A 144179-nucleotide genomic window follows, 5' to 3' on the forward strand; every position below is an offset into this window, starting at 1 on the left:
GTTTTGCTATTAAGTGAAGCAAAGTAAAAGGGCCTGCCCAGGAAATTCAGTTCTTAGGTATAAAGTGGCAGGATGGATGTCATCACATCCCAACAGTGATTGACAAAATCACTGCCATGTCTCCACCAACTAGCAAGAAAGAGACACAATCTTTCCTGGGTGCAGTGGGCTTTTGGAGGATGCACATTCCAAACTACAGCCTCATTGTAAGCCCCCTTTATCAGGTGATGCAGAAGAAGAATGATTTTGCATAGGGCCCAGAGCAGCAGCAGGCTTTTGAACAGATTAAACAGGAGATAGCCTGTGCCATGGACCTGGGGCCAGTACGGACTGGACAGGATGTAAAGAACATCCTCTATACTGCTGCTGGAGAGAAAGGTCCCACTTGGAGTTTGTGGCAAAGAGCCTCAGGAGGGACCCAAGGCCGACCCCTGGGATTCTGGAGCTGAGCGTACAAGGGGTCTGAAGAGTGCTACACTCCAACTGAGAAGGAGATCTTAGCCGCGTATGAGGGGGCTCGGGCTGCTTCCGAAGTAGCTGGTACTGAAATGCAGCTCTTTCTGGCACCTCGACTGTCAATGATGAACCGGATGTTGAAAGGGGAGGTTCTCTCCACCCATCATGCTACCGATGCCACCTGGAGCAAGTGGATTGCACTGATTAGACAACAAGCGCGGATGGGGAACCTCAATCGTCCAGGAATTTTAGAAGTGATCATGAACTGGACTGAAGATAAAAAGTTTGGAACATCACCAGGAGAAGAGGTGTCATGTGCTAAAGCGGCCCCACCATACATCGAACTACCAGAAAATGAAAAGAAATATGCTCTTTTCACTGATGGATCATTTCATATTGTAGGGAAGCATCGGAGATGGAAAGCTGCTGTTTGGAGCCCCACACGACAGGTCGCAGAGGCCACTGAAGGTAAAGGAGAATCAAGTCAGTTTGCAGAGGTAAAAGCTGTCCAGCTGACCTTAGATGTGGCTGAACGGGAGAGGTGGCCAATGCTTTATCTTTATACTGACTCATGGATGGTGGCAAATGCCTTATGGGGGTTGTTACAGCAGTGGGAACAAAATAACTGGCAACGGAGGTGTAAACCTATTTGGGCTGCTGAACTGTAGAAAAACATAACTGCTCAAAAAAAAGATATGATTGTAAAGGTGTGTCACGTGGATGCACACTTGCCCAAGAGTCGGGCTATTGCAGAACAACAAAACAACCATCAGGTAGGTCGAGCTGCCAGAATTGAGGTGGCTCAAATAGGCTTGGACTGGCAGAACAAGAGTGAATTATTTCAAGCTTGATGGTTCCATGAGACCTCAGGCCATCAAGGAATGGACATAACATATAATTGGGCTAGAGACTGAGGGGTGGACTTAACTATGGATGCTATTGCACTGGTTATTCATGACTGTGAATCATGTGCCATAATTAAACAAGCCAAGAATATGAAGCCTCTCTGGGGGGAAGGCCAAGGCAAAAGTATAAATATGGGGAGGAGTGACAGGTGAATGATGTCACCTTGCCAGGATCTCATAATGATAAGCGTTTTGTGCTTACCATGGTGGAAGCAACCACTGGGTGGCTTGAAACATACGCAGTACCCCATGCTACTGCCAGAAACACAATATTGGGTTGTTAGAAACAAGTCCTATAGAGACATGACACCTCAGAAAGAACTGAGTCTCATAATGGGACACATTTCAAAAATTCCCTTAATAAATACTTGGGCCAAAGTTCATGGCATTGAGTGGATTTATCATATCCCCTACCATGCACCAGCTTCTGGTAAAATTAAAAGATACAATGGGGTGTTGAAAACTATGTTGAAAGCAATGGGTGGTGGAACACTGAAGCACTGGGAAAAGCATTTGCATGTGGTGCAAGGATGCTGTTAAAGTTCATATCCCACATGTGCCCTGTGTCTCATCACAGGATGTGGGGTGTGAGAAGGGCCCAGTCTGAACAAGCAGTCAATTCCAGTGAAACTCTGAACTTCAGATCTCTCAGTTCCAGTGCCCTCCTGTGCACACTCTCCCATAGTTTGATGTTCTTTATGTTCTGCATTGCCCAGAAGTGCACCCAGTGCTCCAGGTGAGGCAGTAGCAATGCAGAGCAAAGAGGGACAAACCTTTCTCCCACCCAGCTGGCAATAAATTGCTTGATGCACTTTAGGGGACTGTTGGCCTTCTTGGCTGGCTGGGCACACTGCTGACTCACTTAAAATTTTATGTTGAGCAGGACCCCCAATCCTTTTCAGTCAGACGTCTCTCATGTGTCCAATATACAGACAGTGTTTATGTCCAGGGTTGCCCATACCCAGGTGCACAATCAGGCACTTGTTCTTGTTATACTTTATGCACTTGGTGCTTAGTACCAACTGGTACCCACTTCTCTGACTTGTCCACATCTCTCTGCAAGTCCTCTCCACCCTAAGTGGAGGCAACAACACCTCCTCATCTGGTCTCATCAGCAAACTTGCTCAGAACATCTTCTAGTCCTGCATGCAAGTCATCTGCATAAACATGAAAGGAAAGTGGCCCTAAAATGGAACCCTGGGGAGCTCTGACAGTGACCATCTATCAGCCCAATGGAACCCACTGACTATAATCCTTTGGGACAGAACTACTGGCCAACTGCTCACCCACCACTGCTGGTGAACCTGAAAGGCAAAATGTCAGCGTGCTGGGTCAAACAGAGAAACACCAATATAGTTACATATAGCTGCATCAATTTATTGCCCGAAAGCCAGACTTTTATAGGAGACAGACAAGGGTGTCCAAAAATCACACACGCTAATTGGAGGAAAGCTACTGCAATAACAACCCTATAACCCCCCTTCAAAGCCACGAGCCATTCATTCTTTTCCTAGAGATGTCCTTTGTTCTCATGCTGTTTATCCTGCTCCGCAGCTGCTGCTCTGTGAACTCCTTATCTCAATCCATGGCTGCTGCTCTGTAAAATTCTTCTTGTATTACAACACACCACATTCTGTTTCTGTCTAGCTGTATGCAGGAATTTCTGTCCAGAAGGGTGCTGGAGAAATAGTATCAAAAGCTCTACTGAAATCCTCAAGGATTACATCAACTGCCTTCCCTTGTTCAGCTCAATGGATAAAGGTGTCATAAAAAGACCTGAAATTAAATAGGACCTTCCCCTCTGTATCTTGTGTTGTCTGTGACCTGTCCTTCAGTTGTTTTTCCATAACTCCCACCATCATTTTCTCCATAATTTTACCAAGCACTGTAGTGAGACTGACAGGTCCATAGTTGCCCGTGTCATCTTTCTTGCTCTTCCTTACAATGAGACAACATTTGCCAGCTTCCTGTCAACAGGTATGACCCTAGATTTATTAGATGCCATTGAAATGCGAGCCCAGAGCATGCTAAAGTGTCATCAGTGCAAGAACGTAGATGTGCCATAGCTTTGCAATGCCTTGAAATCCAGACTATGCCACAGATGGAGCAGAGAGGAAGATCTGCCTCTTCTGTTCTGAGCTCATCCTTTTGATAAGCTGAATATCACTACATACTCCATGGGGTCAGGTGCAAAAGACACAATGGGTGCCCTAAGCACGTGGCTGAGGTGGTATTTAGGATGGCCAAGAATACCTCCCTTCTGGCCCTCAGCTGATGCTCCAGAAGGAGGTGTCTATCTCATAGATTTTCCGTCACAGTTTACAAGCACTAGCACAAAACTAGGATCACCCAAGGCATCTTGGGCATCACTGAGAGACTGTGTATGAGTAGTGCAGTCCCTGTGGAATAAAAACCAAGGATTCAGATGAGGGACTCACACACAGACATCTCACTGTGCACATCTGAACTCAGCTAGGTGAACTTGTAGCTCCTGTGGTTCTTTGAAAAACTGATCCCAATTCAGCCCCAGGGTTTCCATCTGAGGATGAGATGCCTAACGCTAGAATAAGGATGGGATGGTCTGTTGATAACAGGACAAATGGAAACGGATTTAAATTAAAAAGGGGAGACATAGGTTAGATGTGAGGAACCTATATTTTTACACAGCAACACTGGAAAAAGTTGCCCTCAGAGGCTGTGCATGCCCAATGGATGGGATCCTGGGTTTACTCTGGGTTTACCCTCACGTCAGTCCATGTTTCTACTCATACTTTTGTCTAGGTGAACTCTCACTTTACTCAAGGTTTTACTCACAGTTTACCATCAGGGAGTGTGATCGGGAGATGGGCTGGTGGAGTGACTTGCTGGCATCCCCGAGGGAAGGCTGCCAGGCAGATACCCCCAGAAAAGTGGTTGACTCCCTGCCCTGTCACAGTCAGACAGACCTGACTGATGAGAAGGGTTGGAAGAGAGTCCCAACTCAACATCACAGGAGCCCCCCCATGCCTGCCTAGCCCTCGACCCCTGATCCATCTAAGCAACAGGTTTGACACTCTGAAATCTGAAGGAGATAAGAATGGGGAGGCAATGGAGGATCTGCCTAGGAGGAAACCTAATGCAAGGCAGTCACTACCAAGCCTTGTGACTTCCTCTGCCATGAAAGAAAGAAGGGTGGCCGTGGTGGGTGACTCCCTTCTCAGAGGAATAGAGGGCCCCATTTGCAGACTGGACCCCAGTTGTCAGTAAGTCTGCTGCCTTCTTGGTTTCAGGTCAGGGACATAATGAGGAAACTCCCAATGCTGGTTAGGTCCACTGATTATTTTCCACTACTCATAGTTTAGGTGGGCAGTGATGAAATTTCTTAGATAAGACTACAAACTATAAAAAGAGATTTCAGGAATTTAGGCCATTTAGTTCACAAAGTGGGAGATCAAGTGATTTTTTGTTCTATACCTTCAGTGGCAGTGAGGGACACAGAGCAGGCTTGGAAAGCAAAGCAATGAACAATTGTCTCAGAGGTTGGTACTGAGCCAGAAACTTTGAGTTCTTTGATCACAGGACAGTTTACTTGGCCCATGGTCTGTTATCCATGAATGGAACCCAACTGTCTCAAAGGGGGAAGTGAATCCTAGCATAGACGGTAGCGGGGCTTATCGAAAGAGCTTTAAACTAGCTACGATGGGGGAGTGGACAAAACAGGGCTTACCAGAGATAAGCCTAGGGAAATGCTGTTTGAGCTGGGAGAGAGGCAGATGCCTCAGCTGAAGTGCGTCTACACCAACGCACGCAGCTTGGTCAACAAGCAAGAGGAGCTGGAAGCAACTGTGCATCTGACAAACCATGACCTAGTTGCTATTACCGACCCATGGTGGGACCACTGCCATGACTGGAGTGCTGTGATGGATGGTTACAAGCTCTTCAGAAGGGATAGAGGAGGAAGGAAGGGTGGTGGTGTGGCCCTTTATATTAAAGAGAGTTTGGATGTTGAAGAGCTTGGGCTTCAGAATGAAGTGCATGTTTGTAAGGATCGGGGGAAAGGCCTGTAAGTGTGACATCTTGCTAAAGGTTTCTTATAGACCGCCTAATTGATGGGTGAGGCATTCTATGAGCAGCTTACTGAAGTCGCAAGATTGCCAGCACTCATTTTCTTGGGAGACTACAACTTCTCTGATATATGCTGGGAATATAATAAATAGCAGAGGAATCAGTCCAAGAGGTTTATAGATTGCATGCAAGACAGCTTCCTTACACAGCTGGTATGAAGTCCTACCAGGGGTGGTTCCTTGCTAGACCTGCTCTTCACTAACAGTGAAGGACTGGTAGGAGTTGAGAAGGTTGAGGACTGTCTTGGGCAGAGTGGCCATGAAATGGTAGAATTCTCTATTCTTGGAGATGTCAGAAGGGTGACTAGCAAAACTACTATCCTGAACTTCTAGAGGGCGGACTTTGACCTGTTCAGGACACTTGTAGCACAGGTCCCTTGGGAGTCGCTCCTTATGGGTAAAGGGGTCCAGGAAGCCTGGACACTCCTCAAGATGGAAATCTTAAAGGCACGAGATCAGGCTGTCCCTGAATGCCATAAGGTGAGCCATAGGGGAAGAAGACCAGTGCAGATGAACTGGGAAAAACTATTGAGACTCAGGAAGAAAAAGAGAATCTCCGTCCTCTGGAAGAAGGGGCTGGGTACTTGGGGAGATTACAAGGAAGTTGCTAAGGCATGCAGGGAGGAAGTTAGGAAGGCACATTAATTCCTGTCCCTTAATCCATGCCCAGAGCTTCTCAGCCATGTCACTGCCAACTGTAAGCTCCATGCAGAGTTCAAGTGGGACACAGAGGGCACAGCCTTCTGCTGGGTGGATGCAAGTGTTGGTGGAACCAGATGGGACAAAGCCCTCCCACCATGCCCTCCTGGGAAAATGGCCACCCCAAGAATGGCAGTCTGCCTCCTCCATGACCCCATCTGAAATGCTCCTGCACTGATTGATTATAGGGCTTTAAACCAGGTCCAAATGGGGAAGGGTGGGGAATTGAATGTGACAGAGAAGGGCTGAGGGATATTGTTGCTGTTGGAGATTGAATGGAAAGCCTCTGAGTTGTTCTATAGGATTGTGTGAGGATTCCTCAGAGAAAGTCTTGTTGCCAATACCCCGTCCTAAATCTTACTGTGTACCCTCTGGGGGTAACCCCAACCTACTGCTGCCCTAAAGTGCCTGTAGACCAGTGCGGGTAGCATGGGAAATAAACGGGACAAATCAAGAGAAAACCACAGAGCTTTTCCTTTCATGCAGGCTGCTGATTCTGAGCAAGGCCCTGAACATCAGTACCACAGTGTAGATGCAAGACCCAGACAGGCTAAATCAAAGCATGCTTCTGGAAGGGGATGCTTTCTGAAGAATCCTTACACTAATGAGAGGACCACAAACATTCACTCAGCGAACTCCAAATCTCTGTGCCTTTGCAGGCCTAGGGTCTTGTTTGGTTCACAGAGACACGGTGGGTTGATTCTCAGCTCTGTACTGTAGCAAATGGGGTACAGATTCTGCATGACGGATGGGCAAGGAAGAAGAGAAAAGGCTGCTGCCATCCATGAGAGGGCACTGAGCTCTGCCTGGGGATGGCAGAGGAGCCAGCTGAGAACTGATGGAAAGGGCTCAGAGAGGAGAGCGGCAGATTCTGTTCCTTGCTTCCTGATCAGGAAGAACAAGAAGAGGGGACAGGCAGGAATCTGAGTTACAGCTGGGATGGAATTGTTTTCTTCAGACTGTCTGCTGTGGTGCAGTGTTTTGGTTCTAGGAGAAAACCATTGATAACACTCTGATGTTTACAGCTGCTGCTAAGCAGTGTTGTACAGAGCCAAGGCCATGGTCAGTGGAGGGCACATGGAGCTGGGAGGGAACAGAGTGAGGACAGCTGACTGATAGTGGCCAAAGGGACGTTCTCTATCAGCTGACAGCAAGCAGAAATTGTATTGAAAGGGGTGGGAGTTCATCTCAGTCTCTTCACTGCTCAGGGCCCAGCTGAGCATCAGTCTGGTGGTGCTGAGCAAGTGCTTGTGCATCAGTTGTTACATACGATTCTATATCAACGGATATATAGTGATTACTATTACTCCTCTCCTTTTATCTCTCTTAGTAAACTGCTTTGTTACAACCCAGAAGTTGTACTCTTTTTCCCAGTTCTCATCCCCATCCCACTGGGAATGGGGCAGTGCACAAAGCACTGTGAGCTGCTGAGCCACATGTTGGGTTCAACAACCACAGTCATTTTGGTGCCTGATGTGAGGCTCCAAGGGTTGTGGTAACAGCACATCTGTCCAGAGTGGACAGGGCTTTGTGGGAGTTGGAGATGTGCAGGCCATGGTGCTGATAGTTTCCCTATTTGTGAAGCTTGCTGAGTCTTCTCATGAAGCTGCATTTCACAGCTCCTTGCTTGCTGCTTGTTTTCCCTGCTGCATCATTTGTCAACTCTGGATGCTGGATTAGGGTATTTATTTTGCTATGCTGTTTGACCTTGGTTTGTACCACGATAAAATTGGCAAAGTGAAGTTTTGTGCACATTCAGCTCTTTGGACATCTTTGGGTTTTGGAAGTAATATTGTTGGTATGATTAGGAATTACACATTTTACACTGTCGTCTCTGGGAGACCAGGGGTATTCAAGGAGAGACTGGATATTGTGTTGAGGGACATGGTTAAGTGGGAGCTATTGGTAATAGGTGAACGGTTGGATTGGATGATCTTTCAGGCCTTTTCCAGCCTTGGTGATTCTATGATTCTAGGATTGAGGTTAAACAATTATTCAGGAATATCAGTGAGAGATCTGCCCCAAGGTGAGAAGGCTCTGCATGGCAGGGGGTGTGGGACAGTCTGGGCAGCTGCCTGGAGTGGTGGGCACCCCCAGGGCTTTGGAACTTCATCTCCGAGCAACTGCAGGATCCTGAGAAACTGGTAGAATATTGGAGACAGGTCTGCTGTGGCACTGGTAATCCTAAAAAGGCCCAAATGACTGCAGTGTGCCAGGGCCTGGCCCACACCTACTGAGCTGTGTTCAACACTATTCAGCATCTTCAAGGGGAAGAGAGCTGGATCTGCTGACATTGCTGCAGCCTCTGCAACTCCTGGCACAGTCCCTGCAATAGCTCCAAGTTTTTGCTACACATCCTGCAGTTGCTCCAAGCTCTGGACAGATCCCACTGTCACTCCACCCCTCATAAGGAGCTCTGCGGTCACTTATGCTACAGGTCCTGTAGCTGTTCCAAGTATTGAGATAAGAAAATTAAGCAAACCACTGAGTGCTGCTGTAGAGACGACGGGACTGCTGTGAGACACACAAGACCTTCAGGCTTGTAGAAATGAGAGGACTCGAATCCTCTGTGCACTGTATCAGTGTAAAGAGAGGAGGAATGAAAAGAACTAGTTGTGCTTCTATCTGTGGCTGTACCTTCCCCAAATCCAGACAAAGTTGGATAAGAGAAGAGCTAAGGAAAAGCGTATTTTGAATGCTATTTATTTATCTCTTAACCTATTCGGGGAATCTGGTTCCATGTTTACATGAGCTCTTGGAGTGAGAAAATGGATAGTAGGTGTGAAAGAAGTGAAACAAATTTTTATTTATAAGTTCAATAACATTTTTTTGCACGTTGCTATATCTCACATAATCAATCAATCAAAGATGCATAAAAGATGAAGAACCATCACTGGGAATCATGCGATGAAGATGTGCACTTTATTGAAGCGGGAATAGTGAGTATTGCAACACCTTCCTGAGAGCGTGCTTGATCTCCCTGTTCCTCATGCTGTAGATAATAGGGTTCAGTGTTGGAGGAACCACTGAGTACAGAAGTGCCACTGTCAGATCCAGGAGTGGGGAGGGAATGGAGGGGGGCTTCAGGTAGGCAAAAGCACCAGTGCTGAGAAACAGGGAGACCACGGCCAGGTGAGGGAGGCACGTGGAGAAGGCTTTGCGCCGTCCCTGCTCAGAGGGCATCCTCAGCACAGCCACGAAGATCTGCACATAGGACACAACTATGAAAACATAGCAGCCTACGTCTAAACTGATAGTAAAAATGAGAAACACAACTTCCCTGAGATTTGATTCTGAGCAGGAGAGCTTGAGGATCTGGGGGATTTCACAGAAAAACTGGTTGACAACATTGCCTTGGCAGAGAGGCAGTGAAAATGTACTGGCAGTGTGCAGCAGGGAATTGAGAACCCCAGTGCCCCAGGCAGCTGCTGCCATGGTGGCACAAGCTCTGCTGTCCATCAAGGTCCCGTAGTGCAGGGGCTTGCAGATGGCAACATAGCGGTCATAGGACATGATGGTGAGAAGGGAATACTCTGCTGACATGAAGAAGGTAAAGAAAAAGAGCTGTGCAGCACATCCTGTGTAGGAGATGGCCCTGGTGTCCCAGAGGGCGTTGGCCATGGCTTTGGGGAGAGTGGTGGAGATGCTGCCCAGGTCGAGGAGGGCCAGGTTGAGGAGGAAGAAGTACATGGGGGTGTGCAGGCGGCGGTCGCAGGCTACGGCTGTGCTGATGAGGCCGTTGCCCAGGAGGGCAGCCAGGTAGATGCCCAGGAAGAGCCAGAAGTGCAGGAGCTGCAGCTGCCGCGTGTCTGCCAACGGCAGCAGGAGGAACTCACTGATGGAGCTGCTGTTGGGCATCTGCTGTTGTTGGGCTTGGAGTCCTGCTCAGAGTGCAGAAGATAATGACAAGTCCAGACCATTCTCAGAGGCACTACTCCTGCTATACTATGAAATGTTTTAATTCTCCTACAACAGTGTACATTTAGCACCATTACTTGCATTTAATTTCATGTATTTCAGCATTCCTTAAGCAGAAGCAGCATATGGAGCTCTAACCTTCCTCTTATTTTCTTATCCCTTCTCCCTGGATATTTTCATCTGTTTCATGTCTCATATCTTTACCCCAAGTGCTCTTAGAGCCCCCTACCCGAGCTTCTGTGGCATTCAGTTTCAGTTAGAAAATGCTGCCTGTTTGTAGGATAAGTGAATTATTCATGCCTACAGAAAATGAAGATAATTCCATCCTTCGAGAAAGGGGAGACTGAAAGCACATCATGTGTGAGTGTTCACAAAACAAGCAATTGATTGATGAAAAATTCTCAGAACTCTTATTGCCCCTTTTAGATTTCTGACTCCAAACCTCTTTGCCTCAGAACAGGAAATGGAAACCCCCTGCCTTGGCTCTCCTCTTGCAAAGTGCCCTCAGAAACATTCCGTTGTGCAGTGGAGTTGTGATCCCCTGCCCCAGGCAGCAGCTGTGGCAGCACAAACCCTGCCGGGGGCTCCTTACCCCACACGTCTCCCCGCAGCGCCCTGGGCAGCTCCCCGGGCAGGCTGAGTGCTGAGCCTGGCAGGCGGCAGAGTCCCATACCCGGCACACAGCCCCTGGGGCACAGCAGGGACCCTGCTCTGCAGGACAGCCCTGGGCACCCGTCTCAGCTGGAGCAGAAAGCTTTTTCCACAGTAAAGAAACATGCAGTGCCTGCAGTCAGATCTCCTATGGGATGTCCCAGTTATAGTTACCCCTTAATTAAAAGCAGCTCATGGTCAGCTGTGAGACTTACCCTGTCATGGTCTGTGAGCAATGCTCCTGCAGTGAGTTCACAGCCCGCTCACACCACACACATCCTGCAAGCTCTCTCCAATTTCTCTCCTCTCCTTCTGTTACCTGCAGGCTGTGCTGTGCACGAGATCTGCTCCTGGGCACAGCTGTCTCTCTGCAGCTCTGCCCACTTTTATGAGCTCCCTGTGTCCCAGGAACCTGGACAAGCAAGCAGCAGATTATGTCATTTTTATCCTTCCCACTCATTTCCCCTGACATGTCCCTGGGTCCTCATGGCCAACAGCTCCTGAAAGACAACAGCATCATGACTGTGCTTTGAAATCCACTCAATTAACCACCACATGTCCAGGGGTCAGTGACTGATTGGAGACATATGGGGAGTGCTCCCAGAGATCGTTTGATGAAACAATAAGGGCAACCAGACAAGGAAGGCAAGGTTTGGACTTTCCCTGTGCAGGGCAGTGATCCAGCTGAGGCAGCGCAGGAGTCTCATCCCTTGACAGAAATCCTGGAGCTGAAATGGGATTCGGCTCCCCACAGAACCACAGGAGCTGGGATTTCTCTGGTTCAGTTCAGAAGTGCACAAGGAGTTGCCTGCATGTGAGCTCCTGCTCTGAGTCCTCGGTCCTTCAGCTGGGAGGCAGCAGCTCACACACAGACACTGGGTGATGCCCAAGGTGCCTGGGCTGCTCCTGATGTTTGCAAGTGCTTGTAAACCGTGTGGGAAATCCCTGAGATAGACACCTCCTTCCTGGGCATCAGCTGAGGGCCAGAGAGGGGATAGCACCGGCTGTCCGGTGAATTCACTCACAGCTACAAGAGCAGCACAGGGCCTTCAGGAAAGCCATGCCCATGGTGTGTCCGTGCTGCTACGTCACCTCCAAGACCCACGATCGGTCTAATGTTTGTGTGCCACCTTCTGCACACTGATTCTATAGATGAGCTATCCAGTCAGGCAATGTCCAGTGATGCTTTTCAATTAGGATATTTACTTCTGTGCTTTTGCACTAATGCAAACACCAACACACAAGAAGCTAGAAATCTTGGTAGAGCTGCAGGCCTGAGCTCCTGTTTGGACCATGGGGACACAGTTTAATGGCTTCCACAACTGCACTGTAGCACAAGGGGGATACCGAGTCTTTAGGATGGATGGGCGAGGAGACAAAGAAGGGCGACTGCCCTCTGTGAGAGTGCACTGAGCTCTGCCTGGGGATGGAAGAGCAGACAGGTCAGAGCTAATGGAAATGGCAAACAGAGGAGACCATCAGTGTCTTTTCCTGTCTTCCTGATCAGGGAGAGTAAATGGAAGGTGCCCTCTGCAGACAGATGGGAATCTGATGTTGTCTGTCCCTTGTCCCATTTGGTGGCCTTTGTCACTCCATTATCTGCAGCAGGGACAGCACAGCAGGGCATGTGGCATCCAGCAGATCCCTGGAGAGCACAGATGGCAGCTTCTTGACCAAGCAGTGGAGGAACCAAAGAGGAGAGGTGCTCTGCTGGATCTCATACTCTCCGGCATGGAAGGACTTGTGGGAACTGTGAAGGTGAAAGGGGCATCAGGCCATGTGCAAGATGCAAATGTATCTCTTTTAATTTATTTATTTATTTTGAGGCTGTAAGCTTAATAGTTGATCATAAATGTCAATAAAACTGAAACAAATAATTGAAGACAAAGATGGAAATCAATGAAAATGTGTTAACCCTTCTCAACATGAAAAATTCTCATGAGTCTTGTTCCATTTTAAGTTGTAAATATGAATCTTTGAGGTGATTTGATGTCTTTTTTTTTCTTTTACTGAAACTACAATGTTTTCCAGAACTGTGTTCGCTGGACACAAATGCCTTCAGGTTCAGAGACACAGACAGCGGTGCCAGTGCCAATGCCATGTGACTGTAGCCTGGTGCCCAGCACTACTCTTCCCTGCTGCCTATTTGATGTGCCTCATCCTCCAAGTTTTTTCAGCTCTCCTAAAGAAATGGCCATGGTTAAGGGCATGTTTTCAGCAGGCCATTTGGGCACACACTACTCCCACTGCCCTCCAGATTTCTCCATCCCTTGCTCTTTGTTCAGTCAGATACCTCCCAATTATCTGTCTGATTTCTGACTTTCAGGGGGATTACTGGAATTTGTTCCATCTCCCCAAAGTCTGATGGAATGTGTTGTCAACTCCTTCACTGTGATTTGATCTATCCCTTCCTATCTATTCTTTTTCTTTTTCTTCTTATACTTTTTCTTTTTCTCAATCACTGTCTCTTTTTTATTAAGGCACGAAGTCTGAAAGATGTTCATTAATGTCAGTAAAAGTGAAAAACAGAGTTGGAGACAAAGATATAAATCAATGAGAATGTGTTAACCCATCTCAATGTGTGAAATACTCACAAGTCCTGATCAGTTTTAAGTTGATACCTCTCAACTACCTGGCTGATCTATCCCAGGAAGATTACTGGAATTTGCTCCATCTCTCAGAGTCTGATGGCCTCTGTTGTCAACTACTTCACTGTGATTCAATCTATCCTATCCTACCTCAGAATAAATCATTTCTTTTAAAAATATTCCATATGAAAGACAAACTTCAATAGATGCCGCTTGAACATGGCATGCAGTTGATCACTGTGTTTTACTGTTCATTCAATTGCATCACCTTTCTTTCCATTTGCTGGCCAGATAAAAAAGAGAAATCTTTCCTTTTCCATGTGTAGCTGGTTCTCTGAGGAAAGCCAGTGGGAGTTGGTGCAAAGCAGTTTTAACACTGAGCGGATGAATGCAGAGGAGAAGAGTGATGTGAAGAAAAGTGATGCAAGTCCCATAGGTCCATTGTGAGCAGAAATTGGGTGGGGAGGTTGAGAAGGACCTTTGTCAACACAGTAACAGTACAGAACTCATTGGGACATCCTGGATTGGTATCAGTTGCACAGTGCTGCTTTAATGTCTTCTTTAAACCCAACTATAAATAAATAGACAATAAATTTATACTGGATTCTTTAAGCTCTCTCCAGATATCCCTCCTTTTTGCTGAACAAGTTCTGATAACCTGAAGAAGATAACAAGATGGCATAAGGCACAGGAGATTCTTTAGGTTATAATGGGCCCCAGGGTGCATTTGATGCTGAGTTCATCAGCCTCTAGTGCAGAGAGAAGTTTGCACAAAGTGCTCAACAAGACAAAGTCGGAAGTAACAGTGAAGTTTCTTGGAGTATTAATGGGCCCACTGAGGGCCATTACCAAGTAAGCTTCCCAAGGGACTTGTTAGAGAAGATAACTGGAAGCCATGACTACAGGCAGGCAAAGGCACTGGCATGCTAAGAAACCTCTCCTTTGCCTTACGAAGCAGACAGGTCAAGCCCTGATTGCAAGACCAGTGGTAGAGAGATCCTGTCTCTCATGTTGGCTCCTGGCATTTCCTGGGGCAATGGGTTGGAGGTCCGTATGATGTTAAATGAAAGACATGGGGACAGAAGATCCCAGGCTCTACATGTGGTGCAAGGACGCTGTGAGGTTCATGTCCCATATGAGACCTATGTTTCATTGCAGGATGTGAGCAGGGATGTGAGAAGGGCCCAGTCTGAACAAGCAGCCAATCCCTGTGAAACTCTGAACTTCAGATCTCTCGGTTTCAGTGCCCTCCTTTGCACATTCTCCCAGAGTTTGAAGTCCTTTATGTTCTGTGGTGCCCAGAACATAGTGAGGCAGTAGCAATGCAGAGCAGAGGGACAACCCTTTCCCTCACCCAGCTGGCAATAAGTTGCTTCATGCACTCCAGGGGACTGTTGTCTTTCCTGGCTGCCCTGGCTCACTGCTGACTCACATTCAGTGTGATGCTGACCAGCACCCCAACCATTTCCAGTCAGAATCCTCTCCAGTGTCCCATATCCAGTCAGTGTGTATGTCCAGCATTGCCCCTACCCAGGTGCACAATCAGGCACTTGTTCTTGTTATACTTTATGCACTTGGTGCTTAGTACCAACTGATACCCACTTCTCTGACTTGTCCACATCTCTCTGCAAGTCCTCTCCACCCTCAGTGGAGGCAACAGCACCTCCTCATCTGGTCTCATCAGCAAACTTGCTCAGAACGTCTTCTAGTCCTGCATTCAAGTCATCTGCATAAACATGAAAGGAAAGTGGCCCCAAAATGGAACCCTGGGGACCCCGACAGTGACCATCTACCAGCCCGATGGAAAAAACTGACTATAATCCTTTGGGACTGACCTACTGGCCAACTGCTCACCCACCACATTGTGTTTCTGTCTAGCCATATGCAGAACATTCTGTCCAGAAGGTTGTTGTGAGAAACAGTATCAAAATCTCCACTGAAATCCTCAAGGATTACATCAACTGGCTTCCCTTGGTCAACTAAACGGATAACTGTGTCACAGAATGAGCTTAAATTAAACAGGACCTTCGCCTCACAAACTTGTGTTGGCTGCAACCAATGACAGAATTGTCCTTCAGCTGTTTTTCCATAACTCCCACCATCATTTTCTCCATAATTTTACCAGGCTCTGGACTGACAGGTCCATAATTGCCCATGTCATCTTTCTTGCTCTTCCTTACAATGAGACAACATTTGCCAGCTTCCTGTCAGCTGGCATGACCCTAGACTTCTTTAGATGCAATTGAAATGATAGCCCAGAGCATACTAAGGCGTCATCATTGAAAGAAAGTAGATGTGCCATAGCTTTGCAATGTCTTGAACTCCAGAGTATGCCACAAATGGAGCAGAGGGGAAGATTTGCCTCTTCTGTAGTGAACTCATTCATTTGGTAAGCAGAATAACACTACCTGATACATGAGGACTGTGTCTCTGCTCTGCTCTGCTCAGCTCACAGGGCAGAGGTTCAGGGTGTTGCTCTCATGTCAGTGCAGGTAAACTCACTTTAACCTTTTTTCTTCTGTAAATGCTTCCTCTGTTTGTATGCTCAGATACACTTCCACATTCCCTCAAGTACACTTCCATATATCATTAACAATTACACTTTCTTATACCATCAAAACTGTTTGTCAAACAGTACAGTTCTTCAGTTCACATAAACTCCCTTAATACAGTCTGTATTCTTCAGTTATAAACACTGTGCCACAGAACCAGCACTGATTGAACCACCTCCCTCACACACTTCCTCGCAAGCAGTACATAGTATTACATAAATGGGTTGACATTCATTGGTCAGGTGGAATGTACACCTCTCCTCAGGACAATCTTACTAATCTACAGAGTACAAACTCCCGTCTTCTTACATACAAGCAGAAAGTACTTATGAGTGGACACACAACACAGTCTTTCACTTTGTCCGTGTCTGGCCATTTCCCTCACAGGAGGAAGGAAACATGGATCGGGACTCGGCACTCACCCTGCAGCTGTTCTGTGTCTCACTCACACCACACTCACTCTGACATTTAGATCAAAAACCATGGTTTATTCATACTACACAATGCTGACAACGTTTTCTAGCTGGAATCTTAATAACACTCATACTCTGGTCGACCAGTTGCAAACGTTAATGTTTTTCCCAGAGTCGGCTTGACACACGGTACCAAACACTTAAAGCAGATGATAATATTGAACATACAACCTATAACCCCCGTGATTACAACTTGGAGAACCCAGGCTACCATTTGACAGGCTATCCACTATATCCCATACCCGTAGGAGAGACCAACCTAGGTCCCTCCTATTGTCAACTACCTGGGAGAGAGTATTTGTTCTTGTTTCCATTCATATGACATACAGTTCCCTTTCATAGGAACTCACCCAAGGAGTCTTCCTACCCAGCTGGCAACCAAAGCCATGAGCTCACCTCCCTGGGAGCAGCACGTATGGCTGTAAACTGTGTAGGATGTCTCCTCAAGACATATGGGCTCCACTTACCATACACATACCTGGTCCACCTGTGGGTGGTCCTTGTCTGTCCCTGCAGTGATCAGGTGAGGAAGGGAGTCCTTCAGAGAAATCTCAGGGTGCGCCAAAAGTGTCTCCCTCTCAGCTGGTCCTGCAGCGAACAGAGCTGGTCCCACCTGGGCCGCCAAATTGACTACAGGAATTGAACTCTATAACCTCTATAACTGATACAGTCTCCCATGACATACTTATACCAAAGCTGAGGAAGTATGGGATAGGTGATTGGACAGTGAAGTGGGTCGAGAACTGGCTGACTGGCAGAGTGCAGAGGGTTGTCGTTGGCAGTGCAGTGTCTGGCTGCAGGGCTGTAACTAGCGGCGTCCCCCAGGGGTCTGTGCTGGGTCCGGTCTTGTTCAACATCTTCATCAATGACCTTGATGAGGGGATAGTGACCACCCTCAGCAAGTTTGCTGATGACACGAAGTTGGGAGGATTGGCTGACACGCCTGAAGGCTGTGCTGCCATTCAGCGAGACCTGGACAGGCTGGAGAGCTGGGCAGTAAGACACCGGATGAGGTTTAACAAAAGCAAGTGTAGAGTCTTGCACCTGGGTAGAAATAATTGCATGCACCAGTACAGGCTGGGGGAAGAGCTGCTGGAGAGGAGCTCTGCTGAGAGGGATCTGGGCGTCCTGGTGGACGACAGATTGACCATGAGCCAGCAGTGTGCCCTTGTAGCCAAAAAAGCCAATGGCATCCTGGGGTGCATTAAAAAGAGCGTGTCCAGCAGGTCGAAGGAGGTGATCCTCCCCCTCTACTCTGGAATATTGTGTCCAGTTCTGGGCTCCCCAGTACAAAAACGACAGGGATCTCTTGGAAAGAGTCCAGTGGAGGACCACAAAGATGGTGAAGGGCCTGGAGCATCTCCCCTATGAGGAGAGACTTAGGGAACTGGGTCTGTTTAGCCTTGAGAAAAGAAGGCTGAGAGGGGACCTGATCCAGGTCTATAAATATTTGAGGTGTGGGGGGCAAAGAGGTGAGGCCAGACTCTTTTCAGCAGTGTGTGGAGGAGGGACAATGGGAAACAGACAGAAACTGCACCATAGGAAATTCTGCACTAATGTGTGCAATAACTTCTTTATGGTGAGAGTGACAGAGCACTGGAACAGGCTGCCTAGGGTGGTTGTGGAATCTCCTTCTCTGGAGATATTCAAGACCTGCCTGGATGCTGAGCTGTGCAACGTGGTGTAGGGAACCTGCTTTGGCAGGGGGACTGGACTCAGTGGTCTCTGGAGGTCCCTTCCAACCCCTACAATTCTGTGATTCTGTGAATATCATGGAGTTGTTTGGATGGGGAAAGACTACCCCTTTGAATGACCTTTTGTCAGGGCATGTCCTGGGATTCCTAGGATCCTCAAAATGCAGCACTGCTTCTGTCACTGAAAAATGGGGCCCTGTGTGGGACGGAGGGAGGGTCCATGAGTCCCTGGCCCACCTGACTGAGTATTTCCATGGTCTTAGCAAAGACATACTTACAACTTGAGAATGACAGTTAGCTGTGTTCATGGTGGCATGGCCACTTTTAATGGCCTTGAACTGTCTGAACATAACTGAAGAGGCTCAGGCTGATGCAAATCAGCTATTGAATGATAGTGTTGAAAAATTGGAAAGACAGGTGGCAGTTTTGATGGGAAAAAACCTAATTCAATCATTCTCCTATGGAAGATCAGTAACAACTGTCTGGAGGACCATGGGGGCCCTGTACAAGGGAATCTGTATAAAATGGACTCTGTAAATGAAGGCACTAAAAGGTCAGATTTTGAGGTTCCATTTGGACTAGATCTATTTGAGATCTGACTGATTGTAACCCAAAAATGAAAAAAAAAAAAAAAAAAAAATGCAGGATAGGCTGGTGGGAGTGCCCTGACCAGTGTCCACCCCCCAAACCCTGCTGCCCATAATACAGCAGCTGAACTGATGGATATAGTACAGTGGTTTAGACAGAAACCAAGAGAGCATGCCAGCATAGCTGCTCTGGTTATGGAACATGGAGGCAGAAAGTGCTATGGTGAATGGACTGGAAATTTCAAAACTGACATCCATTATTACTAACCCTGCCCTCAGGCAAAGACTTTATGCTCTTGTCTGGAGGGCTTATCGCAATAAAGATTGGCGGATTTGCTGCGTAGACCGGTCAGAACTCAGATCTGCGTTGTGCTTCCTGCGGCACCAAACGCCCAACAGTGGCAGTTCCGCTTATTGGCCAGCAGGTGGCAGCAGAGACCACGGAAAGAACGTCTGCGGGACAAACCCTGGGGATCCGTTCTTTTGATTATAGGGGAAGAACACAAAGATGGAAGAGGAGGGAAGGGGGAAAAAAAAAAAGAAAAAAAAAAATCAAACCACAGCAAACAAATAAAAACTTCTCCAAACGTAGCAAACGTGAATGTCTGTCAATAAATTAATGAGTAATTAAATTGATATACCTTTCCCGCCCCCCCCCCCCCCCCCCCCAACTTCTGAGATGAAAAAAAAACACTTCTTTTAGAAGAAAACAGAGTAGTAACAACTTCTGTACCTACATTCACCACTCTGAGATCCTGTCTGGGTCTCCCAAGGCTTGTAAATAACCACTGGGTCGGTTCTGATGTCGCGTGATTTGTTGTCAGTTCTCTCATGGTTCTCCGGTCAGTTCTCCGGTGCCAGGATCTGCCACAGGGCATTCTGACCACGGGCATCATGTTTCTACGCTGCCGCCTGCATTTAACAGGCAATGGGACTGCCCAGCATGTGCAAGGCAGCACCTCTTTCACACCACCAGAATGTTTAAGGCTGTTGGGATTGTTGTTAGCGTCCCATTAACACTGAGGCTAGAGATACCCTTAGGATTGACATTACTATTAGCATTACTTTGATGGTGCCCTATCTGGGTCATTTCCAGGGGATGTCAGGAGTAAGGCACAGTGTCAGGAGAAAAAGAACAGACTCTGTTACTTTATAAACGTGATAATAGAGAGAGTTCATTGGAAAAAATACAACTCTTAAATAATGCAAAGCATGCTTCTGATTGGATGCAGGCATCATCTGGGCTCTGATTAATATTACTCTTAAGGTAAAGATTATTGTTACCATAATGATTTTTTTTTTGGATTATGATCAGGGTTAAGGTTCCTTTTGCTACAAACTTCTAGCATCATTTTTGTTGTTGCATTTGGAGTTAGGGACGATTTTAGAATCAGGGTAAGGGTTAGGATTAGAGTTACATTGCTGGTTAATGCTGTTATCTTTACAGCTCCTGTGAGGGTTGGGGTCTGGGTCAGGTGTTTAAAAATGAAATGAAAAAAGAATTAAAAAAATATATTGAAAGCTTCAGATTTCCTTAATCTTTGTGGGAATCATATAATGTGCAACTCAGATCTACCTCTTCGTGCAGTGACTGCCTGTAAATTTGCTGGAGCCTAATATAATATGGCCTTGTGCTTTCCACTAACTCACCTTCATTTCATTTTCATTACATTTGCTTGGTAGTCAGATTTTGGTGTGTGGATATTTTAAAACAATCTAACTGACATTAGCAAAAAATTAAAAATAAAATTAAAAAAAATGCACAACAGCATCGTATCAATTTTTATAGATAAGATAAAGAAGAGCAGTTTCCCTTAGTTTTCTGTGCCTCTTTACTTTCTTACCCTCTCCCCTTGTGTGAGAAACTCTCAAAGTCAAAGATTTCTAGTTAGGCAAAGATGGCAGCGATAGCAGCAGTGCTTATTCATTATTGCAATACTGCGCGCACATCCCCTATTGGCAAGGGAGAAACTGCACACCAGTCAGTGAAATCAGTTCTGTTCTGTGCCCTAAACCCACTGCAGGTGATGCTCTCATGGCTCTCATTGGTTGAGCATCTCAGGCTCACAGACTCCTCGAGACTGTGGCTAGGATTCATTTCCATAGAAGGTCAATTACCAACCTCTTGTTTTTAGGTCTGCCTTGTACTTTTCTGCGGACAGAGAAGGGCAATGTTTCCAAAAGTCAGTACATTCATTCTGTCCTGTGCTGGGCTCTACCCACCCTGTATTTATCTTGTGCTTGTCTCAATTCTCCCCATGTCAGAATGCCCCCAGTCTGAACTTAATTCTGTTCAGCAACTTTCTTGGTGCAAAAACTACTTATACAGCTGTTTTACAAGAGGGTTATACATTCAGTTAGGGCCTACACTATGTACTGAAAATACTGGAAACTTCCACTGCAAAAACACAATCTACCTCTCCCATCTGTGCAGCCTTGCAGACCCAGAGCATGCCAGGTTATTTCTGCTTTCATAGCATTTGCATGCTGTAGGGTGAGCACAAGGTTCTGCTGCTTGATTCTTCTGCAAGAGCTGCCTACCGGCAAATGGTTGCAGGGATGGAGGATGTGACAGAAAGCATTTGTCTCCACAAGAGCAGAGTTACATTCAGTGCAGAGTGTGAGAGTCAGGTTGGTGTGGAAAAGCACTGACACGCTGGGGATGATGCAGTGCTCACATGTCTAACACTCACAGACATTACTGTCAGAAGGATGGTGCTGTGTTGTGCTTCTACCTTTGGCAGCCCCTGGAGAAATGCTATGGCACACAGAACACCTTTGTATTGCACTGACTGCTGCCATGCAGCATGGATTTAACACACCAAATCCAGAGGAGCATGACTGCATCTAACTGCCCTGAGAAAAACTACTGTAGCTGAAGAGATGAGGAGGCAGCTGCTCATCTGCAGAACAAGCAGTACTGCCAGACATTGGGCCAGGTGAGCACCTCCTGCTGCAGCGTGATGATGACAGGGCTGGAGATGATCTGCAAAGCCAGCTTAAAAGTGGGAGACGTGAGTCAACATGGCAGGAGGACAGAGGTGTTAGGGAGCAGCCAAGGCATCAAAGAGTATCAAAAGGCTTTGAAAAGTATCACAAAGTGACAGCCAGGAAGACTGGGATATATCATGAGCAGCAACCTGGATGCTAGAGATTATTTGCTCCCATACAAAATGGTAGAGATCTTGCTGCAGACATCCCAAAGCCAGGCAAAATGGGAACCCAGAGCTCTGCCTGCACGAACCCCACAGCCATAGCATTGCAAGCTGAGCTGCCTTGCTGTTTGTTGCATTCATCCCAATCCCTGTGATTGAAGACTCAGAATGCAGTCGAGGCGATGACTGAGCATGAGAGTGACTTTATTCAATAAAAGACAGGAGGGCTTGAGAGGTCAAGGGTGAAGATGGGACTCCTCTTGTCAAGATGAGAGTGGCTCAGAGCTGGTGCTGCTGCCTGGTGCCTGGGACTGGCAGCCTGACTCTAAGTCCCCATCTAAGATGCTCAGCTTCACCTCACTGATGCTGCCCTGCTCCTGCATGGTGGTGCTGCTGCTGGGACACTCGGGCTGTGCTTGGGATGGGCAGCACTGCAAAGGCGCTGGGTCACAATCCAGGCAGGTGACTGCTGTGTCTGGCAGGCTCAGGTCAGGAGCTTCAGCAGAGCCAGGAGATATGAGAGCATGAACGTGGATGAGCCCCTTGTGTCCATCACTGTTACCATGTGGAAGGCTGTCATCCGAATTGCAGCGATTCATGCTTAATAAGAACTCTCCATTGATGGAAAGACACTGCTTGGTTTGGATCTTTGGGGTTGACAAGGGCTCGAATCACCTAGGAAGGCATAGAAACACAAGGGTTAGTTTCAAACATTTGCAAGTTGAATCATGAAAGGTTGTTGATACTTGGTAATAGAGTGGCGGCAGGAAGAAGCAAGTAGGCTTGAAGCAGCATAGCCACTGTCTTGAAAGTGATCCTCATTCAGGTCCAGCTCGTGTGTTGTTTCACTGTAATCTGCTTCTTTGGGTCTACCTAGTGGGCAGCAACACTCGAGCTGTTACTGATATCATTGAAAAGAACTGGAGACAATTGTTCTATTCCTAAGAGCTTCAAGGTGCCTAGAAGCACAAATAGAAACCAGCAGTATTTCATCACTTCACCAAAAGGAAGGTCAAACACCTGAGCTGTGAAGAGCAGTTACAGAACCTATGCATAAGATCACACCAGACATACTTTGTTCTAACAACAGTTATGGCACATAGTCCATTTCCTTCAATATTCCCAAAATGAAATGATGTGGAGCATTACAGGGAAAGAAACACTGCACACAGACACTATGACCCTGATTAGACTCAAGCAGCAGACTTAAAACAAGTCAGAGTTTTTGATTCCAGGATATTTCAGGACCTATCGTGTGAAATTCAGTTACACAACAGTGCCTAGGTGCCTGCGTTTCAAGCAACTTTCAGATCACAGCCATGTAAAATAAAAACAAATTCAGTGCAGAAATAGCAAGCCTGTACCTTAATACTCATGAGATTATCCATTTTTTACAGCACTCTGACTAAGTTCTAAAACTTGCTCATCCCAGTTCACTTCAGCAAGTTCCACCAGTTCAAGCAATGCAGTTCTGAGATCCGGTGTATGTTAGGCAGATAGAATTGAACAGTGCAGAAATAATCTCTGACAGCTTTAAGAGCTCTGTTCTGCTTACAAACTCTCAGTCCAAAACTATTCACAGTTTTAAGGAAATGAACACCTGAAGCAGTTGGATCATCTGCCATTTGCCGCATTCTGCTTCTTGGCATCATGATTAGCACAAAGGGTTTTCTGCTGTCCTGCAGAGATGGACAAAGTCCTGCTTACAAATGGACCAGGTTTCAGTGTACAGCAGAGTTTGTACCAGACTAACAAGCCACGTCATTCAATTCATGTGCTCAGGTTGTTATGCACTCCGAAAGGAAACAGAACTAACTGTTGGATTCTGAAGGCAATCTGTGGGGTCCTACATTACCTCCTGATTCTGGAAGAGGAAATTCTAATAGCAAATGCAGAACTTTGATCTTTGTAGACATGAGAAGAGCTGGCATTTAGGAACATTCATTTCAGGGAAATCAAATGATGTGTCTATATTTTTACTACAGATAGTATAGGGAGCAGCCAGTTGAAGAACCAGATACAAAAAAATCCAGCCCATTGGCAGGAAAATACTTCTCCTTAAATTCTGTATGCTATCATGGTACAGAATTAGGCTACAGTGCCACATAGGCCAACCAAGCGTAGAACCAAATCCACAAAATACTGGTAGACAAAGCAGCAAAAACAGGGACAATATTCAGCAGACTGTGCTGTGGCCTTTCTACCCACAGCTCAGCATGTTCTGCCATCCGAAAAGCAAGGCCTCTTGTCAAGCTCAGCTATTTCCCTTCTCAGTGTATTCTAGCACCACTGATACCCACTGGTATCCTCCTGTAGAGTGCCATCATATTGTCATCATCCAAAGGAAAAACCCACACAGCAGAGCATACAGCAGTACACCCATGCTCCAAATATCCGCCTGAAAAACAAAAAGACAAGCTTACAAACCTGAAGCACCTCAAATGGCTTCCTGACAGACTGGATTGTCTGCCCTTGCCAAAGCCCACATATAGCCCATGAAAAGCTGGCTCTTTCCCTCAGGAAATAAAACCTTATCGTCCCAGAGAAAGCATATAACCCTCATTCAATTGCCCTTTCAGTCAGCTTAGAGCACTACTAAAACCAGCATCTTCACCTTAGCTCATCACACTGCTGCAGTTCCTTTTACAAGGATTTCACTGGCAAAAATGAAATCAAAGCCGTCACAAGGGATTTAGCACAGTTACGTGTTACTGGCTACGAGAGCTGTCAGCACAGTCACCTGTCTGGCTTTGCTGCTGTTCGGTTCTCTTTATGTAGAGGCACAACAAGGTTCAGACACAGTGCAGTTCTCACTTTGACTGTAAAGAAAAAGGAGGCTTGAAAAGCAGCGTGTGGAAAACAAAGAAACAAGAATTAGAACAACAGTGGGGCCATGGCACTTGTAGGAATTGCTCCGCCTTTAACAGCGATTCAAGAAGTACGAGGGCATCCCAAACCAGACCAGTTTGGACAGATTAACAACTGCAAGTAGTGGGTTCCAAAATTCCAGACATGAAATCAAAGCTGGAAAAACTCTTCACATTTTCATCTCTCAATTTTTAGTTCATTGTGCATTACAACGGAAACAATTCTTCACATACAACTTGGAAGCTAAAGACAAGTCTGACAAAACAGACTGCACAGAAATGATGGATAATTAACAGAGCAAATTGCTCTTTCAAACACTTAGTAATAGAAAGAGATCTCTGAAGTTGCTGTTCTGTAGAGCCCCAAAGCAGTCGCTTGAGGCAGTTCAGGATTAGCCTGAGACAAACCAGCCAGCTGTGTGAACTGAGACCAATTGCACTTTTCTAGTCTGTGACCACTGACAGCTTCTGAGAGCTACCAAGCGATGCAACCTAGCAGAATTCAGAAGGGAAACCAAGAGAGCCTACCTGAGCTCCACTGCCTTTAAATGCTCTGTGGAGAGGGAAGGGAAAGAGGGGAAAACAAACACCGCTCTACATCCCTCTGAGCCAATAGACACTTTGCCCTGGATTAGCTCTGGTGCTGCATAAGCTGGGCTTCCACAGCATGTGTTCAGGCGGTAATCAAGGCCTGCCTGGAATAACACAAAAAATAGAGAGAAACGTTTGCTTTAACAGAGTTTATGTCTTCTGGTCATAACACTTGAGAAGCCTCAGAGGCTTCTTCTCCTGTGCATATTTTCATTCATCTTAGAGTTTGCTTTCATTCAATGTGACCTCTCTAGGCAAATATTGTCTAAGACCATGAGCATCACATAAATGTGCAGATCTCAAGCTGCTCACTTATCTAGTACCCTTCGCATGATGCTTTATTTTCCTCAGCTGATCATCTAGATTGTGTCTGTTGATTGTGCAACAACAGCCTGTTGATCTCGATTACCTGTGAGAGGCTCTAACTTTGGCCAGGAAAAATCATTTGAGGATAAGTAATTATCTGGGACTCAGTAAGTCTTCCCATGCTTTCATAACAGCAGAGATACACACACACACAAACTCGTGGAACCCCACTGCTTTGCACAATCCTGTGCACACTCACGTGTGTCATGCACTGATTTCCCAGCCAGTCCTCATAGGGTCTCTTACTTAGGACGGGAGTGTAGGGGAGCAGCCAGAAGCTGTTTGCATTCCCTGCTGTCTGCTGGGCAGCTTTGCTGGAGATGCTTGGGTTGCTTTGTTTTTCCTTGGGAGGTGGGAAGGAGCTTTGGGTTGGAGGCACATCCCGTGCCAGAGCATCCCAATGGCACGTGTGGGGCACTGATCTGCAGCAGATGAAGGGGAGGAGGTCCCAGCACAGCTCTGCACCATGCTCTGCCACACTGGGCAGCTTGTTCCTGGCTCAGCAGCGTCATCAGACAAGAAGCAGGGAAGGAAATCAAGGATGGGGGGTACCATCAAACGCAGTTAGTGCATGCCTGTGCAAGACAAACAGACCCAGAGCTTGCAGGTTGTTCCTGCTTTTGTAGCATTTGTGTGCTGTAGCTGAGCAAAAGGTTCTGCTGCTTGAATCTTCTTCTGCAAGAGCCACCTACCGGTAAATGTCTGCGGGGATGTAGTCGGTGTGCACGTCTGAAGCCATTTGAGAACCTAGTCGTTCTTGCTGCAGGACCCCTGTCTTCTGTTAAAAGCTGAACGGTCCCCAGAGCACCTGTTTCCATCAGCTACCACCATCCAAAGCAGCCAGCCTTCTTACAGTCACCTGGCCCAAACATCCCTTTTGCTCTACACTTGATTCCTGCAAGAGATGGGAGCTCGGCACGCACACCATCCTTCCAACACCCCATCCCTGCAGCAAGGGATCACAGCGCTGGCACAGCTGAAACAAAAAGGGTGTGCGAGTTTCCTGTTAGCACTCAGTGTGAACCAATCTACCACTGAGCAACACCGTGAGTCCCCACTCACCTCAGCACAGGTCAACCTGTAACCCCAACCTTCCCCTATCCATGTGCACACGCACACCCATTCACCACCCTGCCTGCTTTGCACACCCCCATGCACACTCTGCATCGTGTGCCCTCCTTTGCATTCACAGACGTGTGCAAACCATCCCTGGGAACACCTACGTGCCTACACCTTCCACAAACACCCCTTTGTGTGCACCTGTGTGCAACCCAACTCCTCAGCACACGCACGCGTTTGTGCCACCCTGTCCATGCACTCACCACGTGCCCTCCAGCAACCAAGGATTGCAGAGATGCTCCAGACTGTGCCAGAGATGGAATCTCAGAGTGCTGGGACATTATTGATCACTAAGGAAAACACTTGGAAGCATATTCAATCTGCAGAAGCTGTAATTACTGGGCACAGTTAGCTTTCCTATGGCTCAGCTGGAGGAGGCGGGTGCTCTCATACATCTGAGACACTCGCACAATGTTGGGATCATTCTGATGGAAACTATGTCTTCAGATATCATGGTTAAAACCATCCAAGATGATCATGCAGAGCCTTAGCTCTTGAGCAGCACTTCCTCCCCACCCTTCACTACTCCAAGCAGCTCCAACAAACTTCTCAGAAGAAATCCAGGCCAGCACAGACCTGGCAGACCAGAACCAAGTGCAGCTTGTGGGACGGCAGTGCCCACTCCTTGCTTCCACCCTGCTCCAGCAGGTTAAGGAGTCTGAGCCTCACTGGCCTTTGACAACTCAAGACTTTCAGCACCTCATGCCAACATTTCTCACAGAATCACAGAATCACAGAATTACCCGGGTTGGAAGGGACCTCAAGGATCATGTAGTTCCAACCCCCCTGCCTAGCAGGGCCACCAAACATACACATTTACTAGATCAGGTTGCCCAGGGCCCTGTCCAACCTGGTCTTGAACACCTCCAAGGATGGGACATCCACAACCTCACTGGGCAGCCTGTTCCAGGACCTAACCACCCTTCTAGTAAAGAACTTTCCCCTAACATCCAACCTAAATCTTCCCTCCTTCAACTTAAAACCATTTCCCCTAGTCCTGATATTATCAGCCCTTTCGAAGAGTTTACTCCCCTCCTGGGAGTAAGTTCCCTTCAGGTATTGAAAGGCTGCAATGAGGTCACCTCGCAACCTTCTCTTCTCCAGGCTGAACAAACCCAACTCCCTCAGCCTGTCCTCATAGGGGAGGTGCTCCAGCCCCCTGATCATCTTTGTGGCCCTCCTCTGGATCCTTTCCAAAATCTCCATATCTTTTTTGTACTGAGGGCTCCACACCTGGACACAGTACTCCAGATGGGGCCTCACAAGAGCAGAGTAGAGAGGGACAATCACCTCCCTATCCCTGCTGACCACCCCTCTCCTGATGGAGCCCAGGATCCCGTTTGCTTTCCGGGCTGCCAGAGCGCACTGCTGGCTCATGTTAAGTTTCTCATCTATCAGGACCCCTAGGTCTTTTTCAGCCGAGCTGCTCTCAAGGACAACTCCTCCCAGCCTGTACAGGTGCCTGGGGTTCTTCCGGCCCAAGTGCAAAACCTTACACTTTGCCGTGTTGAACCTCATTAGGTTCACCTGAGCCCAGCTTTCCAGCCTGTCAAGGTCCCTCTGAATGGCATCCGTTCCCTCCACCGTATCGACTGCACCACTCAGCTTGGTGTCATCAGCAAACTTGCTGAGGGTGCACTCCATTCCCTCATCGATGTCATTAATAAAGATGTTAAAGAGCACCGGTCCCAAGACAGACCCTTGAGGGACGCCGCTCGTTACTGGCCTCCACCTGGACATAGAGCCATTGACCACCACCCTCTGTCTGCGGCCTTTCAACCAATTGCTTATCCATCTAGTTGTCCACCCATCAAATCCACCTCCCTCCAATTTGGAGATGAGGATGTGATGGGGGACCATGTCAAAGGCCTTGCTCAGGTCCAGGTAAATGACATCGGTCGCCTTCCCTTCATCCACCAACGCCGTCACTCCATCATAGAAGGCCACAAGATTAGTTAAGCATGACCTTCCCCTGGTGAAGCCATGCTGGCTGTCTCGGATCACATGCTTGTTCTTTATGCGATCAAGCATGTTGTCCAGGAGGATCTGTTCCATAATCTTCCCAGGCACAGAGGTGAGACTCACCGGCCTGTAGTTACCCGGGTCGTCCCTGCTCCCCTTCTTGTAAATGGGAGTGACGTGACCCTTCCTCCAATCATCCGGGACCTCACCTGACAGCCACGACTTCTCAAATATGATGGAGAGCGGCTCAGCAACCACCTCAGCCAGCTCCTTCAGGACCCTGGGATGCACGCCATCTGGCCCCATAGACTTATACTCATTCAGTCTAAGGAGGCACTCTCGGACTTGCTCTACCCTTACAGTGGGGAGGGATTTACCTCCTTGGTCCCCACATGGAGGTATGGGGGTGCAAGACTTAGGGATGTGAAAAAGACTAGAATCCTGGCCACCAGTGAAGACCGAGGTGAAGAACTCATTCAGCACCTCAGCTTTCTCTTCATCTGTTGAAGCCATTTCTCCTTTTAAATTTACCAGAGTAGGCACGTCCATTTTGGCCTGTCTCTTCTGGCCAATGTACCTGTAGAAGGTTTTCTTGTTGTTTTTCACATCCCTCGCCAAGTTCAGTTCTGCCTGCGCCTTGGCTTTCCTGATCCCACATCTGCAAGTTCGGACGGCATCCCTGTATTCTTCCCGGGTGACACAGCCTTGTTTCCAGAGCTTGTACACCCCTTTCTTCACCCTCAGTTCTCTTAGCAGGTCCTTGCTGAGCCATGCCGGTTTTCTACCTCTCCTGCCCACTTTCTTAATCAGGGGAATGGAGACCTCTTGTGCTGCCAGGAGGGCATCCTTGAACAGTAGCCAGCTCTCCTCAACGTCCTTATCTTTGAGGGCAGCGCGCCAGGGGATCTTGGCCAGCATTCCATTGAGTAGCTTAATTTCTCACTAAGATACACCTAAGGCATTGAATTCTCTTCTCACTACCTCCTCCCAGTCCTCCCCTAGGAACAGAAACAATTCAGATTCTACAGCAAACTACAGCATCTGCACTGCAAGAGCACACTGAACCACCTGCAACAATGAAACATGGTTTTGGAGAGTGGGTATGAAAACACACCTTTAGACAGCTGTCTCCCTGTAGCCAAAAGGAAACCAAGAAGGAAAAGTCCAGCCTGAAACATGCCCATGCTACTAGCCCAGGTTTTTCACAGTCAATGCAGAATCCATCCTGTTCTTGAGGTAACAAACGACCAGTGAGTCTCCCGTTGCTCCACCCCTTCTCCTTCAAAGCCTGAAAAAGAAAGAATAAACAAGCAGAAGAAACCCAGACGTACCTTTCCACACACAGAGCAGAAAGTGGAACAGCAGTTGTCTCCTTCCTGAGACATGGTGGGGAGCATCCCAGAGGAAGCCCAAGTTCTTTGCTTCTCTCCACAGGGACTTCAAGCACTCTTGGCAAGAGCTGCTTTGGTTCTTTCTTCAATTGCTTCCATCACCAGAATCTCCTTTGGAAAAGGAACCCGAATGAAAGAATCAGCAAATGAAAAAGAATGAGCAATAGCCACTTTACCAGCTTTCTTCTGACACTCAATTTAGACTCTTGACTCGGGCAAGGTCTTAAAATCAACTGGTTACAAGAACTGTCCCAAAATATATCCAGCTTCTGTACAGCTGCCATTCTTTCTGACAGCGAGTGTAATCACAGAATCATAGAATGGCCCGGGTTGGAAGGGACCTCAAGGATCATGAAGATCAATCACCTCCCTGTCCCTGCTGGCCATCCCCTCTTCTGATGGAGCCCAGGGGACCATTTGCTCTCTGAGCTGCAAGAGCACGCTGATGGCTCACGTTCTGTTTTTCATCCACCAGGACCCCCAGGTCCTTCTCTGCGGGGCTTCTCTTAAGGACTGCTCCTCCCAGTCTGTAGAAATGCCTGGGATTCCTCCAGCCCAAGTGCAAAACCTTGCACTTTGCTGTGTTCAACCTCATTAGATTCACGTAGGCCAACCTCTCGGTTGAGCTCCCTCTGAATGGCATCCCTTCCTTCCACTGCGTCAGCCGCACCACTCAGCAAACAGCAGAAGGTGCACTCCATTGCATCATTGGTGTCTCTGATAACCATGTAAAAAAGCACTGGTCCCAAGACAGACTCCTGGATGACACCACTTGTTATCGGCCTCCACCTGGACATCAAACCATGAATCACCACCCTCTGTCCTGTACAAAACCTCTTTGTCTTCTACTCCTGCTGCAGCTGCAATGGCTGCACCAGCATGACTCACGTTTGACAGTCCTCCAGCTCTGGCCTAGCCATGCACAGCAGCAGTCCGTCTCCCTCCCAGCTCACTCACCAGTGTGCTGCTGTGCCCCAAATTCAGTGCAGTAGCACTGAGAGCAGGCAGCACCCATCACCCTCCTCTAACTCTCTCTGCCAGCTGCGATGAGGACTGACATAGCACGCCCACCCCAGCCCAGCTTTTCTGCTGAGACACCTCCCAGCAACCACCCAGCACCAATCCCAGTTGCTGCAAGCTGTCTGAGAGCCTGCTGGAGTGCACTGACAATAACTTTGTGGGTCAAGTATTAAGCACACCAAGCAGAAGGGAAGCATTACTGGACATGGTGCACAGCAGGGGTTAAGACTGGAGGTGGTCAGGGCTGTAGTGACCATGCCCTCCTAGAGTTCCTCATCTCAAGGAATGCAGGCCTGGCAAAAAGCAAAGTCAGGATCCTGAGCTTCAGGAGAGTCAGCTGCAGGCTGTTCAAAGAATTCTTGCATGAGAGACACTGGAAAACTGTTTTTAGGGGTAAAGGAATGGAAAAGAGATGGTAACTTTCTCAGAAAACCTTACTCAGAGCTGGAGCTCTGAGCTCCATCCCGACCACACGAAACACAGTAGAGGAGGCAGGAAAGCAGCATGGCTGAACCTGCTGGTTACAGGGAGCAACAAGAAGGAAATGGAGAAACAGCGGAAACGGAGACATGCAGCCTGGTCGCTTTGGTGGCCTTCTACAGTGGAGTGACAGCATCAGTAGGGAAAGGAAAAGCAACTGACATCACTCAGCCAGACTTTTGCAAGGCCTTCGATGTTGAGCAAGTTTCCTGTTAGAACTCAGTGTGAACAAATCTACCACTGAGCAACACCCTGAGCCCCCACTCACCTCAGCAGAGGTCAGCCTGCACCCCAGCCTTCCGCCTATTCTGCTCCATTGATGGAAGCACACCGGGCATCATTGCTACTCACCCGACCAATGATGATAGGGGCAGAAAAGGGAATTCCTCTTTACCTTTCAGATGAAAAATTGATGACTGTGTGGAATCTTCCCAGTACAGCTGTGGGGCCTTCCTTTACTTGTATCCTGCTGCTCCGTGTCACAGTGGGAGAGCTGCTCTGGCCTCTCCTCTCAGCCTGTGCCTCCTGCAGTGTGAGCAGCTTTGTGGATAGAGGAGACACCCACACAGACTTGGGTCTGGATAGAGAACTGTGCCCTACAACATAGGTACATTTACATCACGCTCTTTTCCTTGTGTGTGAGCAATCCTTGCTCTTTTCAGATGGTACTATGAGCGTGTGACACCCCAAACACATATTTAGCATCTGTCCATATCATTAAGGCTCTCGTCAAGGCAGTTATTTCAGCCTTCTGAGGGGTAGTCCCCATGGCTGATGGTTGTGCTTCCATTCCCTGCTCAGTAGCAGTTACTGCATGTCCTGCCTTAAAGCCTCCTTGTCTCACAAAACTGCAGCTGCTGGTAAATCAGGCGTCTTCTGCATCTTCTAAGGGTTCGTCCTTCAGCTCCAACCGACTGGATGTAATGTGCAGCATCAGTTGTTTCAAAGCAGTGATGTCATCCTGGTTCTCCACCAGGGGAGTTCCGCTAAGGAAAGATACTGGGTTGGCAATAGTAGTTACAATTATTTCTATATCACCCTGCTCTACCAGGATGGCCTGGTATTTCGGGAATCTTTGGGGTGAACAGATGCCATTCAGAGGGACCTTGACAGGCTGGAAAGCTGGGCTCGGGTGAACCTAATGAGGTTCAACACGGCAAAGTGCAAGGTTTTGCACTTGGGCCGGAAGAACCCCAGGCACCTGTACAGGCTGGGAGGAGTTGTCCTTGAGAGCAGCTCGGCTGAAAAAGACCTAGGGGTCCTGATAGATGAGAAACTTAACATGAGCCAGCAGTGCGCTCTGGCAGCCCGGAAAGCAAATGGGATCCTGGGCTCCATCAGGAGAGGGGTGGTCAGCAGGGATAGGGAGGTGATCGTCCCTCTCTACTCTGCTCTTGTGAGGCCCCATCTGGAGTACTGTGTCCAGGTGCGGAGCCCTCAGTACAAAAAAGATATGGAGATTTTGGAAAGGGTCCAGAGGAGGGACAGGAAGATGATCAGGGGGCTGGAGCACCTCCCCTATGAGGACAGGCTGAGGGAGTTGGGTTTGTTCAGCCTGGAGAAGAGAAGGTTGCGGGGTGACCTCATTGCAGCCTTTCAATACCTGAAGGGAACTTACTCCCAGGAGGGGAGTAAACTCTTCGAAAGGGCTGATAATAGCAGGACTAGGGGAAATGGTTTTAAGTTGAAGGAGGGAAGATTTAGGTTGGATGTTAGGGGAAAGTTCTTTACTAGAAGGGTGGTTAGGTCCTGGAACAGGCTGCCCAGTGAGGTTGTGGATGCCCCGTCCTTGGAGGTGTTCAAGACCAGGTTGGACGGGGCCCTGGGCAACCTGATCTAGTAAAGGCGTATGTTTGGTGGCCCTGCTAGGCAGGGGGGTTGGAACTACATGATCCTTGAGGTCCCTTCCAACCCGGGTAATTCTGTGATTCTGTGATTCTGTGGGGTGAAAGCCAATGTCCCCCTTTTGCCTCCAATACAGTAAACACTGCATGAGATATTAAAACTGGTAGCCTTTGGCCCAGTGTAGATTGACGGGCTTCTTGAATATTGAGCACCAGTGCACCCTGGATATCCCTTACTCACTTCAAGCTGTTTCAAGTTTACCATCAGTCCGTAGCTGTGTATCCATGGTCGGTACCCTCCTGTCATTCCTGGCAACGTATGGAGTTCCTTGGCAGTTTGCAGCTCAGGGGTTGAGCAGATGGCTTCTTTCTTGGCAGTCCTTAAGGTTCAAAGTCCAGCTGTCATCTCCTATCCCAAATACGTCACTTGCTGCTGAGTTAGTTGTGCTTTCTGTAAACCAAGAAACTCAGCAAACTCTCAGTCTATTGTACACAGTCCTTTTGTTGCTGTGGCACCCACGTGCTCCAGTAAAGTTCCACCCTAGGATGGAGGATCCCAGGTCTCAGGCTCACGAGTTGACCAGTTCTCAACAATCATTTAGCTGTTCTCACAACCCTGGGTAACACTGTTCAGGTTCACTGAGTCTCTTCTCCCTCTATTAGGGAGAACAGATACACGCAAGTACTCGTATGCTATCATGAGGAATTCAGTAGGTTACATTTAATTTAGAAGCATGATGCAATCAAAAGCTCGCTTAAATAAAAGCATACCCTTTTCTTTCACTCAAAATAATAGCCCAGAAAAAAATAAAAACAAAACAAAACTCTCATCATAATTGTTAAAGAAATTATCTACTAAATCTCGATGGAGAGTGGAGACACATGCTAGTTTTAGGAACACAGCACTTATCTCATTATCTGAATGCATCTCAAGGCATGCTCCTTGTGAAACTGTGAGAACTTCTATCATTAACAGACGTGTACCATGCCCTGATATATGGTTAAACCGCTTGCAGTGCACTGTCAGATGTACAGGATGGCAGCTGTATGTGCTGTGACCAAATAAACCCCACACTGAAACCTTTCAGAATTTTAGGACCTACAAGTACTGCATTCATATTAAAAGTAAAAAATTCCTAAGCTACACATGTTCTAGGTTTCCATTTGTTAGATACAACATACCTTTGGAAGTAGGCGCCTAAAAAGATATGCCTTCTACTTGCTTCTCTGTCTGGCTCTTCGAAAAGAAGGCCTTTGGAGCAGGAAATGCAAAGGGCAGCTCATTTCTTAACACTGACTCTGCATCAACATTCTCTGTGTTTGCACGCTTCTTAGATGCCACTTTTCTTGTCACTGGAGTTGACAGTGTGAATTCCATATCACCCAGTTGAGTATCATGCCTCGAATGGTGCCAGAGACGGAACAAAAGGTTTTCTGATCACAGCCGGAGAAGTTACTGTCAAAGAAATTCTAACAGCTGAGAAGGTCAGACACAATGCTTATAAAAATATCATACATTATTTGGCTATTGAACAAAACAGTTGAAAACTCTGATTCTCTCCTAGAATAAGTTCGTTTCTTATAGACTGTCAAACACCATTTTTTTATTTGTTCATCTCAATTCTCCATTGAGGATTAACCCTCACCAGCTTATCTAAACATAAATATGAATTATCACTTGGTTTAGTTAAAAATTTGAATAATATCACAGTGGATTTTGTTGTCCAACACAGTAAGATTGAATTTCTTTCGGTACCTTTCAACCTCTGCCTACCTCCAGCCTAACTCCAGAATCTTATTAACTGTGCCTTATCGCTTCCCATTGTGTTTTAAAATCCTCACTGACTCCTTTACTTGTTCCCTTGCTTGCTGTTTCTGTGCAAACCAAACACTGGAGTTAGGGATCACGTCAAACCAACCATGGCCTACAGGTAGAAGGCAACAAAATTTATGCTTAACATACTTCTTTGCTCTATCTTTATCTTCCTTTGGTCAAGGTCCACTAGATACTTAAATATGGAGTAAGCACTAGATACAATGAGAAGCAGATTTCTAGATTAAGAGCTGTATTTTTTCTGTAAGAAACTAGCTGTACATCTTCACACACCTGCTTTGTTTTCTGAGTATTTAGATCGAGTGGAGATTCTTCAAACACTGAAGCTACATCAGAAAATTCCATGGATCCAAACGCATCTGGCACATGGCTGCAGTCTGGCACATCTTCATATGCCAGAGCCTTTTCAGACAGAAATGTTCCACCGAGATTCTTTTGCAGAATTAGAAGGAAGATTTCATCAGAAGATTTCACCACTAAAGTCTAAATAAGATTGGTTTGCAAGTCCCAAACTATGGCTAACAGCTAATGGAAGTCCACAGGCCAGCAGCAACAACTTTTATATTATGTTCTTAATATTCTAATTGTTGATATGACGTTCATATAAAGAGCAGAAGGGAAATTACTCTTAGAGCTCAAGTCATCTTTCACAGCCTGCGTCAACAAGAGCAGCACCTCATAGCCTTTGGTTTCAAGACCTGGACCACAAGCTAGCTAATGATTTTACACAGAATTCCAGAGTTCAAGTCACTGTTTACATTAGGGCTGAAATTGTACTGAAAGCCTTCAAGTTCATCACACTTAATTATCACTGGCACCACACATAACTCCACGTTACATATGTGATCACACGCAACCTGGCAACTTCAGACAATTCCCAAAGCACTCCACTTGCACTTGGCTACTAAAGTACAGAAAAAGGAATTAACATCAGAAATAGCTGCAGTCAAAACCATCTAAGAATCCAAGTCTCCAGGAAACAAGGAAAGCAAATCCTCTCCAGGACTGTGTTCTAAAAGGAAACAGATCAGAAAGGTGAGTTCTTCCCCCCTTTGACCACCCACTCATGTAACGTCCATGTCATTTCTAAGTATGCTGCCCAGACCAAGACTGAGGATGCTTCAGAAGAAGACCTTCCCTGCTAAGCCAAACAGAACAAGTAAGGTACCAAAATATGTAGAGCCAAACGAGGAAAGGTGCTCTAAGAAGGTAAGCATCACAAGAGACCAACAGGAATACTTACACAATCCAAACAATGCACAGTTTCTGTTCCACAAGCTGCCAAGAGGAATGTGTGCAGTACTCACAGCGCACCATGTACACTGCTTACTGCAGTCATACTGCTTCGTAGGACCAGCCCAACTTACTAAAACACTTTAATGAGCAATCCGAACTGTCTGGATCAGCACGGTTCACTTGGAAGGGACCTTCACAGATAAACCTGAAGAGGTGAGGCGACTGCACTATCTAAACCTTAAAGCATATAGGACCTTAAAGCATAAGCTTAAAGCACAGAAGCATGACCAGCAGGTCGAGGGAGGTGGTGCTGCCCCTCCACACTCCTCTCATTGAAACCCCATCTGGAGCACTGCACGCAGTTCTGGAGCCCTCAACACAAGAAGGACTTGGAGATGTTCAGGCAGGTCCAGAGGAGGGCCATGAAGGTGATCAGAGAGGGCTGAAAGCACCTCTACTATGTGCACAGGCTGAGAGAGATGGGGCTCTTCAGCCTGGAGAAGACTCCAAGGAGACCTTAGAGTGGCCTTCCAGTATCTGAAGAGGGCCTACAGGGAAGGCTGGGGAGGGACTTTTCATAAGGGCAGGTAGCAACAGAATGAGGGGAAATGGCTTTACATGGGAAGAAGGTAGATTAGGATTGGATATTAGGAAGAAATGCTTTACTGTGGGTGTGGTGAGACACTGGAGCAGGTTGCCCAGCAAGGCTCCAATATGATTGCTTTGCAAGTTCCAAACTATGGCTAACAGCTAATGGAAGTCCTCAGTCCAGCAGCACAAAATTTTATATTATCTTCTTAATATTCTAATTGTGGATTTGACGTTCATATAAAGAGCAGAAGGGAAATTACTCTTAGAGCTCAAGTCATCTTTCACAGCCTGCGTCAACAAGAGCAGCACCTCACAGCCTTTGGTTTGAAGACCCGGACCACAAGCTAGCTAATGATTTTACACAGAATTCCAGAGTTCAAGTCATTGTTTATGTTAGGGCTGCAATTCTACTGAAAGCCTTCCAGTTCATCACACTTCATTATCAATGGCACCACAGATACCTCACAAAGAAGCATTATGACACCACAAAGGGGCATTATGACGTCAGAAAGGGCATTATGACATCACAAAGGGCATTATGAATCACAAAGGAGCATTATGACATCACAAAGGAGCATTATGACGTCTCAAAGGGCATTATGACGTCACAAAGGGCGTTATGACGTCACAAAGTAGCATTATGACATCACAAAGGGGAATTATGACGTCAAAAAGGGTCATTATGACGTCTGAAAGGGGCATTATGATGTCACAAAGGGGTGTTATGACATCACAAAGGGGTATTGTGACATCACAAAAGAGCATTAAGACATCACAAAGGGGAATTAAGACGTCACAAAGGGCATTATGACGTCACAAAGAGGCATTATCACGTCACAAAGAGGCATTATGAAAACAAAGGAGCCTTATGACGTCTCAAATGGCATTATGACATCACAAAGGGCATTATGATGTCACAAAGGGGCATTAAGACATCACAATGGGTCATTATGACGTCAGAAAGGGGCATTATGACATCAGAAAGGTGCATTATGATGTCACAAAGGGTGTTATGATGTCACAAAGGGGCATTATGATGTCAGAAAGGGGCGCTGGGAAAAGATCTCTGTGTGGAGATTGCTTCTACTAGAGGTAGTTCTATAAGACTGTTATATAGAGCTGTGCAGGGGCTGTAAATCTGTCTGCAGAGGGTGATGATCAGTTCCAAGTGTCTGCAGTCAATGCTCATGGACAGAGCCCATCCAACCTGGCCTTGAATGCCTGCAGGCCTTGAATGGGGCATCCACAGCCTCCTTGGGCAACCTGTTCCAGTGTGTCACCACCCTCTGAGCAAAAAACATCTACCTAAGATCCAACCTATACCTCCCCAGTCTCAGTTTTAAACCATTCCCCCTTGTCCTATCATTATCCACCCTCATAAACAGCCATTCCCCCTCCTGTTTATACGCTCCCTTCAAGTACTCAAAGGCCACAATGAGGTCTCCCCACAGCCTTCCATTCTCCAGGCTAAACAAGCCCAGATCCCTCCACCTTTCCTCATAGGAGAGCTGCTCCAGCCCTCTGATCATCACAGTGGCCCTCCTCTGGACCCCCCCCAACAGCTCCACATCCTTCCCAGGCCTGGACACAGTGCTGCAAATATGGCCTCACAAGAGCTGAGCAGGAGTGGACAATCACCTCCCTCTCCTGCTGGCCACCCCTTTTTCAGTGCAGCCCAGAACACACATGGATCTATCTTTTCCATACGGATATTCCCATCTGTGTACATATATATACCACACCTACACCCCCACAATCTGCTACAACTCCATAGAATTTTCAAGGTTGGAAAAGACCTGGATGATCTTATGATCTTATGATCTCAGATCTTATGATCTGGATGATCTTATGATCATCCAGTCCAACCATCACCAATACTTCCCAGTTAAATCACATCCCTCAACACAACACCCAAACTTTTTGTGAACTTCCCAGGGTTGGTGACTCTACATGAGAGAAAAGGGCACTCAGATAAGGGATTCTGCATTTGCTATTAGCAGAGGTGGGATGAGACCGAGCACTGCCCCAGCTCCTGGGATAATGCAGAAGGGCTGAGACCTTCCAGCTGCTTCCACCCAGGGTCACACAGCAAAGCCGACCCTGCAGGAGTCTGCATCATTCTTTGCATGGCATTGCTAAGAGGAAGATCCCCCCCCTACCCTTGGCTCTACACTCCAGCTGCTGTCTGCCATCTGTAAAGCCACCACAGCTCTCCTACTGGAGTTCCCATCTGCACAGTGACAGCTTGGTTTCTTCTTACTGTCAAAGCAGCCACAGCCTCAGTGCTTCTCAAATCTCCCCTTTTCAGCTGATTTCCTCTTTCTTGTGGCTGGGCAATTCCTCCCTCTCACAGTCATCCCTCTGCCCCACTCTGTGCCCACAGACCCAGAGAGGGCACACAGAGCCAGCCCTGTCCCAGCTGCTGCTGCTTCACATCTGACAGTCTCAGGAGCTGAGATCCAGGCCGAGACAGCAATGCCCAGACATGGTTTGTAGGACGTTTGTGATAGGAAATAGGGAGGCTTGTGATTAAACCTGCCCCCTAAGGAGGAAGGCAATGCTGCCTGCAGCCCCAGCAGGCATTACAAAACATCCCCATTTACAGGAGGGTTTTAAATAGCACAATTCAGGAACTACAACTGCACAAATTCCCGCATGCCCTGGAATAAGTTTGGGAATGGACATGGTTCTACCACCTGTGCAATGCCATAGAAATAACAACCATCCACCTGTAAACCTCCATCCTCTCCCCTGCTGCACAAAGGGAAGCTCAACAGCAGTGCACAAATGTCCCAGCAATGTCTGAGCACTGCTCTGTGCATCCCAACCTGCTCATCCCATCCACTCCTGGCTGGGCAGCAGGATTGGGGTGGCACATTGCAATGGGCACAGAGGAACATGGAAGCCCCACACATGTGAGGAAGGGGCTGGCTGTGCTCCACACTCACGTTATCAGACGTGATTTGCCCTTCTGTGGGGAGCCTCTGCTCTTTCCCAGCTCATCCTCCAGCGTCTGGGACTCCAGGATCTCATTCAGGCTGTTGTTGGCTGCGGGGCAGCTCCATGAAGAGCCGCCCCTCCACCGACCGGCACACAACAGCCGCTCCCGCGCACTGCGGCTCAGCCAATCGGAGCCGGCGGAGCTGCCGCTGCCCAATGGGAGCCCCCCCTCCACATATTGACCCCCCAGACGAGGAAGAGGAGGAGGAGAGTGACGAGGAGCTGCCGCAGGAGCTGACGTTGGGGCGGGGGGGCAACGTGGGGGGGGGGTCGGCAGTGGGGGGTGGGGGAGGGGGTGGGGCAGCATTACCCCCGGACCCCGTGGACCCCCCCCAGCCAAAGTGCTGCTCTCCGACCCCCGCGGGCTCTTTGTGCAGCCGCTGCCCTCCAGTTATAGGACCCCCCCCCCATATTGCGCTTTGCTCACCCCCACCTCCGGAACCCCCCCCCCACTCACCACATCGCCCCCTCCCCCCCCGGGTGGGGTTATGGGGGGTGGGGTGGGGTCGACGATGTGCCGTAAGCCGCGCCGGGGTCGTGTGACAAACCCACCCCCCCAACAAGATGAATGGGGCGCTGTCGGGGGGGGGCTCAATCGTAAGGATAAAGCGGGGGGGTTAATGACGGGGGGGGGCAGTGCTATAGGGAACGCAACTAATCTAAGCCCCCCCCCCCCACATTAACACCCCATTGTGTGTGGGGGTGGTGGGGGTGGGGCACACAATAACCCCCCCAAAGGCCAAACAGCCCCAACACCCTCCCTCAAAGCCGCTGACTTACGCTGTGCCCCCCCTGCATGAAGGGCCCCCCCCCATCGATTGAGCCCCCCCCAATCCCATCTATAGTTGAGAGCTATGCTTTTTGTAACCCCCCGCTTTTAAAGCCCCCACCCCCACAATGTTGTGCACGATGTGCTGCCCCCCATGAGCCCCTGACCCCCCCCCCTTAAAAGATGGGGTGGGGGGGGTGGTCTTGGACCCCCCCTCCTTTAAACGATGGGGTGGGGGGGCGGATTGTCACTGCCCCCCAACACCAAAATGGACACCCCCCTTTTAAAGGATGGGGTGGGGATGGGGGGGTGGGGGGTGAAGGTGATCTCGGCCCCCCCCCCATTAAAACGGACCCCCCACCCCTTTAAAGGATGGGTGGGGGTCGGTTACGGGCCCCCCCGGCGCTGTGTATGTGCCCCCCCCAGTTTTGCTCCCCCCGTGGCGCAGTGTGCTGGGAAAGGATCTCTGTGTGGAGATTGCTTCTACTAGAGGTAGTTCTATAAGACTGTTATATAGAGCTGTGCAGGGCCTGTAAAGAGAGTTGAGGGGGACTCTAGTGGGCATATGGGGCTGTGGTGGGCAATAGGAGGACTAGGAGCTCTAGGGGGCTCTGAGGGTGTGTAGGGGTTGTGGATCAGGTTGGATCTTAGGAAGATGTTTTTCACTCAGAGGGTGGTGACGCACTGGAACAGGTTGCCCAAGGAGGCTGTGGATGCCCCATCCCTGCAGGCATTCAAGGCCAGGCTGGATGTGGCTCTGGGCAGCCTGGTCTGGTGGATGGCGTCCCTGCACATAGCAGGGGGTTGGAACTGGATGATCTTTGGGATCCTTTTCAACCCAGGCCATTCTATGACTGTACAGTTCCATAGTGGAACAAATATAATATGCTAACTATGTAAAACATGGAGTCAGACCTGTGTGATTTGTCCACACCAGGAGGTGATTAGAAAACAATTTGTAAGCTACAAAGCTGCTTGCTGGAAAGGAAAAGAAAATAAAACTACAAGAAAAAGGGAAATCATTTCTTCCTGAAAATAGGAAGAATTATAGATCTGACATGAAATTTGAGTGAAGCTCCTGATTTTATGAAGCTATTCCCATTATTTTCTTGGTGCTGTGTTTCCCAAATGAGTGGTTTCTGGCTCTGCTGCAGCACCAGTCTGCATGTGAACATCAACTCTGTTCACCATCTGGGAAGATTAGGACTTCCCTTCTCCTACCAGCACCACTGAATTACAGTTACTCAGTGGTTAAACAAAGGAATCCTTAAAGAAGGGTTTACAGCTGTCCTGTTGTCTGAAGTGCTTGGGGCATTCTGATGCTATTAAGCTCTATGTATTAACAAGTTAAAAAAGAAAAGGTAGGCATCTGATTGTTGTGACAGTTTCTAAGCGATTTGGAAAGCTGTACCACCCAACCACTCCTTCTATTTGATGGAGGTGACAAAGCTCAGTTTAATTTCTGACTGCTGTTTAAATTCTGAAGCTCGAGCTGGTTCCTGGAGCAGAAAAAGCTCGGAAGCTGTCCCTCCTACAAGCAGGCACCTCTGAGCAAAATATGACATCTCAGTTTCTGATGGTAAGGTCAGGAGATCTGATTCCAGCATCTAGCTTTTGGCTTAATACTGTGTTAGTGGGACCTTTGGCATCTAGCACTTAATGATCTTGAAGGTTTCTTCCAACCCAAGCCCTCCCATGATCCTATGATTCTGTGATTTCATTCAGGTTTATTGAGATGAGTTCTCCTGAATGTGCTGTTCTCCATATGATTATAATTGGAGTCCAGATGGGTGACTGAAACCAGACACCAAACTTTCTGATGGCCAAAATTAAATGAAATAAATCCTTTACTGTGTCAGTAGTCTGTAACTAGAGCCCATCAGGTAATTCCCAGCCTCCTGCCTGTATCAGTGGCTGCACACAGTGAAAAAGTCTGATGGGATTTTAACCTCTAAAATGTTCCAAAGCAACCAGAGGGTGAATATATTCACTATGTAAATACCTGCAGGAATAAGCTTGTCATGTATGTCCTCAGGTACCACAGTAGTTAATGGTGGGACTCAGTAGGTCATGCTGAAAGTTGAGTCTGCTGATTTTGAAGGTCTTTTGAAGGTCTTTTCCAGCCTACATGACCTTATGCTAATATTTCTGAAATTTATTTCTGTTCAGCTCCCAGAAAACCTCCCACCCAGCCCCCAACTGACCCCGTGGTGAAAAATAAAACAGAAACCTCAGTGACGCTGGCATGGTCCCCTCCGAAGATGCACCGCCCCATTCCAGTCGATGGCTACATTGTGGAATGCAAGAAACTAACTGGCTTCACCTGGGTGAGGTGCCACGAGTCTCATGTCCCCGTCCCAGAGTTCACGGTGAGCAATCTGTCTGAAGAGGCTGATGATCAGTTCCGAGTGTCTGCAGTCAATGCGCATGGACAGAGCCCGTCTCTGGAATTCCCAGGGAGCGTGCACCTTGGTAAGCACAAAAACCCCAATGGAAATGGGTCAGTGTGTGCTGAGCAGCTGTGTTGGTTCCCTAAAGATGCTTCCTTTGACTTTAAGGTTAGCAGTGCATTAACACACCAAAGGCTTTCCTTTATTCCTAGTTCTCCTATCTCCTATCAACCTCCAGCTACCACTAAAGTGATACGAGTTGTTTCTGTGACAGAGACATGAATATCCTTATCTTTTGATATCTCACATGTGCAAGAGGCAGAACTTTCTGTAACAGATCTTAAGCACAGAAGTGCTTCTTCTAGCACTCATGCAAAGGGAGAAGTAGAAATGTACCTATGATTTAATCTTCCATCTCTAAATGAGATACCAGACTTGCATCTAAAGAGCATTAAGACATACATGTTCTTCCTCAGACCCAGTCCTGGCTGTGAAATCCCCCCTAACAACTGGTGAAGCTGTACCTGGAGGGGATGCCATGTTTACTATTGACCTTACAACAACGTGCAAGCATGCCAGCTGATGAATGTCTGCAGTTCACAGCTATTGGCCAGTGCATTCAGTCACCAGGTTTACCACTGCATGACCATAGAGCAGTACTTTCAGCTGCAGGTTCAGACAGCCTTTCTGATTGCACTGGAATAGTTTAGAAGTAGGGGAGCAATCATTCCAATAATATCTCTATCAATCAGCTTTGCATGACAAAGTAGAACAAATAAACATTCATGATGGGAGGACCTGTTTGTCATTGGGTGGAAACCTCTGCAGAAGCATGTTTAGAGCATTATTAATCAGTAGAAGGAGATGTTTGGTTGATTTTTACTTAGTAAATCCAGCAAGAAGACCAAATGAAATATCGTGAATTGCTCAGCACTGACACAATGATGAGTGCAGGAACAGAAGGTGATACTTTTTCAGAGATGTTGCAGCAAACATTGACCACGTTAGCCTGATATAAATTGAAATAACGAGGCCTTTGCTCCTGACAGGTGCTGCAGTGAGATTTACCAAGAAGAGCAAAGATGTAGAAAAGATCTGCGCTTGGCTGCGTGAGGAAGCCAAACTGCAGGCTGAGCTTTCAGACACAGGCGCTACTGTGGAGTGGATGAAGGATGGGAAGGAGCTCAAGGCCAGTGAAAATTATGAACTGCAAATTGTGGGGAAGAAACACACCCTGAAAATTCACAACGACTCAATGGATGATGCTGCAAGTTATCAGTGCATCTGTGAGGGGGATAAAATGCTCTATCAGCTTTCAGTGAAAGGTATGTGACAGTCTGGGCTGTCCTCTTCCTGCCCAGGGCCAGCAGACTGCATTCACCTGACTCCCCGACAGTCCAGCTGTTGTCAGACAGCATCTGGGGTGTTTTCAGTGGCTGTTTTGACTTGAACTGGCCAATCTGCTTTGTAGAGCCATTTGATTTCTGTGTTCTGTCCTGTGATTCGTCCCTAAGATATAGAGGAAATCAAGGGAAAGACAGGAAAAAGAGCATCCCAGCCTTCCTGCTCTTCTGTCAGGGTGGCCACAAGAGATGATGTCAACATCTCTTTTTGTAGCAGTGATCCCAAATGTAGAAAACACCTGTGAAGAGTCACAGGGACTAAATTGATGGAGAGCAGAACTTCCTGCCAAGGCTTGTCAGCTAGTCTTAATTTTGCTTTTCTTCTCTCTCTTTGTCATGTTAGCATAATATTTCATACTGGCAGGTCTGCCCATAGAATTAACTGGCACAGGCTGCCCAGGTAGGTGGTGGGATCCCTGGAGGTGTTCAGGAGCTGTCGAGATGTGGCCCTGATGGATGTTATCAGGGGGCATGGTGGGGTGGGTTGGGGTTGGAATCAAAGGAGGACCCCCATGTATTTCATCGGGAAGCACTACTGGTAATAAGACCTTTGGAGCAAATCCTGGTAGGGCCACGCTCAGCTGGTCCAGTCTGGAGGCTGTTTCTCCTTACTGCAGTATCTGCAGTGAAAACCAGCAGCTGCTTTTGTGTGGTTGGGCTCACATCCAGCAGTGGTGATGGGACTACAATGATAAGAGACAGTTCCTGAAAAAATGAATGAAATTTGACTGTATGATAGGATGGAGTTAAATGTATTGACAGGATCTCAGTCATCCCAGTGTCCATCAGCTGGCTCTCGAGCTCCTAAATACAGGCATTCTGTAGAACGTTGTTGAATTTGTATTATACATGCGTGTTCTTGGAACTGCAGAACAAATGCATGCATAATCCAGACTTTGATTTTAGCAGCTCTGACTGCGCTGTCCCAACAGACCCAACTCAGTTGTGTGCGCTGTTTTAAAATGATATGTTAACAAGAAGTTGGAAAACAAGCTCAATTACCCTCAGTAAAATAGGACCATGGCCTTAGGCTTAAACTTTTGGCTAAGACAGTGGTGAGATTTTGAATCTTTGAAGTCAATTATTCCACTGTGTGTTAATAGGGGCCAGTTTTATCATCTAACTTTTGCACTCCAATTAATTTCCATAAAGGAATTCTGTTTTTCTTTTCAGTCCTAAGTGATATCTCTATCTTTTAGGCTCGATTTGTTTGCCAGGGGGTTACAGTGCAGTAATAGATACCCCCTCCATTGATTTCCTTCTAGTTTGCTTGTTCCAATTCTTTCCTCAGTTTTCCTATTTTAGACATTTTCTTGAAGCCTTGGGCTTCTTCCTTTGGCTCTGTCCCCTGTCCAGTGTATGTCCTTCAACTTGTGGAGATAAGGTAATCTGGCACGTGGTTTATAAAAGCTGCCAATTTGCCAGCTTCTGAATTAGAATCTAGCAATTAGAACTAGGACTAAACGTGCACGTTTGATCTTATGATAAATGAATGCCTCATGGTCACCAATGTCCCTGCAGTTCTTTACCATCATATGTATTTTGTGTCTTCATATTTTGTTTCAGCACTGGCAAACTTCGTAATCAAAGAGACAAGTGGAGGAGTAATCAGGGCCGTTGCTGGAAAACAAGCTGAATTTGTTTCTGAGACCTCTGAAGCCAATGTCATGGTGAAGTGGTACAAAAATGGCAAAGAAATCAAGACCAGTAAGAAATTCACAATGGAAGATAAAGGGAAACTGCATAAGCTTGTGGCTTCAGCTGTAACGAAAGAAGACGAGGGAACATACATCTACACAATTGGAGATGACACTCTGATTTTTGATTGGAAAGTCTCAGGTAAGTTTGTGAGGCAAACATAGGATCACAATGCATGTAAAGCACTTCAGACTTAATTCATTTTATTTGTCCAACGCTGTGGGTTTCCAGTATTTAGGACAAAGATTGCATAGCTCTATTGAAGCAATTCTGACCTTCCTGTTGTCCCTATGCAAATCCACAGTATGAGCAAATAATGTAACTGTGTTGTGATGAATTCAAGACAGCCTTAGCTCCAGCTGGGGCTGGAGTCACGACTTGAGCCCTGACATCTGGGCTTCATTCATCTAGTTCATGTATTGCCTCAGCACTTACATCATCTTTAAACCTATGACTGAAATGGTCCTAAGTTATTAGCATGGGAATCCTGTCTCCTCTTTGGACAAATTAAACTCCACATTTGGAGAGTTGAGTGTCTCCTGCTGTACCCGAAGGACATTGTGATCTCTGAGGTGTCTCCCTGAGGTGCTGTAAGCACAGCCATTAGCTCATAGTGCAAGTAAAGCACTGTTAGGTCAAGCCTGGAGGAGTAATGCTTGTCACTGACATGTTCCTGTTCAGGGTGGAGCTGGAGGGTAAAATAACACAAGAAATTGTCATTGAAATTCAATATCTGTGAAATTCAGCTGGTTGCATTCACAGAACCTGGCGTTAAGATCTGTTTTCTGTTTTATATCTTGAGCCTATTTTCCATAACCCAGTCCTCATTTATGAACTGAAGCTCTACTGAAAGCCTTTCGCTGTGTATGCTCATGCTGCAGTGCAGCGCTTGTGACCTTTAACAGCACATTCACGTTCCTCTGATCACAGGATCCTTACGGTTGATTAAGACCCTCTAGTCTGACTGCTCACCCATCACCACCGTGATGCTCACCATCAGCTTAGCTAAAAACTCAGCAGAGATGATAGATCAAGCACAACACTGGATTTGGGGTGGCTAGAGATTCCTAAGATATTGAAGGATTGCTTGCAGGTGGTGTTGGTTCAGGTATTCACCCTGCATCCCACCTGCTGTTCTGTTTGGTTGAGAATCATGCATTCTGCAATTTCACTTTGTAATTCAAAGACCCTGGCTTTATCTGTTGAAAAACTGATCTAAAACAAGCCAAGAAGACTCCGTTGGAACTGGTTGATGCAGAACAAAGGCATCCCCAAAGGACAAGTTGCACTGTTTGATGAACATTATTGGATGAGAGCTAAGCTAAGATTTAAAAAGTTCTGGGGCTGTCTCTGAGCATCAAATACAGAGGAAGCCTGAGAATGATTCCCTGAGAATGGATACCTCCTACTTTGGTGTAGGGTTAAGGGAACACTAGCAGTAACTCCTATCACAAAATGTCGCATGGCTCAGACAAAATGCCATCAAGAGGGCTTAATTAGGAGCACCAAATGGTCGCAAGATGGTCTTAGGGCAGGGAAGTAATCTATCTATGTGATATTGATTGATGCTATTAGTTCTTAACAGCTTGACTCTAGAAGGACTGTTGTTCTTTGGTCACCTAGTTATAAAAGAATAAATGGCTCCTGTCTATTACAATTTTTAACGCATTTTTTGTTCACTGATGCCATAAATGTTCCTGGCATAGTAATTGGCCTTGGTATATTCAGTGAATGAAAGCAACAGTTGTTGCTCTAAGAAATGCAGTACAAAGCTAGGTCTGCCTGTAGCTGACAGCCATCAGCTTGCTCCTCAGGCAGGTTCTGTCTGTGTATGGGAGATCACAATGTGAACCACTGATTGATCAGCTGAGGCAAGTGTGGGGTCAGCTGTGGGAGCACAGGTGAAAGTTATGTAGCTGTGCTCCCTGGAGGGGTGGAGTTCGACTCCACCTCCTCTGAGACCTCATTTAAGGGCTGACCCTCACTGAGGCAGCATCTCTTGGAGATTGCTCACCAGGGAGGATCACCTCAGCTCTGGTGAGTTCCCTTTTCCTTATATCTTCTGTATTTCTACCATTTTGCTTGTAATTGCTATCCTTGTTAATACCAGCATAGTTATTGCCAATACATTTGGCAAGCCAGGCAGGAGCCACTGACTTGGCATCTAGAAATATAAGGAAAAAAAAAAATGTCCTTTGTGTGGAAAATCTTTAATTGGTACAAGGGGGAGAAGACCACCCCCTTAGGGACATGCCTTCCTGGACAAATTCCAGGTTTTGAGGCGTCCCCATATTACCAATTAGCAACAATTATTGAACAATGGGGCCCTTTAAGAGTACCAAATAACATGGACGCCTATTGTCTAACTGATTACTTTCTAGGACTACAAAAAGATATCTTAATTACAAAAGAAAAGCGAATGGCTGCATCTATGGCAGCCTGGCCATTATTAAATGCTTTAAATCGGGCAGAGATAAAATCAAACAACATTGCACATAAAAATGAATTGTTAAAGGCCCGTATTGAAAAATTGGAGGGTGAGATCAATCTATTGACAGGAAAAAAACCGTCATTTTCTTCCTCCAACCCTCAAATTAGATACATTTCATTTAATGACGATCAAGATCCTGAAGAAATGAATCAAAATAAGATCACTAAATCTGATCTAGAAAAACCATCTGAGACGGACTCGCTAGAAGTCCGTCCAGTAATAACTCAAAAAACAAAGAAAATTCAAGATCGACCAGCAGGAGTGCCTCCTGATCAATGGCCTCCTGCCGAATCTGTTTTACATGTAACAGCCCGTCCATATACGCCTACTGAACTCATGGACCTAGTGCAACGATTTAGGCAAAGGCCAAGGGAAAGTGTTCCGGCTTGGTTATTACGGTTATGGGATTCAGGGGCAGATAGTGTACTGGTTAGTGGCCCCGAAGTATCTAAGTTGGCCACAATAACAGTACATCCTGCCCTTCGGCAGAGACTGTATGCTGGGACTCAGTTCCCTGAAGAAAACCATTCAATTGTAGAATGGATAATGGCTGCTTGCCGCATGGTGTGGACAAATAAAACTGACATGCCAGTAAACACAGGGATGTGGTCTTCTATGGAAGACCTTCAAAATTATATACGCGAATTAGGTATGAGAGAGGCTATCTACGAAGACACATTCGATAGCCCTGATATGGTTAAATTTTCTGCGGGAATGAGGGACCTAATTTTACAGTAAGCACCCTCTCATATGTATGGAACCTTGGTTTCCATACTTAATCCAGTAGTATCCGCAGAGGCAGTAGTCCAACAAGCCGCCCAATTGGTAGCAGACCTCGGAGAAACTGAGCGTTTACGAGTTAAGCGCAATATCAGGGTGATTGAGGATGCCGAGGCTTTTCCAATAGTGCGAGCCAGAAGATCGGCCCCGCGAACTTCTCGGGCAGGACCTGTTAGGGTATCCCGGAAACAAATGTTTAATGATCTGCTCCGGGCAGGCGTTCAGTTTTCAAAAATTGATGGGCAGCCCAATCAGGTTCTCCTTCAGTTGTGGAAGCAACTGAAGGATGAACAAAAATTTCAGAATAAACCCAAAAGGCCAGGGATAAGATTTATAGAGCGGCGACCAACAACAACATGGAATTTAGAAGATTTTATAGTTCCAAATAGGAAAAAGAAGCCACCTCAGGTGCCTCGGGTTATGACACCGGAGGTATCGGAGGTAAAAGACTTGAATCTGGCTCAGTTCATGGCTTGACGAGGGATGTCAGTCCTCCTAGGGCCTCTAGACGGGACCGGAGGCCCTATGTGGAACTGACGATATACTGGTCCCGAAAGAATATACAGAAGGTTATGGCCCTAGTTGATACCGGGGCAGAGACATCTATAATATATGGAGACCCAACTAAATTTAAAGGTAATAGAGTGATGATTGGAGGTTTTGGGGGACAAACCATTCCGGTCACCCAAACCTGGGTAAAACTGGGGGTCGGGCGTCTTCCACCACGGGAGTACAAGGTATCCATTGCCCCAATTCCAGAGTATATATTAGGAATTGATATCCTGTGGGGTCTGGCTCTCCATACAACAGTGGGAGAGTTCCGATTGCGGCAGAGATGCATTAGTATCCGGGCAATCCAGACAATATTGAGAGGCCATGCAAAACATGAGCCTATTTGTTTGCCGAAGCCACGCCGGATTACTAATGTGAAACAGTACAGACTCCCGGGTGGGCAGGATGAAATAACAAAGACGGTGCAGGAATTAGAAAGAGTGGGTATTATAAGGCCTGCACATAGCCCATATAACTCCCCAATATGGCCAGTGCGAAAACTGGATGGAACATGGAGGATGACAGTAGACTATAGGGAATTAAATAAGGTCACGCCACCTGTTCATGCGGCTGTACCCAATATTGCCTCCCTAATGGACACACTAAGCAGGGAAATCAAAACATATCACTGTGTCTTGGATTTGGCGAATGCATTCTTCAGTATTCCAATCAGTGAAGAATCGCAAGATCAGTTTGCATTTACATGGGAAGGGAGGCAATGGACTTTCCAGGTCCTACCCCAAGGGTACGTACATTCGCCCACTTTTTGTCATAATTTAGTGGCACGTGATCTGGCTAAGTGGGAAAAGCCAAATAATGTCAATTTATATCATTATATTGATGACCTCCTGTTAACATCCGATTTGTTAGAGGCGGTGAGACAAGCAGCAGATTTGTTGATAGCTTACCTGCAGAAAAGAGGGTGGGCTATAAACCCACAGAAGGTGCAAGGTCCGGGGCTATCTGTAAAATTCCTGGGAGTAATTTGGTCCGGGAAAACCAAAGTACTACCCAGTGCGGTAGTAGATAAAGTCCAAGCGTTTCCAGTCCCTACAACATCAAAACAATTGCAAGAATGTTTGGGTATATTGGGGTATTGGCGCTCCTTTATACCTCATTTAGCTCAGCTATTAAGGCCATTATACAAGCTTACAAAGAAGGGTCAATCATGGAATTGGGGAAAGATAGAACAGGATGCTTTCCAACAGGCAAAACTGGCAGTTAAACAAGCTCAGGCGTTGGATATATTTGATCCGACCCTCCCAGCTGAACTAGATGTTCATGTTACTCAAGATGGTTTTGTCTGGGGCCTGTGGCAACGCCAGAGTTCTGTTCGAACCCCCATTGGATTCTGGTCTCAGGTTTGGCACGGAGCAGAAGAACGATATAGCATGATTGAGAAACAGTTATTGGCTGCCTATTCGGCATTACAAGCAGTAGAGCCGATAACGCAAACAGCAGAGGTCATAGTTAAGACTTCATTACCAATCCAGGGGTGGGTGAGAGATTTGACTCACCTTCCTAAGACGGGGGTGGCCCAAGCACAAACGGTGGCACGATGGGTCGCCTATCTAAGCCAGAGAAGCAGTCTGTCTTCATCTCCACTTAAAGAAGAACTACAGAAGATCCTAGGCCCGGTGACGTATCACAGTGATACATCAAAAGAACCGATGGTTGCTCCACCAGAGAAGAGTCCCGTTCAGGAAGGAAGATATCCTATTCCTGAAGATGCCTGGTATACGGATGGGTCCAGCAGAGGCAACCCGAGCAAGTGGCGAGCAATAGCATACCATCCCTCTACTGAGACCATCTGGTTTGATGAGGGGGATGGTCAAAGCAGCCAATGGGCAGAATTGCGAGCCGTGTGGATGGTTATAACTAAAGAACCTGGTGACGGCGTCCTGAACATCTGTACAGATAGTTGGGCTGTGTACCGGGGGCTCACTCTGTGGATTACGCAATGGGCTACCCAGGAATGGACTATCCACGCCCGACCGATTTGGGGTAAAGACATGTGGGTAGACATTTGGAATACGGTCAAACACAGGACAGTATGTGTCTACCATGTCTCTGGTCATCAACCCTTGCAGTTACCAGGAAATGATGAAGCTGACACACTGGCCCGAATCCGATGGATTGAGAATTCACAATCTGAAAATATTGCCCGTTGGTTACATCAGAAGCTACGGCATGCTGGACAGAAGATAATGTGGGCAGCTGCTAAAGCATGGGGGCTGCCTGTACAACTATCTGATATCGTTCAAGCATGTCAGGATTGCGATGCTTGCTCAAAGATGAGACCGAGACCGTTGCCTGAAACAACATCCCACATTGCTAGAGGATATAGTCCTCTTCAGAGATGGCAGGTCGACTACATTGGGCCCCTCCCTCGGTCTGAGGGGGCGAGATATGCCCTGACCTGCGTTGACACTGTAAGTGGACTGCTGCAAGCCTATCCTGTACCAAAGGCAAATCAAGCATACACAATTAAGGCACTTACTAAACTGATGTCTGCATACGGGACACCTCAAGTTATCGAGAGTGACCAAGGGACTCACTTCACTGGAGCGATGATACAGCGCTGGGCAGAAGAAAACAACATTGAATGGCGATTCCACCTGCCATATAACCCAACAGGGGCAGGCCTTATTGAACGTTATAATGGTATCCTTAAGGCTGCCCTGAAAACAGACTCTCAGTCCCTGCAGGGGTGGACAAAAAGATTATATGAAACCGTGCGGGACCTGAATGAAAGACCTCGGGATGGCAGACCCAGTGCCCTGAAAATGTTACAAACTATATGGGCCTCCCCTCTTAGGATCCAAATTACAGGCACCGATAATAAGGTAAAACCGCAGGTTGGTACTGAAAATAATCTTCTGCTCCCTGCCCCTGAGAATTTAGAACCGGGAATCCATAAGATAAATTGGCCTTGGAAGGTGCAGGTAGGACCCAAATGGTGTGGCCTACTTGCACCTTGGGGGAGATTATTGGAGGTGGGAGGTTCAGTCACCCCCTCGGTGATAGGTACATGGCCTACTGACATCGTGGTCAATACTCCGGCCTTTATTGCTAAAGGAACACCTATTATGTCCCTATGGCAGATCAAGACTCCTCCTCTGGTGCCAGATATAGTTATACAGCCACAGATATCTGGCCAGAGGGTATGGTATCGGAGGCCGGGACATAATCCAGTACAAGCAGAAGTATTGACCCAAGATAAGAATACGGCCTGTATCTTGCCCTGGAGGGCGGATCTTCCCCTCCTAGTACCCTTGAAACATCTATATTACTCCCCTTAAGATTGATTCTAAGCCTCTAGGACCATTACTCTGGACTGATGAAACGCAGACGGACCTGCACTTCAAGATGATTTGTCTCCGGTAACATCTATCAAGCACTGGCCCATGGAAGTTCATAAACACCCATCCAATCATCATCATTTGAATAATATCAACATCTAATGCGACGGGAGATTGTATCAGCGTCGTGATTGGGTCTCTGTAATAAGGGGAACTCACCTAATCATTGGTTCACGTTGTGAAGGGGTGGAGTGTATGGGAGATCACAATGTGAACCACTGATTGATCAGCTGAGGCAAGTGTGGGATCAGCTGTGGGAGCACAGGTGAAAGTTATGTAGCTGTGCTCCTGTTATGGTTTTGCAATTTGGTTGGTGTTGGTATTCCACATCAGAACACCATGCTGCATAATGGGAGTAAAGGGGACATGTTTTTTTTTTTCTGTGAACTGCCTTAATGAGCATGTGGGGAGGGGCACCGGAAGGGAAGTGAGGAAGGGGACGGGGTTGCTGGACCGGCTCCCTGCGAGGAGACAACGTGGTCAGAGCTTCCTGCCTTCCACAGCTCCATCGGTGAGATTTGGGACTTGATATTCTCTTTGTTGAAACTCTCTTGTTGTTGTTTAGTGTTATTAGGTTATTAAACTGCCATTCGTTCTCAGATCACCTTTTTCCTCCCTTATTTTTTGTTAGACCTAATCGCAATCTCCCTTCCCTTCCCCTCTTCTGAAACGCACATGGCCGGGCCGGGCCGCGCCGCACTCTGCCGTACCCTGCCGCTAGAGAAAAGGGGGGGAGGGGGCTTTTGTTCCTGCTGCCCCGGGTTTTGTGCCCCTGTCCCGGAGTGAGCTCTAGAGAGAACTCCGTGACATTTTTGGTGGAGAATGCGGGCAGAGCTCAGGGCAATGTTTTGGGCAGTAATTAGGTGGTCTTTTTCAGCAGCCCTGTATGTAGGACTGATAGTCCCTAGGTTCCTGTGGTCCTGGCTTAAGGACTTCCTGATGTTGGGGGTAGGGGTAGATTTATTAATCCGACGGCTGGCAGGGATAGAGATATCTGCCTGGCTCCCTTCCAGAGTAACGAACATCACAGGCACCGTGCTTGAACTGGCTCACGAATGCTCTGAATTCCTTAAGTATGACTGGGGTGTCAATTGGAATACTGTGTTGTTAGTCTCTCTAATTGTAGTAGTTTACTATAAATTGCAGAGAGACTTGCAAAGAATAGTGCAGAGAGACTCAGGAAAAGGGCCAGAAGCATCGGGACCCCCAGTATCAGGTAATCTCACCCCTGAACACCAGAGGGACCTTGGGAAATTAATAGAACCCCTGAGTGAGTGTGGGAGATCAGGGGGATCTCAGATCGAATGGCTTATGAAAAAGATAGAGAGTCTCGAGAATGAGATCCAAACCCTAAGGGGAAGGCAACAAGTTAATCCCAGCCGACCACAGGAAGCACCAGCATCAGTGTCAGTCGCCCCAGTGGAAGGCCAGAGATGGGAACGTGTGTCCTCACGTCTGGAACGGATGGAGGAAGTAGAGGAAGATCCGGGCGAGGGACCCTCCCCAAAACCACCAAGGAAGGCAACCCAGAAGACTAACAGACATGGAGAAGATAGTGACGATGAAGGCCAGAGATGGGAACGTGTGCCCTCACGCCTGGAACGGATGGAGGAAGTAGAGGAAGATCCTGGTGAGGGACCCTCCCCAAAACCACCGAGAAAGGCAACTCAGAAGACTAACAGACGCGGAGAAGATAGTGATGATGAGGGAAAAGTCACTGCTTCCTCTACTCGTAAACCTCTGAAAATTACTGAAATCCAAAGTGCGAGAAAGGAGTTTGCCCGACTCCCAGGTGAACGCCTTGTCACTTGGCTGCTCCGGTGTTGGGACAATGGTGCCTCCTGCATGTCCCTAAGCTGCGATGAGGCTCGTCAATTAGGAAACGTTGCTCGAGACTCATCTATTGATAGAGGGATCAGCAGATGTCTCGATGGAGTCGCCAATCTCGGGGAGAGGATTCTATCAGCTGTAAAGGCAACCTGTCTTCTCAAAAGTGATTTGGAGCCTGTACTGGAAAAATGGAGTACAGCTGAGGAAGGTATCCAGTACCTGAGAGAAATGGCTGTGGCAGAAATGCTGTTCGATCCCACGTTTGTCCCTGGGGACCCAGAGGATTACCATGACCCAGAAAAGGTGAGCGGTACTCCGGAAATATGCAAGAAACTCATACGGTCAGCACCAGTGAAGTATTCCAGTATACTATTAACGAACTCTAACAGGTATGATGAGCTGGATAGGAGACCTGAAATTTTTGAGCTCATCCTTTCACTGCAAAATATCGAATAGTCACTACTGCCACACCGTACCACCATCGCAGCCATCTGTAAAATGGTGGATAGAATGGACCAAATGGAGAAAAGACAGGACAACATGCAGAAGAGCTGGTTTGCGGCAAGGAACCACAGTGAACCTGTGGCAGTCTCAGCTGTCAGACGCAAACGCACACCTGTCCGAGTGAAGGACCGCAGTGAGCCTATGTCACGTGGTGCCATGTGGAACTACCTGCGTGACCATGGAGAGGATATGAAGAAGTGGCATGACGAACCCAATTTTGTACTGCGAGCACGGGTAAGAAAATTACAAAAGAGGTCAGCCACTACTGAGGTTGCCTCTACCGCCTCAGACAACCAATAGAGGGGCCCTGCCCTCAGCCAGGGGGGGGAAAGGGATAATAGAGTGTATTGGACTGTGTGGATTCGGTGGCCTGGCACATCCGAACCACAAAAATATAAAGCACTGGTGGATACTGGTGCCCAGTGCACTCTGATACCCTCAGGTTTCGAAGGGACAGAACGGATACATATACATGGGGTGACTGGGGGTTCACAGGAACTGTCTGTATTGGAGGCCGAGATAAGCCTCACTGGTAGAGACTGGCAGAAACATCGTATAGTGACTGGCCAGGGGGCTCCTTGCATACTTGGAGGGGTGTTCAGTACACTTGGAATCGTTTGCCCCAGGGGTGGAAACACAGCCCGACCATCTGCCATGGGCTGATCCAAGCCACGTTGGAACAGGGCGGTGCTCCAGAGCACCTGCAGTATATAGATGATATCGTTGTGTGGGGTGATACAGCAACAGAGGTTTTTAAAAAAGGAGAACGGATAATCCAGATCCTCCTGTCTGCTGGTTTCGCTATTAAGCGAGACAAAGTGAAGGGCCCTGCCCAAGAAATCCAGTTTCTAGGGGTGAAATGGCAAGATGGGCGTCGCCATAGAGTGGATCTATCACATCCCCTATCACGCACCAGCCGCTGGTAAGATCGAGCGCCACAACGGTTTGCTGAAAACCACGCTGAAAGCGATGGGTGGTGGAACATTTAAGAACTGGGAGAAACATCTAGCAGAAGCCACCTGGTTGGTAAACACCCGAGGATCAGCCAACGGAGACGGCCCTACACAGTCCAACTCCCTGCGTACCGTGGAGGGAGACAAGGTTCCTGTGGTGCATGTAAAGAATATGCTGGGAAAAGCAGTTTGGGTCCTTCCAGCCTCTGGAAAGGGGAGGCCCCTCCGTGGAACTGTCTTTGCACAGGGACCTGGGTGCACCTGGTGGGTGATGCAGAAGGATGGGGATGTTCAGTGTGTGCCACAGGGAAATTTGATGCTGGGGGAGTGCAGCCTGTGATTCCATGTGTGTGTATATATATATATATATATATCTGTATGTACATATGTAATGCATGTTAACTAATGTTCTGTTTATATGTTGATAAAAGTTAGGCATGATGTGATGATGTGTAATAAGGGGTGGAATGTTATGGTTTTGCAATTTGGTTGGTGTTGGTATTCCACATCAGAACACCATGCTTCATAATGGGAGTAAAGGGGACAAGTTTTTTTTTTCTGTGAACTGCCTTAATGAGCATGTGGGGAGGGGCACCGGAAGGGAAATGAGGAAGGGGACGGGGTTGCTGGACCGGCTCCCTGCGAGGAGACAACGTGGTCAGAGCTTCCTGCCTTCCACAGCTCCATCGGTGAGATTTGGGACTTGGTATTCTCTTTGTTGAAACTCTCTTGTTGTTGTTTAGTGTTATTAGGTTATTAAACTGCCATTCGTTCTCAGATCACCTTTTTCCTCCCTTATTTTTTGTTAGACCTAATCGCAATCTCCCTTCCCTTCCCCTCTTCTGAAACGCACGTGGCCGGGCCGGGCCGCGCCGCACTCTGCCGTACCCTGCCGCTAGAGAAAAGGGGGGGAGGGGGCTTTTGTTCCTGCTGCCCCGGGTTTTGTGCCCCTGTCCCGGAGTGAGCTCTAGAGAGAACTCCGTGACAGCTCCCTGGAGGGGTGGAGTTCGACTCCACCTCCTCTGAGACCTCATTTAAGGGCTGACCCTCACTGAGGCAGCATCTCTTGGAGATCGCTCACCAGGGAGGATCGCCTCAGCTCTGGTGAGTTCCCTTTTCCTTATATCTTCTGTATTTCTATCATTTTGCTTGTAATTGCTATCCTTGTTAATACCAGCATAGTTATTGCCAATACAGTCTGGATGGAATGAAGGGCATGAAATACTGATGTGCTCATCAAACGCTGCTTGTTAGCTTAGAGACAAGGTGTTGAATTGGTTTGTTCATGTATTGCAAACAGGTTACTTAGCTGCCTTCATTTTAGCTTCAGAAGAACATGTGCAGAATACAGAATTGATTAAAAGAAATAAGAACTGTCTGCATAGAACTTACTCTTTCCTTACACAGGAGAATCAAGCACACGTTTGTATGTGAGTACCTCCAGAGGTGAAACTTGATCCCCCAGATGTAATGAGCAGAGACATTACAATCAGTTCTAACTGTATCTTAATGCTGTGCTGAATAAGCCTGAGTCAGGATGTAAACCACTTTCTCTTTTTTTCTTCAGATGAAGCCATTAATTTTGTCAGCAAGTCCAAAACGACTCCAGAAATATCAGTCAGTCCTTCTGAAGACCTGGAGCTGGTGTGTGGGGTGTCAGCTGCAAGCGGAGCTGTCGTATAGAAGAAAGATCAAATAGAGGTGAAGCAGGACCAGAGGACAACCATCATCTCCCAGGGGACGCACCGCAAGCTCATGCTCAAAAATGTGACCCTGAAAGACCAAGGGAGCTACAGCTGTGAAACAAAAGATGACAAAGCAACATTCCAAGTGAAAGTCAGAGGTGAGAAAATGCTTGGAATCCCAGAGATAAAGGAACACTTCATTTTGTGTGTCTTGCATTTGGAGGATCAACTTACAGCCTCTCTGGTGCAAAACATTTTGGCTATAGGACTTTCTTTGTCATCTAGTGTCATAGCAACACTTTTCTACATGTGCTTTTCCATCCAGGAATGAATTACTGCAACAAACAATAGGCAAGGAGGGTAACTTGTGCAGCTCTTGTAGTCAGCTGGTGTCTGCAGGGTTACAGTGCAAGAGCACACCAGGCATGCAAGGAGTGAGAAAAGGGGAGGTGTTTGATGAGATCTGGTTACAAAATTTGAATGACACAATGAGGTGGAAAATGCCACTAATCAGACTCATAAATGGCCTGGGTTGCAAAGGCCCACAGTGCTCATCCAGTTCCAACCCCCTTCTTCCTATGTGCAGGGTTGCCAACCAGCAGCCCAGGCTGCCCAGAACCACATCCAGCCTGGCCTTGAATGCCTGCAGGGATGGAGCATCCACAGTCTCCTTGGGCAACCTGTTCTAGAGGGCCATTCCCTTCTGATTTACTGGAAATGTAGAGAGACATCAGAAGAAACAAAGAGAAGGGAGGAGGTTCAGCAGTGCATGCAGGTGTTCTAAATCTCATGTCCAAATCTGCTATCAGACTGCGAAATGTTTAGATTTATGATATGATATGAAATGATATGCCTATTCATTTCCCAAGGCAAAATAGAGGGGAAAGTATTTTCCTGTCTTAATGAGGCATCATGATGGTCCCTGTGAAGGGCAAGTATAATGAAAATGGGGAACTGGAGTAAGCTCTGCAGCAGACTACAGCAAAATGGTGTGACTGTTGTGATGTCCCTGCAGAGAAAGAAGACGTGTTTACAAACAAGGACAAGGTACAAAAGGAGGTGAAGGCTGCACTGACTCAAAATGCCACGCTGAGCTGCGAGGTGGCCCAGGAGAAGATGGAGGTGAAGTGGTACAAGGAGGGGAAACTGATCACCTCGAGCAAGAAGTTCAAGGTGGAGTCAGAGGGCAAACAGTGTCGGCTGGTGGTGATCCAGGTAGAGAAGAAAGATGCAGGGGAGTACAGCTGCGAGGCTGCTGGCCAGAAACTCACCTTCAAGATTCATGTCACAGGTGAGAGAGAACACATTTTGGCCTTTCATTCTAGAATGTTTTAGAAAACGGTCATTAGTTTGTAAGTTTTCCCTGCTATGCTTAAAATTTTTGGAGCTGAACTTTGGGGTGGTTAATTTCTGATGAGGAAATTGAACAAATTATTCTAAATACAGTTGTGAGGCAGCTCCATCTTTTAAAATCTTCAGGAATTTCCTTTTGCTGTGGGAATGAGGCCATAGACAAGAAAGTTCTGATTGCACTTCTCCATTCCCACGTGCCTGTACCACTAGAACAACTCTGCAATGCAGCTGCGTCTCAGGAAGTTTCAGAACAGGGGCTTTGTGTCAAGCACTAGGGGGTGTGCTCTATGTAACATGTTTTTGTCTTGGAAGGGCTCATTTAGCATGGGAGAGAATACTACAGGAATGTTTTGTATAAGTTGATGTTTTGAAGACATAAGTAAATGGCAGCTAGGGGACGAAAGAGTCATGAGAGTCATACAAGAAGCATCACAGAATGCCTTTTGTTGGAAGGGACCTGGAGGATCATCCAGTTCCAATCTCTGTCCTGGAAAGGAACACATTCTTTGAGACTAGGTTGCTCTAACACCCATCCAGCCTAGACTTGAATGTTTTCAGGGATGGGGCATCCATAAATTGCACAACTTCTCTCCACATCATTCTCTTGGGGCATCAGACTGGGAGAACTGATTCATTTTTCTGACTCCTTCCCCAAAACCTGCTCTTCTTTCAAGAGGCCAAACTAATGTATCTCTCTCTTTTCAGAGCCAGAATTTGTATTTACAAACAAGGAGAAGGTACAGAAGGTGGTGAAGGCTGCAACAACAGAAAATGCCACGCTGAGCTGCGAGGTGGCCCAGGAGAAGATGGAGGTTGTCATCAATTTATAAGCAATGAGCCAATAATGTTCCAATTATAAACTTTTATTAATTGTAGCGGGTAAAACTAAAAGGCAATTCAGTGCTGGGCGACAGGGGGATTATTGTTCCTCCAACTGCCGCGCCGTCCCGTCCCTTGCAACTTCTTTTGTATTGTCCATCCCGAGCGTATTGTCCTTTAATTGGTCGGTTGTGATCGTGCGACTTGGTGTGTCGTTCCTTGGTTGGTCCTTCCGTGGAACTTTGTATCCATCGGGGCGCGCTTTGCCTGTAACTACGCAGAGTACACAATCTACCCATAAAATTAGAGTGTTCTGCAACCTTTGTGGCCTCCATATTCCACCATTATATCCCGGTCCTAATGAACAAGCACTCCACCACAATGCTACCACATCCCGGTCTTAATGAGCAAACATTTTATCACAGAGGTCAAGTGATAAAAGGAGGGGAAACTGATCACCTCGAGCAAGAAGTTCAAGGTAGAGTCAGAGGGCAAACAGCGTCGGCTGGTGGTGAGCCAGGTGGAGAAGAAAGATGCAGGGGAGTACAGCTGCGAGGCTGCTGGCCAGAAACTCACCTTCAAGATTCATGTCACAGGTAAGACAGGTGTTGTATGAAATACAGCAGAGAACAGTAAAGTAAAATCTAGTTTCTATTATACTGCACCTGGATCACTGTAGTCTGTGCTGAGGTTTTTTCCCTAGACTTGATTGCCTGGGTTTGTAGAAAGTATTTGGTTTCAGTATGACACAAAGACCTGTTTCAGTCTGTCTGTAGAGCAATAATTAGTAATATATGTACAGTGGAAGCAATATTCAAGATATTATTCAAATCTCTCCTGTGCCTGAGATCCCAAACTGTAATTCTTGTTCACCTAAACATTTGACTAAGATAAGTATGTGCAGTGAGGCTGGAGTGCATGTTCTACGTGCAGCCTTTCATGGCAGGAGAAGCAGGAACTTCTCCTAGTAGTACACTGCCTTTTTACTATGCCTTTATGTTGGAGGCTGCATCTGGATAGGTGAGTCTGCTACTCACAGTAAGAGACCTGGTAGAGCTGACTATTGCCAGAGCTCAAAGTAAGATAGATATCTGCAAATCACACACAAAGAACAAAGGACTGCGTTGGTGAGCATATTTCCTTTGTGCCTTTGACAGTCACAGTTGTGGCAATGGTAGAGGCCATGAGGAGTCTGTTCAGGAAGCCAGGAGTACTGTTCTGGGTCATGAAAAGGCAGCCAGTGGTTTGACTATCACATGTTTATGTGTTTTGATGTTTCACAGTGGGTCTTAAGTAAAAGGAACTCAGGTTTTGGTTGCCTGCAGGACAGATGTTCTTTTGGGTTCAATATGTTTGCATAGTGACTTGCAACCATGGGACTGGTGTTCAAGGACCCTCTTGGTTCCTTCAGTTCCTAGGTTCTTTCTTGCCTAGATTTGACACTTTGTTTCAACAGAAGAGCTGATATTCTCTAGTGAAGGCTATTAGTTTGGGCACAAGTGGTAACCTAAACCTGTTCCAACCTGTACATACAAACCTGCAAGTTGGTCTCATTTCGGTCCCTCAGTCAATACTTTTTCTTTTCTTCCCTCAGAGCCAAAACCTGTGTTTATAAACCAGGAGCAGGTGCAGAAAGAGGTGAGTGCTGCCCTGGCAGCAAGTGCCTTCCTCAGCTGTGAAGTAGCACAGGATCCAACAGAAGTAAAATGGTACAAGGATGGAAGACTGCTTGCCTCCTCCAGAAAGTTCAGAATGGAATCTGTGGGCAAAACACGGCGTCTGGTTGTGGAGCAGCTGGAGAAGAAAGATGCTGGAGAATACATCTGCGAGGCTGCTGGCCAGAAGATGACCTTCAAGTTGGAAACAACTGGTGAGCATTCGCTTTGGGAGCACTAAGCAGCTTTTTATGTGGCTTAGAGGAAGACTGGCTGTCTTCTACCCTGTGGGCATGGAACAGCCACAATTCCCCCCGGAACAACATCAATGACCCACACCACAAGTTGGATTCTCCTTTTTAATGTAGTGGTAGCGAGGTGAAAATCTGGCTGTGGAATATTTTTGACTAAGGAACTTCTACTTTAATTTCTAGATGCGCTGAATTACCCTCTGGAGTGTCTTTCTGAATATATAAGCAACCATGGGTGACTATGATCCTGATTTATATCTAGGTTCAGGCTTACTTTTTCAGTTAGGTTAGATCAATAGCTCCAGAGAAGATAGGGAAATACAGCAGTTCACTGATACCATGTGTCAGAAGAATGCAGCTCAGTGCTGGGCAGTTTGCTGCTTCATTCCCTCTTACAAGTTGCACCCAAGGCTGGAAAAGACCACTGAGATAGCTGAGTCCAACCCAGCCCACCCTCACTGGACTTACTAACCACGTCCCCAGTGCCACATACCCGTGGCTCTTGAGCACCTCCAGTGACTGCGGTATATCAGCGTGGTTGCTTCAGTTGTGGGAGTTTTCAGACACTGGCTGTTGTTCTAGCGAGACAAAAAACCAAAACTGATGGAACAGTGTCTATACAGGAAGCAACTGGCTGTCCTGATGGCTGCCAACAGTTTTACACAAGGTGTGTCATGCAAGCTTGCATGAGTCTGGTTTAAAAACTTGCTGTTCTGATGGAAGGAGAGGATGTTGGTACAGGGTAACTGCGGGATTTGTGCTCTCCCGACATCCAGTTGCAATCACAGCTTATTGTTGCTATAGAAAACAGCTTCTCTGTAGACAAATTGAGTTAGTTCCAAAAAGTGGCTGAAGCCCTAAGTGATCCAAGGTGAAGCATGATCCAAACTGGAATTTAACTAATTGTAGTAGGGAATCCAAGCCTTAATGAGATGAGTTATTTAAAATATGAGTCCTCCATCTAAAACAGCATTGAACTCTTACTCTGGTTTATGATAGAAGTGAGAGTTTAACAGCAGAAGTCTGAAGTTATGCTCCATATTTCTCATCACTCAAGAGAATATTTGAATATATGAATTCCTTTGGCTATGTTAGAGCTCATAATGAGGTCAGCTGATGTTCTTGAAATGCTCGGAGTCTAGCAATGTGGGGAAGTGGACTGCTATTTGCTGTTGAGCTTTAGGCTAAGAAGCCTGATTTTAGAGGACTGTGGACTTCCCCTTTCCCTTCCCCTCTCCTCCCCTTCTCCCTGGACTGATCCCACATGGTTTGAGAATGATTTCAGATCAAGGTAAATGAGGAATCGCCGTGTGAAAACCTGTTGTTTTACTGCACTATAAGAGACACTTAGTCAAAAGACAAGTGTGTGTTCCAAGCTTGAGATTGCAGGAGATCCTAGAAACAACTCAGCTGCTCAAACCTGTAGTCTGGCTGAATCTTTTATTGTCAGTTTTGGTCAGGAGGAGATGCTTGAGTAAGACAAATAAAAGGTCACGGGTAAGTTGGTCCTTCTTGTGATATACTTCTAGGCTTTCATCAGGGAGAAGCTTAATTAGTCCAAATAATCATAGCAGAAACCACACCAAGAGCATGAGAGTGAAATTTATACTTTCTTGACGTGAAGGAAAATTTAACCTGGTTCTGCCATTCCCCAAATATTTGTTTCCTTATGACAAGAAGAACTTTGCAGAAGTAATTTTTTTTTTCAGTCTTGCGTGCAACACAAAAAGGGGTAAAATCTAGGAGGCCACCTGAAATGTTTTTTCCATCTGGAAGAATCCATTTAACAGCACCCATGGACCTGGTTATGAACAAAACTAAGTTCCCAACTAAATCCACATTCTTCTTTCTCCTTCTCAGAATTGCCTGTGAAAATCAGCAAACCATTGGCAGACAGTAGCGTCATTGAGAAGGACAAGGTCACATTTGAGTGTGAGCTGTCCAGGCCCAACATGGACGTCAAGTGGTTCAAGGTATGGCATGTAATGGTATTTTCCTTTCTGACTTCTCTGGAAATGAATGAGAGCCTTTAATTTCACTTCCAAGGGATGCGAGTCTGAGCTTTTCCTTGATAGCTTTTTCACTGCTCTCTTTTCTTTATGCTCTTTTATTTGCCCAGATCAGCACTCTTTGTTATTATGTCCTGAGTTCATTTATCAAGTTGAAATTGAAGTTTGTTTTGGTTTTATTGTGAACTTTTTAGGTCATGCTGCACAAAATATTGTTGGTTGAACTACAGTACAGTCTTGAGCTTCAAGTCTAACACAGAAATTCTCAGCCGGGATTTTGTAGCCTTGTTGTGAACTGGGTTTTTGGGGTGAAATCTCAGTTTTCTTTGCACCTGACAGTGTGAGAATTTGCTCTGGCACTTTGTGTACCTCCCTGGTGCTCAGCTGTTCCTTCCCTTACTTGGGGATAACGTCATTTATTCAAGGTGATGTCCAAACAGGCTTGTTAACAGTCCTCCGCAGTGCTTTAAGCTGTCATAGGTCAGCCAGAATTTATGCATGTTCTATAGCCATTCCTTCATGTTGAAAACACTGCACTGTGCTTAAGCTTCAGCATATGTTCCAGTAAGCACAGTTCCATTAATTCTAGGGGAGTGGGTGAATTAAGCATAGATCTGAAGGCTCCCTTTGCTCAGTGCAGAGATGGAAGGACTAATGGAGATCTGACTTGATATTTTCCCTTCTAGGATGGGAAGGGAATCTGTCAAAGTAAAAAAGTGGGCATTACTTCCCAGGGAAATAAGAGAAGTCTCATTATTCACAAGTGTGAATATGAAGATCAGGGAACATCCACATGCTGAGCAGCCTAAGACAAGACATCAGCTACCCTAAAGGTTCATTTTATGTTTAACTGAAAGAGCAAATAAATCCTCTTGTGGTATTTTGCACCACGGGAAGAAATGCTTCATGGGCAGTTTGGGCATTTCTTGGTTAGTCCTTTTGGATACCTTTCTCTTTCTTCTTTATGCTCAAGACAGATTTTCCCTCCATGTGTTGCATTGGTTAAACCCCAGTTTGTAGCTCATCATTGGGCTCTGAAGCATCAGACTTGTTACTGAACACACGGGTCTGCTGTGCCCTGGTAGATGCCACCTTCCCAAGGGACGTATGAAAGGATGCTTTTTTCTGATTTCCTACTAGATGCTGTCCTCATGTGGCCACTTGGGTTCAGTGTTAGCATGAACATGAACATGTGTCCTGTCCCATGACTTTGGTGAACTCTCATTTTCTCTCTCATTCTGCAACCAGGTTGGGTTGCTGTTTCAGTACTGGCTGTTTTATGTAGCCATTCCATTTGTTCTGGTTTACGTTCTTTTTTATTTTCTTTTTTTCAGGCATCATTTCTATACAGTAGACAAAGCCAGCCTATTACATTTGATTTACAGTTTTTAGCTTTTGCTGGTAAGCATTTCAGCTCTCAGGCAGTTTTACCAACAGCTTTGAAGAGCTGAAATGAACCAGCCTGGACACGATGGTCTGTTTTTGTTGGTGTAATGAATTTATGAAGTTAAACTGATTGACCCCATAAGGTTTTACAGTGTATGACTCACGTCTGGCAGAGTTATCACAGCAATGAGTTTATATACTTAGCATTTCAGGAGGCAAATGGTTGGGGATACTCTTTCATTTGCTTGCGTCTCAGAGTGAATCACTAGTATGTGAACCATCCTTCATCTCCTTTGTATTGCTTTTGTGTGTGTCTGTGTGTGGTTTCCCCTGTGAATTTCATTCTTTCCAGTTATATGTAAGTTCTCTTTTGAGCAGTGAAATTAGATGTTCCATCATCAGTCATAATGGTAAAGCTGAGTTGCCATGTTATCTGTGTCCTTTCTGTCTGGCGTCTCAATAACTGCTGCCCCACCACAATATCTGCCTAATACTTCAGCTCCATGGATGCCTCCTTGTGCAAACTGAGAGCCTGTATTTGGTGTGCATAGATCTGGGCTTACATCTGTGCTGGTAAATGCACTAGTGCATGGGCTAAGCAGTCCTGCCTCCTGTGCTGTGGGCATTGAGATGGGGCTCCTACAAGCTGCCCATTGCAAGATATTTAGAAACTAATTGCTGCGGAGGTTTCCATCCTCTTTTCAGACTAACTAAAATTTGGTTAGTGGGATCAAAACAGAAGGGGCAGGGAGGGAGAGCTGACCAAGGACTACTGATGGAACAACTATGAATCCTTGGTTCCTCAGGATTCCCTGCATCAGCAGTTGGCAACAGGAGTAAGGGGGCTCAGGAGGACACTGTGGAGTAGTGTGAAAAATGAGCGAAGAGAGTTACTAATTGATGCCTCTTGGAAAGTAGTCCAAGAGTGGTCCTCTTCCTAAACTCTCCTCTTGTGTGTGGTTTTATCTTTATGAGGTGTTCATAACAAGTGATGTGTAGATCTCCCTTATCTCATAATGTCTTTTCCTGCCTGCAGTGAATATGCAGGATACTGGATCATATACCAGCTTCTTTGAATTACTGCTCATGTCAGGAGATAAAATCTGCCTATTCTTTGAACTAACACTGGCGAGGGTTAGTTATTCTGGCTACCGAGAGAATGACACAGCAGATTAAACTCTTTCATTTCCTTCTTTGTCAAATGCCTTTTCATCTAACTGTGTGTCCCATAGAAATTCAGAGCAGTGTTGGCTGAGGGAAGTGGAAATATTTATCTCCTGTGTGTATCTGCCACCCTATTTAGACATGCTGGCAGAGCGCAGAGATTGGAGGAGTTGGATTAGGCAGTAGTTTCCCTATTGCTCACAGAACCACTTTTTCTGTGGTCTCCCAGCTACCCTGTGCCCAGTGGCCTATGCAAGATGGAGCGGAAAAGGCTCATTTTATGAACAAACAGGAACCTTTCTGGTCAGATTAATACCTGTGCTCTTTTAGAGAGATTTAGATACTAGAGATTTTAGGTACTGGAATAGGCTCCCCAGAAAGGTGGTTGAATCACCATCCCTGGTTGTGTTTAAGAGCCTTTTGGATGTGGTACTCAGGGATATGATTTAGTGTAGGGTTTTTAGAGTTAGGGTACTGGTTAGGCTGCGGTTGGACTTGATGATCTTCAATGTCTTTTCCAACCTGGGTAAATCTATGATTCTATGCAGGAACTCTTCTCCTGAGGTTAATCCAAGTTGTATCCAGGCCCTTCAGAAGGAAAGGGATATAGCAGCACAGAAATATGGCCTGATTCTGACATAACTAAATGCAGACCTGGAGAGTTAAAAGGGATTGTGTGATGTTCAAAGGATTTTGAAGCAAAGATGTCCCCTAGGTAAGATTTGTGGCTGACATTCCCCATACATTGTTTGTAGGCACACAAGCTAAGGAGAGACTAGTGATGAGCATGCAGAGAAGCCAATGGTTCAGACAGGTTTGTAGTGACACAACACTGTAGAGTTCTGTCTAGTTCTCCTTGGCATAGTTTGGAAAATAAAGATGAGGTAATTGGTGGTAACCAATATGGCTTCATCAAGGTCAAGCCATGTCTGACAAACTTGGTGGCCTTTCATGATGGAGTAACAGCATCAGTGGATAATGGGAGAGCAACTGACATCATCTACTTGGACTTGTGCAGAGCATTTGATCCCGTCCTGCATGACATCCTGGTCACCAAACTGGAGAAAAATGGTTTTGATGGATGGACCAGTTGCAGGATAGGGAACTGTCTGGATGGTCACACTCAGAGAGTTGCAGTGAGTAGGTGAGTGTCCAGGTGGAGGGTGGTGTTGGGACCAGTGTTATTTAACATTTTTGTAGGCAACATGGAGAGTGGAATCAAATGAACCCTCAGCAAGTTTGCAGATGACACCAAGCTGAGCGGTGCTGTTGATGTGCTAGAGGGAAGGGATGCTACCCAGAGGGACCTGGACAGGCTGGAGAGGTGGGCCCTTGGCAGCCTCATGAACTTGAGTGAGGCCAAGTACAAGGCCCTGCACCTGGGTCAGGGCAATCCCAAGCACAGGCACAGGCTTAGTGGAGAATGATTTGAGAGAAGCCTTGACCCTGAGGAGAAGAGATGGTCTGGAGGGAGGTGTCCCTGCCTATAGCAGGGGGACTGGAACTAAATGACCTTAAAGATTCAGTCAGTTCTATTGTTTTTCTACCCTTAATTTTGCTTGAAAGGTTTTAGAATAAATGAGATTCTGGTTTCCATGAAAACTGTTTGCAGGGAGCTCCATTGTAGCTAGTAAGTCTGTCTTTAAGTTCAAGGGCAATAATGCATTGACTGTGTTGAAGAGAGAAATGACTCAGGAATGGATGATGGTTTAGAATAAAACATAATCCTACTTATTTTCTATGCAAATATGTGTAAGGAAAAGATGCTGCACTCAGTTCTGGAAATACCCTGACAAATATATCTCTACTGTTTCACAGCTGGAGATATCAAGATTGTTAAAGCACTGGAAGATGTGGAAGTGAATGAATATGGGAGTGCATCTTTTGTCTGTGAGATTTCACACGATGAGGTTCAGACCCAGTGGTACAAAGAGGACAACAAGCTGAAGGCTGATGACAACATCAGAATGCAACAAGATGGTAGGGTGTAAGCGGGGGGTCTTTCTCCTGAGTGGGGGGTGGGTTGGAGATCAAGCATATAAGACATCTGAAATGAAGTGAAGAGGGTTCAGAAGCGAGTTCCCCTTTTGTTTTGGGACTGAGGTTTAGGTGGAACAAGTGACATGGTGGGATGCTTAGTGTGGGAAGTGTGATGCTATCCCACCATCCCACACTGCTGGGAGCAGGTAGGAAATGAGTGCAGTTATTTCCAAAGTGGGGGTGAACAGGGCAGTCAGTTCACCTCTCCAAAGAGGTTTTGTCTGACAGTGAGTGTGATCCTTCTGTATCAGATACTTTGAATTTGACGGTGGCCGCATTTGATCAGTCCTTGTAGAAGCCATGTTTAGATTCTGCTTTGGTCTGCTCCATTTCCAGTTCAAAGTCGTTGGACACTAAATGAGACAGCTGCATCTCAGTAAAAGATGTGTTTGAATAGCTGTGATGTGCTTACTATTCAGATTTACAGAGCTGAGGTTTTGTCCTTGGCTATAGCAAAGAAGTCAAATCAGGTGAAATTAATTGTATTTCTGAACTAGACAAGTTTAAGTTTGGTAGCACCTAAATTTGGTGCGGTTTGTCATTGATTTCATCTGAAAGAAACTTGCAGGCTTTTTATCTGCTGTTGTCCCCAGCGTAAGATTATCCATTCACATCCTAAAGTACTTGTTATATTTTCAACTCACTCTTATTTGAATAAAAGCCTCAACAATTGGGAGCAATTTAATAAGCACAGAACAAGAGCTGGACCTTGCATTTGGTAGATACTGTACAGTATTACTTCATAGAAATGTAGTCAATGGCATTCCCTATAGACAATCGTTTGTTTTATCTTTAGAGTCGTTCAAAGAACCATTGTGAACTTGACATTAATTGGAATGGAATACACGCAAGAGACTTTCCTCTTCTTCCAATTGTCCTCATCCTTTCTTCTCTTCCACCCCTGCTTTGCAGATTACCATATAGAAATCACCAGGAAGTTGGAGGACAAGACAGCTTTGGAATGTCATTCTGTCATCCTGTCCTGTGACTTCAGGCCTTCTCCAAAGGTTGTGAAATGGTTCAAGGGCCGCACACCCATCGAGCCCTCTGAGAAGTACAAGATCAAGAGGGATAAGCATTCAGTAGAGCTCAGAATTCTGAAGCTGAAGCCCGATGATGCTGGTGTGTACAAGTGCAAGGCAGGAATTGCAGAGACTGAGGCCACGCTGACAGCTGAAGGTATGAGCAGGGAGGGTGGCCTCTTCCATGTCCTATTTCACCTCAGATTTCTCTTCTTGAGGTTGACTTCTGCCGTTCTCTCCTGCTAACTTTATACATGTATTATCTTCACATAGATGATTACACAAAGATCATCTAGTCCAACCATTCTACCACATCCCAGTATGATTTATAGTAACAGTGGTAACAGTTCACCTTGTTTCCCCACAGCCCGCAATGTAGAAGTAACGAAGCACCTGCAGGATGTAGAAATTGAAGAAGAGAGCTCTGCTGTCTTCTCCTGCGAGCTGTCCCATAATGACGAGGACGTGGAATGGTTCCTGAATGGCAACCTCCTTTACACCAACAATTACAATGACATCAAGAACGTTGGCAATTGCTGCACACTGACAATGAAGCAGGTTAAGCCTGAGGATGCTGGCACAGTGACAGTGAAGTCAGACATAGTGTCAGAAAGCGCACCTGAAGGTGATAGGTGGGTCTGATCACACCTCTCCTGGATGTAAGAGATGCTAAGGAGCTCCAGTTCATTCTATTGTGCAGCAGTCCTGCTTCTAAAGCTGACCTCTCTGGGGTGACAAGTCATCAGAGGCTTTCTTCCAGTGGAAGGTTCCATTGCAGCAGATATCAAGGAAGGAGGATGGTTTTGGTGTCCTGCCAAAGCATTCCATTGCTTTTTATCATCATTTTACTTAACACAAGGAGAGTTACAGGAGCAATTTCTTTTACTGCTTCAGTAACATGCAGTGTCAATGCTGTTGTCTCCAAGGATTTATGACTGAAGGAGAGATCATTCAGTGTGTGTTTTGCCTCTGGGATGACTAATGACCAGGCTGTGAGCAACCTGATCTAGCTGTGAATGTCCCTTTTTATTGCAGGGGAGCTGGGCTAGATGGCCTTTAAGGGTCTCTTCCAATTCTAAGGAACTTGTGCCTGAAGTGCAGAAGTGGATGAATTATACCACTTCTTCATATCCTCCCCATGATTACAGAGGAAATACAACAAAACAACATGCATGGTCTTACTGTTGTCATTTGCTTGAATACGAAGACGTCTCTTTTTTATGGTTGAGATTTTTGTTGATATGGGTCAGGAGGAACTCACACTTTTTAGCTTTCTCAATAGGCAAAAAGTTCCAGTTGCTGCAAGCCACCGAGGTAACCAATAGAGGGGCCCTGATCCCCCTTGTGCCATCGGGATGCTCTGGCACGGGATGTGCCTCAAATTCAAAGCTCCTTCCCACCTCCCAAGGAAAAGCAAAGCAACTCAAGCATCTCCAGCAAAGCTGCCCAGCAGACAGCAGGGAATGCAAACAGCTTCTGGCTGCTCCCCTGCACTCCTGTCCTAAGTAAGTGACCCCTCGAGGACTGGATGGGAAATCAGTGCATGACACACGTGAGTGTGCACAGCATTGTGCAAAGCAGTGGGGATCCATGTGTGTGTGTGTGTGTGTATTTGTGCATGGATGGTGTTGTACACACATTTGTGTCCATGAGTGTACAAACCAGTGGTGTTGCTCAGGTGTGTGTAGGTCTGTGGGTATGTGTGCAAGGACGAGCATGCACATATATGTACGTGCACAGGGGTGTGCAGAGTGTTGGAGCTGCACAAGGACATTGTGGTACCGGTGTGTGCGTGCACTTTGGGAGTGAAAGGAAGGGGTTACACATGTGTGAGTGTGTGTGCGCACAGGGCTGCACTAAGGGATGTGGTTGTGTGAGTGTGTGTGAGCACATAGATAGTGCGTGGATGCGGTGGCACAAATGTGTGCTTGCACAGGGATGTGCTGAGGAGTTGGGCTGCACACAGGTGCACACAAAGGGATGTTTGAACCCTTTGCCCCTAAGAACAGTTTTCCAGTGTCTCTCGTCCAAGAATTCTTTGAACAGCCTGCAGCTGACTCTCCTGAAGCTCAGGGTCCTGACTTTGCTTTTTGCCAGGCCCGCATTCCTTGAGATGAGGAACTCTAGGAGGGCATGGTCACTACAGCCCTGACCACCTCCAGTCTTAACCCCTGCTGTGCAGCATGTCCAGTAATGCTTCCCTTAACAGAATCACAGAATCACAGAATCACAGAATTACCCGGGTTGGAAGGGACCTCAAGGATCATGTAGTTCCAACCCCCCTGCCTAGCAGGGCCACCAAACATACACATTTACTAGATCAGGTTGCCCAGGGCCCTGTCCAACCTGGTCTTGAACACCTCCAAGGACGGGGCATCCACAACCTCACTGGGCAGCCTGTTCCAGGACCTAACCACCCTTCTAGTAAAGAACTTTCCCCTAACATCCAACCTAAATCTTCCCTCCTTCAACTTAAAACCATTTCCCCTAGTCCTGCTATTATCAGCCCTTTCGAAGAGTTTACTCCCCTCCTGGGAGTAAGTTCCCTTCAGGTATTGAAAGGCTGCAATGAGGTCACCTCGCAACCTTCTCTTCTCCAGGCTGAACAAACCCAACTCCCTCAGCCTGTCCTCATAGGGGAGGTGCTCCAGCCCCCTGATCATCTTCCTGTCCCTCCTCTGGACCCTTTCCAAAATTTCCATATCTTTTTTGTACTGAGGGCTCCACACCTGGACACAGTACTCCAGATGGGGCCTCACAAGAGCAGAGTAGAGAGGGACGATCACCTCCCTATCCCTGCTGACCACCCCTCTCCTGATGGAGCCCAGGATCCCATTTGCTTTCCGGGCTGCCAGAGCGCAGTGCTGGCTCATGTTAAGTTTCTCATCTATCAGGACCCCTAGGTCTTTTTCAGCCGAGCTGCTCTCAAGGACAACTCCTCCCAGCCTGTACAGGTGCCTGGGGTTCTTCCGGCCCAAGTGCAAAACCTTGCACTTTGCCATGTTGAACCTCATTAGGTTCACCTGAGCCCAGCTTTCCAGCCTGTCAAGGTCCCTCTGAATGGCATCTGTTCCCTCCACCGTATCGACTGCACCACTCAGCTTGGTGTCATCAGCAAACTTGCTGAGGGTGCACTCCATTCCCTCATCGATGTCATTAATAAAGATGTTAAAGAGCACCGGTCCCAAGACAGACCCTTGAGGGACGCCGCTCGTTACCGGCCTCCACCTGGACATAGAGCCATTGACCACCACCCTCTGTCTGCGGCCTTTCAACCAATTGCTTATCCATCTAGTTGTCCACCCATCAAATCCACCTCCCTCCAATTTGGAGATGAGGATGTGATGGGGGACCATGTCAAAGGCCTTGCTCAGGTCCAGGTAAATGACATCGGTCGCCTTCCCTTCATCCACCAACGCCGTCACTCCATCATAGAAGGCCACAAGATTAGTTAAGCATGACCTTCCCCTGGTGAAGCCATGCTGGCTGTCTCGGATCACATGCTTGTTCTTTATGCGATCAAGCATGTTGTCCAGGAGGATCTGTTCCATAATCTTCCCAGGCACAGAGGTGAGACTCACCGGCCTGTAGTTACCCGGGTCGTCCCTGCTCCCCTTCTTGTAAATGGGAGTGACGTGACCCTTCCTCCAATCATCCGGGACCTCACCTGACAGCCACGACTTCTCAAATATGATGGAGAGCGGCTCAGCAACCACCTCAGCCAGCTCCTTCAGGACCCTGGGATGCACGCCATCTGGCCCCATAGACTTATACTCATTCAGTCTAAGGAGGCACTCTCGGACTTGCTCTACCCTTACAGTGGGGAGGGATTTACCTCCTTGGTCCCCACATGGAGGTATGGGGGTGCAAGACTTAGGGATGTGAAAAAGACTAGAATCCTGGCCACCAGTGAAGACCGAGGTGAAGAACTCATTCAGCACCTCAGCTTTCTCTTCATCTGTTGAAGCCATTTCTCCTTTTAAATTTACCAGAGTAGGCACGCCCATTTTGGCCTGTCTCTTCTGGCCAATGTACCTATAGAAGGTTTTCTTGTTGTTTTTCACATCCCTCGCCAAGTTCAGTTCTGCCTGAGCCTTGGCTTTCCTGATCCCACATCTGCAAGTTCGGACGGCATCCCTGTATTCTTCCCGGGTGACACAGCCTTGTTTCCAGAGCTTGTACACCCCTTTCTTCACCCTCAGTTCTCTTAGCAGGTCCTTGCTGAGCCATGCCGGTTTTCTACCTCTCCTGCCCACTTTCTTAATCAGGGGAATGGAGACCTCTTGTGCTGCCAGGAGGGCATCCTTGAACAGTAGCCAGCTCTCCTCAACGTCCTTATCTTTGAGGGCAGCGCGCCAGGGGATCTTGGCCAGCATTCCATTGAGTAGCTTGAAGTCTGCTCTTCTAAAGTTGAGCATCCTGGTCCTGCTCTTTGCCAGGCCCACATCGCTTGAGATCACAAACTCAACCAGGGCATGATCGCTGGAGCCCAGGCAGCCTCCAACCTTGACGCCTTTGATGATCTCCTCAGCGTTGGTGAGCAGCAGGTCCAGCAACGCTTGACCTCTGGTCGGTCTGTCCAATACCTTCCCTTCTGCTTGGTGTGCTTAATGCTTGGCCCACAAAGTTATTCCCAGTGCAGTCCAGCAGTCTCTCAGACAGCTTGCAGCCAGCCATGCTGATTTCCCAGCCTGACTGGAATCCCCCATCAAGTTGAGAGTCAGTGAGCGCGGTGCTTCTGGTAGCTGCAGTAAGCAGGGCCCATCAACAGGCTCCCTTGACCAGGTGGCCTGGAGCAGACCCTCACCTCCAGAAGCCCATTATTGGTTCAGTCCCGAATTTTACCCGCAAGTTCTCAACGTGATCGTGGCTGTTCTTAGTCCTTTGCAGTCAGCTTCTTCATAGAGAGGGCAAATACCTTGCCCTCCGGAATTCCATAGTAACAATCATGTCTCCTTTATGTCAGGTGAGGTGTTTTTTGTTGTTGTTGTTTTTTGTTTGCTTGTTTGTTTGTTTTCCATTTTCTAGGTAGAAAATTTAATTTCTGAGCCAGGAGAAGAAGAAGTGCAACATGTAACAATCTTCCTGGCACTGTGCAGTTTGCATGAGTAGCCAAGTGCTCCTCAGGTAACGTGTGCTGCAGAGCTGACCTTGGTGGCAGGGGTTGTGTCTTCATTTTCTTCCTGTCATGTGGGAACATAAGAAGACTCTTCAGAGCAGGAGCTGCAGAGGAAGATGAACGGCATGAGAAGGTAAGGCTAGGAACCAAGGACACCTCCAGAAAGAACAGAAAAACTAAGTCATTTAAGATGCATTATGGCCGTGTGATACTGTCCGTGACTGGAGGAGAAGCACATGGCTAGGAATGACTGATGGCTCTGGTGGGATGAGTGCCTACGTGCGCCGTAAAGGAGAGTTTGTGGGATGTTCTGTGGACATGTGAAGGCTGTGGGAAAGTTAAGAGAGAAAACGTGTGAATTCACAGAAGTGGTATTAGAACCTGGAATAAACCATTTGGATCACTCACATCTGAGTCCGTGCCAGATTGTCGCACTGTCAGAACCTGAGGCCTGGGATTTTCCTTTAGTAGTGCCAACTGCCTGTTGTAAATGAGAAAAGATATTACTAAACATAGCTTCCCTCCTTGTAGTTTTGATATTTCTGTCTTTGCATTCCTTTAGCACCCAGGGTGTTGATGCAGCTGCACAAATCCGCTGTACTGTCCTCCTGTTTTGCATGGAAGAATGGTAAAATAGCAATCTCTGGGTGAAATTTTGTTCAGGCGTTTTCCTTTCTGTGCCCCTAGGAAGCAATGGCTTGGAAATGGCAGTGCCGCCTGGGAACCCACACAGCAACCCAGTATCTCATTGTCTGGGTCTGTGAAAAACCACAATGATGACAAAAGATGTTTCAATTCTGTCTGTGCTGTCAGTGCAGCCCTGAGGAGCGGTGTGGGCATGGCATGGCAGGGAGAAGGGATTTCCCTTCCAATGGGAAAGTGCCTGTTCATGTGTTGGTATGTAACCGCTCCATGGCCTGCTCCATGTGCTTCTGAATGGGCAGCTCAACTTTTGTGTCACTCAGCCACCTGTGGCAGAGGTCAGGATTAGTGCCTTTCAAGGAGCTGAGAAGCATTTCTTGCTCAAGTCCTGCTTCCAAGCTTAACCACCTACAATGAAGTAGATGTCGTTTTTCTGGTGTCCTTCAATTCCGTGTCCGCATTTTCCCAAAAGCAAAAGAATTTGGAGTTAACCAGCTGCAGTGAAGTGAGCGATTTCAGTGCCTATTTCTGATGGTGGCAATGAGTTCAGAGGTCACACTTAATTGACGGTGCCTGTTTCCATTCTGACAAAGGCTGTAGTTTCAGCTGACTTCCCGAGGCTGCCATGTGTGGTGGTGACACAGCCTTGGGCTTGTGCGTTTGCATGACTCCCACCTTTCCTTTCTGTGTCTTGCAGGTCAGCTGGTGCTGGAAGCGGCCGGTATCTGAGTAGGAATGAAAGTGAGTGCAGGAGCAGCTGCTGAGGGGAGGAAGGAAGTCCATGCTAATGAGCTCTGAAGCATCTGCGGGTCCGGTACCAGAATAGGCAGCAGTGATGCAGGGGGCTCCTCGGCAGGAAGCTGGCTGATCCAAATGCTTGCTGAGAGTTTGGAAGCCCAAACCCTTATGGTCTCTGTAAGGGTGGTTAATAAAAAGATATTAACCAAGATGGTGGTAAATAGCCTAAGGTTATTAGCAAAGGGAAACTCACCAATATCGATACCTTGACTAGAAAGCTGAGGCAGCCTCAACTAGGGAGCAATCTCTAAGACATGCTGTCTCAGTGGTGGTCAGCCTTTAAATGAGGTCTCAGAGGAGGTTGAGTCGAGGTCCACCCCTTCTGGGAGCACAGCTAGATTACTCTCACGTGTGCTCCCGCAGCTGACCCAATACTTGCCTCAGCTGATTAATCAGAGGTTCAAGCTGTGATTTCCCATACAGTCTCTAAGCTGAAGGCAGCATCTCCTTGATCTGATGGTGGTGTGCCTGAGTGAGGGAGTGATCCAAGCTGGATGCAGAAGAGTCATCTTAATTTCTCTGCTATTTTACTTCAGATGACACCTATTGGGTGTTGGTTTCTTAAAATTTGGATCTAGGAGGTGGTCTCTTCCTTTGCTTCTGATGAAAGCACAGAAGTGCAGCAGGAGTAGAAGACAAAGAGGTTTTCTTGGTGACAGGAACACCAATTATTTGATTCAAATGTGTAACTGATGTAGATGGTGAAGAACAGATCTGCCTCAAAGACATGCTTGATCACATAAGAAATGAGCATGTGATCCAAGACAGGCAGCGTGGCTTTAGCAGGGGAAGGCCATGCCTAACCACTCTGGTGGCCTTCTATGATGGAGTGACGGCATTTGTGGACAAAAGGAAGGTAACAGATGTCATTGACCTGGACTTGAGCAAGATCTTTGACATTGCCCTCCACCACATCCTTATCTCTAAACTGGAGGGATGTGGATTTGACAGGTGGACCACCTGGTGGATAAGGGATTGGTTGAAAGGCCACAGACAGAGGGTGGTGATTCATGGTTCTATGTCCAGGTGGAGGCCGATAACAAGTGGTGTCATCCAGGAGTCTGTCTTGGGACCAGTGCTTTTTTACATGGTTATCAGAGACACCAATGATGCAATGGAGTGCACCTTCTGCTGTTTGCTGAGTGGTGCGGCTGACGCAGTGGAAGGAAGGGATGCCATTCAGAGGGAGCTCAACCGAGAGGTTGGCCTACGTGAATCTAATGAGGTTGAACACAGCAAAGTGCAAGGTTTTGCACTTGGGCTGGAGGAATCCCAGGCATTTCTACAGACTGGGAGGAGCAGTCCTTAAGAGAAGCCCCGCAGAGAAGGACCTGGGGGTCCTGGTGGATGAAAAACAGAACGTGAGCCATCAGCGTGCTCTTGCAGCTCAGAGAGCAAATGGTCCCCTGGGCTCCATCAGAAGAGGGGATGGCCAGCAGGGACAGGGAGGTGATTGATCTTCATGATCCTTGAGGTCCCTTCCAACCCGGGCCATTCTATGATTCTGTGATTACACTCGCTGTCAGAAATAACGGCAGCTGTACAGATGTTGGATATATTTTGGGACAGTTCTTGTAACCAGCTGATTTTAAGACCTTGCCCGAGTCAAGAGTCTAAATTGAGTGTCAGAAGAAAGCTGGTAAAGTGGCTATTGCTCATTCTTTTTCATTTGCTGATTCTTTCATTCGGGTTCCTTTTCCAAAGGAGATTCTGGTGATGGAAGCAATTGAAGAAAGAACCAAAGCAGCTCTTGCCAAGAGTGCTTGAAGTCCCTGTGGAGAGAAGCAAAGAACTTGGGCTTCCTCTGGGATGCGCCCCACCATGTCTCAGGAAGGAGACAACTGCTGTTCCACTTTCTGCTTTGTGTGTGGAAAGGTACGTCTGGGTTTTCTTCTACTTGTTTTTCTTTCTTTTTCTGGCTTTGAAGGAGAAGGGGTGGAGCAAGGGGAGACCCACTGGTCATTTGTTAACTCAAGAGCAGGATGGATTCTGCATTGACTGTGAAAAACCTGGGCTAGTAGCATGGGCATATTTCAGGCTGGACTCTTCTTTTGCTGCTTGGTTTCCTTTTGGCTACAGGGAGACAGCTGTCTAAAGGTGTGTTTTCAAACCCACTCTCCAAAACCATGTTTCATTGTTGCAGGTGGTTCAGTGTGCTCTTGCAGGGTAGATGTGTTTGCTGTAGAATCTGAATTGTTTCTGTTCCTAGGGGAGGACTGGGAGGAGGTAGTGAGAAGAGAATTCAATGCCTGAGGTGTATCTTAGTGAGAAATGTTGGCATGAGGTGCTGAAAGTCTTGAGTTGTCAAAGGCCAGTGAGGCTCAGACTCCTTAACCTGCTGGAGCAGGGTGGAAGCAAGGAGTGGGCACTGCCGTCCCACAAACTGCACTTGGTTCTGGTCTGCCAGGTCTGTGCTGGCCTGGATTTCTTCTGAGAAGTTTGTTGGAGCTGCTTGGAGTAGTGAAGGGTGGGGAGGAAGTGCTGCTCAAGAGCTAAGGCTCTGCATGATCATCTTGGATGGTTTTAACCATGATATCTGAAGACATAGTTTCCATCAGAATGATCCCAACATTGTGCGAGTGTCTCAGATGTATGAGAGCACCCGCCTCCTCCAGCTGAGCCATAGGAAAGCTAACTGTGCCCAGTAATTACAGCTTCTGCAGATTGAATATGCTTCCAAGTGTTTTCCTTAGTGATCAATAAAGTCCCAGCACTCTGAGATTCCATCTCTGGCACAGTCTGGAGCATCTCTGCAATCCTTGGTTGCTGGAGGGCACGTGGTGAGTGCATGGACAGGGTGGCACAAACGCGTGCGTGTGCTGAGGAGTTGGGTTGCACACAGGTGCACACAAAGGGGTGTTTGTGGAAGGTGTAGGCACGTAGGTGTTCCCAGGGATGGTTTGCACACGTCTATGAATGCAAAGGAGGGCACACGATGCAGAGTGTGCATGGGGGTGTGCAAAGCAGGCAGGGTGGTGAATGGGTGTGCGTGTGCACATGGATAGGGGAAGGTTGGGGTTACAGGTTGACCTGTGCTGAGGTGAGTGGGGACTCACGGTGTTGCTCAGTGGTAGATTGGTTCACACTGAGTGCTAACAGGAAACTCGCACACCCTTTTTGTTTCAGCTGTGCCAGCGCTGTGATCCCTTGCTGCAGGGATGGGGTGTTGGAAGGATGGTGTGCGTGCCGAGCTCCCATCTCTTGCAGGAATCAAGTGTAGAGCAAAAGGGATGTTTGGGCCAGGTGACTGTAAGAAGGCTGGCTGCTTTGGATGGTGGTAGCTGATGGAAACAGGTGCTCTGGGGACCGTTCAGCTTTTAACAGAAGACAGGGGTCCTGCAGCAAGAACGACTAGGTTCTCAAATGGCTTCAGACGTGCACACCGACTACATCCCCGCAGACATTTACCGGTAGGTGGCTCTTGCAGAAGAAGATTCAAGCAGCAGAACCTTTTGCTCAGCTACAGCACACAAATGCTACAAAAGCAGGAACAACCTGCAAGCTCTGGGTCTGTTTGTCTTGCACAGGCATGCACTAACTGCGTTTGATGGTACCCCCCATCCTTGATTTCCTTCCCTGCTTCTTGTCTGATGACGCTGCTGAGCCAGGAACAAGCTGCCCAGTGTGGCAGAGCATGGTGCAGAGCTGTGCTGGGACCTCCTCCCCTTCATCTGCTGCAGATCAGTGCCCCACACGTGCCATTGGGATGCTCTGGCACGGGATGTGCCTCCAACCCAAAGCTCCTTCCCACCTCCCAAGGAAAAACAAAGCAACCCAAGCATCTCCAGCAAAGCTGCCCAGCAGACAGCAGGGAATGCAAACAGCTTCTGGCTGCTCCCCTACACTCCCGTCCTAAGTAAGAGACCCTATGAGGACTGGCTGGGAAATCAGTGCATGACACACGTGAGTGTGCACAGGATTGTGCAAAGCAGTGGGGTTCCACGAGTTTGTGTGTGTGTGTATCTCTGCTGTTATGAAAGCATGGGAAGACTTACTGAGTCCCAGATAATTACTTATCCTCAAATGATTTTTCCTGGCCAAAGTTAGAGCCTCTCACAGGTAATCGAGATCAACAGGCTGTTGTTGCACAATCAACAGACACAATCTAGATGATCAGCTGAGGAAAATAAAGCATCATGCGAAGGGTACTAGATAAGTGAGCAGCTTGAGATCTGCACATTTATGTGATGCTCATGGTCTTAGACAATATTTGCCTAGAGAGGTCACATTGAATGAAAGCAAACTCTAAGATGAATGAAAATATGCACAGGAGAAGAAGCCTCTGAGGCTTCTCAAGTGTTATGACCAGAAGACATAAACTCTGTTAAAGCAAACGTTTCTCTCTATTTTTTGTGTTATTCCAGGCAGGCCTTGATTACCGCCTGAACACATGCTGTGGAAGCCCAGCTTATGCAGCACCAGAGCTAATCCAGGGCAAAGTGTCTATTGGCTCAGAGGGATGTAGAGCGGTGTTTGTTTTCCCCTCTTTCCCTTCCCTCTCCACAGAGCATTTAAAGGCAGTGGAGCTCAGGTAGGCTCTCTTGGTTTCCCTTCTGAATTCTGCTAGGTTGCATCGCTTGGTAGCTCTCAGAAGCTGTCAGTGGCCACAGACTAGAAAAGTGCAATTGGTCTCAGTTCACACAGCTGGCTGGTTTGTCTCAGGCTAATCCTGAACTGCCTCAAGCGACTGCTTTGGGGCTCTACAGAACAGCAACTTCAGAGATCTCTTTCTATTACTAAGTGTTTGAAAGAGCAATTTGCTCTGTTAATTATCCATCATTTCTGTGCAGTCTGTTTTGTCAGACTTGTCTTTAGCTTCCAAGTTGTATGTGAAGAATTGTTTCCATTGTAATGCACAATGAACTAAAAATTGAGAGATGAAAATGTGAAGAGTTTTTCCAGCTTTGATTTCATGTCTGGAATTTTGGAACCCACTACTTGCAGTTGTTAATCTGTCCAAACTGGTCTGGTTTGGGATGCCCTCGTACTTCTTGAATCGCTGTTAAAGGCGGAGCAATTCCTACAAGTGCCATGGCCCCACTGTTGTTCTAATTCTTGTTTCTTTGTTTTCCACACGCTGCTTTTCAAGCCTCCTTTTTCTTTACAGTCAAAGTGAGAACTGCACTGTGTCTGAACCTTGTTGTGCCTCTACATAAAGAGAACCGAACAGCAGCAAAGCCAGACAGGTGACTGTGCTGACAGCTCTCGTAGCCAGTAACACGTAACTGTGCTAAATCCCTTGTGACGGCTTTGATTTCATTTTTGCCAGTGAAATCCTTGTAAAAGGAACTGCAGCAGTGTGATGAGCTAAGGTGAAGATGCTGGTTTTAGTAGTGCTCTAAGCTGACTGAAAGGGCAATTGAATGAGGGTTATATGCTTTCTCTGGGACGATAAGGTTTTATTTCCTGAGGGAAAGAGCCAGCTTTTCATGGGCTATATGTGGGCTTTGGCAAGGGCAGACAATCCAGTCTGTCAGGAAGCCATTTGAGGTGCTTCAGGTTTGTAAGCTTGTCTTTTTGTTTTTCAGGCGGATATTTGGAGCATGGGTGTACTGCTGTATGCTCTGCTGTGTGGGTTTTTCCTTTGGATGATGACAATATGATGGCACTCTACAGGAGGATACCAGTGGGTATCAGTGGTGCTAGAATACACTGAGAAGGGAAATAGCTGAGCTTGACAAGAGGCCTTGCTTTTCGGATGGCAGAACATGCTGAGCTGTGGGTAGAAAGGCCACAGCACAGTCTGCTGAATATTGTCCCTGTTTTTGCTGCTTTGTCTACCAGTATTTTGTGGATTTGGTTCTACGCTTGGTTGGCCTATGTGGCACTGTAGCCTAATTCTGTACCATGATAGCATACAGAATTTAAGGAGAAGTATTTTCCTGCCAATGGGCTGGATTTTTTTGTATCTGGTTCTTCAACTGGCTGCTCCCTATACTATCTGTAGTAAAAATATAGACACATCATTTGATTTCCCTGAAATGAATGTTCCTAAATGCCAGCTCTTCTCATGTCTACAAAGATCAAAGTTCTGCATTTGCTATTAGAATTTCCTCTTCCAGAATCAGGAGGTAATTTAGGACCCCACAGATTGCCTTCAGAATCCAACAGTTAGTTCTGTTTCCTTTCGGAGTGCATAACAACCTGAGCACATGAATTGAATGACGTGGCTTGTTAGTCTGGTACAAACTCTGCTGTACACTGAAACCTGGTCCATTTGTAAGCAGGACTTTGTCCATCTCTGCAGGACAGCAGAAAACCCTTTGTGCTAATCATGATGCCAAGAAGCAGAATGCGGCAAATGGCAGATGATCCAACTGCTTCAGGTGTTCATTTCCTTAAAACTGTGAATAGTTTTGGACTGAGAGTTTGTAAGCAGAACAGAGCTCTTAAAGCTGTCAGAGATTATTTCTGCACTGTTCAATTCTATCTGCCTAACATACACCGGATCTCAGAACTGCATTGCTTGAACTGGTGGAACTTGCTGAAGTGAACTGGGATGAGCAAGTTTTAGAACTTAGTCAGAATGCAGTAAAAAATGGATAATCTCATGAGTATTAAGGTACAGGCTTGCTATTTCTGCACTGAATTTGTTTTTATTTTACATGGCTGTGATCTGAAAGTTGCTTGAAACGCAGGCACCTAGGCACTGTTGTGTAACTGAATTTCACACGATAGGTCCTGAAATATCCTGGAATCAAAAACTCTGACTTGTTTTAAGTCTGCTGCTTGAGTCTAATCAGGGTCATAGTGTCTGTGTGCAGTGTTTCTTTCCCTGTAATGCTCCACATCATTTCATTTTGGGAATATTGAAGGAAATGGACTATGTGCCATAACTGTTGTTAGAACAAAGTATGTCTGGTGTGATCTTATGCATAGGTTCTGTAACTGCTCTTCACAGCTCAGGTGTTTGACCTTCCTTTTGGTGAAGTGATGAAATACTGCTGGTTTCTATTTGTGCTTCTAGGCACCTTGAAGCTCTTAGGAATAGAACAATTGTCTCCAGTTCTTTTCAATGATATCAGTAACAGCTCGAGTGTTGCTGCCCACTAGGTAGACCCAAAGAAGCAGATTACAGTGAAACAACACACGAGCTGGACCTGAATGAGGATCACTTTCAAGACAGTGGCTATGCTGCTTCAAGCCTACTTGCTTCTTCCTGCCGCCACTCTATTACCAAGTATCAACAACCTTTCATGATTCAACTTGCAAATGTTTGAAACTAACCCTTGTGTTTCTATGCCTTCCTAGGTGATTCGAGCCCTTGTCAACCCCAAAGATCCAAACCAAGCAGTGTCTTTCCATCAATGGAGAGTTCTTATTAAGCATGAATCGCTGCAATTCGGATGACAGCCTTCCACATGGTAACAGTGATGGACACAAGGGGCTCATCCACGTTCATGCTCTCATATCTCCTGGCTCTGCTGAAGCTCCTGACCTGAGCCTGCCAGACACAGCAGTCACCTGCCTGGATTGTGACCCAGCGCCTTTGCAGTGCTGCCCATCCCAAGCACAGCCCGAGTGTCCCAGCAGCAGCACCACCATGCAGGAGCAGGGCAGCATCAGTGAGGTGAAGCTGAGCATCTTAGATGGGGACTTAGAGTCAGGCTGCCAGTCCCAGGCACCAGGCAGCAGCACCAGCTCTGAGCCACTCTCATCTTGACAAGAGGAGTCCCATCTTCACCCTTGACCTCTCAAGCCCTCCTGTCTTTTATTGAATAAAGTCACTCTCATGCTCAGTCATCGCCTCGACTGCATTCTGAGTCTTCAATCACAGGGATTGGGATGAATGCAACAAACAGCAAGGCAGCTCAGCTTGCAATGCTATGGCTGTGGGGTTCGTGCAGGCAGAGCTCTGGGTTCCCATTTTGCCTGGCTTTGGGATGTCTGCAGCAAGATCTCTACCATTTTGTATGGGAGCAAATAATCTCTAGCATCCAGGTTGCTGCTCATGATATATCCCAGTCTTCCTGGCTGTCACTTTGTGATACTTTTCAAAGCCTTTTGATACTCTTTGATGCCTTGGCTGCTCCCTAACACCTCTGTCCTCCTGCCATGTTGACTCACGTCTCCCACTTTTAAGCTGGCTTTGCAGATCATCTCCAGCCCTGTCATCATCACGCTGCAGCAGGAGGTGCTCACCTGGCCCAATGTCTGGCAGTACTGCTTGTTCTGCAGATGAGCAGCTGCCTCCTCATCTCTTCAGCTACAGTAGTTTTTCTCAGGGCAGTTAGATGCAGTCATGCTCCTCTGGATTTGGTGTGTTAAATCCATGCTGCATGGCAGCAGTCAGTGCAATACAAAGGTGTTCTGTGTGCCATAGCATTTCTCCAGGGGCTGCCAAAGGTAGAAGCACAACACAGCACCATCCTTCTGACAGTAATGTCTGTGAGTGTTAGACATGTGAGCACTGCATCATCCCCAGCGTGTCAGTGCTTTTCCACACCAACCTGACTCTCACACTCTGCACTGAATGTAACTCTGCTCTTGTGGAGACAAATGCTTTCTGTCACATCCTCCATCCCTGCAACCATTTGCCGGTAGGCAGCTCTTGCAGAAGAATCAAGCAGCAGAACCTTGTGCTCACCCTACAGCATGCAAATGCTATGAAAGCAGAAATAACCTGGCATGCTCTGGGTCTGCAAGGCTGCACAGATGGGAGAGGTAGATTGTGTTTTTGCAGTGGAAGTTTCCAGTATTTTCAGTACATAGTGTAGGCCCTAACTGAATGTATAACCCTCTTGTAAAACAGCTGTATAAGTAGTTTTTGCACCAAGAAAGTTGCTGAACAGAATTAAGTTCAGACTGGGGGCATTCTGACATGGGGAGAATTGAGACAAGCACAAGATAAATACAGGGTGGGTAGAGCCCAGCACAGGACAGAATGAATGTACTGACTTTTGGAAACATTGCCCTTCTCTGTCCGCAGAAAAGTACAAGGCAGACCTAAAAACAAGAGGTTGGTAATTGACCTTCTATGGAAATGAATCCTAGCCACAGTCTCGAGGAGTCTGTGAGCCTGAGATGCTCAACCAATGAGAGCCATGAGAGCATCACCTGCAGTGGGTTTAGGGCACAGAACAGAACTGATTTCACTGACTGGTGTGCAGTTTCTCCCTTGCCAATAGGGGATGTGCGCGCAGTATTGCAATAATGAATAAGCACTGCTGCTATCGCTGCCATCTTTGCCTAACTAGAAATCTTTGACTTTGAGAGTTTCTCACACAAGGGGAGAGGGTAAGAAAGTAAAGAGGCACAGAAAACTAAGGGAAACTGCTCTTCTTTATCTTATCTATAAAAATTGATACGATGCTGTTGTGCATTTTTTTTAATTTTATTTTTAATTTTTTGCTAATGTCAGTTAGATTGTTTTAAAATATCCACACACCAAAATCTGACTACCAAGCAAATGTAATGAAAATGAAATGAAGGTGAGTTAGTGGAAAGCACAAGGCCATATTATATTAGGCTCCAGCAAATTTACAGGCAGTCACTGCACGAAGAGGTAGATCTGAGTTGCACATTATATGATTCCCACAAAGATTAAGGAAATCTGAAGCTTTCAATATATTTTTTTAATTCTTTTTTCATTTCATTTTTAAACACCTGACCCAGACCCCAACCCTCACAGGAGCTGTAAAGATAACAGCATTAACCAGCAATGTAACTCTAATCCTAACCCTTACCCTGATTCTAAAATCGTCCCTAACTCCAAATGCAACAACAAAAATGATGCTAGAAGTTTGTAGCAAAAGGAACCTTAACCCTGATCATAATCCAAAAAAAAAATCATTATGGTAACAATAATCTTTACCTTAAGAGTAATATTAATCAGAGCCCAGATGATGCCTGCATCCAATCAGAAGCATGCTTTGCATTATTTAAGAGTTGTATTTTTTCCAATGAACTCTCTCTATTATCACGTTTATAAAGTAACAGAGTCTGTTCTTTTTCTCCTGACACTGTGCCTTACTCCTGACATCCCCTGGAAATGACCCAGATAGGGCACCATCAAAGTAATGCTAATAGTAATGTCAATCCTAAGGGTATCTCTAGCCTCAGTGTTAATGGGACGCTAACAACAATCCCAACAGCCTTAAACATTCTGGTGGTGTGAAAGAGGTGCTGCCTTGCACATGCTGGGCAGTCCCATTGCCTGTTAAATGCAGGCGGCAGCGTAGAAACATGATGCCCGTGGTCAGAATGCCCTGTGGCAGATCCTGGCACCGGAGAACTGACCGGAGAACCATGAGAGAACTGACAACAAATCACGCGACATCAGAACCGACCCAGTGGTTATTTACAAGCCTTGGGAGACCCAGACAGGATCTCAGAGTGGTGAATGTAGGTACAGAAGTTGTTACTACTCTGTTTTCTTCTAAAAGAAGTGTTTTTTTTTCATCTCAGAAGTTGGGGGGGGGGGGGGGGGGGGCGGGAAAGGTATATCAATTTAATTACTCATTAATTTATTGACAGACATTCACGTTTGCTACGTTTGGAGAAGTTTTTATTTGTTTGCTGTGGTTTTTTCTTTTTTTTTTTTTCTTTTTATTTTCCCCTTCCCTCCTCTTCCATCTTTGTGTTCTTCCCCTATAATCAAAAGAACGGATCCCCAGGGTCTGTCCCGCAGACGTTCTTTCCGTGGTCTCTGCTGCCACCTGCTGGCCAATAAGCGGAACTGCCACTGTTGGGCGTTTGGTGCCGCAGGAAGCACAACGCAGATCTGAGTTCTGACCGGTCTACGCAGCAAATCCGCCAATCTTTATTGCGATAAGCCCTCCAGACAAGAGCATAAAGTCTTTGCCTGAGGGCAGGGTTAGTAATAATGGATGTCAGTTTTGAAATTTCCAGTCCATTCACCATAGCACTTTCTGCCTCCATGTCCCATAACCAGAGCAGCTATGCTGGCATGCTCTCTTGGTTTCTGTCTAAACCACTGTACTATATCCATCAGTTCAGCTGCTGTATTATGGGCAGCAGGGTTTGGGGGGTGGACACTGGTCAGGGCACTCCCACCAGCCTATCCTGCATTTTTTTTATTTATTTTTTTTCATTTTTGGGTTACAATCAGTCAGATCTCAAATAGATCTAGTCCAAATGGAACCTCAAAATCTGACCTTTTAGTGCCTTCATTTACAGAGTCCATTTTATACAGATTCCCTTGTACAGGGCCCCCATGGTCCTCCAGACAGTTGTTACTGATCTTCCATAGGAGAATGATTGAATTAGGTTTTTTCCCATCAAAACTGCCACCTGTCTTTCCAATTTTTCAACACTATCATTCAATAGCTGATTTGCATCAGCCTGAGCCTCTTCAGTTATGTTCAGACAGTTCAAGGCCATTAAAAGTGGCCATGCCACCATGAACACAGCTAACTGTCATTCTCAAGTTGTAAGTATGTCTTTGCTAAGACCATGGAAATACTCAGTCAGGTGGGCCAGGGACTCATGGACCCTCCCTCCGTCCCACACAGGGCCCCATTTTTCAGTGACAGAAGCAGTGCTGCATTTTGAGGATCCTAGGAATCCCAGGACATGCCCTGACAAAAGGTCATTCAAAGGGGTAGTCTTTCCCCATCCAAACAACTCCATGATATTCACAGAATCACAGAATTGTAGGGGTTGGAAGGGACCTCCAGAGACCACTGAGTCCAGTCCCCCTGCCAAAGCAGGTTCCCTACACCACGTTGCACAGCTCAGCATCCAGGCAGGTCTTGAATATCTCCAGAGAAGGAGATTCCACAACCACCCTAGGCAGCCTGTTCCAGTGCTCTGTCACTCTCACCATAAAGAAGTTATTGCACACATTAGTGCAGAATTTCCTATGGTGCAGTTTCTGTCTGTTTCCCATTGTCCCTCCTCCACACACTGCTGAAAAGAGTCTGGCCTCACCTCTTTGCCCCCCACACCTCAAATATTTATAGACCTGGATCAGGTCCCCTCTCAGCCTTCTTTTCTCAAGGCTAAACAGACCCAGTTCCCTAAGTCTCTCCTCATAGGGGAGATGCTCCAGGCCCTTCACCATCTTTGTGGTCCTCCACTGGACTCTTTCCAAGAGATCCCTGTCTTTTTTGTACTGGGGAGCCCAGAACTGGACACAATATTCCAGATGAGGCCTCACCAGGGCAGAGTAGAGGGGGAGGATCACCTCCTTCGACCTGCTGGACACGCTCTTTTTAATGCACCCCAGGATGCCATTGGCTTTTTTGGCTACAAGGGCACACTGCTGGCTCATGGTCAATCTGTCGTCCACCAGGACGCCCAGATCCCTCTCAGCAGAGCTCCTCTCCAGTAGCTCTTCCCCCAGCCTGTACTGGTGCATGCAATTATTTCTACCCAGGTGCAAGACTCTACACTTGCTTTTGTTAAACCTCATCCGGTGTCTTACTGCCCAGCTCTCCAGCCTGTCCAGGTCTCGCTGAATGGCAGCACAGCCTTCAGGCGTGTCAGCCAATCCTCCCAACTTCGTGTCATCAGCAAACTTGCTGAGGGTGGTCACTATCCCCTCATCAAGGTCATTGATGAAGATGTTGAACAAGACCGGACCCAGCACAGACCCCTGGGGGACGCCGCTAGTTACAGCCCTGCAGCCAGACACTGCACCGCCAACGACAACCCTCTGCACTCTGCCAGTCAGCCAGTTCTCGACCCACTTCACTGTCCAATCACCTATCCCATACTTCCTCAGCTTTGGTATAAGTATGTCATGGGAGACTGTATCAGTTATAGAGGTTATAGAGTTCAATTCCTGTAGTCAATTTGGCGGCCCAGGTGGGACCAGCTCTGTTCGCTGCAGGACCAGCTGAGAGGGAGACACTTTTGGCGCACCCTGAGATTTCTCTGAAGGACTCCCTTCCTCACCTGATCACTGCAGGGACAGACAAGGACCACCCATAGGTGGACCAGGTATGTGTATGGTAAGTGGAGCCCATATGTCTTGAGGAGACATCCTACACAGTTTACAGCCATACGTGCTGCTCCCAGGGAGGTGAGCTCATGGCTTTGGTTGCCAGCTGGGTAGGAAGACTCCTTGGGTGAGTTCCTATGAAAGGGAACTGTATGTCATATGAATGGAAACAAGAACAAATACTCTCTCCCAGGTAGTTGACAATAGGAGGGACCTAGGTTGGTCTCTCCTACGGGTATGGGATATAGTGGATAGCCTGTCAAATGGTAGCCTGGGTTCTCCAAGTTGTAATCACGGGGGTTATAGGTTGTATGTTCAATATTATCATCTGCTTTAAGTGTTTGGTACCGTGTGTCAAGCCGACTCTGGGAAAAACATTAACGTTTGCAACTGGTCGACCAGAGTATGAGTGTTATTAAGATTCCAGCTAGAAAACGTTGTCAGCATTGTGTAGTATGAATAAACCATGGTTTTTGATCTAAATGTCAGAGTGAGTGTGGTGTGAGTGAGACACAGAACAGCTGCAGGGTGAGTGCCGAGTCCCGATCCATGTTTCCTTCCTCCTGTGAGGGAAATGGCCAGACACGGACAAAGTGAAAGACTGTGTTGTCTGTCCACTCATATGTACTTTCTGCTTGTATGTAAGAAGACGGGAGTTTGTACTCTGTAGATTAGTAAGATTGTCCTGAGGAGAGGTGTACATTCCACCCGACCAATGAGTGTCAACACATTTATGTAATACTATGTACTGCTTGCGAGGAAGTGTGTGAGGGAGGTGGTTCAATCAGTGCTGGTTCTGTGGCACAGTGTTTATAACTGAAGAATACAGACTGTATTAAGGGAGTTTATGTGAACTGAAGAACTGTACTGTTTGACAAACAGTTTTGATGGTATAAGAAAGTGTAATTGTTAATGATATATGGAAGTGTACTTGAGGGAATGTGGAAGTGTATCTGAGCATACAAACAGAGGAAGCATTTACAGAAGAAAAAAGGTTAAAGTGAGTTTACCTGCACTGACATGAGAGCAACACCCTGAACCTCTGCCCTGTGAGCTGAGCAGAGCAGAGCAGAGACACAGTCCTCATGTATCAGGTAGTGTTATTCTGCTTACCAAATGAATGAGTTCACTACAGAAGAGGCAAATCTTCCCCTCTGCTCCATTTGTGGCATACTCTGGAGTTCAAGACATTGCAAAGCTATGGCACATCTACTTTCTTTCAATGATGACGCCTTAGTATGCTCTGGGCTGTCATTTCAATTGCATCTAAAGAAGTCTAGGGTCATGCCAGCTGACAGGAAGCTGGCAAATGTTGTCTCATTGTAAGGAAGAGCAAGAAAGATGACATGGGCAATTATGGACCTGTCAGTCCAGAGCCTGGTAAAATTATGGAGAAAATGATGGTGGGAGTTATGGAAAAACAGCTGAAGGACAATTCTGTCATTGGTTGCAGCCAACACAAGTTTGTGAGGCGAAGGTCCTGTTTAATTTAAGCTCATTCTGTGACACAGTTATCCGTTTAGTTGACCAAGGGAAGCCAGTTGATGTAATCCTTGAGGATTTCAGTGGAGATTTTGATACTGTTTCTCACAACAACCTTCTGGACAGAATGTTCTGCATATGGCTAGACAGAAACACAATGTGGTGGGTGAGCAGTTGGTTAGTAGGTCAGTCCCAAAGGATTATAGTCAGTTTTTTCCATCAGGCTGGTAGATGGTCACTGTCGGGGTCCCCAGGGTTCCATTTTGGGGCCACTTTCCTTTCATGTTTATGCAGATGACTTGCATGCAGGACTAGAAGACGTTCTGAGCAAGTTTGCTGATGAGACCAGATGAGGAGGTGCTGTTGCCTCCACTGAGGGTGGAGAGGACTTGCAGAGAGATGTGGACAAGTCAGAGAAGTGGGTACCAGTTGGTACTAAGCACCAAGTGCATAACGTATAACAAGAACAAGTGCCTGATTGTGCACCGCAGAACATAAAGGACTTCAAACTCTGGGAGAATGTGCAAACGAGGGCACTGGAACTGAGAGATCTGAAGTTCAGAGTTTCACAGGGATTGACTGCTTGTTCAGACTGGGCCCTTCTCACATCCCTTCTCACATCCTGCAATGAAACATAGGTCTCATATGGGACATGAACCTCACAGCGTCCTTGCACCACATGTAGAGCCTGGGATCTTCTGTCCCCATGTCTTTCATTTAACATCATACGGACCTCCAACCCATTGCCCCAGGAAATGCCAGGAGCCAACATGAGAGACAGGATCTCTCTACCACTGGTCTTGCAATCAGGGCTTGACCTGTCTGCTTCGTAAGGCAAAGGAGAGGTTTCTTAGCATGCCAGTGCCTTTGCCTGCCTGTAGTCATGGCTTCCAGTTATCTTCTCTAACAAGTCCCTTGGGAAGCTTACTTGGTAATGGCCCTCAGTGGGCCCATTAATACTCCAAGAAACTTCACTGTTACTTCCGACTTTGTCTTGTTGAGCACTTTGTGCAAACTTCTCTCTGCACTAGAGGCTGATGAACTCAGCATCAAATGCACCCTGGGGCCCATTATAACCTAAAGAATCTCCTGTGCCTTATGCCATCTTGTTATCTTCTTCAGGTTATCAGAACTTGTTCAGCAAAAAGGAGGGATATCTGGAGAGAGCTTAAAGAATCCAGTATAAATTTATTGTCTATTTATTTATAGTTGGGTTTAAAGAAGACATTAAAGCAGCACTGTGCAACTGATACCAATCCAGGATGTCCCAATGAGTTCTGTACTGTTACTGTGTTGACAAAGGTCCTTCTCAACCTCCCCACCCAATTTCTGCTCACAATGGACCTATGGGACTTGCATCACTTTTCTTCACATCACTCTTCTCCTCTGCATTCATCCGCTCAGTGTTAAAACTGCTTTGCACCAACTCCCACTGGCTTTCCTCAGAGAACCAGCTACACATGGAAAAGGAAAGATTTCTCTTTTTTATCTGGCCAGCAAATGGAAAGAAAGGTGATGCAATTGAATGAACAGTAAAACACAGTGATCAACTGCATGCCATGTTCAAGCGGCATCTATTGAAGTTTGTCTTTCATATGGAATATTTTTAAAAGAAATGATTTATTCTGAGGTAGGATAGGATAGATTGAATCACAGTGAAGTAGTTGACAACAGAGGCCATCAGACTCTGAGAGATGGAGCAAATTCCAGTAATCTTCCTGGGATAGATCAGCCAGGTAGTTGAGAGGTATCAACTTAAAACTGATCAGGACTTGTGAGAATTTCACACATTGAGATGGGTTAACACATTCTCATTGATTTATATCTTTGTCTCCAACTCTGTTTTTCACTTTTACTGACATTAATGAACATCTTTCAGACTTCGTGCCTTAATAAAAAAGAGACAGTGATTGAGAAAAAGAAAAAGTATAAGAAGAAAAAGAAAAAGAATAGATAGGAAGGGATAGATCAAATCACAGTGAAGGAGTTGACAACACATTCCATCAGACTTTGGGGAGATGGAACAAATTCCAGTAATCCCCCTGAAAGTCAGAAATCAGACAGATAATTGGGAGGTATCTGACTGAACAAAGAGCAAGGGATGGAGAAATCTGGAGGGCAGTGGGAGTAGTGTGTGCCCAAATGGCCTGCTGAAAACATGCCCTTAACCATGGCCATTTCTTTAGGAGAGCTGAAAAAACTTGGAGGATGAGGCACATCAAATAGGCAGCAGGGAAGAGTAGTGCTGGGCACCAGGCTACAGTCACAGGGCATTGGCACTGGCACCGCTGTCTGTGTCTCTGAACCTGAAGGCATTTGTGTCCAGCGAACACAGTTCTGGAAAACATTGTAGTTTCAGTAAAAGAAAAAAAAAGACATCAAATCACCTCAAAGATTCATATTTACAACTTAAAATGGAACAAGACTCATGAGAATTTTTCATGTTGAGAAGGGTTAACACATTTTCATTGATTTCCATCTTTGTCTTCAATTATTTGTTTCAGTTTTATTGACATTTATGATCAACTATTAAGCTTACAGCCTCAAAATAAATAAATAAATTAAAAGAGATACATTTGCATCTTGCACATGGCCTGATGCCCCTTTCACCTTCACAGTTCCCACAAGTCCTTCCATGCCGGAGAGTATGAGATCCAGCAGAGCACCTCTCCTCTTTGGTTCCTCCACTGCTTGGTCAAGAAGCTGCCATCTGTGCTCTCCATGGATCTGCTGGATGCCACATGCCCTGCTGTGCTGTCCCTGCCGCAGATAATGGAGTGACAAAGGCCACCAAATGGGACAAGGGACAGACAACATCAGATTCCCATCTGTCTGCAGAGGGCACCTTCCATTTACTCTCCCTGATCAGGAAGACAGGAAAAGACACTGATGGTCTCCTCTGTTTGCCATTTCCATTAGCTCTGACCTGTCTGCTCTTCCATCCCCAGGCAGAGCTCAGTGCACTCTCACAGAGGGCAGTCGCCCTTCTTTGTCTCCTCGCCCATCCATCCTAAAGACTCGGTATCCCCCTTGTGCTACAGTGCAGTTGTGGAAGCCATTAAACTGTGTCCCCATGGTCCAAACAGGAGCTCAGGCCTGGAGCTCTATCAGGATTTCTAGCTTCTTGTGTGTTGGTGTTTGCATTAGTGCAAAACTACAGAAGTAAACATCCTAATTGGAAAGCATCACTGGACATAGCCTGACTGGATAGCTAATCTATGGTATCAGTGTGCAGAAGGTGGCACACAAACATTAGACTGATCGTGGGCCTTGGAGTTGACACAGCAACATGGTCACACCATGGGCATGGCTTTCCTGAAGGCCCTGTGCTGCTCTTGCAGCTGTGAGTGAATTCACCAGACAGCGAGTGCTATCCCCTCTCTGGCCCTCGGCTGATGCCCAGGAAGGAGCTGTCTATCTCAGGGATTTCCCACACGGTTTACAAGCACTTGCAAACATCAGGAGCAGCCCAGGCACCTTGGGCATCACCCAGTGTCTGTGTGTGAGCTGCTGCCTCCCAGCTGAAGGACCGAGGACTCAGAGCAGGAGCTCACATGCAGGCAACTCCTTGTGCACTTCTGAACTGAACCAGAGAAATCCCAGCTCCTGTGGTTCTGTGGGGAGCCGAATCCCATTTCAGCTCCAGGATTTCTGTCAAGGGATGAGACTCCTGCGCTGCCTCAGCTGGATCACTGCCCTGCACAGGGAAAGTCCAAACCTCGCCTTCCTTGTCTGGTTGCCCTTATTGTTTCATCAAACGATCTCTGGGAGCACTCCCCATATGTCTCCAATCAGTCACTGACCCCTGGACATGTGGTGGTTAATTGAGTGGATTTCAAAGCACAGTCATGATGCTGTTGTCTTTCAGGAGCTGTTGGCCATGAGGACCCAGGGACATGTCAGGGGAAATGAGTGGGAAGGATAAAAATGACATAATCTGCTGCTTGCTTGTCCAGGTTCCTGGGACACAGGGAGCTCATAAAAGTGGGCAGAGCTGCAGAGAGACAGCTGTGCCCAGGAGCAGATCTTGTGCACAGCACAGCCTGCAGGTGACAGAAGGAGAGGAGAGAAATTGGAGAGAGCTTGCAGGATGTGTGTGGTGTGAGCGGGCTGTGAACTCACTGCAGGAGCATTGCTCACAGACCATGACAGGGTAAGTCTCACAGCTGACCATGAGCTGCTTTTAATTAAGGGGTAACTATAACTGGGACATCCCATAGGAGATCTGACTGCAGGCACTGCATGTTTCTTTACTGTGGAAAAAGCTTTCTGCTCCAGCTGAGACGGGTGCCCAGGGCTGTCCTGCAGAGCAGGGTCCCTGCTGTGCCCCAGGGGCTGTGTGCCGGGTATGGGACTCTGCCGCCTGCCAGGCTCAGCACTCAGCCTGCCCGGGGAGCTGCCCAGGGTGCTGCGGGGAGACGTGTGGGGTAAGGAGCCCCCGGCAGGGTTTGTGCTGCCACAGCTGCTGCCTGGGGCAGGGGATCACAGCTCCACTGCACAACTGAATGTTTCTGAGGGCACTTTGCAAGAGGAGAGCCAAGGCAGGGGGTTTCCATTTCCTGTTCTGAGGCAAAGAGGTTTGGAGTCAGAAATCTAAAAGGGGCAATAAGAGTTCTGAGAATTTTTCATCAATCAATTGCTTGTTTTGTGAACACTCACACATGATGTGCTTTCAGTCTCCCCTTTCTCGAAGGATGGAATTATCTTCATTTTCTGTAGGCATGAATAATTCACTTATCCTACAAACAGGCAGCATTTTCTAACTGAAACTGAATGCCACAGAAGCTCGGGTAGGGGGCTCTAAGAGCACTTGGGGTAAAGATATGAGACATGAAACAGATGAAAATATCCAGGGAGAAGGGATAAGAAAATAAGAGGAAGGTTAGAGCTCCATATGCTGCTTCTGCTTAAGGAATGCTGATCTACATGAAATTAAATGCAAGTAATGGTGCTAAATGTACACTGTTGTAGGAGAATTAAAACATTTCATAGTATAGCAGGAGTAGTGCCTCTGAGAATGGTCTGGACTTGTCATTATCTTCTGCACTCTGAGCAGGACTCCAAGCCCAACAACAGCAGATGCCCAACAGCAGCTCCATCAGTGAGTTCCTCCTGCTGCCGTTGGCAGACACGCGGCAGCTGCAGCTCCTGCACTTCTGGCTCTTCCTGGGCATCTACCTGGCTGCCCTCCTGGGCAACGGCCTCATCAGCACAGCCGTAGCCTGCGACCGCCGCCTGCACACCCCCATGTACTTCTTCCTCCTCAACCTGGCCCTCCTCGACCTGGGCAGCATCTCCACCACTCTACCCAAAGCCATGCCCAACGCCCTCTGGGACAACAGGGCCATCTCCTACACAGGATGTGCTGCACAGCTCTTTTTCTTTACCTTCTTCATGTCAGCAGAGTATTCCCTTCTCACCATCATGTCCTATGACCGCTATGTTGCCATCTGCAAGCCCCTGCACTACGGGACCTTGATGGACAGCAGAGCTTGTGCCACCATGGCAGCAGCTGCCTGGGGCACTGGGGTTCTCAATTCCCTGCTGCACACTGCCAGTACGTTTTCACTGCCTCTCTGCCAAGGCAATGTTGTCAACCAGTTTTTCTGTGAAATTCCCCAGATCCTCAAGCTCTCCTGCTCAGAATCAAATCTCAGGGAAGTTGTGTTTCTCATTTTTACTATCAGTTTAGACGTAGGCTGCTATGTTTTCATAGTTGTGTCCTATGTGCAGATCTTCGTGGCTGTGCTGAGGATGCCCTCTGAGCAGGGACGGCGCAAAGCCTTCTCCACGTGCCTCCCTCACCTGGCCGTGGTCTCCCTGTTTCTCAGCACTGGTGCTTTTGCCTACCTGAAGCCCCCCTCCATTCCCTCCCCACTCCTGGATCTGACAGTGGCACTTCTGTACTCAGTGGTTCCTCCAACACTGAACCCTATTATCTACAGCATGAGGAACAGGGAGATCAAGCACGCTCTCAGGAAGGTGTTGCAATACTCACTATTCCCGCTTCAATAAAGTGCACATCTTCATCGCATGATTCCCAGTGATGGTTCTTCATCTTTTATGCATCTTTGATTGATTGATTATGTGAGATATAGCAACGTGCAAAAAAATGTTATTGAACTTATAAATAAAAATTTGTTTCACTTCTTTCACACCTACTATCCATTTTCTCACTCCAAGAGCTCATGTAAACATGGAACCAGATTCCCCGAATAGGTTAAGAGATAAATAAATAGCATTCAAAATACGCTTTTCCTTAGCTCTTCTCTTATCCAACTTTGTCTGGATTTGGGGAAGGTACAGCCACAGATAGAAGCACAACTAGTTCTTTTCATTCCTCCTCTCTTTACACTGATACAGTGCACAGAGGATTCGAGTCCTCTCATTTCTACAGGCCTGAAGGTCTTGTGTGTCTCACAGCAGTCCCGTCGTCTCTACAGCAGCACTCAGTGGTTTGCTTAATTTTCTTATCTCAATACTTGGAACAGCTACAGGACCTGTAGCATAAGTGACCGCAGAGCTCCTTATGAGGGGTGGAGTGACAGTGGGATCTGTCCAGAGCTTGGAGCAACTGCAGGATGTGTAGCAAAAACTTGGAGCTATTGCAGGGACTGTGCCAGGAGTTGCAGAGGCTGCAGCAATGTCAGCAGATCCAGCTCTCTTCCCCTTGAAGATGCTGAATAGTGTTGAACACAGCTCAGTAGGTGTGGGCCAGGCCCTGGCACACTGCAGTCATTTGGGCCTTTTTAGGATTACCAGTGCCACAGCAGACCTGTCTCCAATATTCTACCAGTTTCTCAGGATCCTGCAGTTGCTCGGAGATGAAGTTCCAAAGCCCTGGGGGTGCCCACCACTCCAGGCAGCTGCCCAGACTGTCCCACACCCCCTGCCATGCAGAGCCTTCTCACCTTGGGGCAGATCTCTCACTGATATTCCTGAATAATTGTTTAACCTCAATCCTAGAATCATAGAATCACCAAGGCTGGAAAAGGCCTGAAAGATCATCCAATCCAACCGTTCACCTATTACCAATAGCTCCCACTTAACCATGTCCCTCAACACAATATCCAGTCTCTCCTTGAATACCCCTGGTCTCCCAGAGACGACAGTGTAAAATGTGTAATTCCTAATCATACCAACAATATTACTTCCAAAACCCAAAGATGTCCAAAGAGCTGAATGTGCACAAAACTTCACTTTGCCAATTTTATCGTGGTACAAACCAAGGTCAAACAGCATAGCAAAATAAATACCCTAATCCAGCATCCAGAGTTGACAAATGATGCAGCAGGGAAAACAAGCAGCAAGCAAGGAGCTGTGAAATGCAGCTTCATGAGAAGACTCAGCAAGCTTCACAAATAGGGAAACTATCAGCACCATGGCCTGCACATCTCCAACTCCCACAAAGCCCTGTCCACTCTGGACAGATGTGCTGTTACCACAACCCTTGGAGCCTCACATCAGGCACCAAAATGACTGTGGTTGTTGAACCCAACATGTGGCTCAGCAGCTCACAGTGCTTTGTGCACTGCCCCATTCCCAGTGGGATGGGGATGAGAACTGGGAAAAAGAGTACAACTTCTGGGTTGTAACAAAGCAGTTTACTAAGAGAGATAAAAGGAGAGGAGTAATAGTAATCACTATATATCCGTTGATATAGAATCGTATGTAACAACTGATGCACAAGCACTTGCTCAGCACCACCAGACTGATGCTCAGCTGGGCCCTGAGCAGTGAAGAGACTGAGATGAACTCCCACCCCTTTCAATACAATTTCTGCTTGCTGTCAGCTGATAGAGAACGTCCCTTTGGCCACTATCAGTCAGCTGTCCTCACTCTGTTCCCTCCCAGCTCCATGTGCCCTCCACTGACCATGGCCTTGGCTCTGTACAACACTGCTTAGCAGCAGCTGTAAACATCAGAGTGTTATCAATGGTTTTCTCCTAGAACCAAAACACTGCACCACAGCAGACAGTCTGAAGAAAACAATTCCATCCCAGCTGTAACTCAGATTCCTGCCTGTCCCCTCTTCTTGTTCTTCCTGATCAGGAAGCAAGGAACAGAATCTGCCGCTCTCCTCTCTGAGCCCTTTCCATCAGTTCTCAGCTGGCTCCTCTGCCATCCCCAGGCAGAGCTCAGTGCCCTCTCATGGATGGCAGCAGCCTTTTCTCTTCTTCCTTGCCCATCCGTCATGCAGAATCTGTACCCCATTTGCTACAGTACAGAGCTGAGAATCAACCCACCGTGTCTCTGTGAACCAAACAAGACCCTAGGCCTGCAAAGGCACAGAGATTTGGAGTTCGCTGAGTGAATGTTTGTGGTCCTCTCATTAGTGTAAGGATTCTTCAGAAAGCATCCCCTTCCAGAAGCATGCTTTGATTTAGCCTGTCTGGGTCTTGCATCTACACTGTGGTACTGATGTTCAGGGCCTTGCTCAGAATCAGCAGCCTGCATGAAAGGAAAAGCTCTGTGGTTTTCTCTTGATTTGTCCCGTTTATTTCCCATGCTACCCGCACTGGTCTACAGGCACTTTAGGGCAGCAGTAGGTTGGGGTTACCCCCAGAGGGTACACAGTAAGATTTAGGACGGGGTATTGGCAACAAGACTTTCTCTGAGGAATCCTCACACAATCCTATAGAACAACTCAGAGGCTTTCCATTCAATCTCCAACAGCAACAATATCCCTCAGCCCTTCTCTGTCACATCCAATTCCCCACCCTTCCCCATTTGGACCTGGTTTAAAGCCCTATAATCAATCAGTGCAGGAGCATTTCAGATGGGGTCATGGAGGAGGCAGACTGCCATTCTTGGGGTGGCCATTTTCCCAGGAGGGCATGGTGGGAGGGCTTTGTCCCATCTGGTTCCACCAACACTTGCATCCACCCAGCAGAAGGCTGTGCCCTCTGTGTCCCACTTGAACTCTGCATGGAGCTTACAGTTGGCAGTGACATGGCTGAGAAGCTCTGGGCATGGATTAAGGGACAGGGAATTAATGTGCCTTCCTAACTTCCTCCCTGCATGCCTTAGCAACTTCCTTGTAATCTCCCCAAGTACCCAGCCCCTTCTTCCAGAGGACGGAGATTCTCTTTTTCTTCCTGAGTCTCAATAGTTTTCCCCAGTTCATCTGCACTGGTCTTCTTCCCCTATGGCTCACCTTATGGCATTCAGGGACAGCCTGATCTCGTGCCTTTAAGATTTCCATCTTGAGGAGTGTCCAGGCTTCCTGGACCCCTTTACCCATAAGGAGCGACTCCCAAGGGACCTGTGCTACAAGTGTCCTGAACAGGTCAAAGTCCGCCCTCTAGAAGTTCAGGATAGTAGTTTTGCTAGTCACCCTTCTGACATCTCCAAGAATAGAGAATTCTACCATTTCATGGCCACTCTGCCCAAGACAGTCCTCAACCTTCTCAACTCCTACCAGTCCTTCACTGTTAGTGAAGAGCAGGTCTAGCAAGGAACCACCCCTGGTAGGACTTCATACCAGCTGTGTAAGGAAGCTGTCTTGCATGCAATCTATAAACCTCTTGGACTGATTCCTCTGCTATTTATTATATTCCCAGCATATATCAGAGAAGTTGTAGTCTCCCAAGAAAATGAGTGCTGGCAATCTTGCGACTTCAGTAAGCTGCTCATAGAATGCGCAGTTTGTGGTCCTCTCATTAGTGTAACGACTCTTCAGAAAGGATCCCCTTCCAGAAGCATGTTTTGATTTTGCCTGTCTGGGCCTTGCATCTACACCGTGCTACTGGTGTTCAGAAGATGGCACACAGGTACGAGACCCATTGTGGGGCTCACAGTTGTCCAGTGAACATTGTCACTACCCAGGGCATGTCTTTCCTAAAGGTCCTCAGTGGCATTTGCCAGCTGGCTGGGGGTGTGCTGGAGACCCCAGGGAACTGCCATTCTGTTGTAATACAAGAAGAATTTTACAGAGCAGCAGCCATGGATCAAGATAAGCACTTTACAGAGCAGCAGCTGCAGAGCAGGATAAACAGCATGAGAACCAAGGACACCTCTAGCAAAAGAGTGAAAGGCTCATGGCTTTGAAGCGGGGTTTTAGGGTTCTTATTGCAGAAGCTTTCTTCCAATTAGTACGTGTGATTTTTGAACACCCTTGTTTGTTTGCTATAAAAGTACGGCTCTTCAGGCAATAGATGGACACAGCTATATTTAACTATATTGGTGTGTGGTTGTTTGTCCTAGAACGCTGACTTTTGCCTTCAGGTTCGCCAACACATGGGGGCCCGCAATGTCATGGGATTTAACTCTTGAACACCTGTGGGATCCCGAGAAACTAAGCCAGTATTTGAGTCAGGGATGGCGCAGCCTAGATAGATCTAAGGGGGTATGACTTATTTGGGGCTTGGCTTGTGCTTACCGTGCTCTATATAACACTGTTCCAAAAAGAGAGAATTTCCGAGCTGAGGTTCTAGCCAAAAAGGGAAATCCCCAAGTCAATTTTGATCAGTCACAGGAGGCACCAGTAACAATATCAGTTGCCCTTGTGGAAGGCAAGAAATGGAAATGGGTGTCCTCACGTCTAGAACGGAAAAAAGAAGTGGAGGAGGAGGCAACAGAAGATCCAGGTGACAGGTCTGGATAAGTACCGAGAAAGGAAAAAGGAAAAGTGTCATGAAGAAGAGAGTGATGAGGAGGAAATCTCTGTTACTGTTTGTCGATCCCTGAAGATGACTGAAATCGAAGGCGTAAGAAAGGAGTTCACACGGCACCAGAATGAATCTCTTGTTACCTGGTTGCTTCGCTGTTGGGACAGCTGGGACGGTAGCTTGTTGTGATGTGACAGGCCCTTCCCCATATTCTGGAAGAATCTTAGTGTAATACAGTGGGTGTAGACAAAAAGGCGTAGGTTATATAAGGATGTGTCTGTTTCAATAAATCGCCATTTTGCCACTTCATCTCCTTGGTGTCACTTGGTAATTGGCCTAGCTGCTGCTTCAGTTGAAGGCGAGAGATCGTAAAGAAATTAACGACCATAAAGCCTTCATGTGTATCATTAAAATTCTCAGCTATTAGACACAAGCGCTTTCCAGATTGAGCAAGGAACAACAGTAAATTGCACTGTGTGTTTCCTTGTGGTGTTACCTACGTGACCACAGAGAAGACACGAGGAAGTGGCATGACCAGCCTACTCCTGTACTATGAGCACGGGTGAGGGAACTACAAAACAGTCCAACCACCAGTACGGCTGCTCCAGTTATCACAGGTAACCAATAGAGGGGCCCTGCCCTCATTCAAGGGAGTGGAAGGGATAATAGAGTTTATTGGACTGTGTGGATTTGATGGCCTAGCACATCAGAACCACAGAAATATAAGGCACTGGTGGATACTGGTGCACAGTGCACCCTAATGCCCTCCAGTCATGAAGGGACAGAATCAATCCATATTTCTGGATATCTCTCAAGAATTGACTGTGTTGGAGGCTGAAATAAGCCTCACTGGTAAAGACTGGAAAAAACATCCTATGTGAGTGGTCCAGGGTTTCCGTTCATACTTGGTATTGAGGATACCTCAGAAGAGGGCATTTCAAGGATACTAAGGGGTATCACTGGGCCTTTGGAATCGCTGCTGTAGATATGGACAACATTAAGCAGCTGTCTGTTTTGCCTGGCCTGTCAGAGGACCCGTCTGTTGTGAGGCTGCTACGAGTAAAAATAAAAGAGCAGCAGGTACCGATTGCTACAAAGACAGTGCACAGACGGCAGTATCGCACCAACAGGGATTCCTTGCTCCCCATTCATGATTTGATTCGCCAGTTGGAGAATCAGGGAGTGATCAGTAAAACTCACTCACCTTTTAACAGCTCCATATGGCCAGTGCGTAAAGCCAGTGGAGAATGGAGGCTGACAGTAGACTACCGTGGCCTGAATGAGGTCACACCCCCACTGAGTGCTGCTGTGCTGGAGAGCAAATAATTCAAATTCTTCTATGAGCCAGTTTTGCTATTAAGTGAAGCAAAGTAAAAGGGCCTGCCCAGGAAATTCAGTTCTTAGGTATAAAGTGGCAGGATGGATGTCATCACATCCCAACAGTGATTGACAAAATCACTGCCATGTCTCCACCAACTAGCAAGAAAGAGACACAATCTTTCCTGGGTGCAGTGGGCTTTTGGAGGATGCACATTCCAAACTACAGCCTCATTGTAAGCCCCCTTTATCAGGTGATGCAGAAGAAGAATGATTTTGCATAGGGCCCAGAGCAGCAGCAGGCTTTTGAACAGATTAAACAGGAGATAGCCTGTGCCATGGACCTGGGGCCAGTACGGACTGGACAGGATGTAAAGAACATCCTCTATACTGCTGCTGGAGAGAAAGGTCCCACTTGGAGTTTGTGGCAAAGAGCCTCAGGAGGGACCCAAGGCCGACCCCTGGGATTCTGGAGCTGAGCGTACAAGGGGTCTGAAGAGTGCTACACTCCAACTGAGAAGGAGATCTTAGCCGCGTATGAGGGGGCTCGGGCTGCTTCCGAAGTAGCTGGTACTGAAATGCAGCTCTTTCTGGCACCTCGACTGTCAATGATGAACCGGATGTTGAAAGGGGAGGTTCTCTCCACCCATCATGCTACCGATGCCACCTGGAGCAAGTGGATTGCACTGATTAGACAACAAGCGCGGATGGGGAACCTCAATCGTCCAGGAATTTTAGAAGTGATCATGAACTGGACTGAAGATAAAAAGTTTGGAACATCACCAGGAGAAGAGGTGTCATGTGCTAAAGCGGCCCCACCATACATCGAACTACCAGAAAATGAAAAGAAATATGCTCTTTTCACTGATGGATCATTTCATATTGTAGGGAAGCATCGGAGATGGAAAGCTGCTGTTTGGAGCCCCACACGACAGGTCGCAGAGGCCACTGAAGGTAAAGGAGAATCAAGTCAGTTTGCAGAGGTAAAAGCTGTCCAGCTGACCTTAGATGTGGCTGAACGGGAGAGGTGGCCAATGCTTTATCTTTATACTGACTCATGGATGGTGGCAAATGCCTTATGGGGGTTGTTACAGCAGTGGGAACAAAATAACTGGCAACGGAGGTGTAAACCTATTTGGGCTGCTGAACTGTAGAAAAACATAACTGCTCAAAAAAAAGATATGATTGTAAAGGTGTGTCACGTGGATGCACACTTGCCCAAGAGTCGGGCTATTGCAGAACAACAAAACAACCATCAGGTAGGTCGAGCTGCCAGAATTGAGGTGGCTCAAATAGACTTGGACTGGCAGAACAAGAGTGAATTATTTCAAGCTTGATGGTTCCATGAGACCTCAGGCCATCAAGGAATGGACATAACATATAATTGGGCTAGAGACTGAGGGGTGGACTTAACTATGGATGCTATTGCACTGGTTATTCATGACTGTGAATCATGTGCCATAATTAAACAAGCCAAGAATATGAAGCCTCTCTGGGGGGAAGGCCAAGGCAAAAGTATAAATATGGGGAGGAGTGACAGGTGAATGATGTCACCTTGCCAGGATCTCATAATGATAAGCGTTTTGTGCTTACCATGGTGGAAGCAACCACTGGGTGGCTTGAAACATACGCAGTACCCCATGCTACTGCCAGAAACACAATATTGGGTTGTTAGAAACAAGTCCTATAGTGACATGACACCTCAGAAAGAACTGAGTCTCATAATGGGACACATTTCAAAAATTCCCTTAATAAATACTTGGGCCAAAGTTCATGGCATTGAGTGGATTTATCATATCCCCTACCATGCACCAGCTTCTGGTAAAATTAAAAGATACAATGGGGTGTTGAAAACTATGTTGAAAGCAATGGGTGGTGGAACACTGAAGCACTGGGAAAAGCATTTGCATGTGGTGCAAGGATGCTGTTAAAGTTCATATCCCACATGTGCCCTGTGTCTCATCACAGGATGTGGGGTGTGAGAAGGGCCCAGTCTGAACAAGCAGTCAATTCCAGTGAAACTCTGAACTTCAGATCTCTCAGTTCCAGTGCCCTCCTGTGCACACTCTCCCATAGTTTGATGTTCTTTATGTTCTGCATTGCCCAGAAGTGCACCCAGTGCTCCAGGTGAGGCAGTAGCAATGCAGAGCAAAGAGGGACAAACCTTTCTCCCACCCAGCTGGCAATAAATTGCTTGATGCACTTTAGGGGACTGTTGGCCTTCTTGGCTGGCTGGGCACACTGCTGACTCACTTAAAATTTTATGTTGAGCAGGACCCCCAATCCTTTTCAGTCAGACATCTCTCATGTGTCCAATATACAGACAGTGTTTATGTCCAGGGTTGCCCATACCCAGGTGCACAATCAGGCACTTGTTCTTGTTATACTTTATGCACTTGGTGCTTAGTACCAACTGGTACCCACTTCTCTGACTTGTCCACATCTCTCTGCAAGTCCTCTCCACCCTAAGTGGAGGCAACAACACCTCCTCATCTGGTCTCATCAGCAAACTTGCTCAGAACATCTTCTAGTCCTGCATGCAAGTCATCTGCATAAACATGAAAGGAAAGTGGCCCTAAAATGGAACCCTGGGGAGCTCTGACAGTGACCATCTACCAGCCTGATGGAACCCACTGACTATAATCCTTTGGGACAAAACTACTGGCCAACTGCTCACCCACCACTGCTGGTGAACCTGAAAGGCAAAATGTCAGCGTGCTGGGTCAAACAGAGAAACACCAATATAGTTACATATAGCTGCATCAATTTATTGCCCGAAAGCCAGACTTTTATAGGAGACAGACAAGGGTGTCCAAAAATCACACACGCTAATTGGAGGAAAGCTACTGCAATAACAACCCTATAACCCCCCTTCAAAGCCACGAGCCATTCATTCTTTTCCTAGAGATGTCCTTTGTTCTCATGCTGTTTATCCTGCTCCGCAGCTGCTGCTCTGTGAACTCCTTATCTCAATCCATGGCTGCTGCTCTGTAAAATTCTTCTTGTATTACAACACACCACGTTCTGTTTCTGTCTAGCTGTATGCAGGAATTTCTGTCCAGAAGGGTGCTGGAGAAATAGTATCAAAAGCTCTACTGAAATCCTCAAGGATTACATCAACTGCCTTCCCTTGTTCAGCTCAATGGATAAAGGTGTCATAAAAAGACCTGAAATTAAATAGGACCTTCCCCTCTGTATCTTGTGTTGTCTGTGACCTGTCCTTCAGTTGTTTTTCCATAACTCCCACCATCATTTTCTCCATAATTTTACCAAGCACTGTAGTGAGACTGACAGGTCCATAGTTGCCCGTGTCATCTTTCTTGCTCTTCCTTACAATGAGACAACATTTGCCAGCTTCCTGTCAACAGGTATGACCCTAGATTTATTAGATGCCATTGAAATGCGAGCCCAGAGCATGCTAAAGTGTCATCAGTGCAAGAACGTAGATGTGCCATAGCTTTGCAATGCCTTGAAATCCAGACTATGCCACAGATGGAGCAGAGAGGAAGATCTGCCTCTTCTGTTCTGAGCTCATCCTTTTGATAAGCTGAATATCACTACATACTCCATGGGGTCAGGTGCAAAAGACACAATGGGTGCCCTAAGCACGTGGCTGAGGTGGTATTTAGGATGGCCAAGAATACCTCCCTTCTGGCCCTCAGCTGATGCTCCAGAAGGAGGTGTCTATCTCATAGATTTTCCGTCACAGTTTACAAGCACTAGCACAAAACTAGGATCACCCAAGGCATCTTGGGCATCACTGAGAGACTGTGTATGAGTAGTGCAGTCCCTGTGGAATAAAAACCAAGGATTCAGATGAGGGACTCACACACAGACATCTCACTGTGCACATCTGAACTCAGCTAGGTGAACTTGTAGCTCCTGTGGTTCTTTGAAAAACTGATCCCAATTCAGCCCCAGGGTTTCCATCTGAGGATGAGATGCCTAACGCTAGAATAAGGATGGGATGGTCTGTTGATAACAGGACAAATGGAAACGGATTTAAATTAAAAAGGGGAGACATAGGTTAGATGTGAGGAACCTATATTTTTACACAGCAACACTGGAAAAAGTTGCCCTCAGAGGCTGTGCATGCCCAATGGATGGGATCCTGGGTTTACTCTGGGTTTACCCTCACGTCAGTCCATGTTTCTACTCATACTTTTGTCTAGGTGAACTCTCACTTTACTCAAGGTTTTACTCACAGTTTACCATCAGGGAGTGTGATCGGGAGATGGGCTGGTGGAGTGACTTGCTGGCATCCCCGAGGGAAGGCTGCCAGGCAGATACCCCCAGAAAAGTGGTTGACTCCCTGCCCTGTCACAGTCAGACAGACCTGACTGATGAGAAGGGTTGGAAGAGAGTCCCAACTCAACATCACAGGAGCCCCCCCATGCCTGCCTAGCCCTCGACCCCTGATCCATCTAAGCAACAGGTTTGACACTCTGAAATCTGAAGGAGATAAGAATGGGGAGGCAATGGAGGATCTGCCTAGGAGGAAACCTAATGCAAGGCAGTCACTACCAAGCCTTGTGACTTCCTCTGCCATGAAAGAAAGAAGGGTGGCCGTGGTGGGTGACTCCCTTCTCAGAGGAATAGAGGGCCCCATTTGCAGACTGGACCCCAGTTGTCAGTAAGTCTGCTGCCTTCTTGGTTTCAGGTCAGGGACATAATGAGGAAACTCCCAATGCTGGTTAGGTCCACTGATTATTTTCCACTACTCATAGTTTAGGTGGGCAGTGATGAAATTTCTTAGATAAGACTACAAACTATAAAAAGAGATTTCAGGAATTTAGGCCATTTAGTTCACAAAGTGGGAGATCAAGTGATTTTTTGTTCTATACCTTCAGTGGCAGTGAGGGACACAGAGCAGGCTTGGAAAGCAAAGCAATGAACAATTGTCTCAGAGGTTGGTACTGAGCCAGAAACTTTGAGTTCTTTGATCACAGGACAGTTTACTTGGCCCATGGTCTGTTATCCATGAATGGAACCCAACTGTCTCAAAGGGGGAAGTGAATCCTAGCATAGACGGTAGCGGGGCTTATCGAAAGAGCTTTAAACTAGCTACGATGGGGGAGTGGACAAAACAGGGCTTACCAGAGATAAGCCTAGGGAAATGCTGTTTGAGCTGGGAGAGAGGCAGATGCCTCAGCTGAAGTGCGTCTACACCAACGCACGCAGCTTGGTCAACAAGCAAGAGGAGCTGGAAGCAACTGTGCATCTGACAAACCATGACCTAGTTGCTATTACCGACCCATGGTGGGACCACTGCCATGACTGGAGTGCTGTGATGGATGGTTACAAGCTCTTCAGAAGGGATAGAGGAGGAAGGAAGGGTGGTGGTGTGGCCCTTTATATTAAAGAGAGTTTGGATGTTGAAGAGCTTGGGCTTCAGAATGAAGTGCATGTTTGTAAGGATCGGGGGAAAGGCCTGTAAGTGTGACATCTTGCTAAAGGTTTCTTATAGACCGCCTAATTGATGGGTGAGGCATTCTATGAGCAGCTTACTGAAGTCGCAAGATTGCCAGCACTCATTTTCTTGGGAGACTACAACTTCTCTGATATATGCTGGGAATATAATAAATAGCAGAGGAATCAGTCCAAGAGGTTTATAGATTGCATGCAAGACAGCTTCCTTACACAGCTGGTATGAAGTCCTACCAGGGGTGGTTCCTTGCTAGACCTGCTCTTCACTAACAGTGAAGGACTGGTAGGAGTTGAGAAGGTTGAGGACTGTCTTGGGCAGAGTGGCCATGAAATGGTAGAATTCTCTATTCTTGGAGATGTCAGAAGGGTGACTAGCAAAACTACTATCCTGAACTTCTAGAGGGCGGACTTTGACCTGTTCAGGACACTTGTAGCACAGGTCCCTTGGGAGTCGCTCCTTATGGGTAAAGGGGTCCAGGAAGCCTGGACACTCCTCAAGATGGAAATCTTAAAGGCACGAGATCAGGCTGTCCCTGAATGCCATAAGGTGAGCCATAGGGGAAGAAGACCAGTGCAGATGAACTGGGGAAAACTATTGAGACTCAGGAAGAAAAAGAGAATCTCCGTCCTCTGGAAGAAGGGGCTGGGTACTTGGGGAGATTACAAGGAAGTTGCTAAGGCATGCAGGGAGGAAGTTAGGAAGGCACATTAATTCCCTGTCCCTTAATCCATGCCCAGAGCTTCTCAGCCATGTCACTGCCAACTGTAAGCTCCATGCAGAGTTCAAGTGGGACACAGAGGGCACAGCCTTCTGCTGGGTGGATGCAAGTGTTGGTGGAACCAGATGGGACAAAGCCCTCCCACCATGCCCTCCTGGGAAAATGGCCACCCCAAGAATGGCAGTCTGCCTCCTCCATGACCCCATCTGAAATGCTCCTGCACTGATTGATTATAGGGCTTTAAACCAGGTCCAAATGGGGAAGGGTGGGGAATTGGATGTGACAGAGAAGGGCTGAGGGATATTGTTGCTGTTGGAGATTGAATGGAAAGCCTCTGAGTTGTTCTATAGGATTGTGTGAGGATTCCTCAGAGAAAGTCTTGTTGCCAATACCCCGTCCTAAATCTTACTGTGTACCCTCTGGGGGTAACCCCAACCTACTGCTGCCCTAAAGTGCCTGTAGACCAGTGCGGGTAGCATGGGAAATAAACGGGACAAATCAAGAGAAAACCACAGAGCTTTTCCTTTCATGCAGGCTGCTGATTCTGAGCAAGGCCCTGAACATCAGTACCACAGTGTAGATGCAAGACCCAGACAGGCTAAATCAAAGCATGCTTCTGGAAGGGGATGCTTTCTGAAGAATCCTTACACTAATGAGAGGACCACAAACATTCACTCAGCGAACTCCAAATCTCTGTGCCTTTGCAGGCCTAGGGTCTTGTTTGGTTCACAGAGACACGGTGGGTTGATTCTCAGCTCTGTACTGTAGCAAATGGGGTACAGATTCTGCATGACGGATGGGCAAGGAAGAAGAGAAAAGGCTGCTGCCATCCATGAGAGGGCACTGAGCTCTGCCTGGGGATGGCAGAGGAGCCAGCTGAGAACTGATGGAAAGGGCTCAGAGAGGAGAGCGGCAGATTCTGTTCCTTGCTTCCTGATCAGGAAGAACAAGAAGAGGGGACAGGCAGGAATCTGAGTTACAGCTGGGATGGAATTGTTTTCTTCAGACTGTCTGCTGTGGTGCAGTGTTTTGGTTCTAGGAGAAAACCATTGATAACACTCTGATGTTTACAGCTGCTGCTAAGCAGTGTTGTACAGAGCCAAGGCCATGGTCAGTGGAGGGCACATGGAGCTGGGAGGGAACAGAGTGAGGACAGCTGACTGATAGTGGCCAAAGGGACGTTCTCTATCAGCTGACAGCAAGCAGAAATTGTATTGAAAGGGGTGGGAGTTCATCTCAGTCTCTTCACTGCTCAGGGCCCAGCTGAGCATCAGTCTGGTGGTGCTGAGCAAGTGCTTGTGCATCAGTTGTTACATACGATTCTATATCAACGGATATATAGTGATTACTATTACTCCTCTCCTTTTATCTCTCTTAGTAAACTGCTTTGTTACAACCCAGAAGTTGTACTCTTTTTCCCAGTTCTCATCCCCATCCCACTGGGAATGGGGCAGTGCACAAAGCACTGTGAGCTGCTGAGCCACATGTTGGGTTCAACAACCACAGTCATTTTGGTGCCTGATGTGAGGCTCCAAGGGTTGTGGTAACAGCACATCTGTCCAGAGTGGACAGGGCTTTGTGGGAGTTGGAGATGTGCAGGCCATGGTGCTGATAGTTTCCCTATTTGTGAAGCTTGCTGAGTCTTCTCATGAAGCTGCATTTCACAGCTCCTTGCTTGCTGCTTGTTTTCCCTGCTGCATCATTTGTCAACTCTGGATGCTGGATTAGGGTATTTATTTTGCTATGCTGTTTGACCTTGGTTTGTACCACGATAAAATTGGCAAAGTGAAGTTTTGTGCACATTCAGCTCTTTGGACATCTTTGGGTTTTGGAAGTAATATTGTTGGTATGATTAGGAATTACACATTTTACACTGTCGTCTCTGGGAGACCAGGGGTATTCAAGGAGAGACTGGATATTGTGTTGAGGGACATGGTTAAGTGGGAGCTATTGGTAATAGGTGAACGGTTGGATTGGATGATCTTTCAGGCCTTTTCCAGCCTTGGTGATTCTATGATTCTAGGATTGAGGTTAAACAATTATTCAGGAATATCAGTGAGAGATCTGCCCCAAGGTGAGAAGGCTCTGCATGGCAGGGGGTGTGGGACAGTCTGGGCAGCTGCCTGGAGTGGTGGGCACCCCCAGGGCTTTGGAACTTCATCTCCGAGCAACTGCAGGATCCTGAGAAACTGGTAGAATATTGGAGACAGGTCTGCTGTGGCACTGGTAATCCTAAAAAGGCCCAAATGACTGCAGTGTGCCAGGGCCTGGCCCACACCTACTGAGCTGTGTTCAACACTATTCAGCATCTTCAAGGGGAAGAGAGCTGGATCTGCTGACATTGCTGCAGCCTCTGCAACTCCTGGCACAGTCCCTGCAATAGCTCCAAGTTTTTGCTACACATCCTGCAGTTGCTCCAAGCTCTGGACAGATCCCACTGTCACTCCACCCCTCATAAGGAGCTCTGCGGTCACTTATGCTACAGGTCCTGTAGCTGTTCCAAGTATTGAGATAAGAAAATTAAGCAAACCACTGAGTGCTGCTGTAGAGACGACGGGACTGCTGTGAGACACACAAGACCTTCAGGCCTGTAGAAATGAGAGGACTCGAATCCTCTGTGCACTGTATCAGTGTAAAGAGAGGAGGAATGAAAAGAACTAGTTGTGCTTCTATCTGTGGCTGTACCTTCCCCAAATCCAGACAAAGTTGGATAAGAGAAGAGCTAAGGAAAAGCGTATTTTGAATGCTATTTATTTATCTCTTAACCTATTCGGGGAATCTGGTTCCATGTTTACATGAGCTCTTGGAGTGAGAAAATGGATAGTAGGTGTGAAAGAAGTGAAACAAATTTTTATTTATAAGTTCAATAACATTTTTTTGCACGTTGCTATATCTCACATAATCAATCAATCAAAGATGCATAAAAGATGAAGAACCATCACTGGGAATCATGCGATGAAGATGTGCACTTTATTGAAGCGGGAATAGTGAGTATTGCAACACCTTCCTGAGAGCGTGCTTGATCTCCCTGTTCCTCATGCTGTAGATAATAGGGTTCAGTGTTGGAGGAACCACTGAGTACAGAAGTGCCACTGTCAGATCCAGGAGTGGGGAGGGAATGGAGGGGGGCTTCAGGTAGGCAAAAGCACCAGTGCTGAGAAACAGGGAGACCACGGCCAGGTGAGGGAGGCACGTGGAGAAGGCTTTGCGCCGTCCCTGCTCAGAGGGCATCCTCAGCACAGCCACGAAGATCTGCACATAGGACACAACTATGAAAACATAGCAGCCTACGTCTAAACTGATAGTAAAAATGAGAAACACAACTTCCCTGAGATTTGATTCTGAGCAGGAGAGCTTGAGGATCTGGGGAATTTCACAGAAAAACTGGTTGACAACATTGCCTTGGCAGAGAGGCAGTGAAAACGTACTGGCAGTGTGCAGCAGGGAATTGAGAACCCCAGTGCCCCAGGCAGCTGCTGCCATGGTGGCACAAGCTCTGCTGTCCATCAAGGTCCCGTAGTGCAGGGGCTTGCAGATGGCAACATAGCGGTCATAGGACATGATGGTGAGAAGGGAATACTCTGCTGACATGAAGAAGGTAAAGAAAAAGAGCTGTGCAGCACATCCTGTGTAGGAGATGGCCCTGGTGTCCCAGAGGGCGTTGGGCATGGCTTTGGGGAGAGTGGTGGAGATGCTGCCCAGGTCGAGGAGGGCCAGGTTGAGGAGGAAGAAGTACATGGGGGTGTGCAGGCGGCGGTCGCAGGCTACGGCTGTGCTGATGAGGCCGTTGCCCAGGAGGGCAGCCAGGTAGATGCCCAGGAAGAGCCAGAAGTGCAGGAGCTGCAGCTGCCGCGTGTCTGCCAACGGCAGCAGGAGGAACTCACTGATGGAGCTGCTGTTGGGCATCTGCTGTTGTTGGGCTTGGAGTCCTGCTCAGAGTGCAGAAGATAATGACAAGTCCAGACCATTCTCAGAGGCACTACTCCTGCTATACTATGAAATGTTTTAATTCTCCTACAACAGTGTACATTTAGCACCATTACTTGCATTTAATTTCATGTAGATCAGCATTCCTTAAGCAGAAGCAGCATATGGAGCTCTAACCTTCCTCTTATTTTCTTATCCCTTCTCCCTGGATATTTTCATCTGTTTCATGTCTCATATCTTTACCCCAAGTGCTCTTAGAGCCCCCTACCCGAGCTTCTGTGGCATTCAGTTTCAGTTAGAAAATGCTGCCTGTTTGTAGGATAAGTGAATTATTCATGCCTACAGAAAATGAAGATAATTCCATCCTTCGAGAAAGGGGAGACTGAAAGCACATCATGTGTGAGTGTTCACAAAACAAGCAATTGATTGATGAAAAATTCTCAGAACTCTTATTGCCCCTTTTAGATTTCTGACTCCAAACCTCTTTGCCTCAGAACAGGAAATGGAAACCCCCTGCCTTGGCTCTCCTCTTGCAAAGTGCCCTCAGAAACATTCAGTTGTGCAGTGGAGCTGTGATCCCCTGCCCCAGGCAGCAGCTGTGGCAGCACAAACCCTGCCGGGGGCTCCTTACCCCACACGTCTCCCCGCAGCGCCCTGGGCAGCTCCCCGGGCAGGCTGAGTGCTGAGCCTGGCAGGCGGCAGAGTCCCATACCCGGCACACAGCCCCTGGGGCACAGCAGGGACCCTGCTCTGCAGGACAGCCCTGGGCACCCGTCTCAGCTGGAGCAGAAAGCTTTTTCCACAGTAAAGAAACATGCAGTGCCTGCAGTCAGATCTCCTATGGGATGTCCCAGTTATAGTTACCCCTTAATTAAAAGCAGCTCATGGTCAGCTGTGAGACTTACCCTGTCATGGTCTGTGAGCAATGCTCCTGCAGTGAGTTCACAGCCCGCTCACACCACACACATCCTGCAAGCTCTCTCCAATTTCTCTCCTCTCCTTCTGGCACCTGCAGGCTGTGCTGTGCACAAGATCTGCTCCTGGGCACAGCTGTCTCTCTGCAGCTCTGCCCACTTTTATGAGCTCCCTGTGTCCCAGGAACCTGGACAAGCAAGCAGCAGATTATGTCATTTTTATCCTTCCCACTCATTTCCCCTGACATGTCCCTGGGTCCTCATGGCCAACAGCTCCTGAAAGACAACAGCATCATGACTGTGCTTTGAAATCCACTCAATTAACCACCACATGTCCAGGGGTCAGTGACTGATTGGAGACATATGGGGAGTGCTCCCAGAGATCGTTTGATGAAACAATAAGGGCAACCAGACAAGGAAGGCGAGGTTTGGACTTTCCCTGTGCAGGGCAGTGATCCAGCTGAGGCAGCGCAGGAGTCTCATCCCTTGACAGAAATCCTGGAGCTGAAATGGGATTCGGCTCCCCACAGAACCACAGGAGCTGGGATTTCTCTGGTTCAGTTCAGAAGTGCACAAGGAGTTGCCTGCATGTGAGCTCCTGCTCTGAGTCCTCGGTCCTTCAGCTGGGAGGCAGCAGCTCACACACAGACACTGGGTGATGCCCAAGGTGCCTGGGCTGCTCCTGATGTTTGCAAGTGCTTGTAAACCGTGTGGGAAATCCCTGAGATAGACACCTCCTTCCTGGGCATCAGCTGAGGGCCAGAGAGGGGATAGCACCGGCTGTCCGGTGAATTCACTCACAGCTACAAGAGCAGCACAGGGCCTTCAGGAAAGCCATGCCCATGGTGTGTCCGTGCTGCTACGTCACCTCCAAGACCCACGATCGGTCTAATGTTTGTGTGCCACCTTCTGCACACTGATTCTATAGATGAGCTATCCAGTCAGGCAATGTCCAGTGATGCTTTTCAATTAGGATATTTACTTCTGTGCTTTTGCACTAATGCAAACACCAACACACAAGAAGCTAGAAATCTTGGTAGAGCTGCAGGCCTGAGCTCCTGTTTGGACCATGGGGACACAGTTTAATGGTTTCCACAACTGCACTGTAGCACAAGGGGGATACCGAGTCTTTAGGATGGATGGGCGAGGAGACAAAGAAGGGCGACTGCCCTCTGTGAGAGTGCACTGAGCTCTGCCTGGGGATGGAAGAGCAGACAGGTCAGAGCTAATGGAAATGGCAAACAGAGGAGACCATCAGTGTCTTTTCCTGTCTTCCTGATCAGGGAGAGTAAATGGAAGGTGCCCTCTGCAGACAGATGGGAATCTGATGTTGTCTGTCCCTTGTCCCATTTGGTGGCCTTTGTCACTCCATTATCTGTGGCAGGGACAGCACAGCAGGGCATGTGGCATCCAGCAGATCCATGGAGAGCACAGATGGCAGCTTCTTGACCAAGCAGTGGAGGAACCAAAGAGGAGAGGTGCTCTGCTGGATCTCATACTCTCCGGCATGGAAGGACTTGTGGGAACTGTGAAGGTGAAAGGGGCATCAGGCCATGTGCAAGATGCAAATGTATCTCTTTTAATTTATTTATTTATTTTGAGGCTGTAAGCTTAATAGTTGATCATAAATGTCAATAAAACTGAAACAAATAATTGAAGACAAAGATGGAAATCAATGAAAATGTGTTAACCCTTCTCAACATGAAAAATTCTCATGAGTCTTGTTCCATTTTAAGTTGTAAATATGAATCTTTGAGGTGATTTGATGTCTTTTTTTTTCTTTTACTGAAACTACAATGTTTTCCAGAACTGTGTTCGCTGGACACAAATGCCTTCAGGTTCAGAGACACAGACAGCGGTGCCAGTGCCAATGCCCTGTGACTGTAGCCTGGTGCCCAGCACTACTCTTCCCTGCTGCCTATTTGATGTGCCTCATCCTCCAAGTTTTTTCAGCTCTCCTAAAGAAATGGCCATGGTTAAGGGCATGTTTTCAGCAGGCCATTTGGGCACACACTACTCCCACTGCCCTCCAGATTTCTCCATCCCTTGCTCTTTGTTCAGTCAGATACCTCCCAATTATCTGTCTGATTTCTGACTTTCAGGGGGATTACTGGAATTTGTTCCATCTCCCCAAAGTCTGATGGAATGTGTTGTCAACTCCTTCACTGTGATTTGATCTATCCCTTCCTATCTATTCTTTTTCTTTTTCTTCTTATACTTTTTCTTTTTCTCAATCACTGTCTCTTTTTTATTAAGGCACGAAGTCTGAAAGATGTTCATTAATGTCAGTAAAAGTGAAAAACAGAGTTGGAGACAAAGATATAAATCAATGAGAATGTGTTAACCCATCTCAATGTGTGAAATTCTCACAAGTCCTGATCAGTTTTAAGTTGATACCTCTCAACTACCTGGCTGATCTATCCCAGGAAGATTACTGGAATTTGCTCCATCTCTCAGAGTCTGATGGCCTCTGTTGTCAACTACTTCACTGTGATTCAATCTATCCTATCCTACCTCAGAATAAATCATTTCTTTTAAAAATATTCCATATGAAAGACAAACTTCAATAGATGCCGCTTGAACATGGCATGCAGTTGATCACTGTGTTTTACTGTTCATTCAATTGCATCACCTTTCTTTCCATTTGCTGGCCAGATAAAAAAGAGAAATCTTTCCTTTTCCATGTGTAGCTGGTTCTCTGAGGAAAGCCAGTGGGAGTTGGTGCAAAGCAGTTTTAACACTGAGCGGATGAATGCAGAGGAGAAGAGTGATGTGAAGAAAAGTGATGCAAGTCCCATAGGTCCATTGTGAGCAGAAATTGGGTGGGGAGGTTGAGAAGGACCTTTGTCAACACAGTAACAGTACAGAACTCATTGGGACATCCTGGATTGGTATCAGTTGCACAGTGCTGCTTTAATGTCTTCCTTAAACCCAACTATAAATAAATAGACAATAAATTTATACTGGATTCTTTAAGCTCTCTCCAGATATCCCTCCTTTTTGCTGAACAAGTTCTGATAACCTGAAGAAGATAACAAGATGGCATAAGGCACAGGAGATTCTTTAGGTTATAATGGGCCCCAGGGTGCATTTGATGCTGAGTTCATCAGCCTCTAGTGCAGAGAGAAGTTTGCACAAAGTGCTCAACAAGACAAAGTCGGAAGTAACAGTGAAGTTTCTTGGAGTATTAATGGGCCCACTGAGGGCCATTACCAAGTAAGCTTCCCAAGGGACTTGTTAGAGAAGATAACTGGAAGCCATGACTACAGGCAGGCAAAGGCACTGGCATGCTAAGAAACCTCTCCTTTGCCTTACGAAGCAGACAGGTCAAGCCCTGATTGCAAGACCAGTGGTAGAGAGATCCTGTCTCTCATGTTGGCTCCTGGCATTTCCTGGGGCAATGGGTTGGAGGTCCGTATGATGTTAAATGAAAGACATGGGGACAGAAGATCCCAGGCTCTACATGTGGTGCAAGGACGCTGTGAGGTTCATGTCCCATATGAGACCTATGTTTCATTGCAGGATGTGAGAAGGGATGTGAGAAGGGCCCAGTCTGAACAAGCAGTCAATCCCTGTGAAACTCTGAACTTCAGATCTCTCAGTTCCAGTGCCCTCGTTTGCACATTCTCCCAGAGTTTGAAGTCCTTTATGTTCTGCGGTGCACAATCAGGCACTTGTTCTTGTTATACGTTATGCACTTGGTGCTTAGTACCAACTGGTACCCACTTCTCTGACTTGTCCACATCTCTCTGCAAGTCCTCTCCACCCTCAGTGGAGGCAACAGCACCTCCTCATCTGGTCTCATCAGCAAACTTGCTCAGAACGTCTTCTAGTCCTGCATGCAAGTCATCTGCATAAACATGAAAGGAAAGTGGCCCCAAAATGGAACCCTGGGGACCCCGACAGTGACCATCTACCAGCCTGATGGAAAAAACTGACTATAATCCTTTGGGACTGACCTACTAACCAACTGCTCACCCACCACATTGTGTTTCTGTCTAGCCATATGCAGAACATTCTGTCCAGAAGGTTGTTGTGAGAAACAGTATCAAAATCTCCACTGAAATCCTCAAGGATTACATCAACTGGCTTCCCTTGGTCAACTAAACGGATAACTGTGTCACAGAATGAGCTTAAATTAAACAGGACCTTCGCCTCACAAACTTGTGTTGGCTGCAACCAATGACAGAATTGTCCTTCAGCTGTTTTTCCATAACTCCCACCATCATTTTCTCCATAATTTTACCAGGCTCTGGACTGAAAGGTCCATAATTGCCCATGCCATCTTTCTTGCTCTTCCTTACAATGAGACAACATTTGCCAGCTTCCTGTCAGCTGGCATGACCCTAGACTTCTTTAGATGCAATTGAAATGACAGCCCAGAGCATACTAAGGCGTCATCATTGAAAGAAAGTAGATGTGCCATAGCTTTGCAATGTCTTGAACTCCAGAGTATGCCACAAATGGAGCAGAGGGGAAGATTTGCCTCTTCTGTAGTGAACTCATTCATTTGGTAAGCAGAATAACACTACCTGATACATGAGGACTGTGTCTCTGCTCTGCTCTGCTCAGCTCACAGGGCAGAGGTTCAGGGTGTTGCTCTCATGTCAGTGCAGGTAAACTCAATTTAACCTTTTTTCTTCTGTAAATGCTTCCTCTGTTTGTATGCTCAGATACACTTCCACATTCCCTCAAGTACACTTCCATATATCATTAACAATTACACTTTCTTATACCATCAAAACAGTTTGTCAAACAGTACAGTTCTTCAGTTCACATAAACTCCCTTAATACAGTCTGTATTCTTCAGTTATAAACACTGTGCCACAGAACCAGCACTGATTGAACCACCTCCCTCACACACTTCCTCGCAAGCAGTACATAGTATTACATAAATGGGTTGACACTCATTGGTCGGGTGGAATGTACACCTCTCCTCAGGACAATCTTACTAATCTACAGAGTACAAACTCCCGTCTTCTTACATACAAGCAGAAAGTACATATGAGTGGACAGACAACACAGTCTTTCACTTTGTCCGTGTCTGGCCATTTCCCTCACAGGAGGAAGGAAACATGGATCGGGACTCGGCACTCACCCTGCAGCTGTTCTGTGTCTCACTCACACCACACTCACTCTGACATTTAGATCAAAAACCATGGTTTATTCATACTACACAATGCTGACAACGTTTTCTAGCTGGAATCTTAATAACACTCATACTCTGGTCGACCAGTTGCAAACGTTAATGTTTTTCCCAGAGTCGGCTTGACACACGGTACCAAACACTTAAAGCAGATGATAATATTGAACATACAACCTATAACCCCCGTGATTACAACTTGGAGAACCCAGGCTACCATTTGACAGGCTATCCACTATATCCCATACCCGTAGGAGAGACCAACCTAGGTCCCTCCTATTGTCAACTACCTGGGAGAGAGTATTTGTTCTTGTTTCCATTCATATGACATACAGTTCCCTTTCATAGGAACTCACCCAAGGAGTCTTCCTACCCAGCTGGCAACCAAAGCCGTGAGCTCACCTCCCTGGGAGCAGCACGTATGGCTGTAAACTGTGTAGGATGTCTCCTCAAGACATATGGGCTCCACTTACCATACACATACCTGGTCCACCTATGGGTGGTCCTTGTCTGTCCCTGCAGTGATCAGGTGAGGAAGGGAGTCCTTCAGAGAAATCTCAGGGTGCGCAAAAGTGTCTCCCTCTCAGCTGGTCCTGCAGCGAACAGAGCTGGTCCCACCTGGGCCGCCAAATTGACTACAGGAATTGAACTCTATAACCTCTATAACTGATACAGTCTCCCATGACATACTTATACCAAAGCTGAGGAAGTATGGGATAGGTGATTGGACAGTGAAGTGGGTCGAGAACTGGCTGACTGGCAGAGTGCAGAGGGTTGTCGTTGGCGGTGCAGTGTCTGGCTGCAGGGCTGTAACTAGCGGCGTCCCCCAGGGGTCTGTGCTGGGTCCGGTCTTGTTCAACATCTTCATCAATGACCTTGATGAGGGGATAGTGACCACCCTCAGCAAGTTTGCTGATGACACGAAGTTGTGAGGATTGGCTGACACGCCTGAAGGCTGTGCTGCCATTCAGCGAGACCTGGACAGGCTGGAGAGCTGGGCAGTAAGACACCGGATGAGGTTTAACAAAAGCAAGTGTAGAGTCTTGCACCTGGGTAGAAATAATTGCATGCAGCAGTACAGGCTGGGGGAAGAGCTACTGGAGAGGAGCTCTGCTGAGAGGGATCTGGGCGTCCTGGTGGACGACAGATTGACCATGAGCCAGCAGTGTGCCCTTGTAGCCAAAAAAGCCAATGGCATCCTGGGGTGCATTAAAAAGAGCGTGTCCAGCAGGTCGAAGGAGGTGATCCTCCCCCTCTACTCTGCCCTGGTGAGGCCTCATCTGGAATATTGTGTCCAGTTCTGGGCTCCCCAGTACAAAAAAGACAGGGATCTCTTAGAAAGAGTCCAGCAGAGGGCCACTAAGATGGTGAAGGGCCTGGAGCATCTCCCCTATGAGGAGAGACTTAGGGAACTGGGTCTGTTTAGCCTTGAGAAAAGAAGGCTGAGAGGGGACCTGATCCAGGTCTATAAATATTTGAGGTGTGGGGGGCAAAGTGTTGAGGCCAGACTCTTTTCAGCAGTGTGTGGAGGAGGGACAATGGGAAACAGACAGAAACTGCAACATAGGAAATTCTGCACTAATGTGTGCAATAACTTCTTTATGGTGAGAGTGACAGAGCACTGGAACAGGCTGCCTAGGGTGGTTGTGGAATCTCCTTCTCTGGAGATATTCAAGACCTGCCTGGATGCTGAGCTGTGCAACGTGGTGTAGGGAACCTGCTTTGGCAGGGGGACTGGACTCAGTGGTCTCTGGAGGTCCCTTCCAACCCCTACAATTCTGTGATTCTGTGAATATCATGGAGTTGTTTGGATGGGGAAAGACTACCCCTTTGAATGACCTTTTGTCAGGGCATGTCCTGGGATTCCTAGGATCCTCAAAATGCAGCACTGCTTCTGTCACTGAAAAATGGGGCCCTGTGTGGGACGGAGGGAGGGTCCATGAGTCCCTGGCCCACCTGACTGAGTATTTCCATGGTCTTAGCAAAGACATACTTACAACTTGAGAATGACAGTTAGCTGTGTTCATGGTGGCATGGCCACTTTTAATGGCCTTGAACTGTCTGAACATAACTGAAGAGGCTCAGGCTGATGCAAATCAGCTATTGAATGATAGTGTTGAAAAATTGGAAAGACAGGTGGCAGTTTTGATGGGAAAAAACCTAATTCAATCATTCTCCTATGGAAGATCAGTAACAACTGTCTGGAGGACCATGGGGGCCCTGTACAAGGGAATCTGTATAAAATGGACTCTGTAAATGAAGGCACTAAAAGGTCAGATTTTGAGGTTCCATTTGGACTAGATCTATTTGAGATCTGACTGATTGTAACCCAAAAATGAAAAAAAAAAAATAAAAAAAATGCAGGATAGGCTGGTGGGAGTGCCCTGACCAGTATCCAACCCCCCAAACCCTGCTGCCCATAATACAGCAGCTGAACTGATGGATATAGTACAGTGGTTTAGACAGAAACCAAGAGAGCATGCCAGCATAGCTGCTCTGGTTATGGGACATGGAGGCAGAAAGTGCTATGGTGAATGGACTGGAAATTTCAAAACTGACATCCATTATTACTAACCCTGCCCTCAGGCAAAGACTTTATGCTCTTGTCTGGAGGGCTTATCGCAATAAAGATTGGCGGATTTGCTGCGTAGACCGGTCAGAACTCAGATCTGCGTTGTGCTTCCTGCGGCACCAAACGCCCAACAGTGGCAGTTCCGCTTATTGGCCAGCAGGTGGCAGCAGAGACCACGGAAAGAACGTCTGCGGGACAGACCCTGGGGATCCGTTCTTTTGATTATAGGGGAAGAACACAAAGATGGAAGAGGAGGGAAGGGGGAAAAAAAAAAGAAAAAAAAAAAAATCAAACCACAGCAAACAAATAAAAACTTCTCCAAACGTAGCAAACGTGAATGTCTGTCAATAAATTAATGAGTAATTAAATTGATATCCCTTTCCCGCCCCCCCCCCCCCCCCCCCCAACTTCTGAGATGAAAAAAAACCACTTCTTTTAGAAGAAAACAGAGTAGTAACAACTTCTGTACCTACATTCACCACTCTGAGATCCTGTCTGGGTCTCCCAAGGCTTGTAAATAACCACTGGGTCGGTTCTGATGTCGCGTGATTTGTTGTCAGTTCTCTCATGGTTCTCCGGTCAGTTCTCCGGTGCCAGGATCTGCCACAGGGCATTCTGACCACGGGCATCATGTTTCTACGCTGCCGCCTGCATTTAACAGGCAATGGGACTGCCCAGCATGTGCAAGGCAGCACCTCTTTCACACCACCAGAATGTTTAAGGCTGTTGGGATTGTTGTTAGCGTCCCATTAACACTGAGGCTAGAGATACCCTTAGGATTGACATTACTATTAGCATTACTTTGATGGTGCCCTATCTGGGTCATTTCCAGGGGATGTCAGGAGTAAGGCACAGTGTCAGGAGAAAAAGAACAGACTCTGTTACTTTATAAACGTGATAATAGAGAGAGTTCATTGGAAAAAATACAACTCTTAAATAATGCAAAGCATGCTTCTGATTGGATGCAGGCATCATCTGGGCTCTGATTAATATTACTCTTAAGGTAAAGATTATTGTTACCATAATGATTTTTTTTTTGGATTATGATCAGGGTTAAGGTTCCTTTTGCTACAAACTTCTAGCATCATTTTTGTTGTTGCATTTGGAGTTAGGGACGATTTTAGAATCAGGGTAAGGGTTAGGATTAGAGTTACATTGCTGGTTAATGCTGTTATCTTTACAGCTCCTGTGAGGGTTGGGGTCTGGGTCAGGTGTTTAAAAATGAAATGAAAAAAGAATTAAAAAAATATATTGAAAGCTTCAGATTTCCTTAATCTTTGTGGGAATCATATAATGTGCAACTCAGATCTACCTCTTCGTGCAGTGACTGCCTGTAAATTTGCTGGAGCCTAATATAATATGGCCTTGTGCTTTCCACTAACTCACCTTCATTTCATTTTCATTACATTTGCTTGGTAGTCAGATTTTGGTGTGTGGATATTTTAAAACAATCTAACTGACATTAGCAAAAAATTAAAAATAAAATTAAAAAAAATGCACAACAGCATCGTATCAATTTTTATAGATAAGATAAAGAAGAGCAGTTTCCCTTAGTTTTCTGTGCCTCTTTACTTTCTTACCCTCTCCCCTTGTGTGAGAAACTCTCAAAGTCAAAGATTTCTAGTTAGGCAAAGATGGCAGCGATAGCAGCAGTGCTTATTCATTATTGCAATACTGCGCGCACATCCCCTATTGGCAAGGGAGAAACTGCACACCAGTCAGTGAAATCAGTTCTGTTCTGTGCCCTAAACCCACTGCAGGTGATGCTCTCATGGCTCTCATTGGTTGAGCATCTCAGGCTCACAGACTCCTCGAGACTGTGGCTAGGATTCATTTCCATAGAAGGTCAATTACCAACCTCTTGTTTTTAGGTCTGCCTTGTACTTTTCTGCGGACAGAGAAGGGCAATGTTTCCAAAAGTCAGTACATTCATTCTGTCCTGTGCTGGGCTCTACCCACCCTGTATTTATCTTGTGCTTGTCTCAATTCTCCCCATGTCAGAATGCCCCCAGTCTGAACTTAATTCTGTTCAGCAACTTTCTTGGTGCAAAAACTACTTATACAGCTGTTTTACAAGAGGGTTATACATTCAGTTAGGGCCTACACTATGTACTGAAAATACTGGAAACTTCCACTGCAAAAACACAATCTACCTCTCCCATCTGTGCAGCCTTGCAGACCCAGAGAATGCCAGGTTATTTCTGCTTTCATAGCATTTGCATGCTGTAGGGTGAGCACAAGGTTCTGCTGCTTGATTCTTCTGCAAGAGCTGCCTACCGGCAAATGGTTGCAGGGATGGAGGATGTGACAGAAAGCATTTGTCTCCACAAGAGCAGAGTTACATTCAGTGCAGAGTGTGAGAGTCAGGTTGGTGTGGAAAAGCACTGACACGCTGGGGATGATGCAGTGCTCACATGTCTAACACTCACAGACATTACTGTCAGAAGGATGGTGCTGTGTTGTGCTTCTACCTTTGGCAGCCCCTGGAGAAATGCTATGGCACACAGAACACCTTTGTATTGCACTGAGTGCTGCCATGCAGCATGGATTTAACACACCAAATCCAGAGGAGCATGACTGCATCTAACTGCCCTGAGAAAAACTACTGTAGCTGAAGAGATGAGGAGGCAGCTGCTCATCTGCAGAACAAGCAGTACTGCCAGACATTGGGCCAGGTGAGCACCTCCTGCTGCAGCGTGATGATGACAGGGCTGGAGATGATCTGCAAAGCCAGCTTAAAAGTGGGAGACGTGAGTCAACATGGCAGGAGGACAGAGGTGTTAGGGAGCAGCCAAGGCATCAAAGAGTATCAAAAGGCTTTGAAAAGTATCACAAAGTGACAGCCAGGAAGACTGGGATATATCATGAGCAGCAACCTGGATGCTAGAGATTATTTGCTCCCATACAAAATGGTAGAGATCTTGCTGCAGACATCCCAAAGCCAGGCAAAATGGGAACCCAGAGCTCTGCCTGCACGAACCCCACAGCCATAGCATTGCAAGCTGAGCTGCCTTGCTGTTTGTTGCATTCATCCCAATCCCTGTGATTGAAGACTCAGAATGCAGTCGAGGCGATGACTGAGCATGAGAGTGACTTTATTCAATAAAAGACAGGAGGGCTTGAGAGGTCAAGGGTGAAGATGGGACTCCTCTTGTCAAGATGAGAGTGGCTCAGAGCTGGTGCTGCTGCCTGGTGCCTGGGACTGGCAGCCTGACTCTAAGTCCCCATCTAAGATGCTCAGCTTCACCTCACTGATGCTGCCCTGCTCCTGCATGGTGGTGCTGCTGCTGGGACACTCGGGCTGTGCTTGGGATGGGCAGCACTGCAAAGGCGCTGGGTCACAATCCAGGCAGGTGACTGCTGTGTCTGGCAGGCTCAGGTCAGGAGCTTCAGCAGAGCCAGGAGATATGAGAGCATGAACGTGGATGAGCCCCTTGTGTCCATCACTGTTACCATGTGGAAGGCTGTCATCCGAATTGCAGCGATTCATGCTTAATAAGAACTCTCCATTGATGGAAAGACACTGCTTGGTTTGGATCTTTGGGGTTGACAAGGGCTCGAATCACCTAGGAAGGCATAGAAACACAAGGGTTAGTTTCAAACATTTGCAAGTTGAATCATGAAAGGTTGTTGATACTTGGTAATAGAGTGGCGGCAGGAAGAAGCAAGTAGGCTTGAAGCAGCATAGCCACTGTCTTGAAAGTGATCCTCATTCAGGTCCAGCTCGTGTGTTGTTTCACTGTAATCTGCTTCTTTGGGTCTACCTAGTGGGCAGCAACACTCGAGCTGTTACTGATATCATTGAAAAGAACTGGAGACAATTGTTCTATTCCTAAGAGCTTCAAGGTGCCTAGAAGCACAAATAGAAACCAGCAGTATTTCATCACTTCACCAAAAGGAAGGTCAAACACCTGAGCTGTGAAGAGCAGTTACAGAACCTATGCATAAGATCACACCAGACATACTTTGTTCTAACAACAGTTATGGCACATAGTCCATTTCCTTCAATATTCCCAAAATGAAATGATGTGGAGCATTACAGGGAAAGAAACACTGCACACAGACACTATGACCCTGATTAGACTCAAGCAGCAGACTTAAAACAAGTCAGAGTTTTTGATTCCAGGATATTTCAGGACCTATCGTGTGAAATTCAGTTACACAACAGTGCCTAGGTGCCTGTGTTTCAAGCAACTTTCAGATCACAGCCATGTAAAATAAAAACAAATTCAGTGCAGAAATAGCAAGCCTGTACCTTAATACTCATGAGATTATCCATTTTTTACTGCATTCTGACTAAGTTCTAAAACTTGCTCATCCCAGTTCACTTCAACAAGTTCCACCAGTTCAAGCAACGCAGTTCTGAGATCCTGTGTATGTTGTGCAGATAGAATTGAACAGTGCAGAAATAGTCTCTGACAGCTTTAAGAGCTCTGTTCTGCTTACAAACTCTCAGTCCAAAACTATTCTCAGTTTTAAGGAAATGAACACCTGAAGCAGTTGGATCATCTGCCGCATTCTGCTTCTTGGCATCATGATTAGCACAAAGGGTTTTCTGCTGTCCTGCAGAGATGGAAAAAGTCCTGCTTACAAATGGACCAAGTTTCAGTGTACAGCAGAGTTTGTACCAGACTAATAAGCCACGTCATTCAATTCATTTGCTCAGGTTGTTATGCACTCCGAAAGGAAACAGAACTAACTGCTGGATTCTGAAGGCAATCTGTGGGGTCCTACATTACCTCCTGATTCTGGAAGAGGAAATTCTAATAGCAAATGCAGAACTTTGATCTTTGTAGACATGAGAAGAGCTGGCATTTAGGAACATTCATTTCAGGGAAATCAAATGATGTGTCTGTATTTTTACTACAGATAGTATAGGGAGCAGCCAGTTGAAGAACCAGATACAAAAAATCCAGCCCATTGGCAAGAAAATACTTCTCCTTAAATTCTGTATGCTATCATGGTACAGAATTAGGCTACAGTGCCACATAGGCCAACCAAGCGTAGAACCAATTCCACTAAATACTGGTAGACAAAGCAGCAAAAACAGGGACAATATTCAGCAGACAGGCCTTTCTACTCACAGCTCAGCATGTTCTGCCATCCGAAAAGCAAGGCCTCTTGTCAAGCTCAGCTATTTCCCTTCTCAGTGTATTCTAGCACCACTGATACCCACTGGTATCCTCCTGTAGAGTGCCATCATATTGTCATCATCCAAAGGGAAAACCCACACAGCAGAGCATACAGCACTACACCCATGCTCCAAATATCCGCCTGAAAAACAAAAAGACAAGCTTACAAACCTGAAGCACCTCAAATGGCTTCCTGACAGACTGGATTGTCTGCCCTTGCCAAAGCCCACATATAGCCCATGAAAAGCTGGCTCTTTCCCTCAGGAAAAAGAGCCTTATCGTCCCAGAGAAAGCATATAACCTTCATTCAATTGCCCTTTCACTCAGCTTAGAGCACTACTAAAACCAGCATCTTCACCTTAGCTCATCACACTGCTGCACTTCCTTTTACAAGGATTTCACTGGCAAAAATGAAATCAAAGCCGTCACAAGGGATTTAGCACAGTTACGTGTTACTGGCTACGAGAGCTGTCAGCACAGTCACCTGTCTGGCTTTGCTGCTGTTCTATTTATGTACAGGCACAACAAGGTTCAGACACCTCACAGTGCAGTTCTCACTTTGACTGTAAAGAAAAAGGAGGCTTGAAAAGCAGCGTGTGGAAAACAAAGAAACAAGAATTAGAACAACAGTGGGGCCATGGCACTTGTAGGAATTGCTCCGCCTTTAACAGCGATTCAAGAAGTACGAGGGCATCCCAAACCAGACCAGTTTGGACAGATTAACAACTGCAAGTAGTGGGTTCCAAAATTCCAGACATGAAATCAAAGCTGGAAAAACTCTTCACATTTTCATCTCTCAATTTTTAGTTCATTGTGCATTACAACGGAAACAATTCTTCACATACAACTTGGAAGCTAAAGACAAGTCTGACAAAACAGACTGCACAGAAATGATGGATAATTAACAGAGCAAATTGCTCTTTCAAACACTTAGTAATAGAAAGAGATCTCTGAAGTTGCTGTTCTGTAGAGCCCCAAAGCAGTCGCTTGAGGCAGTTCAGGATTAGCCTGAGACAAACCAGCCAGCTGTGTGAACTGAGACCAATTGCACTTTTCTAGTCTGTGGCCACTGACAGCTTCTGAGAGCTACCAAGCGATGCAACCTAGCAGAATTCAGAAGGGAAACCAAGAGAGCCTACCTGAGCTCCACTGCCTTTAAATGCTCTGTGGAGAGGGAAGGGAAAGAGGGGAAAACAAACACCGCTCTACATCCCTCTGAGCCAATAGACACTTTGCCCTGGATTAGCTCTGGTGCTGCATAAGCTGGGCTTCCACAGCATGTGTTCAGGCGGTAATCAAGGCCTGCCTGGAATAACACAAAAAATAGAGAGAAACGTTTGCTTTAACAGAGTTTATGTCTTCTGGTCATAACACTTGAGAAGCCTCAGAGGCTTCTTCTCCTGTGCATATTTTCATTCATCTTAGAGTTTGCTTTCATTCAATGTGACCTCTCTAGGCAAATATTGTCTAAGACCATGAGCATCACATAAATGTGCAGATCTCAAGCTGCTCACTTATCTAGTACCCTTCGCATGATGCTTTATTTTCCTCAGCTGATCATCTAGATTGTGTCTGTTGATTGTGCAACAACAGCCTGTTGATCTCGATTACCTGTGAGAGGCTCTAACTTTGGCCAGGAAAAATCATTTGAGGATAAGTAATTATCTGGGACTCAGTAAGTCTTCCCATGCTTTCATAACAGCAGAGATACACACACACACAAACTCGTGGAACCCCACTGCTTTGCACAATCCTGTGCACACTCACGTGTGTCATGCACTGATTTCCCAGCCAGTCCTCATAGGGTCTCTTACTTAGGACGGGAGTGTAGGGGAGCAGCCAGAAGCTGTTTGCATTCCCTGCTGTCTGCTGGGCAGCTTTGCTGGAGATGCTTGGGTTGCTTTGTTTTTCCTTGGGAGGTGGGAAGGAGCTTTGGGTTGGAGGCACATCCCGTGCCAGAGCATCCCAATGGCACGTGTGGGGCACTGATCTGCAGCAGATGAAGGGGAGGAGGTCCCAGCACAGCTCTGCACCATGCTCTGCCACACTGGGCAGCTTGTTCCTGGCTCAGCAGCGTCATCAGACAAGAAGCAGGGAAGGAAATCAAGGATGGGGGGTACCATCAAACGCAGTTAGTGCATGCCTGTGCAAGACAAACAGACCCAGAGCTTGCAGGTTGTTCCTGCTTTTGTAGCATTTGTGTGCTGTAGCTGAGCAAAAGGTTCTGCTGCTTGAATCTTCTTCTGCAAGAGCCACCTACCGGTAAATGTCTGCGGGGATGTAGTCGGTGTGCACGTCTGAAGCCATTTGAGAACCTAGTCGTTCTTGCTGCAGGACCCCTGTCTTCTGTTAAAAGCTGAACGGTCCCCAGAGCACCTGTTTCCATCAGCTACCACCATCCAAAGCAGCCAGCCTTCTTACAGTCACCTGGCCCAAACATCCCTTTTGCTCTACACTTGATTCCTGCAAGAGATGGGAGCTCGGCACGCACACCATCCTTCCAACACCCCATCCCTGCAGCAAGGGATCACAGCGCTGGCACAGCTGAAACAAAAAGGGTGTGCGAGTTTCCTGTTAGCACTCAGTGTGAACCAATCTACCACTGAGCAACACCGTGAGTCCCCACTCACCTCAGCACAGGTCAACCTGTAACCCCAACCTTCCCCTATCCATGTGCACACGCACACCCATTCACCACCCTGCCTGCTTTGCACACCCCCATGCACACTCTGCATCGTGTGCCCTCCTTTGCATTCACAGACGTGTGCAAACCATCCCTGGGAACACCTACGTGCCTACACCTTCCACAAACACCCCTTTGTGTGCACCTGTGTGCAACCCAACTCCTCAGCACACGCACGCGTTTGTGCCACCCTGTCCATGCACTCACCACGTGCCCTCCAGCAACCAAGGATTGCAGAGATGCTCCAGACTGTGCCAGAGATGGAATCTCAGAGTGCTGGGACATTATTGATCACTAAGGAAAACACTTGGAAGCATATTCAATCTGCAGAAGCTGTAATTACTGGGCACAGTTAGCTTTCCTATGGCTCAGCTGGAGGAGGCGGGTGCTCTCATACATCTGAGACACTCGCACAATGTTGGGATCATTCTGATGGAAACTATGTCTTCAGATATCATGGTTAAAACCATCCAAGATGATCATGCAGAGCCTTAGCTCTTGAGCAGCACTTCCTCCCCACCCTTCACTACTCCAAGCAGCTCCAACAAACTTCTCAGAAGAAATCCAGGCCAGCACAGACCTGGCAGACCAGAACCAAGTGCAGCTTGTGGGACGGCAGTGCCCACTCCTTGCTTCCACCCTGCTCCAGCAGGTTAAGGAGTCTGAGCCTCACTGGCCTTTGACAACTCAAGACTTTCAGCACCTCATGCCAACATTTCTCACTAAGATACACCTAAGGCATTGAATTCTCTTCTCACTACCTCCTCCCAGTCCTCCCCTAGGAACAGAAACAATTCAGATTCTACAGCAAACTACAGCATCTGCACTGCAAGAGCACACTGAACCACCTGCAACAATGAAACATGGTTTTGGAGAGTGGGTATGAAAACACACCTTTAGACAGCTGTCTCCCTGTAGCCAAAAGGAAACCAAGAAGGAAAAGTCCAGCCTGAAACATGCCCATGCTACTAGCCCAGGTTTTTCACAGTCAATGCAGAATCCATCCTGTTCTTGAGGTAACAAACGACCAGTGAGTCTCCCCTTGCTCCACCCCTTCTCCTTCAAAGCCAGAAAAAGAAAGAAAAACAAGTAGAAGAAAACCCAGACGTACCTTTCCACACACAAAGCAGAAAGTGGAACAGCAGTTGTCTCCTTCCTGAGACATGGTGGGGAGCATCCCAGAGGAAGCCCAAGTTCTTTGCTTCTCTCCACAGGGACTTCAAGCACTCTTGGCAAGAGCTGCTTTGGTTCTTTCTTCAATTGCTTCCATCACCAGAATCTCCTTTGGAAAAGGAACCCGAATGAAAGAATCAGCAAATGAAAAAGAATGAGCAATAGCCACTTTACCAGCTTTCTTCTGACACTCAATTTAGACTCTTGACTCGGGCAAGGTCTTAAAATCAACTGGTTACAAGAACTGTCCCAAAATATATCCAGCTTCTGTACAGCTGCCATTCTTTCTGACAGCGAGTGTAATCACAGAATCATAGAATGGCCCGGGTTGGAAGGGACCTCAAGGATCATGAAGATCAATCACCTCCCTGTCCCTGCTGGCCATCCCCTCTTCTGATGGAGCCCAGGGGACCATTTGCTCTCTGAGCTGCAAGAGCACGCTGATGGCTCACGTTCTGTTTTTCATCCACCAGGACCCCCAGGTCCTTCTCTGCGGGGCTTCTCTTAAGGACTGCTCCTCCCAGTCTGTAGAAATGCCTGGGATTCCTCCAGCCCAAGTGCAAAACCTTGCACTTTGCTGTGTTCAACCTCATTAGATTCACGTAGGCCAACCTCTCGGTTGAGCTCCCTCTGAATGGCATCCCTTCCTTCCACTGCGTCAGCCGCACCACTCAGCAAACAGCAGAAGGTGCACTCCATTGCATCATTGGTGTCTCTGATAACCATGTAAAAAAGCACTGGTCCCAAGACAGACTCCTGGATGACACCACTTGTTATCGGCCTCCACCTGGACATAGAACCATGAATCACCACCCTCTGTCTGTGGCCTTTCAACCAATCCCTTATCCACCAGGTGGTCCACCTGTCAAATCCACATCCCTCCAGTTTAGAGATAAGGATGTGGTGGAGGGCAATGTCAAAGATCTTGCTCAAGTCCAGGTCAATGACATCTGTTACCTTCCTTTTGTCCACAAATGCCGTCACTCCATCATAGAAGGCCACCAGAGTGGTTAGGCATGGCCTTCCCCTGCTAAAGCCACGCTGCCTGTCTTGGATCACATGCTCATTTCTTATGTGATCAAGCATGTCTTTGAGGCAGATCTGTTCTTCACCATCTACATCAGTTACACATTTGAATCAAATAATTGGTGTTCCTGTCACCAAGAAAACCTCTTTGTCTTCTACTCCTGCTGCACTTCTGTGCTTTCATCAGAAGCAAAGGAAGAGACCACCTCCTAGATCCAAATTTTAAGAAACCAACACCCAATAGGTGTCATCTGAAGTAAAATAGCAGAGAAATTAAGATGACTCTTCTGCATCCAGCTTGGATCACTCCCTCACTCAGGCACACCACCATCAGATCAAGGAGATGCTGCCTTCAGCTTAGAGACTGTATGGGAAATCACAGCTTGAACCTCTGATTAATCAGCTGAGGCAAGTATTGGGTCAGCTGCGGGAGCACACGTGAGAGTAATCTAGCTGTGCTCCCAGAAGGGGTGGACCTCGACTCAACCTCCTCTGAGACCTCATTTAAAGGCTGACCACCACTGAGACAGCATGTCTTAGAGATTGCTCCCTAGTTGAGGCTGCCTCAGCTTTCTAGTCAAGGTATCGATATTGGTGAGTTTCCCTTTGCTAATAACCTTAGGCTATTTACCACCATCTTGGTTAATATCTTTTTATTAACCACCCTTACAGAGACCATAAGGGTTTGGGCTTCCAAACTCTCAGCAAGCATTTGGATCAGCCAGCTTCCTGCCGAGGAGCCCCCTGCATCACTGCTGCCTATTCTGGTACCGGACCCGCAGATGCTTCAGAGCTCATTAGCATGGACTTCCTTCCTCCCCTCAGCAGCTGCTCCTGCACTCACCTTCATTCCTACTCAGATACCGGCCGCTTCCAGCACCAGCTGACCTGCAAGACACAGAAAGGAAAGGTGGGAGTCATGCAAACGCACAAGCCCAAGGCTGTGTCACCACCACACGTGGCAGCCTCGGGAAGTCAGTTGAAACTACAGCCTTTGTCAGAATGGAAACAGGCACCGTCAATTAAGTGTGACCTCTGAACTCATTGCCACCATCAGAAATAGGCACTGAAATCGCTCACTTCACTGCAGCTGGTTAACTCCAAATTCTTTTGCTTTTGGGAAAATGCGGACACGGAATTGAAGGACACCAGAAAAACGACATCTACTTCATTGTAGGTGGTTAAGCTTGGAAGCAGGACTTGAGCAAGAAATGCTTCTCAGCTCCTTGAAAGGCACTAATCCTGACCTCTGCCACAGGTGGCTGAGTGACACAAAAGTTGAGCTGCCCATTCAGAAGCACATGGAGCAGGCCATGGAGCGGTTACATACCAACACATGAACAGGCACTTTCCCATTGGAAGGGAAATCCCTTCTCCCTGCCATGCCATGCCCACACCGCTCCTCAGGGCTGCACTGACAGCACAGACAGAATTGAAACATCTTTTGTCATCATTGTGGTTTTTCACAGACCCAGACAATGAGATACTGGGTTGCTGTGTGGGTTCCCAGGCGGCACTGCCATTTCCAAGCCATTGCTTCCTAGGGGCACAGAAAGGAAAACGCCTGAACAAAATTTCACCCAGAGATTGCTATTTTACCATTCTTCCATGCAAAACAGGAGGACAGTACAGCGGATTTGTGCAGCTGCATCAACACCCTGGGTGCTAAAGGAATGCAAAGACAGAAATATCAAAACTACAAGGAGGGAAGCTATGTTTAGTAATATCTTTTCTCATTTACAACAGGCAGTTGGCACTACTAAAGGAAAATCCCAGGCCTCAGGTTCTGACAGTGCGACAATCTGGCACGGACTCAGATGTGAGTGATCCAAATGGTTTATTCCAGGTTCTAATACCACTTCTGTGAATTCACACGTTTTCTCTCTTAACTTTCCCACAGCCTTCACATGTCCACAGAACATCCCACAAACTCTCCTTTACAGCGCACGTAGGCACTCATCCCACCAGAGCCATCAGTCATTCCTAGCCATGTGCTTCTCCTCCAGTCACGGACAGTATCACACGGCCATAATGCATCTTAAATGACTTAGTTTTTCTGTTCTTTCTGGAGGTGTCCTTGGTTCCGAGCCTTACCTTCTCATGCCGTTCATCTTCCTCTGCAGCTCCTGCTCTGAAGAGTCTTCTTATGTTCCCACATGACAGGAAGAAAATGAAGACACAATTCCTGCCACCAAGGTCAGCTCGGCAGCACACGTTACCTGAGGAGCACTTGGCTACTCATGCAAACTGCACAGTGCCAGGAAGATTGTTACATGTTGCACTTCTTCTTCTCCTGGCTCAGAAATTAAATTTTCTACCTAGAAAATGGAAAACAAACAAACAAGCAAACAAAAAACAACAACAAAAAACACCTCACCTGACATAAAGGAGACATGATTGTTACTATGGAATTCCGGAGGGCAAGGTATTTGCCCTCTCTATGAAGAAGCTGACTGCAAAGGACTAAGAACAGCCACGATCACGTTGAGAACTTGCGGGTAAAATTCGGGACTGAACCAATAATGGGCTTCTGGAGGTGAGGGTCTGCTCCAGGCCGCCTGGTCAAGGGAGCCTGTTGATGGGCCCTGCTTACTGCAGCTACCAGAAGCACCGCGCTCACTGACTCTCAACTTGATGGGGGATTCCAGTCAGGCTGGGAAATCAGCATGGCTGGCTGCAAGCTGTCTGAGAGACTGCTGGACTGCACTGGGAATAACTTTGTGGGCCAAGCATTAAGCACACCAAGCAGAAGGGAAGGTATTGGACAGACCGACCAGAGGTCAAGCGTTGCTGGACCTGCTGCTCACCAACGCTGAGGAGATCATCAAAGGCGTCAAGGTTGGAGGCTGCCTGGGCTCCAGCGATCATGCCCTGGTTGAGTTTGTGATCTCAAGCGATGTGGGCCTGGCAAAGAGCAGGACCAGGATGCTCAACTTTAGAAGAGCAGACTTCAAGCTACTCAATGGAATGCTGGCCAAGATCCCCTGGCGCGCTGCCCTCAAAGATAAGGACGTTGAGGAGAGCTGGCTACTGTTCAAGGATGCCCTCCTGGCAGCACAAGAGGTCTCCATTCCCCTGATTAAGAAAGTGGGCAGGAGAGGTAGAAAACCGGCATGGCTCAGCAAGGACCTGCTAAGAGAACTGAGGGTGAAGGAAGGGGTGTACAAGCTCTGGAAACAAGGCTGTGTCACCCGGGAAGAATACAGGGATGCCGTCCGAACTTGCAGATGTGGGATCAGGAAAGCCAAGGCTCAGGCAGAACTGAACTTGGCGAGGGATGTGAAAAACAACAAGAAAACCTTCTGTCACGGAGTTCTCTCTAGAGCTCACTCCGGGACAGGGGCACAAAACCCGGGGCAGCAGGAACAAAAGCCCCCCCCCCCTTTTCTCTCACGGCACGGTACGGCAATGCGGCGCGGCCCGGCGCGGCCCGGCCACGTGCGTTTAGGGAGACGGGGAAGGGAAGGGAGATTGCAATTAGGTCTAACAAAAAATGAGGGAGAAAAAAGGTGATCTGAGAACGAATGGCAGTTTAATAACCTAATAACACTAAACAACAACAAGAGAGTTTCAACAAAGAGAATACCAAGTCCCAAATCTCACCGATGGAGCTGTGGAAGGCAGGAAGGTCTGACCACGTTGTCTCCTCGCAGGGAGCCGGTCCAGCAACGCCGTCCCCTTCCTCACTTCCCTTCCGGTGCCCCTCCCCACATGCTCATTAAGGCAGTTCACAGAAAAAAAAAACTTGTCCCCTTTACTCCCATTATTAGCATGGTGTTCTGATGTGGAATACCAACACCAACCAAATTGCAAAACCATAACATTCCACCCCTTATTACACATCATCACATCATGCCTAACTTTTATCAACATATAAACAGAACAGTAGTTAACATGCATTACATATGTACATACAGATATATATATATATACACACATGGAATCACAGGCTGCACTCCCCCAGCATCAAATTTCCCTGTGGCACACACTGAACATCCCCATCCTTCTGCATCACCCACCAGGTACACCCAGGTCCCTGTGCAAAGACAGTTCCACGGAGGGGCCTCCCCTTTCCAGAGGCTGGAAGGACCTAAACCGCTTTTCCCAGCATATTCTTTACATGCACCACAGGAACCTTGTCTCCCTCCACGGTACGCAGGGAGTTGGACTGTGTAGGGCCGTCTCGGTTGGCTGATCCTCGGGTGTTTACCAGCCAGGTGGCTTCTGCTAGATGTTTCTCCCAGTTCTTAAATGTTCCACCACCCATCGCTTTCAGCGTGGTTTTCAGCAAACCATTGTGGTGCTCGATCTTACCAGCGGCTGGTGCGTGATAGGGGATGTAATAGATCCACTCTATGGCGACGCCCATCTTGCCATTTCACCCCTAGAAACTCGATTTCTTGGGCAGGGCCCTTCACTTTGTCTCGCTTAATAGCGAAACCAGCAGACAGGAGGATTTGGATTATCCGTTCTCCTTTTTTAAAAACCTCCGTCGCTGTATCACCCCACACAACGATATCATCTATATACTGCAGGTGCTCTGGAGCACCGCCCTGTTCCAGCGTGGCTTGGATCAGCCCATGGCAGATGGTCGGGCTGTGTTTCCACCCCTGGGGCAAACGATTCCAAGTGTACTGAACACCCCTCCAAGTAAAAGCGAACTGTGGCCTACACTCTGTGGCCAAAGGGACAGAGAAAAATGCATTGGCAATATCAATGGTGGCATACCATTTTGCCTCTTTCGATTCCAGTTCATACTGGAGTTCCAACATGTCTGGCACTGCAGCACTCAATGGAGGTGTGACCTCATTAAGGCCACGATAGTCCACTGTCAGCCTCCATTCTCCACTGGCTTTGCGCACTGGCCATATGGGGCTATTGAAGGGTGAATGGGTCTTACTAATTACTCCCTGACTTTCTAGTTGTTGAATGAGCTTATGGATAGGGAGCAAGGAATCCCTATTAGTACGGTACTGTCGTCTGTGTACTGTTCTCGTGGCAATTGGTACCCGTTGTTCTTCCACCCGCAGTAACCCCACAGCAGACGGGTCCTCTGATAGGCCAGGCAAATCAGACAGCTGCTTAATACTGTCTGTTTCTATAGCAGCTATTCCAAAAGCCCATCTGTATCCTTTGGGGTCCTTGAAATGTCCCCTTCTTAGGTAATCTATTCCAAGTATGCAAGGAGCCCCCTGGCCAGTCACTATACGATGTTTCTGCCAGTCTCTACCAGTGAGGCTTATCTCGGCCTCCAATACAGACAGTTCCTGCGAACCCCCAGTCACCCCATGTATATGTATCCGTTCTGTCCCTTCGAAACCTGAGGGTATCAGAGTGCACTGTGCACCGGTATCCACCAGTGCTTTATATTTTTGTGGTTCTGATGTGCCAGGCCACCGAATCCACACAGTCCAATACACTCTATTATCCCTCTCCCCCCCCTGGCTGAGGGCAGGGCCCCTCTATTGGTTGTCTGAGGCGGTAGAGGCAACCTCAGTAGTGGCTGACCTCTTTTGTAATTTTCTTACCCGTGCTCGCAGTACAAAGTTGGGTTCGTCATGCCACTTCTTCATATCCTCTCCATGGTCACGCAGGTAGTTCCACATGGCACCACGTGACATAGGCTCACTGCGGTCCTTCACTCGGGCAGGTGTGCGTTTGCGTCTGACAGCTGAGACTGCCACAGGTTCACTGTGGTTCCTTGCCGCAGACCAGCTCTTCTGCATGTTGTCCTGTCTTTTCTCCATTTGGTCCATTCTATCCACCATTTTACAGATGGCTGCGATGGTGGTAAGGTGTGGCAGTAGTGAGTATTCGATATTTTGCAGTGAAAGGATGAGCTCAAAAATTTCATGTCTCCTATCCAGCTCATCATACCTGTTAGAGTTCGTTAATAGTACACTGGAATACTTCACTGGTGCTGACCGTATGAGTTTCTTGCATATTTCCGGAGTACCGCTCACCTTTTCTGGGTCATGGTGATCCTCTGGGTCCCCAGGGACAAACGTGGGATCGAACAGCATTTCTGCCACAGCCATTTCTCTCAGGTACTGGATACCTTCCTCAGCTGTACTCCATTTTTCCAGTACAGGCTCCAAATCACTTTTGAGAAGACCGGTTGCCTTTACAGCTGATAGAATCCTCTCCCAGAGATTGGCGACTCCATCGAGACATCTGCTGATCCCTCTATCAATAGATGAGTCTCGAGCAATGTTTCCTAATTGACGAGCCTCATCGCAGCTTAGGGACATGCAGGAGGCCCCATTGTCCCAACACCGGAGCAGCCAAGTGACAAGGCGTTCACCTGGGAGTCGGGCAAACTCCTTTCTCGCACTTTGGATTTCAGTAATTTTCAGAGGTTTACGAGTAGAGGAAGCAGTGACTTTTCCCTCATCATCACTATCTTCTCCGCGTCTGTTAGTCTTCTGGGTTGCCTTTCTCGGTGGTTTTGGGGAGGGTCCCTCACCAGGATCTTCCTCTACTTCCTCCATCCGTTCCAGACGTGAGGGCACACGTTCCCATCTCTGGCCTTCCACTGGGGCGACTGACACTGATGCTGGTGCTTCCTGTGGTCGGCTGGGATTAACTTGTTGCCTTCCCCTTAGGGTTTGGATCTCATTCTCGAGACTCTCTATCTTTTTCATAAGCCATTCGATCTGAGATCCCCCTGATCTCCCACACTCACTCAGGGGTTCTATTAATTTCCCAAGGTCCCTCTGGTGTTCAGGGGTGAGATTACCTGATACTGGGGGTCCCGATGCTTCTGGCCCTTTTCCTGAGTCTCTCTGCACTATTCTTTGCAAGTCTCTCTGCAATTTATAGTAAACTACTACAATTAGAGAGACTAACAACACAGTATTCCAATTGACACCCCAGTCATACTTAAGGAATTCAGAGCATTCGTGAGCCAGTTCAAGCGCAGTGCCTGTGATGTTCGTTAGTCTGGAAAGGAGCCAGGCAGATATCTCTATCCCTGCCAGCCATCGACTTAATAAATCTACCCCTACCCCCAACATCAATAAGTCCTTAAGCCAGGACCACAGGAACCTAGGGACTATCAGTCCTACATACAGGGCTGCTGAAAAAAACCACCTAATTACTGCCCAAAACATTGCCCTGAGCTCTGCCCGCATTCTCCACCAAAAATGTCACGGAGTTCTCTCTAGAGCTCACTCCGGGACAGGGGCACAAAACCCGGGGCAGCAGGAACAAAAGCCCCCCCCCCCTTTTCTCTCACGGCACGGTACGGCAATGCGGCGCGGCCCGGCGCGGCCCGGCCACGTGCGTTTAGGGAGACGGGGAAGGGAAGGGAGATTGCAATTAGGTCTAACAAAAAATGAGGGAGAAAAAAGGTGATCTGAGAACGAATGGCAGTTTAATAACCTAATAACACTAAACAACAACAAGAGAGTTTCAACAAAGAGAATACCAAGTCCCAAATCTCACCGATGGAGCTGTGGAAGGCAGGAAGGTCTGACCACGTTGTCTCCTCGCAGGGAGCCGGTCCAGCAACGCCGTCCCCTTCCTCACTTCCCTTCCGGTGCCCCTCCCCACATGCTCATTAAGGCAGTTCACAGAAAAAAAAAACTTGTCCCCTTTACTCCCATTATTAGCATGGTGTTCTGATGTGGAATACCAACACCAACCAAATTGCAAAACCATAACACCTTCTACAGGTACATTGGCCAGAAGAGACAGGCCAAAATGGGCGTGCCTACTCTGGTAAATTTAAAAGGAGAAATGGCTTCAACAGATGAAGAGAAAGCTGAGGTGCTGAATGAGTTCTTCACCTCGGTCTTCACTGGTGGCCAGGATTCTAGTCTTTTTCACATCCCTAAGTCTTGCACTCCCATACCTCCATGTGGGGACCAAGGAGGTAAATCCCTCCCCACTGTAAGGGTAGAGCAAGTCCGAGAGTGCCTCCTTAGACTGAATGAGTATAAGTCTATGGGGCCAGATGGCGTGCATCCCAGGGTCCTGAAGGAGCTGGCTGAGGTGGTTGCTGAGCCGCTCTCCATCATATTTGAGAAGTCGTGGCTGTCAGGTGAGGTCCCGGATGATTGGAGGAAGGGTCACGTCACTCCCATTTACAAGAAGGGGAGCAGGGACGACCCGGGTAACTACAGGCCGGTGAGTCTCACCTCTGTGCCTGGGAAGATTATGGAACAGATCCTCCTGGACAACATGCTTGATCGCATAAAGAACAAGCATGTGATCCGAGACAGCCAGCATGGCTTCACCAGGGGAAGGTCATGCTTAACTAATCTTGTGGCCTTCTATGATGGAGTGACGGCGTTGGTGGATGAAGGGAAGGCGACCGATGTCATTTACCTGGACCTGAGCAAGGCCTTTGACATGGTCCCCCATCACATCCTCATCTCCAAATTGGAGGGAGGTGGATTTGATGGGTGGACAACTAGATGGATAAGCAATTGGTTGAAAGGCCGCAGACAGAGGGTGATGGTCAATGGCTCTATGTCCAGGTGGAGGCCGGTAACGAGCGGCGTCCCTCAAGGGTCTGTCTTGGGACCGGTGCTCTTTAACATCTTTATTAATGACATCGATGAGGGAATGGAGTGCACCCTCAGCAAGTTTGCTGATGACACCAAGCTGAGTGGTGCAGTCAATACGGTGGAGGGAACAGATGCCATTCAGAGGGACCTTGACAGGCTGGAAAGCTGGGCTCGGGTGAACCTAATGAGGTTCAACACAGCAAAGTGCAAGGTTTTGCACTTGGGCCGGAAGAACCCCAGGCACCTGTACAGGCTGGGAGGAGTTGTCCTTGAGAGCAGCTTGGCTGAAAAAGACCTAGGGGTCCTGATAGATGAGAAACTTAACATGAGCCAGCAGTGCGCTCTGGCAGCCCGGAAAGCAAATGGGATCCTGGGCTCCATCAGGAGAGGGGTGGTCAGCAGGGATAGGGAGGTGATCGTCCCTCTCTACTCTGCTCTTGTGAGGCCCCATCTGGAGTACTGTGTCCAGGTGTGGAGCCCTCAGTACAAAAAAGATATGGAAATTTTGGAAAGGGTCCAGAGGAGGGCCACAAAGATGATCAGGGGGCTGGAGCACCTCCCCTATGAGGACAGGCTGAGGGAGTTGGGTTTGTTCAGCCTGGAGAAGAGAAGGTTGCGAGGTGACCTCATTGCAGCCTTTCAATACCTGAAGGGAACTTACTCCCAGGAGGGGAGTAAACTCTTCGAAAGGGCTGATAATAGCAGGACTAGGGGAAATGGTTTTAAGTTGAAGGAGGGAAGATTTAGGTTGGATGTTAGGGGAAAGTTCTTTACTAGAAGGGTGGTTAGGTCCTGGAACAGGCTGCCCAGTGAGGTTGTGGATGCCCCGTCCTTGGAGGTGTTCAAGACCAGGTTGGACAGGGCCCTGGGCAACCTGATCTAGTAAATGTGTATGTTTGGTGGCCCTGCTAGGCAGGGGGGTTGGAACTACATGATCCTTGAGGTCCCTTCCAACCCGGGTAATTCTGTGATTCTGTGATTCTGTGAAGGGAAGCATTACTGGACATGCTGCACAGCAGGGGTTAAGACTGGAGGTGGTCAGGGCTGTAGTGACCATGCCCTCCTAGAGTTCCTCATCTCAAGGAATGCGGGCCTGGCAAAAAGCAAAGTCAGGACCCTGAGCTTCAGGAGAGTCAGCTGCAGGCTGTTCAAAGAATTCTTGGACGAGAGACACTGGAAAACTGTTCTTAGGGGCAAAGGGTTCAAACATCCCTTTGTGTGCACCTGTGTGCAGCCCAACTCCTCAGCACAGCCCTGTGCAAGCACACATTTGTGCCACCGCATCCACGCACTATCTATGTGCTCACACACACTCACACAACCACATCCCTTAGTGCAGCCCTGTGTGCACACACACTCACACATGTGTAACCCCTTCCTTTCACTCCCAAAGTGCACGCACACACCGGTACCACAATGTCCTTGTGCAGCTCCAACACTCTGCACACCCCTGTGCATGTACATATATGTGCATGCTCATCCTTGCACACATACCCACAGACCTACACACACCTGAGCAACACCACTGGTTTGTACACTCATGGACACAAATGTGTGTACAACACCATCCATGCACAAATACACACACACACACATGGATCCCCACTGCTCTGCACAATGCTGTGCACACTCACGTGTGTCATGCACTGATTTCCCATCCAGTCCTCGAGGGGTCACTTACTTAGGACAGGAGTGCAGGGGAGCAGCCAGAAGCTGTTTGCATTCCCTGCTGTCTGCTGGGCAGCTTTGCTGGAGATGCTTGAGTTGCTTTGCTTTTCCTTGGGAGGTGGGAAGGAGGTTTGAATTTGAGGCACATCCCGTGCCAGAGCATCCCGATGGCACAAGGGGGATCAGGGCCCCTCTATTGGTTACCTCGGTGGCTTGCAGCAACTGGAACTTTTTGCCTATTGAGAAAGCTAAAAAGTGTGAGTTCCTCCTGACCCATATCAACAAAAATCTCAACCATAAAAAAGAGACGTCTTCGTATTCAAGCAAATGACAACAGTAAGACCATGCATGTTGTTTTGTTGTATTTCCTCTGTAATCATGGGGAGGATATGAAGAAGTGGTATAATTCATCCACTTCTGCACTTCAGGCACAAGTTCCTTAGAATTGGAAGAGACCCTTAAAGGCCATCTAGCCCAGCTCCCCTGCAATAAAAAGGGACATTCACAGCTAGATCAGGTTGCTCACAGCCTGGTCATTAGTCATCCCAGAGGCAAAACACACACTGAATGATCTCTCCTTCAGTCATAAATCCTTGGAGACAACAGCATTGACACTGCATGTTACTGAAGCAGTAAAAGAAATTGCTCCTGTAACTCTCCTTGTGTTAAGTAAAATGATGATAAAAAGCAATGGAATGCTTTGGCAGGACACCAAAACCATCCTCCTTCCTTGATATCTGCTGCAATGGAACCTTCCACTGGAAGAAAGCCTCTGATGACTTGTCACCCCAGAGAGGTCAGCTTTAGAAGCAGGACTGCTGCACAATAGAATGAACTGGAGCTCCTTAGCATCTCTTACATCCAGGAGGGGTGTGATCAGACCCACCTATCACCTTCAGGTGCGCTTTCTGACACCTTGTCTGACTTCACTGTCACTGTGCCAGCATCCTCAGGCTTAACCTGCTTCATTGTCAGTGTGCAGCAATTGCCAACGTTCTTGATGTCATTGTAATTGTTGGTGTAAAGGAGGTTGCCATTCAGGAACCATTCCACGTCCTCGTCATTATGGGACAGCTCGCAGGAGAAGACAGCAGAGCTCTCTTCTTCAATTTCTACATCCTGCAGGTGCTTCGTTACTTCTACATTGCGGGCTGTGGGGAAACAAGGTGAACTGTTACCACTGTTACTATAAATCATACTGGGATGTGGTAGAATGGTTGGACTAGATGATCTTTGTGTAATCATCTATGTGAAGATAATACATGTATAAAGTTAGCAGGAGAGAACGGCAGAAGTCAACCTCAAGAAGAGAAATCTGAGGTGAAATAGGACATGGAAGAGGCCACCCTCCCTGCTCATACCTTCAGCTGTCAGCGTGGCCTCAGTCTCTGCAATTCCTGCCTTGCACTTGTACACACCAGCATCATCGGGCTTCAGCTTCAGAATTCTGAGCTCTACTGAATGCTTATCCCTCTTGATCTTGTACTTCTCAGAGGGCTCGATGGGTGTGCGGCCCTTGAACCATTTCACAACCTTTGGAGAAGGCCTGAAGTCACAGGACAGGATGACAGAATGACGTTCCAAAGCTGTCTTGTCCTCCAACTTCCTGGTGATTTCTATATGGTAATCTGCAAAGCAGGGGTGGAAGAGAAGAAAGGATGAGGACAATTGGAAGAAGAGGAAAGTCTCTTGCGTGTATTCCATTCCAATTAATGTCAAGTTCACAATGGTTCTTTGAACGACTCTAAAGATAAAACAAACGATTGTCTATAGGGAATGCCATTGACTACATTTCTATGAAGTAATACTGTACAGTATCTACCAAATGCAAGGTCCAGCTCTTGTTCTGTGCTTATTAAATTGCTCCCAGTTGAGGCTTTTATTCAAATAAGAGTGAGTTGAAATTATAACAAGTACTTTAGGATGTGAATGGATAATCTTACGCTGGGGACAACAGCAGATAAAAAGCCTGCAAGTTTCTTTCAGATGAAATCAATGACAAACCGCACCAAATTTAGGTGCTACCAAACTTAAACTTGTCTAGTTCAGAAATACAATTAATTTCACCTGATTTGACTTCTTTGCTATAGCCAAGGACAAAACCTCAGCTCTGTAAATCTGAATAGTAAGCACATCACAGCTATTCAAACACATCTTTTACTGAGATGCAGCTGTCTCATTTAGTGTCCAACGACTTTGAACTGGAAAT

Source organism: Coturnix japonica, unplaced genomic scaffold (assembly GCF_054131305.1).
Source record: "Coturnix japonica strain WE unplaced genomic scaffold, WE-NBRP24 Scf041, whole genome shotgun sequence".
NCBI lineage: Eukaryota > Metazoa > Chordata > Aves > Galliformes > Phasianidae > Coturnix > Coturnix japonica.